General features: G+C 46.5%; 2 protein-coding genes across 8 annotated transcripts; one reads left to right on the top strand and one right to left on the bottom strand.

Moving 5' to 3' along the window:
* Nucleotides 1–83461: 83461 nt before the first annotated feature.
* ftcdnl1 (formiminotransferase cyclodeaminase N-terminal like 1) lies at nt 83462–117443 on the bottom strand. 7 transcript variants are annotated; one of them, XM_038789054.1, is made up of 7 exons: nt 117391–117419; nt 111341–111487; nt 93808–93930; nt 93622–93717; nt 91902–92057; nt 88925–89116; nt 83462–85682 (listed from the first exon to the last, which is right to left on the bottom strand). In XM_038789054.1, exons 3-7 carry the CDS (start codon nt 93920–93922, stop codon nt 85243–85245), a joined length of 999 nt encoding a protein of 332 aa, XP_038644982.1. In that variant the 5' UTR covers nt 93923–93930; nt 111341–111487; nt 117391–117419; the 3' UTR covers nt 83462–85242. The 7 variants fall into 7 exon arrangements, with proteins under 7 accessions (XP_038644982.1, XP_038644983.1, XP_038644987.1 ...); XM_038789060.1 differs by having other exon boundaries at nt 85441–85682; nt 88983–89116; nt 117391–117426; XM_038789055.1 differs by lacking the exon at nt 111341–111487 and having other exon boundaries at nt 117391–117443.
* A 441-nt stretch (nt 117444–117884) lies between these two features.
* Nucleotides 117885–135860, top strand: c2h2orf69 (chromosome 2 C2orf69 homolog). Its single transcript, XM_038789053.1, has 2 exons — nt 117885–118207; nt 134708–135860. The coding sequence occupies exons 1-2, from the start codon at nt 117890–117892 to the stop codon at nt 135581–135583; spliced, it is 1194 nt and encodes a 397-aa protein (XP_038644981.1). The 5' UTR covers nt 117885–117889; the 3' UTR covers nt 135584–135860.
* The last annotated feature ends 8319 nt before the right edge of the window (nt 135861–144179 follow it).

Raw genomic sequence — 144179 nt, 5'->3', positions numbered from 1 at the left:
GACAACATTGGCTATTCTCCAGTCCTCCAGGACATCACCCGAAGACAGTGAAGATCCAAAGGTTTCTGTCAAGGCCTCAGCAATTTCCTCTCTTGCCTCCTTCAGCATTCTGTGGTAGATCCCATCAGGCCCTGGGGACTTAACACCTTAATATTTCTCAAGACGTCCAACACCTCGTCTTTTTGGATCTCAATGTGACCCAGGCTATCTGCACACCCTTCTCCAGACTCAACTTCCACCAATTCCTTCTCTTTGGTGAATACTGATGCAAAATATTGATTTAGTACCTCACCCATTTCCTCTGGCTCCACACATAGACTCCCTTGCCTATCCTTCAGTGGGCCAACCCTTTCCCTGGCTACCCTCTTGCTTTTTATGTACGTGTAAAAAGCTTTGGGATTTTCCTTAACCTTATTTGCCAATGATTTTACGTGACCCCTTTTAGCCCTCCTGACTCCTTGCTTAAGTTCCTTCCTACTTTCCTTATATTCCACACAGGCTTCGTCTGTTCCCAGCCTGACAAATGCCTCCTTTTTCTTTTTGATGAGGCCGACAATATCTCTCGTTATCCAAGGTTCGCAAAATTTGCCGTATTTATCCTTCTTCCTCACAGGAACATGCCGGTCCTGAATTCCTTTCAACTGACATTTGAAAGCCTCCCACATGTCAGATGTTAATTTACCCTCAAACATTCGGCCCCAATCTATGTTCTGCAGTTCCCGCCTAATATTGTTATAATTAGCCTTCTCACAATTTAGCACATTCACCCTAGGACCACTTTTATCCTTGTCCACCAGCACTTTAAAACTTACTGAATTGTGGTCACTGTTCCCGAAACGCTCTCCTACTGAAACTTCTACCACCTGTCCGGGCTCATTCCCCACTACCAGGTCCAGTACAGCCCCTTCCCTAGTTGGACTGTCTACATATTGTTTTAAGAAGCCCTCCTGGATGCTCCTTACAAACTCTGCCCCGTCTAAGCCCCTAGTACTAAGTGAGTCCCAGTCAATATTGGGGAAGTTGAAGTCTCCCATCACAACAACCCTGTTGCTTTTACTCCTTTCCAAAATCTGTCTACCTATCTGTTCCTCTATCTCCACTGGCTGTTGGGGGTAAACCCCCAACATTGTGACTGCACCCTTCTTAATCCTGATCTCTACCCATATAGCCTCGCTGCCCTCTGAGGTGTCCTCCTGCAGTACAGCTAAGATATTCTCCCTAACCAGTAGCGCAAATCCTCCACCTCTTTTACTTCCCCCTCTATCCCGCCTGAAACATCTAAATCCTGGAATGTTTAGCTGCCAATCCTGACCTTCCCTCAACCAGGTCTCTGTAATGGCAACAACATCATAGTTCCAAGTTCTAATCCAGGCTCTAAATTCATCTGCGTTACCTGTTATACTTCCTGCATTAAAACAAATGCACTTCAGGCCACCAGTCCCGCTGTTTTCAGCAACATCTCCCTCTCTGCTCTTCCTCAGAGTCATACTGGCCCTATCCCTAGTTCTCCCTCAATATTTTCACCTTCTGACCTATTGCTCCGGTACCCACCCCCCTGCCATATTAGTTTAAACCCTCCTGTGTGACACTAGCCAACCTCGTGGCCAGGATATTTATGCCTCTCCAGTTTAGATGCAACCCGTCCTTCTTATACAGGTTATACCTGCCCCAGAAGAGCTCCCCGTAGTCCAGATAACTGAAACCCTCCTTCCTACATCAGCTGTTTAGCTGCTCTATCTTCCTATTTCTAGCCTCACTGGCACGTGGCACAGGGAGTAATCCCGAGATTACAACCCTAGAGGTCCTGTCTTTGAACTTCCTGCCTAGCTCCCTGAACTCCAGCTGCAGGACCTCATGCTCCTTCCTGCCTATGTCATTAGTACCAATATGTACCATGACCTCTGCCGGTTTGCCCTCCCCCTTCAGGATGCCCGCTACCCGTTCTGAGACATCCTGGACCCTGGCACCAGGGACCCAACATACTATCCTGGAGTCGCTTTCACGTCCACAGAAGCGCCGAGCATTTATCATGCCTAGCATCTTGAGGACTCCATTTTTGTCTTTTGGACATGACAATTTAAAAAAAAAATTTAGAGTACCCAATTTATTTTTTCCAATTAAGGGGCAATTTAGTGTGGCCAATCCACCAACCTGGGACATCATTTGGGCTGTGGGGGCAAAACCCACCCAAACACTGGGAAAACATGCAAACGCCACATGAACAGTGACCCAGAGCCAGGATTGAACCTGGGACCTCGGCGCTGTGAGGCGGCAATGCTAACCACTGAACCATCGTGCTGCCCTGGATGTGACATGTTTAATAGCGCCTTTATCTTCTCCTGATCTGGTTGTATACCTCGAACCTGTCCCCAAAAATGTAATTTCTTCAACACCAAACTGGCATTTGGCTTTATTTAACCTGAGACCATACTTTTTGGGCGCGATTCTCCCAGAGAGGGAGAAATCGTAAGGCTGGCGTCAAATCCGGGCGGGTTTGACGCCAGCCTCCCCCTCCCCGACCGGGAACCGATTCTGGTCCCCGGTCGGGGCTAGCATGCCGCCGCCGTAAACTCCGGCATCGCGGGCTTAACGAATTTCGTTAAGCCCGCTTGCCAGAGTTTGCGCCGGCTGACGCGTCACATGACGTCAGCCGCGCATGCGCGGATTGGAAGACTCCAACCCGCGCATGCGCGGATGACGTCATCGCGCATTTGCGCGAAACCCGCGCATGCGCGGGCCGGGATGCCCCTCAGCCGCCCCGCAAATGATACAGCGGGGCGGCGGAAGGACAAAGAGTGCGCGGGTATCGGACCCGCTGCCCGCGATCGGTGCCCACCGATCGCGGGCCCATGGCACCCTTGGCACGGCCGTGGTACTGCCGTGCCAATCGGTGCCATGGTTTTAAAAATCGGCAGTGTACGGCCGTTTTTACGAACGGCCAGACCAGGTGTGTTTGACGTTCGTAAAAACGGCCGTAAAGGGCTTGGAACTCGGCCCATCCGCCAGCTGAGAATCGCTACTGGCCGTAAAAAAACGGCGGCAGCGATTCGTATCGGGAGTCGGGCGTGGGGGGGGGGGGGGGAGAATAGCGGGAGGGCGTCAGACTAGGGTGGCCGTAAAATTTTACGAACCCCGCTATTCTCCGCACTGTCGTGAGTGCGGAGAATTGCGCCCTTTATGCTTCTCAACACTTTGATAAGTCTTTCGTTGTGCTCTCCTCTTGTTGAACTTCAATCAATAATATCGTCTTCGTATACTCTAACACCTGGAATTCCTTCTACAATGTGTTGAATTGCCCTATGGAAAATTTCAGATGCTGAAATAATACCAAATGTCATTCTGAGAAAGCAGTAGGGCCCGAATAGAGTATTAAATGTTCACAGTTTTTTGCTTTTCTCATCCAACATGAGTTGCCAAAAACCCTGCAGTGCCACATGGTTGTTCTCTACTGCCACCTGCTGGTTGGAGGCCATATCTGTTAATATTTACATAGCTGCTTATACATATCAAGGGGCGGAGGTAGTGTAGTGGTATTGTCACTGGGCTAGTAAACCAGAGACCTTGAGTAATGCTCTGGGGACGAGGTTCAAATCCCGCCACTGTAAATGGTGAAATTTGAATTCAGTAAAAATCTGGAATTAAAAGCCTAATGATGACCATGAAACCAGTGTAGATTGCCATAAAAACCCATCTGGTTTCAGGGAAGGAAATCTGCCATCCTTACCTGATCTGGCCTACATGTTAATCCAGACCCACAGCAATGTGGTTGACTCTGAACTGCCTGCGACACCCACGTCCCATGAACGAATAATGCAATCCAGTGCAATTACATCCTTCCTATAATGTGGTGACCAAAACTGCACAAAGTACTCCAGCTGTGGCCTCACCAATTTTCAATATAACTTCAACATGACTTCCTTGCTTTTGTAATCTATGCCATGATTGAAAAAGGCAAGTGTACCATATGCCTTATTCACCATCCTATTAACCTGTCCCTCTGCCTTCAGAGATCTATTTACAAACACACCTTTGTTCCTTAGGACTTCCCAGTGTGGTGCCATTCATTGAATATTTCCTTGTCAAATTGCTCCTTCCAAAGTGTAACACTTCACACTTTTCAGAATTAAATTCCATCTGCCACTTTTCTGCCCATTTGACCATCCCGTCGATATCTTCCTGTAACCCAAGACACTCAACCTCATTGTTAACCACACGATCTATAGAACATAGAACAATACAGCACAGAACAGGCCCTCGATGTTGTGCCGAGCAATGATCACCCTACTCAAACCCACGTATCCACCCTATACCCGTAACCCAACAACCCCCCCCCCCCCCTAAACCTTACTTTTTAGGACATTACGGGCAATTTAGCATGGCCAATCCACCTAACCCGCACATCTTTGGACTGTGGGAGGAAACCGGAGCACCCGGAGGAAACCCACGCACACACGGGGAGGACGTGCAGACTCCGCACAGACAGTGACCCAGCCGGGAATCGAACCTGGGACCCTGGAGCTGTGAAGCATTTATGCTAACCACCATGCTACCGTGCTGCCCGAAATGAAAATCGCTTATTGTCACGAGTAGGCTTCAATGAAGTTACTGTGAAAAGCCCCTAGTCCCCACATTCCGCCGCCTGTCCGGGGAGGCTGGTACGGGAATCGAACCGTGCTGCTGGCCTGCTTGGTCTGCTTTAAAAGCCAGCGATTTAGCCTAGTGAGCTAAACCAGCCCCAAAACCTATCACCAGACACCAGACCTATCTTTGTGTCATCCACAAACTTACTGATCCTACCTCCCACATAGTCATCTAAGTAATTTGTATAAATGACGAACGATAGTGGACACAGCACAGATTCCTTGGTATGCCACTGGATACTGGCTTCCAATTACTAAAGCAGCCGTCTGTCATCACCCTCTGTTTCCTACAGCTCAGCCAGCTTTGAATCTACCTCATCAAGTTCCCCTGTATCCCATGTGGGACCTTGTTAAATGCTTTGCTGAAACTACATCAACTACACTACCCTCATCTACACACTTCATGCGTACACACGTGCTCAAAAATATCAATCAAATTTGTTAAGAATGACCTCCCTCTGATAAAGCCATGCTGGTTATTCCTGATCAAACCTTGCTTCCCCAAGTGGAGGTACACTCTTTCCTTCAGAATTTTCTCCATTAGTTTCCCCACCACTGATGTGAGACTCACTGGCCTATAGTTCCCTGGCTTATCCCTACAGCCTTTCTTGAATAGTTGGACCACATTTGGGGTTCTCCAGTCCTCTGGCACCTCTCCCATGGCCAGAAAAGAATTAAAAATTTGGATAAAGGCCCCAGCAATCTCCTCCCACAGCAAACGGGAACAAAATTCATCTGGACCTAGCGATTCCTCCTCTTTTAAGCCTGCCAACACCTCCAATATCTTGTCCCTCCCTATGACAACTTGTTCAATAATCTCACAGTCTCTCTTCCCGAGTTCCATATCTGCCTCTGCATTTTCTTGGGTGAAGACAGATGTGAAATATTAATCTGACACCCAGCCAATGCCCTCTAGCTCCACCCACAGATTCCCCCCCTTGGTCCCTACTGGATCCTACTTTTTCCCTAGTTATCCTCTTCCCATCGATATACTTAGAGAATATCTTGGAGTTTTCTCTATTTTTACCAGCTAGAGATTTCTCATTTCCCCTCTTTGCTCTTCTAATTGCTTTCTTAAGCTCCATCCTGCACTTTCTGTACTCCACTAATACCTCTGTTGATTTGCTCCCCTTGTACTTTTTAAAAGCCTCGCTCTTCTTTTGCATTGTATCCTGAATATCTCTGGTCATCCATGGTTCTCTGGGCTCGTTACTCCTTCCTATAACCCTAGAGGGAACATGTTAGGCCTGCACCCGCCCCATTTCCTCTTTGAACATCCCCCTCTACTCTTCGTTAGATCTCCCCACCAGTAACTTGTTCCAATCTAGCTTGGCCAGATCCTGCTTTATTTTACTAAAGTTTGCTCTCCCCCAATCCAAGATCTTTTTCTGCAATTTGTCTATTTCCTTGTCCATAATAAACCTAAATTAAACCATGCTGTGGTCGCTATTACTAAAATACTCCCCCGCCTGTTCAGCTTCATTCCCCCGAATTAGGTCCAGCACTGCACCATCCCTTGTTTACGCTCCATATGTTGAGCTAAAAAGTTCTCTTGTATACATTTTACAAACTCTGCTCCATCTAAGCCCTTAACACAAGTACTATTCCAGTTAATATTGGGAAAGTTGAAATCACCCACTATAATGACCCTATTATTATTTTTCCACACTTTTGCAAATGGCGCACATATTTCTCCTCAATTTCCCGCTGACTATCTGGGAATCTATAATAAACACCTAGCAATGTGGCTATCCCTTTTTTATTCCTCAGCTCTACCCACAAAGCTTTATTTAACGCCACCCCTAAGATATCATCTCTCCGTACTGCAGTAATTACCTCTTTAGCTAATAGTGCATTGCCTTCCCCTCTTTTGCCCCATCCCCTGTCCCTTCTGAAGATTCTGTAACCTGGGATCTTAAGCTACCAATCCTGCCCCTCCCTCAACCACGTCTCCGCGATGGCTACTATATCATAATTCCACATGTCAACCCTCGCCCTTAACTCATCCGTTTTATCTGTAATACTCCGGGCATTAAAGTAGAGGCCATTCAGCCTTGTCTTACTCTCCTGTAATTTACCATTGCTGTATTCCCTCTGACTTGATTGCTTTTCTGCATTATGCTGTGTCCCTATTCTGCTATCAGTCTGCATCCCCTCCCCTGCCGAACCCACTAATAAGGATGTTAGTCCTGCTCTGGTTCAGATGTAGACCGTCCCGCTTGTACAGGTCCCACCTTCCCCAGAAATGGTCCCAGTGGTCCAGGAATCTAAAACCTTCCCTCCTGCACCAACTCTTAAGCCACGCATTAATCTGCACTATTGTCCTATTTCTATACTCGCTATACTCCTGGCACTGGGAGTAATCCAGAGATTACAACCTGAGAGGTCCTGATTTTTCTTTTCGCTGGACCTCCCATCCCATAAAGGATGCCGCACCAGTCCTTGACTGCCTGGAGGAATGCTGCCAGTGCCTGGTCGCTGAACCTCGGGGCTTTGCACTTGTCTCTTCTTGGGTCCATCACTCACCACAGTGAGTCCCGAGCTGAAGGGTGTAAACGTATGAAATGAAATGAAAATCGCTTATTGTCTCAAGTAGGCTTCCAATGAAGTTACTGTGAAAAGCCCCTAGTCGCCACATTCCGGCGCCTGTTCGGGGAGGCTGGTATGGGAATTGAACCGTGCTGCTGGCCAGCCTTGGTCTGCTTTAAAAGCCAGCTATTTAGCCCTGTGCTAAACCAGCCCCTGAGGTGTGTGCCTTTTAAAAAGGGAGCCCGCAAATATGAGCCAATTGTGAATCCCAACCCGCCCTGCCATGAGATGCAGCGTGCTACATGCTTATGCATGCACAATGAGCTGATCAGCAGACGTGCAGCAGCAGCAGCCAGCGTGAGCCACGCCACTGATGAGTTGGGTAAGCTGGGTCTATGTGGACTGTGTTTGAAGCAGTGTAGAGAGAGACAGGCTTCCAACACTTGATGAGATGCAACACTATTTTATTTAACATCTAACTATATTACATGCTTAACTGTGGGTTGACACTATGCTGACTTGACTGGAGACCTAAGGCCAGCCTGACCAGACCAACTGACTACCACATGGTGTTTGCACTGGCTGCTGCTCACGAGCTCTGACTGTTTCAGAGGCTGGATCCCGAGAGAGCGGGAAAACTGGTGCCCTCTGGCTTTATAGTGGTCGTGTCCTGTCTGGTGATTGGCTGCTGTGTTCTGTGTGCTTACTGGTCATCCTGTGTGTCAATCACTGCCTATCTGCACTCCACCATATACATGGATGTATATTATGACAGCCACCTTTTCCACCCGCCACTGCACTTGGTCTCCATGGTGGAAAATTCAGTCTGCGCTTTAAGGGAATAGAGGCTCAAATAGAAAATGGTGTGCAGTTAAGGCATAGCAGGAGGATCAGATGAGGCATGGTGGGATTTGTCAGTGTTAACAAGGACCTGTTCTCTGAGTCAGAGGGAGACTTTGATGGAGTTAGGGGTAATGGAAGTCCAGAGACAGATGTTCCTCTTCAGGAACTTGGACCAGGAAATTTTATATAGTTGCAATGAAGCGCAACTGATTTTCGACTAACTTTTTAAAATGGCGGGCTCGATAATGATATGACTTCTCCCACCCCATCCAATTTTGTTTGAAGTTCTCTGCCCAGGTATTGCTTTACACCCAAGGCCTGGAAGAGGAAAATGTGTCCTCAGATCAATTGTGACAATGGAAGGAAATTGAGTAACGGAGTGCCTAAACTGGAGCCAGGCAAATTTCAGAAGGAGAATGACACAGTCCTCATAATGGATCACATCCAAGGGAGTAAGCTGAACTCAGGGCCAAGCGCCTCTTGGCTTCACTCAAGGCGGGAGGCAGGAAATCGATGGAATCAAAGTCAGAGGGGCATTTTGAGGAAATCAAGACTTTTTAAACGTTTGGTGGGTGGTCGGAGCGAAGAAAATAGCCTCATGATGTTGAAGCACTAGAGAGGTAGATCAGGTATGGGAGCAGACTCCATGTTCTCAGGTGGTATTGCTGAAGGGGTAAATATAAACGATGGAGAACAAAAGACTCCTCGAATAATCCAGAATTGATGATGTGGACCGAGGAGGGAATCTGCTGGAGGAGATGGAAACTAAGTGAAGCAATGAGATGTGCTCTCAGCAGACAAGGATGTGTTTAATGACTTTGATATGCACAGTCTCAGAGATCGAGGAAGAGCTTTATTCTGATTGACAGCTCTGGAAGAAGGAGTGGTGAAATAGATGAGAATGTCATTATAGCGTCGCATTCCGGGCCGCTTGATCTTTGCTCTCATAACTAATGATTAGATCACCCGGAGTCCTCAGAACTGCAATTCATTAAAGGTACCTGGTACACTTTGTTTATTTATCTGCTCATACAGATTTGGAGAACAGTCAAATATGAGAACAATAGGATCTGAAAGCATTTTTTTCATTCTCATGACTGTTGTCAGATAGTGCCATCCTCTGTTCTTTAATGGAACACACTCATTTTATTTTACTCCAAAGGGCCTTCAGTTAAATGGGAGCAGCGCTCATAATGAGCATCATGTTGGGATGCTCAGCACCTATTTAGCAGCTGAGAAAACCCCATCAAATGTTGAGGCCAGTCTCGAATCCATTTCATAATAATCACTCCAATGATGTCTGCGTGGGTCTCATCCCCACAACCCAAAAGATGTACAGAGTAAGTGGATTGGTCATGCTAAATAGTCCCTTAATTGGAAAAAAACATTGGGTCCTCTAAATTAAAAAAAAATCACTGTAATGGTCACATCAATCAGGGACAATCTATTTGAAGTCACAGACTTGATTTAAGGCCCAAAATGTTGGAAGGGGCAAATAATGGGGATTGTTTGATTGCAGGTGACCATTATTCAGGGTGTAAGTCAGATACAAGAGAATTACATCAGCCTTGACAGCAGCAATTAGAGAGAGAGAAATGCTACTCAGTTGTGCAACTCAGAAGAGATTCTACAAGCTGCCTTGTTCACCCACATTTTGTCACAGAGTGCTTCCTCTCGGGTTGGCTGTGGCCATTCCCATTCATTTGCCACTAGTGAGGGGGTAACAACAACAGAACATTTAACATAGTAAATGCCCCAAGGTGATTGGCAGGAGTGTTATCTAGACTTGACAATGAATCACATAAGGAGGTCATGCTGGGGCAAGTGAGTAAAGATTTGGGCAAAGACACTGGACGAGATTCTCTGGCCTCCCTGTGGCGTGTTTCTCTGCGGCGGGAAACGGCCTACCATTGGCCAACAGCAGAATCTACCAGTCCTGCTGCTGTCAATGGCATATCCCATTGAATAGAACACAGAATATACAGTGCAGAAGGAGGCCATTCGGCCCATCGAGTCTGCACCGACCCACTTAAGCCCACACTTCCACCCTATCCCGGAACCCACAATCCCTCCTAACCTTTTTGGCAACTAAGGGCAATTTATCATGGCCAATCCACCTAACCTGCACGTTTTTGGACTGTGGGAGGAATCCGGAGCACCCGGAGGAAACCCACGCAGACACGGAGAGAACGCGCAGACTCCGCACAGTGACCCAGCGGGGAATCGAACCTGGTACCCTGGCGCTGTGAAGCCACAGTGCTATCCACTTGTGCTACCGTGCTGCCAAACTCTGCCCTATGCTGTCAGGAAACCTATGGCGGGAGTGCACCGTCAGCGGGATGAGAAAATTGCATCAACGTGAACAGCAGAAGATCTCGTACAATTGTTTTCAAGAAGTTTTTTAAAGCAGAACAGAGTGGTGGCGAGGTTTAGGGAGTAATTTCCAGAGCTGAGGGGCGCAATTCTCCCTCCACCCCACGCCGGGTGGGAGAATCGAGGGGGCGCCGGGCGAGTCACGCCACGCCGCCCCGGCACCCACACGCGATTCTCCCACCCCCCCCCAAACCGGTGCGCCGAGATTTGCGGCTGGTCGCTCCGAGAATCGGCGCTTGCCGTTTGCAACTTTCATGCGGCGCCAAGGCCAGGCGCGTGTAAATGACATGGCGCCGCTCCTAGCCCCCCGGGGGTGGGAGAATAGGGGATGAGAAGCGGCCACCAACGCCAGAGTGAAACACTCCGGTTTTCACTCTTGCGTTGGCACTTAGTCTCCCGTTGGGAGAATCCCGCTCGATGGCTTTGGTACAGCCTTAAATGGTTCAGTAATTAAAGTCCATCATGCTGAAAAGTCAGCATTGGAGGAACATGGATATTGGAGATAGTTATGGGTACAGAGTTAGTGAAGGGCAAGGCCATGAAGAAATGCAAACACAAGGATGAAAATTTTAAAATTGGGCCGTTGTTTAATTAGGATAGGTCAGCAAGCGAGGGGTAATAGTTGAACAGGAATTGGATGCAAATTAGGAGATGGACGGACAGCAGAGTTTTGCATGACCCGAAGTTTACAGAGGGTAGAAAATGAAAAACCAACGAGTAGAGCATCAGAATAATCAAATCAAGTGGTGGCAAAACCATGGAGGAGATGGAGTCAAACAATGTTACAAAGGTGGAAATAGGCTGTCTTAGTGATGGCATGGATATGTTGTTAGTTGTTCATCTTAGGTTCAAAAACAACAATAAGGTAGAGCAAAAGGAAGGGGAAATAACAGAGGTACACAGGACAAAGCGACATCACAGTAGAAGACATTTGGGACTTGTCCTTACGTCACAGTCTATAAGCCACACTGTTCCATCAACAATGTATCGGGAGAGGTTTGCTGAAGGAGGGAATGGTTCATTGGATTACTTAAATATAGAAGTAGAAATCCTTCACTTATAACTGCCACTGCAATACTGAGAAACAACTGTGACACGCACATATGAAACACACTCTCCTCATTTGCCCCAGCAAAGGGACCCCAGGTGTCCACTGAAAAACCCTTCTGGGATTGCTCATGTCTCCACAAAGATACTGCGGTCCTCTGACTGCCTGTGATCAAACCCCTGAAAGATTGGCTCCCTACCCTTATGTCTGCTTCCTGACTAGCTCAAAATGGGAGCCGAGTGATTTCACTCACACAAGTTTGCAGTGGCTTGGTTGCAGCAAGTTAAGGTAACATGCAAGTGAACCGAAAAAGGGTATCAGATTCTGGGCACTAGCTACACACAGGCAGTATGGCCACTGAGCCAACTTCGCCTCTGTTTCTCCCCTCTGTCTCCAGTTGAAAACTGACCTCAAAACATTCTCTCATCCACAACAGGAACAAACTAGCTGCAGAACAATGGGCTTCGTAGCAACGCGCATTTTTATTGTGCATGTACATGTTTACAGCAAATACTTCTTTTTTCACTGTGCCTAACTGTGTTGGTTTTAAACCTATCCTGTTACTGTGCCAGGGTGATAGCTGAGGGGTAGGGATGCCAGTGGTGCTTGGTTGCACAGTGGTATCAGCAGCTTCTTAGTGTCAAGGTGGTTTTGGTTTCTGGGCTTCTAGTCCCAGGAGGCTGTCAGGAGACTGCACTGCTATTGCAGGTACATGGTCCTGTTATATCCTGACACCTTCATGCTCTGAGGATACTGTCTAGAAAGATCACACTAGCTGTCACCAAGAACGACAACGTATGATTGCAACCAATTCTAGGCTTTCCACATGAGCAGTGTCCTGAGTGTCCACTGATCACTGTGGAAGGTCAGGCCTAATGATTGGTTAGACCAGTGTTCCCAAACTAATTCCCAGTGGGAACGATTTTAACGCTTCAGACCTACTCTTGTGACCTTGGTGGGGGGGGGGGGGGGGGGGGGGGGGGGGCATTTCATTAGTTTCAGCTCTTGAATAAGGTTTTTTTAGTTTTTCCAATTAAGGGGCAAATTAACATGGCAAATTCACCCACCCTCCACATCTTTGGGCTGTGGGGGTGAGGCCCACACAGACATGGGGAAAATGTTCAAACTCCACAGCTGGATGAACTTCGGATCATTCGGGAGGCAGAGGTGGTCATAGATAGTAGCTTCAGGGATGTAGTTATTCCAAAGAATCAAGATCGATGGGTGACGATGAGAGAGGCTGGGAGGAAGTAGTCAGTGCAGGGATCTTCTGTAGTCATTCCCCTCAGTATCAATTATACCGCTTTGGATACTGTTGCAGGGGACGACCTACCAGGGGTAAGCCACGGTGAACGGATCTCCAGCACTGAGTCCATCCCTGTGGCTCAGAAGGGAAGGAGGGCGAGCAGGAGAGCAATAGTTATTGGGGACTTGATAGTTGGACAGATAGACGGTTCTGTGGCAGCGAAAGAGACTCACGGATGGTATGTTGCCTCCCGGGTGCCAGGGTCCGTGATGTCTGGGACCGTGTTTTCAGAATCTTTAATGGGGAGGGGGAACAGTCACAAGTCATGGTACACATCGGTACCAACAATGCCATAGGTAAGAGAAGGGACGGGGATTTAAAACAGGAATTTAGGGAGCTAGGGTGGAAGCTGAGAGCCGGACAAACCATGTTGTCATATCAGGTTTGTTGCCGGTGCCACGTGCTAGCCAGGTGAGGAACAGGGAGAGAGTGCAGATAAACACGTGGCTGCAGGGATGGTGTAGGAGGGAGGGTTTCAGTTACGTGGATAATTGGAGCACATTCTGGGGAAGGTGGAACCTGTACAGACAGGACGGTTTGCACCTGAACCAGAGGGGCACCAACATCCAGGACGGAAATTTGCTACGGCTCTTCGGGGGGGGGGGTTAAACTAATTTGTCAGGGGGGGTGGGAAAACAAGCTGTAGTCCAGAAGCCAGTGTTGAGAGTAGTGAGGTACTGAGGAGGATATCAAGGTCGCAGGAGTGTACCAGCAGACAGAAAGGTGGGTTAAAGTGTATCTACTTCAATGCAAGGAGCATCCGGAATTAGGTAGGTGAACTTGGAGCGTGGATTGGCACTTGGGACAACGATGTTGTGGCCATTACGGTTAGAACAGGGACAGGAATGGTTGTTGGAAGTTCTGGGGTATAGATGTTTCAGTAAGAGTAATGAAGGTGGTAAAAGAGGTGGAGGAGTAGCATTCTTAATCAAGGATAGTTTAACGGCTGCAGAAAGGCAGTTCGAAGGGGATTTGCCTACTGAGGTAATATGGGCTGAAGTTAGAAATAGGAAAGGGGCGGTCACGTTGTTAGGAGTCTTCTATAGGCCCCCAAATAGTAATAGAGATGTGGAGGAAGATATTGCAAAACAGATTATGGATAGGTGTGGAGGTCTCAGGATAGTTGTGATGGGTGACTTTAACTTTCCAAATATTGATTGGAACCTGTATAGGTTGAACAGCTCGGATGGGATAATTTTTGTACAGTGTGTGCAGGAGGGTTTCCTGACACAATATGTGGATAGGCCGACAAGGGGCGGGGGGGGGGGGGGGGGGGGGGGTGGGGGGCACATTGGATTTGGTACTGGGTAATGAACGAGGCCAAGTGTTAGATTTGTTTGTGGGAGAGCACTTTGGAGATAGTGACCATAATTCAGTGTCTTTCACTATTGCAATGGAGAGGGATGGGGCCATATGGCAGGGCAAGGTTTATAATTTGGGGAGGGGTAATTATGATGCAATTAGGCAAGAATTAGGGAGCAGAAGATGGGTACAGAAATTGTCAGGGAAAGGCACAAATGAAAAGTGGAGCTTGTTCAAGGAACAAATACTGCGTGTCTTTGATAGGGTATGGCCCTGTCAGGCAGGGAGGAAATGGCCATGTGAGGGAACCATGGTTCACAAAAGAGGTTGAATGTCTTGTCAAGAGAAAAAAGGAAGCGTATGTAAGGATAAGAAAACAAGGTTCAGTTGGGTCACTTGAGGGTTATAAGGTAGCAAGGAATGAGCTAAAAAAAAGGGCTTAGGAGAGCTAGAAGGGGGCATGAGAATTCCTTGGCGGGTCGGATCAAGGAAAACCCCAAGGATTTTTACTCTTATGTGAGAAATAAAAGAATGACCAGGGTAAGGTTAGGGCTGGTCAAGGACAGTAGTGGGAACTTGTGCATGGAGTCAGAAGAAATAGGAGAGGCATTGAATGAATACTTTTCTTCAGTGTTCACCAAGGAGAGGGGCCATGTTTTTGAGGATGAGAGTGTGATACAGCCGGGTAGCCTGGAGTAGGTAGATGTTCTGAGGAAAGATGTATTAGCAATTTTGAAAAACCTTAGGGTCGACATGTCCCCTGGGCCAGATGGGATATATCCAAGGTTTCTTTGGGAGGCAAGGGATGAGATTGAAGAGCATTTGGCTTTGATCTGTGGGTCCTCACTGTCCACAGGGATAGTTCCAGAGGACTGGAGAGTGGCAAATGTTGTTCCTCTGTTCAAGAAAGGGAATAGGAATGCCCCTGGTAATTATAGGCCAGTTAGTCTTACTGCAGTGGTCGGTAAGTTAATGGAAAAGGTCCTGAAGGATAGGATTTATGACCATTTGGAAAGATACAGCTTAATCCGGGATAGTCAACACGGATTCGTGAAGGGTAAGAATTGCCTTACAAATTTGATTGAATTCTTTGAGGAGGTAACTAAGTGTGTCGATGAAGGTAGAGCAGTTGATGTCTTATACATGGATTTTAGTAAGGTATTTGATAAGGTTCCTCATGGTCGGCTTATGAAGAAAGTAAGAAGGTGTGGGAAAGAGGGAAATTTGGCCAATTGGATAAGTAACTGGCTATCAGGGCAGCACGGTGGCGCAGTGGGTTAGCCCTGCAGCCTCACGGCGCCGAGGTCCCAGGTTCGATCCCGGCTCTGGGTCACTGTCTGTGTGGAGTTTGCACATTCTCCCCGTGTTTGCGTGGGTTTCGCCCCCACAACCCAAAGATGTGCAGGCTAGGTGGATTGGCCATGCTAAATTGCCCCTTAATTAGAAAAAAAATAATTGGATACTCTAAAATTAAAAAAAAAAAGTAACTGGCTATCACATAGAAGACAGAGATGGTGGTGGATGGAAAATTTTCAGACTGGATACCAGTTACCAGCGGTGTACCACAGGAATCAGTGCTGGGTCCTCTGCTATTTGTGATTTTTATCAATGACTTGGAGGAGGGGGCTGAAGGGTGGGTCAGTAAATTTGCTGATGACACCAAAATTGGTGGAGTAGTGGATGAGGTGGAGGGCTGTTGTAGGCTGCAAAGAGACATTGATAGGATGTAGAGCTGGGCCGAAAAATGGCAGATGGAGTTTAACCCTGATAAGTGCGAGGTGATTCATTTTGGTAGACAAAATTTGAATGCGGATTACAGGGTCAACGACAAGGTTCTGGGGAATGTGGAGGAACAGAGAGAACTTGGGGTTCATGTCCACAGATCTCTGAAGGTTGCCACTCAAGTGAATAAAGCCGTGAAGAAGGCCTATAGTGTGTTAGCGTTTATTAACAGGGGGCTTGAGTTTAAGAGCCGTGGGGTAATGCTGCAACTATACATGACCCTGGTGAGACCACATTTGGAGTAATGTGTGCAGTTCTGGTCACCCCGCTATCGGAAGGATGTGGAAGCATTGGAAAGGGTGCAAAGGAGATTTACCAGGATGCTGCCTGGTTTGCAGGATAGGTCTTATGAGGAAAGGTTGAGGGAGCTAGGGCTTTCCTCTTTGGAGCGGAGGAGGATGAGAGGTGACTTAATAGAGGTTTATAAGATGATGAGGGGGATAGATAGAGTGGACGTTCCGAGACTATTTCCTCGGGTGGATGTAGCTGTTACAAGGGGGCATAACTACAAGGTTCAGGGTGGGAGATATAGGAGGGATATCCGAGGTAGGTTCTTTACTCAGAGAGTGGTTAGGGTGTGGAATGGACTGCCTGCTGTGATAGTGGAGTTGGACACTTTAGGAACTTCCAAGCGGTTATTGTATAGGCACATGGAGCACACCAGAATGACAGGGAGTGGGATAGCTTGATCTTGGTTTCGGACAATGCTCGGCACAACATCGAGGGCCGAAGGGCCTGTTCTGTGCTGTACTGTTTTATGTTCTATGTTCACACGGACACTGACCCAGGGCCGGGATCAAACCCTGGTCCTCGGCATTGCGAGGCAGCATTTCATATGTTAATAGAACTGTCATCAACTTCAAGTGGTAAAAGCAAAATTAATATCCGTGCTTGATTGGACACAGAGGGAGCACATGGCTCTCCCAGTCAATGTGGTGTGCAATTAGCAGGCACCTCACTTCACGTGCCCTTGCTTTATGTCCATATCACTTCAGTTATACTGGTAGGAAATCAGCGGAATGTGGCAACTCTGTTCGTGGGCAATGGTCAGCAAAATGTCCTGTGGGCCGCACTCAGAACCGAGATGTGGCCCCCAGGCCGTAGGTTGCCCGCCATTGCTCTATGAATTCTCAAAGAGTTAGCACTCGATTTCAGATTCAGATCTTCTGGGGAAGGCCTGAGGGAGAGAAGAAATAACTGAGCAGCAAGTCACCTTAAAGCATTCCCACTCATTATTAAATTACTGGCTCAAAAGGAGGAAGCTTGGAATGGATCACCTGAGCTGCCATTTCTTCTTGTTAACAACTCAAACAGCATTCTATCTTTAGCTGCTTTCACTGGTATGCCATGAACGGTATGTTAACTATCCAGCGATCTAATTGTGGACTTGCATTGTCCGACATACTGGAAGTGTCAGTAATTCTCAAAGCCCTGTTATTACACAGTGATCAAGCAAAGCCATTGCTTTATTATGAGAGCGATTTTACTGTTAAAATGACTGAAAAGTAGTAAATAATAATACCTCTGTCATAAAATTCAGCCAAATTATCTAAAAAGACGGTATAATCATAAAGTTCCCTTGATATAAAGTTTAATGTATAATTATGTCATTCTTTACTGCTTTTATCTGCTTATTCCTAGCACATTTTATCTGCTTGCTCAATTTGAAGGGATTAATGAGGGTATTTTATCTGGAGTGCTGTGAAAGATGTTTAATGCATACTTTGAACATAACAGCTTATCACGTCCTTCAACTCTCTGGGAACACTTGACAGCAAGTGAGGCCAGTGTCTGCACATTTTCTATCTACAGCTGCAACCAATACACAACCAAAAGACCCACTCCAGCTGCCAGGGTGAACAGGTACGGTTTATGGATGTGAATGTTTACAATACACAGAGACATCTGAGGAGTCGCATCAGCTATCACTCCCAAAGCTGCCAATTCTCTTGCCAGATACAAGCAATCTTTGAGCTATCTGCCAATGTGACGTAACCAGGCTCACTGTGGTGTGCCTTGACCTTTACCCCGTGTTGAGACAGGTGACTTGTGATGGATGTCAGTGCCATCATTTGTGAACTTGCCAGATTGGATCGATGTTAAAGTGAACACTTGTGGTGGGGGAGGGGAGCTGTTTGAAGGTTAGCGCCAGCTATTAGAAACAAGCGGTAATTTCTATGCTGATCCAAATGATCACTGGAGTGTGAGATGGAGGAAGCAATATAATGAAGCTGAAAACAACTGTAGGGCTGATTTTCTGGGTGCGGCATCAAAGGTGAGGTTGGCACTAATTAGCCATGTGTTGTCAGCTCTCAGGCTGTAACAGGTCTGGAGCTTGGGGGTTGTTGGTGGCCGGGGGGTTGTTGGTGGCCAGGGGGAGCAATTGGGGAAGAGGAGCGGGGAGGGAGTGGGGCTGGGGGATTGCGTTACAATACTCATCATCAGTTATTTAAGTCCTGCAGCCAATATTGATTGGATATGCCTATCGAGGGGCAATAACCACACCTGGGGGTCAAAATAGGCTCATGATTTGCAAATACTGCAAATATTTGAGACTTTTAAAAAATCTTCCACAAAGACCAGATGTGGCCAAAGGAAAGAAACAGCCGGCAAAAATCAAAGGGGAAGATCAAGGTGGCGTGGAGGCCAAACCCTTTGTTGAATGGAGTTCCTGCTGCATGAGGTGAATGTAAGAAGCTGGCCCATTTCACACATAAATACCCTGATGAGAGCCGAGGCTCAGGTTCCACTTTGGAAGCAGCCTGAGAGGCAGTGGGGGGAAGGGATTACAAGTCAGGAGGGAAGGCGGGCACTGGAGTAACATCACCTTCCTGACTCCCTCTGATTCAGTCAGGGGCAGGAAGATCAATGATAATTAATAGCAACATCCCACATGCTATTTTACCAGCAGGGCTGGGGGCTGCACCACATGGGATGCCTGCTCAGTAAAAGCTGGCAGCCTCCTTGTTGGCAGCCTCCTCCTGGTGGCAATGGCTGCACCCTCAGTAAGCACCCTCCCCGTCAGTAACAACTCTGCCCCCCAACTACCCCTTGTCAATGACTGCCTGACCTGCCCTGGTGAGCCGCAGATACTTAGCTCCAAAATGGGGCTCCTCCAGTGCAATCCCAGCAGTGACCTCTGCATCCTCCTCATGAAGGCAGAGTATTCTCCCTCAGAGGGATAGAAGTCCCTGATGGGCATGAAATTGCATTGGGACTCTTTGGAATGGCAATGGTGGTGTTTCTCCTGCCTTTCTAGCCAGCAGATGGGATCTCCGTCATGGCCATTAAATTCAGCCCATTGTGTGTATTACCCACATGGTCTGGAAACAGATATGGAAGTATGAATCAGTTGTCGGTGGGCAGCTGACAGCCTATCAATATTATTTAGCAGGTACTACCACCTATAGTCCTAATCCATGTCAGACCATCACAATATGGAGATGCTGGCGTTGGACTAGGGTGGGCACAGTACGAAGTCTTACAACACCAGGTTAAAGTCCAACATTATTTGTAATCACTAGCTTTTGGAGCGCAGCTGCTTCATCAGGTGAGTTAGGTAGGTTACACAAATGCAGCAAATAAAGACAAAGCCAATGACTTTTTAACATAAATTTATAGTAACCGATTATTTTTCTTTTCCAATTAAGGGGCAACTTAGTATGGCCAATCCACCTAACCAGCACATCTTTGTGTTGTGGGGGTGAAACCCACGCAGACATGGGGAGAATGTGCAAACTCTAGTGACACAGGGCCGGGTTCGAACCCGAGTCCTCAGCGCCGCAGTCCCAGTGCTAACCACTGTGCCACATGCTGCCCTGAGACAAAACCAATGATGCAAGATGATACTTTGGATGCGAGTCTTTGCAGGTAATTAAGTCTTTACAGGTCCAGACGGAGCAACTAGAGAGAGGGATAAACACAGATCAAAGAGGTGTGAAGCCAGGACAGTTGGTAAGATTTTGCATGCCAAGGCCAGATGTTGGGGGTTAAATGTAGTTAAAAGTAGTGAGACATGTTTCCTAGTTCCTGGTTGAGGCCATATGCATGCATGCGGAACTTGGCTATCAGTTTCTGCTCGCCGATTCTGAGTTGTCATGCATCCTGAAGGGCGCCTTGTAGAATGCTTACCCGAAGATCAGAGGCTGGATACCCTTGACTGCTGAAGGGTTCCCTGACCGGAAGGGAACATTCCTGCCTGGTGATTGTCACGTGATGTCTGTTCATCCGTTGTCACAGCGTCTGCATGGTCTCGCCAATGTCTCACAAAACATAGGAACATAAGAATTAGGAACAGAAGTAGACAATTCAGCCCTTTGAGCCTGCTCCGCCATTCAATCAGATCATGGCTGATCTCTTCCTGGTCTCAAATACACCTCCCGATCCATTCCCCATATTTCTTTAACCCATTTTTTTTTTACCAGAACCCCATAACTCTTTCATTACTTCTCATATATTCCCATACTCATAGAATTATTGAATCCCTACAGTCCAGATGGTTCTAATCCTGCCAGACAGTTGCCAGCAAAGCCACTGGTATTAGGCTTGGACTGCACATTGGAGTATTTGTTCCTGTACAGGACGTTTTCTGGCTCATTCTGTCATGTACTGGCCTGTGCCGTGATGTAGTCATATCATCGGCTGATTTCTCCATCCCATTGCTCATCAACCAGTTCATGTTTGCTTGCCGCAAGACACAGAGATCAGAATATTGACCATCCCCACCATCATGCTGATAATATGGAGGCTTGGTTTGCAGTTTATCAATTAGTACAGGCTTATTGTTTTCATCAGTTAAAGAACAGTACAGCAGTCTGTCAAGCAGTGATTTGGGTTTTTTGTGTCTTGCATTGTGTGAGTGGAGGGTGGGCTGTGTCAGGAGGGCACTGGTGCCATTGGGGTGGAGCTCGACATAATTGGGGGTGGGCCACCATGTCACAAGGGAGAGGGGTGTGATGCAGGGCCTCCGCAAAGAGAGAGAGTGTGGGGACCCCACAAGTGTAAGTCCGCCTTTGATAGCGAGTGAGTCACACTGAGCAGGTGTGGGGGACATCTAGTAATGGCGTCAGAAAGAGAGAAAATACATTTTGTCCAGCCTTTCCACTTTGGAAGATGCAGCACTCTGGTGCATCTTTCAGATGCTATGCAGTGTAACAGAAAGTAGCCTGTGTGCATCAGTCAATTGTTCGGTGCAGGGTAGCACTTTACAAAGAACAAAGAAAAGTACAGCACAGGAACAGGCCTTTAGCCTCCAAACCTGTACCGACCATGCTGCCCGTCCAAACTAAAATCTTCTACACTTCCTGGGTCCGTATCCCTCTATTCCCATCCTATTCATGTATTTGTCAAGATGCCCCTTAAATGTCACTATCGTCCCTGCTTCCACCACCTCGTCCGGCAGCGAGTTCCAGGCACCCACTACCCTCCGTGTAAAAAACTGGCCTCGTACATCTTCTCTAAACCTTGCCTCTCGCACCTTAAACCTATGCCCCCCGAGTAATTGACCCCTCTACCCTGGGGAAAAGCCTCTGACTATCCACTCTGTCTATGCCCCTCATAATTTTGTAGGCCTCTATCAGGTCGCCCCTCAACCTCCTTCGTTCCAGTGAGAACAAACCGAGTTTATTCAACCACTCCTCATAGCTAATGCCCCCCATACCAGGCAACATCCTGGTAAATCTCTGGTAATACTGTAATCGATTGCAATACAGTACTGGAAAGGGCACAGCAGCAAGAGAGCTAAAATAGGAATAACCTTAAGTTGCTATGCTATGGCGGGGGTTATGTTTAAAGTTAAAAAGCTTCATCTGTGTAAATAGGTCCATATTGACCGAGATGTGTGTAGCCAGCTTTCATGCCCATTGCAGGTGCGAACATCTGGCAGATGTGAGCAGTCTGACTACGCTGCCTATGATCTCTGCCATACCTTCTTATATCTTGCACCATTTCAACCATAAAACATTGTACCTGAAGCGCTTTAAAACCAACCTAATTTTTGACTTTCTGGCTGTAACAGGGCTCTCCAGCTTGCATTTACATACTGTTTCTCTCTGACTGCTCATGTCCCTGCTTTTTTCAATTTTTCTTGCCCATCTGAAGGTTTCTAAATGATTCAAATACAGTCAGCTGAGAAGACAGTAAATAGTCAACTAGTTTAGATTCCACATAAACCTTAGCTACTGTTGTGATGTTAAAAAGTGTCCCGAAACAAATAAAGGGAGAAAATAGAAATTACTTTTTAAGTAATTCATGTAACATGGGTGTTGCTAAAACACCAGCATTTATTGCCAATCCTTAATTGTCCTTGAATTGTGAAACAAAATGAGAAGAAATGGCTTAAAATACCCTGTGATTTAAGACTTTCATTGTGGAGGGACATTCACTTATGCCTACTCCAGGTGTGTAAAAAGATCGGACAGAAAATTGCACTCTGCTAAATTGAAACCCGTTTTCTGGTGCGGCGTGCCCTGCCAGCAGCGGGATTCTCTGTCCTGGCAGCCAGCCAGTGGGGTTTCCCATTGTGGGTACCCTCACGCTGTCGGGAAATCCGCGGGTGTGAGTACACTGCTGGCGAAATAGGGGATCCCGCCAATGGAGAATCCAGCCCGTTCCTTCACGTCGGCAGCATTCTCCATTCTCGCTGCAGTGAATGGAGATTTGGCTGAGTGCCATATTCTCCCATCTCACTGACAGGCAGTGAGGCAGACTCACAATGGAGAATCCCGCCCATTATTATTATTGAAATTAAACCCTTGCCAGTTTTGACTGGGAGATGTTGTGTGACACAGCTGGCCATGGGGGACAGGACAATAAACTCCATTTTATCTTGTATACACGTGCAGCTTTTTACTTCCCACAGTCTCCTTTATTCCCTGCATGCGACAGGATTTTGATGAATGAACTTAAATGTCCATGTCACCCTCATTGAAAGAAAATGTGTGGCAATAATTGAAAACATTTTACTGTCTGGTTGATACGTAGGGCTAAGCTGTTCATTCACGAGCAGGATGAATTAATACTGGTGGCTGCTGTTTCAGCTTCAGAAATAAAAACAAACATTTTTTACCCCCTCAAATATTTGTCACTTCAAAAAGCTTCTAATGCTACATTGCCAGAAAAGTGGAAGTGAACAGAAATCTCTGGCTTTTTATTTCCTATGTGATTTGTTCTGTGGCTACTCAATAGGAAAAAAACAAACAGAGGTCCTGACAAGATTGTTGATTCACAGATTTATAAAGGTTTACACCACAGAAGGAGGCCACTGTGCTTGGCCAGTTTATTGGGTGAGAAGCTGGTACCATGGGATTCCATAAGATATGCACAATGTGAATTCTGGTGCCATGACGGATGTGTGCCACATTCCCTATTGGCTAAGGCATTCTTCAGAACCTGGCATAGTCCCAATGTTGATGCAAATCAGGCTGCTAACATGAGTTTCACACCCCTGAATGAAAGTTGATTGTGACTGACCACAGGAAACATCTGCATGCCGAGGCATGACTTTTCAGGTGCAAAGCAACCAAAGAGTGGTCCTCACAGGGAATGCAGGAGGCTCTCACCCAAAAGTAAGTTTCAAGTTTTTATGTAAACCTGTCAGGTGCCTCCTCACACTAACTAAAATGAGGAACTTCCATGCCAACCGCAACCCCCCCCCCCCCCCCCCCCCAAACACCCCCTCCTCCCCCCTCCCCCCCCCCAACCGCACCCTCGTCGTACACCCAACAACCCTGGACTGTGGCTAGTTGGCTAGTGTCTGAGTTGACCTGAATCTGCTTCCCCCCATGACAGTTAGCAAACTGCCTTGGGCACCTGTCCTCTTAAAAAAGGCTGTTGAACCTATTCTGCCATCCTACCACAACCACATTAGGCATTTGGCAGCAGGGTAGCATGGTGGTTAGCATAAATGCTTCACAGCTCCAGGGTCCCAGGTTCGGTTCCCGGCTGGGTCACTGTCTGTGTGGAGTCTGCACATCCTCCCCCTGTGTGCGTGGGTTTCCTCCGGGTGCTCCGGTTTCCTCCCACAGTCCAAAGATGTGCGGGTTAGGTGGATTGGCCATGCTAAATTGCCCGTAGTGTCCTAAAAAGAAAGTAAGGTTAATGGGGGGGGGGTTGTTGGGTTACGGGTATGGGGTGGATACGTGGGTTTGAGTAGGGTGATCATGGCTCGGCACAACATTGAGGGCCGAAGGGCCTGTTCTGTGCTGTACTGTTCTATGTTCTATGTTCTATTTGCATTGTGTGCTGCACTGAGATTGAGCTCCAATATCGATGAAATCCAATTCCCAGGCATCAGTGCACACATTGAAGAATGCAAATCCCCAAAGTCAAGCACTACCCTCTTATTCATTGGAGTCGGCTGGTGGAACAAACCGTTCAATTCGGCACTTATGTCTTCAGGGCTAGTTGAAAACTAATGAGTTAATGATGAATATACTTTAAAATGTTCATTGCCTGCTGCGTTATTAAACTTTTTGGGATTGGAAGTGCAGAACACCCAGTGGTTAGTGGTAATTGCATCACAAGCTATCGTTTCCCCAGATTTGACTTTTCCAATGATTCATGAGCTGACTTCCCGCTGTAAACCTGAGCTCACCAAAACACTGCTGCCTTTATATGAACTCACACCAAGTCGCATCTTTCACCCATCACCCCATGCTTGCTGACCTATGTTAGTTGCCAGTCCGGCAGTTCCTCAATATTAAAATATTCATTCTTGTGTTGAATTCCTTCCATTGCCTCACCACTCTTCATCTCCATAAACTCCTCCATCCCTAAAACCCTCTGAGATCTCTATGCTCCTCCAATTCTGGCACTTTGTAAATGCTGAACTTAATTGCTTCACTATTGTGCCTTCAGCTGAGTAGGCCCTAAGTTTTGGAATTCCTGTGGGCAGCACGGTAGTTCAGTGGTTAGCAATGTTGTTTCTCAGCGTCTGGGTCCCAGGTTCGATTCCCAGATTGGGTCACTGTCCGTATGGAGCCTGTACGTTCTCCCCGTGTCTGTGTGGGTTTTCTCCGGGTGCTCCGGTTTCCTCCCACAAGTCCCGAAAGATGTGCTGTTCGGTCGTTTGGAAATTCTGAATTCACCCTCCGTGTACCCGAACAGTGTGGTGACTGGGGCTTTTCACAGTAACTTCATTGCAGTGAGAATGTAAGCCTACTTGTGGCAATAAAGATTATTATTATTATTCATTATACTCCATTTCTCTTTCCTCCCTTAATTCACTCCTTAGAACCTACCTCTTTGACCAAGTACTTGTCCTAATATCTCTCTATGTGGTTCAGCGCTTTATAAATGCAAGTTGTTGTTATTGTATGGACTGAACTAGGCAAAATAAGCAAGTCATAACTTTGATTCATGGTCTACCTTAAATCGGTATTGTACCTACAACTAGTGGCTGTAACCCTAAGCAAGGAAAGACAAAGGTCTGATCGGGTACTCATTCTCCACACCAACTCATGTTAGAAAGTGCACATGTTTGGACATTGAGTTGGAACAACATTTGGCTTGATAGTTATGACCTTAGTCTGATACTAACACAGCCTGTCAAAGTTCGTACATGAAGAATGATCAGTTGAGTAGCAGAAAGTCAAAACCTTGAGGAGAGGAGAGTAAATGGGAGAGATGTGAAAAGAAATGCAGGCCTTTTGCCAAGAAATTTGAGAACAAAGAGCAAATACCTCAGAACAAAGATACAGCCTGGAGCAAGATGGATTTCTTCTGCTCCCTCGCGTGCCCATTGTTAGCTATTAGAAGTGTGTGTGCTGATGTGCTAGACAACATCCTGGCTTTCTTTAAAGCATCTACTGCATCAGACACCGCATTTCTTGTTTTTACCATCTGGTGTTCCTGTCTATTGAGCAGGAATAGAGATTGTCTCCAAAGGGCTAAATATTACATTCATTGGAAGAAAATACATAAGGAAATTGAAGGTAGTATTTATAAAATGTATGAATTTTAAATATATAAACACATTCATAACAACTATATTGACAACTTAATTATTCATATTTATTTATTTCATAATACATCAAAGAATATGAGCATATGCTATATTGTGTAACATCCTAAATTCCATTGAACATATTACATTTGGAGCTATTGCCACATCAGTATAATAAACTGTATCTGAGGTAACCATGAATTACAAATGCCAATTTAATTTCCCTACACATAGGATGAATTATATTGTAGCTACTGATCTCAGTTGTCAGTACCTCATAGCTATATCTATTCTAGCCAGCAGTAAGAACCTCATGGAGTATGTCTACTCCATATGTGCAGCACTCCATATTAGCCTATTAAATTTAATCTCACTTTATTTCTCTCACTTATACAATGAAACATATAAAATTCTTAAGCGACTTGGACAATGTAGATGCTGAGAACATGTTACCCCAGGCTTAGGAAGCTGGAACATGGGATCACAGTCTCTGAATAAGTGGTCAGACATTTAGGACTGAGATGAGGAGAAATTTCTTCATTCAATGAGTTGTGAACCTTTGGAATGCTCTAACCCTGAGGTCTGTAGGTGCTCAGTCATTGAGCGCATTCAAAGGTTGGAAGATTCTTGAATACTAATGGCTTAAGGGATGGCGTGGGAAGGTGGAAATGAGGTGGAGGTTCATCCAGGATCATATTCAATAGCGGAATAAGCTGGAAGGGCCAAATGGCCTACTTCTCCGATTTGATATTTTTTACATTAAGGCTTGGATTTTCCACTCGAGTTATGCTGCCTTCCAATTGAATGGTAAAAATCTCTTTCAGAGATATTCTGTTGGCTTCCTGCTTGTCTGGCAGAAAGTTATACTAATCATGCATCTACACGATTATGGGCAGGTGTGTTAAGAAAAACAAAGAACAAAGAAAAATTACAGCACAGGAACAGGCCCTTCGGCCCTCCAAGCCTGCGCCGATCCAGATCCTCGATCTAAAACTGTCGCCTATTTTCTAATTTGTTTTAATAAATTTAGAGTACCAATTCTTTTTTCCAATTACAGGGCAATTTAGCGTGGCCAGTCCACCTACCCTGCCCATCTTTGGGTTGTGGGGGTGAGCCCCACGCATACACAAGGAGAATGTGTAAACTCTACACGGACAGTAACCCGGGGCCAGTATCGAATCTGGGTCCTCGGTGCCATGAGGCAGCAGTGCTAACCATTATGCCACCAGGCCACCCTAGGTGTGTTCTATTAATGCAAGAAACAATCATTCATTACTGGAAAAAAATTATTGTCAGCCTTTCAATACCATTATCATACCCATCTCTGAGCATTCAGTCTCTCTGTACCATTCTGAAAATTCAACCTTTCATTACCAGTATAATGTTAGTTGTGAATATTCAACTTTTGACTATAAGTACTTTACTATTAGCTATTGTCACGAAGCATGCTGATGTTATCTGAAAGTGTATCTTAACATGGAACATCGGTTCTTGGGTTGTATAGTTTTGTTTTGTTTCGTTGTGAGGAGTCAAGTGAAACCCAAGTGAGAATAACCAGCCCATGTTGTCGTGCAACAATTTTTAAAGATTCTTTATTAAAGTAAAGAAAAGACAAATTCACACAAACAGGATTACTCTACTCTCATGCAATTAAGATGTATGAATTATTAAACACACAGTTTCTATAGAACATATCCCTTATTACAAAAGATATCTAGATAAGACTTCCCCTGTTCCTCAAAGCGCATCCAAATCGAATAACCAGCTATAGTTACCACGCAATACAGGGACAAAATTCAAACCTGGGAACTGTCTTTTTCCTGGTCCAGCAAAGATATTTTAAAGCTGCTGTTATGAACGTTGCCTGCAGTGCCTTGGCTCGAAAACTTAGAAGATTGTTTGCTGTAAACTTGGCTTTCAGACTTGGTGGCTGGAAACTGGCCTGTCCATTTGCGAGACTGCTGGATGGTAATTCCCTCCCCTGGCTTCTCAGGGTTTGGCCAATTATAGAATCTTAGAATCCCTAAAAGGAGGCCACTCAGCCCATTGAGTTTTGCACTGACATTTGTGTTCTTTGATTAGGCCTTCTGTGTATTTGGCTGTCTTGCCGCCATCAACTTCATTGACTACTCATCTCAGGGACCTTCCCAATCATCTATAATCTTTCTCCTCCATAAGCTTTCTATAGTTGATTATTATCTAAGCTGCTGTTCTAAACTCGTTACCGGGAGAGATGGATATCAAATGAGGCCCTTTGAACACTGTCCACTGCTGTCTCCATTACACTATCAATATTCAGCACGTCAGTACCACTGTTGGTATGTAGGAATATTTAGCCCTATAGGATCACTATTAATATCCAGATGGGTGAATTTGGACATTATATTTTATTTACTTAGTGAATGCAAATCCCCGAAGCCAAGCGCTTGTCTCTTATTTGTTGGGTTTAGGGTGATTCATTTGCCACTTAGTTTGCAGAGGGGACAGTGCTAGGTAATGTGCAGCATTGTGTGTATCATTCCATAAGTGCATAAGGAATTTGTACAGATGTCCCAACAGTGGAGGTTGGCTGCACAGAGGCCCTAGCCTATCCTGAAGCTATTGAGCAAAGACCACTGTCACCCTGGTACTTCAAATCCTGCCATTCGACAGATGTGTTTGTTACATGGGACATGTTAGTGATTTCCTGTGTTTCCCATTCATTGATCCAAAGGATGTCTTCTGGTAGATCTTGTGCAAGAAGTGCGCGCCATATGGAACGTTGAAATTGAAGGTGGGCAGTGAGTGATTTGAACATGGAGTGATACATAAGGTGCAGCATGGATGTTTTCGCCTGTCGTCAGCAGATGTGTGGCGGAGTGATGTGAGGGCAGGAGGTCTGGGAAGGGATGTTGAGCGAAGGGTTCCAGTTATGATGCACACTGTTGTATTCAATTGAGTGTCAGTAAGATGTGAGTGTGATGACCTTTGCCAGACAGTGCACAGTACTATACCGTGGAGTATGATAAAGCAGGTTTCGATGCTCAGACTGTTGCAGCAGCAGCACTCACATAGATCCAGCTCGTTTGGCTCATGGATTGTTTCTTATTTTGATGTTTGCTCCTGTTTTTGTTCAAATGTTCCTGGAAGGGCAAAATCCCATCCAGAGTCACATCCAAATATGTGGATTTGGGATCATGATTTAGTCTCTGACCATCCAGGTAGATCTGCAATTCTTTTGACACTGTATAAGGATCCTCCTGTTTACCCTTGTCTGTTGTCCTTTTCTCCTTCTAATTTCTGTTAATCTCTTCGCTATTACCATTTTTTGTCCATGGATGATTAATGCCTTTAAGACCAAGCAGCTGACCTTCAATTTAAAACCAGGAAACTCTGGAAGGATGTGCTGTTTAGTCTGATATCAGTGATGATCTGGACTGACTGTTTTGCCTAGTGCCGATGAGCTATTCCCATAAGCCGGGTTCTTTCAATAATAATAATCTATATTAGTGCCACAAGTAGGCTTACATTAACACGGCAATGAAGTTACTGTGAAAATCCCCAATCGCCACATTTTAGCGCCTGTTCAGGTACACTGAGGGAGAACTCAGAATGTATAATTCATCTAACAAGCACGTCTTTCGGAACTTGTGGAAGGAAACCGGAGCACCCGGAGGAAAGCCACGCAGACACTAGGAGAAACTGCAGGCTCCGCACAGACAGTGACCCAAACTGGGAATCAAATCCGGGTCCCTGGCTCTGTGAAGACAGTGATTTATGTATGTCCTATGTTCAGCTGACTCTGGAATATTACTTTTACACCAGGTTTTACTTTTATTTTGATTCCAGAGGCCTGGAGGATCACAGTTCTGATTTCTCGCTCATGTAATGGATTCTTCATGAAGATCCGAGGTACATACCTCTCTCTCTCTTCAGCTAGATGAACTGCAAGGAAATCCAATCCAGCCACCAGCTTCCGGCAGGGTTCAGATGTGTAAAGCCCTTTAAACATCCTGTGTAGGAAACTCTGTTCTTATCGCAGTAAGGCTGTTGGTCATTCTGGTGGAGTTGGAAACAAGTAAGAATTAAATAGGCTGAAGCTGTTCTTTTGAGTGAAGGCCCAGGTTGGTATCGGTTCAAGCGTCTCTCCAGAGTGTCTGGGAGTGCTGACTGAATGTTACTGTCGGAAGACATCTCCAAGACGACACTAGTGGCTTTGATCCGTAAGCATCCTGGGAGGACAGCCTGCTGCAACATCTTTGACATCGGAAGCAAGGGCATTCATCTTTAATTTCATATTAATCACCTTCTTATTTTCACCCTTTTCCCTCCTTCTGTGCGTGTTTGTCTTGTGTGGGTAGAGGGTGGGACAGTAAAAGGGTGTGTAGTAAATTAGCTGGCCATTATTATTGATTTGATCTGATTTATTGTCACGTGTACCAAGGTATAGGGAAAAGTATTGGCCCGCGTACAGTCCAGAGAGATCGTTCCATACATTAAAAAACATAGGACATACATAAATACACAATGCAAATACATAGGCACAGGCATTGGGTGAAGTGTGTGGAGTGTAATACTACTTGATAGAGACAAAGGGGCTGGTTTAGCTCACTGAGCTAAATCACTGGCTTTTAAAGCAGGCCAGCAGCACGGTTCGATTCCCGTACCAGCCTCCCCGGACAGGCGCCGGAATGTGGCGACTAGGGGCTTTTCACAGTAACTTCATTGAAGCCTACTCGTGACAATAAGCGATTTTCAATTTCAATTTCAAAGGGCTAGATTCTCTGGATTTAAGCTCTTATTGTTGGCCAGCATCGTTGCCATTTCCACCTCCAGAAAATGACATGGTCGCATTGCCTCGACAGAGAAACCCCTACCTCCTGCTACTTCAGCACCTCGTCCAGCTCAACCAGGGCCCCTTGGATCGAAGGAGATCACCACCTCGATCGCCTTCTCGTGATCTCCCGAGACCACTCAATGCAGTTTTTGTAGATCTACAGCCAAATTTCCACGGTTAGGGGGTGGCCCCATGCACTGTACTCGCCTCCGCTATTTTCTTTCCCCCCCGGTGCACACAAAGCCTTCAGTTGCGAAGCTGTTTCCCTTTTGTTTTGCTGTCTAGTTTGACACCGTTTGCACATCCCCTTACTGTGGGGGACTTAAACCATCGACTTCAAAAGTTTATGGTGCGAGTTCATTGCTGGTCAGGCGAAAAGAGTTGTAAACTTCAAGTGCGCGATTCTCCGCCCCCCACGGCGGGTCGGAGAATAGCGGGAGGGCCTTCCCGACATTTTTCCCGACCTCCCGCTATTCTCCCCCCCCCACGGCCGCCCCACGACACGAATCGCTGCTCGCCGTTTTTTTACGGCGAGCAGCGATTCTTCCCTATCCGATGGGCCGATTTCCCAGGCCTTTACGGCCGTTTTCACGAATTTAAACACACCTGCTATCACAGTTCGTGAAAACGGCCGCAAAGTGCCGTTCCGCACAACCATGCCACCGATTGGCACGGCCGTGCCAAGGGTGGCATGGGCCCGTGATCGGTGGGCACCGAACGCGGGCAGCGGGTCCGATTCCCACGCACTCTTTGTCCCTCCGCCGCCCCGCAGGATCAGTCCGCGGGGCGGCTGAGGGGCATGACGGACCGCACATGTGCGGGTTTGACGCATATGCGCGATGACGTCATTCGCGCATGCGCGGGTTGGAGCCGTCCAACCCGCGCATGCGCGGCTGACGTCATCGTGCGCGTCAGCCGCCGTGAGTCTTGGCGGCCGGGCTTAGCGAACGTTCGCTAAGCCCGTGCTGCCGTTCTTCCCGGGGCCGCGATGCTAGCCCCGACCGGGGGGGTGAATCAGGTCCCGGGAGGGGGCGCGGAGGCTGCCGTGAAACACGGCCGGTTTCACGGCAGCCTTTACGACTCTCCGCATTTGTGGAGAATCGCGCCCATGATCTCTGACGGGAGCTGTCACACGTGCGACTGCTCCATCACATGCCGCGCCTAGTCCTTTATTTTAACTCTCTCCACTCACCTTGAACGATCTGTCTGGATTGTAGGCAGAACATTACTTTTCACTGAACCTGTGACAATAAATCTAAATCTTTATCCCTTAATTCCCTTGGCTAGCAAAAATCTATCCATCTCGATTTAAAGTGATTAATTGAGCTAACAGATAGGAAAGATCGATAGTAAAAGGGACCAAGGCAGACAAAGAACAATCCTTTTAAAGAGCCTCGCAAACTAGATGAACGTACCACACACAAAGATGATCCACACCACTACAGCAGGACTAATATGGAGGTCCATGGTCGCCACCATCCTCTCATCATGACATGATACCTGAAGAGAGAATTGAGCTGGCTAATACTGCTTTTTGCTGGAGAGAGTTTCATAGCCCTTTGCACAAAGGTATTTTTTCCTAACTGCTCTCTTGAATGGCTGACCCTGATTTTATGGGTTTTTTAACCGTCTTTTTTTTACCTTTACTTTCATTCATCAATAAACAGAACATTTGCTCCATTGATTCTATGAATTCCCTTCAAAATCCTTAAAACCACAATTGTTCCAGGAACACAAGCCTAGTTTATGTAAGCTCTCCTCATGTTCTAATCCTGGTGAATCTGTGCTACACTCCTTCCAGTGGAAACATATCGGGCGCGATTCTCCCGAGTTACGAAAACTCGGGAAGCTGGCGTCAAAAACGGGCGCGTTTGACGCCAGCCTCCGCCCCCCCGACCGGGAACCGATTCAGCTCCCCGGTCGGGGCTAGCATCGCGCGGCCGTGAACTCCGGCATCGCGGGCTTAACGAATTTCGTTAGCGACGGCTGACGCGTCAGATGACGTCAGCCGCGCATGCGCGGATTGGACGACTCCAACCCGCGTATGCGCGGATGACGTCATCACGCATATGCGTGAAACCCGCGCATGCGCGGGCCGGTATGCCCCTCAGCCGCCCCGCGAATGGATCCAGCGGGGCGGCGGAGGGAGAAAGAGTGCGCGGGTTAAGTACCCGCTGCCCGCGATCGGTGGGCACCGATCGCGGGCCCATGGCACCCTTGGCACGGCCGTGGTACTGCCGTGCCAATCGGTACCATGGTTCCCCAGATCGGGACTTTACGACAGTTTTTACGAACGGTCAGACCAGGTGTGTTTTATGTTCATAAAAACGGCCGTAAAGGCCTTGGAAATCGGCCCATCGGCCAGGGGTGAATAGCTGCTCGCCGTAAAAAAACGGCGAGCAGCGATTCGTGTCGGGGGGCGGCCGTGGGGGGGGGAGAATAGCGCGAGGGCGACGGACCAGCGTGTCCGTAAAAATTTACGCCGCCCGCTATTCTCAGAATTTTCGTGAGCGCGGAGAATTGCGCCCATAGAGTGGAATTCCCCGGATTCCCAGCTGCGTGATTCCCGACAGCAGGAGACGATAATCCGTTCGCTGGTGACGGGTTTCTCTGCTCCCGCTGCGGTCCATGGGAATTCCCACGAGCAGGGTTGTGCTGCCTGTGAAACCAGAGAATCCTGCCGCCAGCAAACAGCCTGAGAATTACGGTGATAATGTTTAAGGTGCAATGCCAAGAACTACTCACAGTGCTCCAGATGTGGTCTGGCCAGGGCTTGGTGTACCTGCAGCAAAATTTCCTCCCCTATTAAATTCTAGCCCTCTCGGTATATTAGGCTTTCTGATTACAGTTTATACCTATTTAGTACCTATTTTAGTAATCAGTGTACGTATGATGCCTAAATTCTTTTGGACTTCCACTTTACTAGCTTTAAAAATTACTTGGATCTATGTTTTTCTGGGCCAAAATGGATGCCCTCACAATTACTTGTATTGAAATCCATCTTCCACAATATTGTCCACTCGCTCAATCTAGCAATGTATCTTTGTAAATTTAGGTTCTTGTCTACGCTACTTACCATGTCGCCAATCTTCTTGTGTTAGGCAAACTTGAATGTATGGCTGTCTTTACGTTGTCCAAGTCATGAATAAACATTGTAACTAGTTGAGTACTCTGCACAGATCCTTGGGAAGCACCATGAGTCATGTTCTTACAATTCGAGTACATATGCATTCTCTCTATTCTCTGTCTTCCACTGCCTAACCAATCCCTGACCAGATCAATATTTGCCTTCAATTCTACAAGCTTTAATTTTAGCAAAGTATCTTTTGTGGAACCGTATCAAGTCCAAATAAACTACATGCACAGGCATTTCTCAGCCTGTTAAAGTTACTTGTTCAAAAAGTTAAATTAAATTGGATATGTTCTACGCTTTACAAATTCATATGTTGAAAATCAGCATTGGGACAGCACGGTGGCACAATGGTTAGCACTGCTGCCTCACGGCGCTTTGGACCCCAGTTCGATCCCTCGGCCCCGGGTCACTGTGTGGAGTTTGCATATTCTCCCAGTGGCTGTGTGGGTTTCACCAGTGTATGTGACTGAAATTTATGGTTCATGGAGAGTAAAGTATGCAAGGCTGGTCAGGAGCACATTGGAACGGTCACGTCTACAGGTAACAAAGACATGGATGAGGGCTTCAGCATTCAGAGTGAAGTTGGGTGATAGTACAGAGGTAGAAATGGTCTTAGCTATGGTACTGAAATGCAGGCTGATGCTCATCTTGGGATCAAATACGGTACCAAGGATGCAAACTGCCGGCTTCAGACTCAGATAGTTACCAGGGCGAGAGAGATGGAGTTAGTCATGAGAGAACAGAGCTTGTAATCATGACCAAAGACAATAGCTTCAATCTTGCCAATAATTAACTGGAGAACATTTCTGCTCATCTGGATGTTAGGTGAGCAGTCTGCTAGTTTAGCAACAGTGGAAAGGTTGAGTGAGATGGTAATGAGGTAGATCGGGGTGTTGTCAGTGTGCATGTGAAAACTGAGGCTGTGTTTTTGGATGATGTTATCGAGGGCAGTCCATAGGTGAGAAATAGGTTAGATCCTTAGCGGACACCAAAGACAATGGTGTAGGAACAGGAATAGACTTTTGTAGCTGATAAGCTGGTTATGCTTGGGTAATGAGAATGGAACCAACTGAGTTCAGTCCCACTCAGTTGGACAATGGTGGAGAGGCGTTGGAAGAGATGTGTTTAACTGTGAGGAAAGCTGCAGATAGGTTCTGATGAGGAGGGATAGTTTCCCTTCGCCAGTCACAGAGGTGTCCCCTCCGTCTTTGATAAAAGCCGTTTCTGCACGGTGGCAGAGATCCTGACGGAAAAGATTACAAGGCAGAGTTCCAGGAAAGATTGGCATGGATTTGGGAGCACTGAACATTTCATACCTCAAACAAAATCCTGTTCGGCAGCCTCCTGGAAACAATTCCGAAAAAAAGTCAGTGATCTTTGGTAGTATCCAGAATCTGAGCATCTCTTAAGAATTCTTTATGAATGCCATCCATGCTGACTGCTTTACCATTAATTAGTTACATAAATCAGTATGGAGTTCAGTGGTTCAGAGCATGTCTCAAGAGATAAGTGGATAAGGTGCCTGCAGCATCTGACACCAGCTGCTTTACTCAGCTGGACACAGAAAACCAGTATCCAGTCCACATGTTGGATTCATGCTAAACCCTGAGGTGTTAAATAGCTGTGTGTGTGAACACATTCCTTTGTTTCAGGTTTTACATGTGGAGAAATATTAAATCTGGTGAGGAAATGTAGAAGTGGAAAAATAGCAGAAGGACAGTGTCAGATCATGTTATCCTTTCCTCTGAGAGATTCAGGGTGCAATTTTCCTTTTTCCACCTGGAACATAATTGGCCAGACAACTGGACAGGTGGCAGCTCCCAGAATAAGAAACCTACATTCATTCAAATACGACCATTACCTTTTTGTCTGCAAACCTCCCTGTTACAGTGTTACCTCCAGAATCATCTCTTCACAGAATTAACAGGGCATTTCTTCCAAAGGTTTCTTGATTTCTAAGATTTATAAAATGTAAAATTATGAAATTATTTGTTGAGATTGTTTCAAGAGCGTGTGAGTGAGTGTAAGAAGTGGCGTACATCAGCCATGCCCGAAAGTGGCGGTCTTCGGGGTCTCGGACCAGCCAGATCTATTCCTGGGGAGGAGGGCGGACGCCCTTGCCTTTGCCTCCCTGATCACCCACCGTAGAATCCTGTTTGGCTGGCGGTCAGCAGCAGGACCACCCAGAGCTGCAGACTGGCTGTCTGACCTCTCGGAATCTCTCCAAATGGAGAAAATCAAATTCGCCATCCGAGGGTCAGACGACGGCTTCCACAGAACGTGGGAGCCATTCACGCGAATGTTCCGGGACCTGTTTGTGGCCAACGAACAAGAGGAAGAATAGCCAGGTAGCCAAGAATCGGGGTAAATTAGTCCAGAATCAGGGGAAGGTAGCCAAGTCATGAAAGGGAGAGATAGACTGGGAAGGAGGGAGGGAGGGAGGGAGGGAGGGAGGGAGGGAGGGAGGGGGAGGGGGATGGTTAAGCCTGAGGAAAGAAAGGTGAACCGGGGGGGGGGGGGGGGGGAGGGAGGGGGAGGGGGGGGGAGACAGCTAAACCTGAGGAAAGAAAGGTGAACCGTGGAGGGGGGGACAAGAGAGGAGAACCAGCGGGGTGGGACGGGGGGCGGGGTAACAGGAGCCGGAAGGAAGGCACGGGATGCCAAAACGTGCATGACATCTCCAGGAGCGGGGAATGAGGAAAATAAAGACGGAGGACTGGAGGAGCAGCAGAAGCGGAGGCGAGCGTGGGACGGCAGCGAGACCCGTCCGGGAGAAGCAGGCGACAACAACACAAAACACAGCCAAGTATCGCACATTGTAATTATCTCCCCGGCACCCAAATGTATATTTGCCTCCCCCAATCCCCCCCCCCCCCCCCCCTCCCCCCTCCAACAGTCGCCTACTTACGTGGTGTAAATAATTTTGCCAGGTGTACAGAGCTGCCGCTGTCAAGCTGGTGCACAATACCCTACCAGTTATTCTATTTCATATTTTATTGTATTTTATGTTGGGGTGTGCCCTTCTCTTCTAAATATGTGTATATATATATATATATGTGTTTCTTATTCTGTGTACATAATGGTAATTATACCTTGCTCAAAAACCTAATAAAAAACATTTATAAAAAAAAAGAAGTGGCGTACATTGCCAAGGTTTCTCCCCTTTCCAGCCACCTTTTGTTCCTCACTCTGTCACGTAGCTTTTATTATTTATTTAAATTTTAACAATAGGATCATTTTCACTTTGAAGTAGCCTTGATGTAAATATAATGGCAATGAAGTAAATATAATGAGGGCATTGGGAGAAACAATTGGAAATAGATCCTTTTTTCAATCTAAAGTAAGATAATAGTCATCACTGGTTTAATGTCTCAATGCCTAACAATGGAGCACTCCCTCAGTTTTGCACTTGAGCATCAGCTGAGATTATACACTCAAATCTCTGGAGTAGGACTTGAAACGGCAGCCTTCAGACTGAGTGGGGAAATTGCAAAGGCTGACAGCAATGGAACAATACATTCGGAGGATGTTTAGAAGCCCACACTTGACCAGTCGGCAATCAATTCTAAAGGTTAAGATGGAAGCCTGCCATTTGGGGACATATAAAAATCAAGAACAAGTCTTCCATTGTAGATATAATGCAGGCTGCAGAATATGATCTTTGTCAGGAATTCCCATTTTTATCACACTATAATTCATTCAGGGTTTTTCAAACTTGGGGTCGTGACCTGAGTGGATCGCGGGTGGGTCGAGAGGGTCACGGAGCAATTGGTCGCATCATTCACGGGAGAATTCCCGCATCATTGCGGGAGAAGCCCCATGGCCATGACCAGCCTATAAGAATGCCAGCCGCGGTGTTATCGGCCAGCGTTTAGACAACCCCAAAGTGTATCATGGACTTCACCTGACCCACAACTTTTAATAGATTATAGTATGGGGAGCACACAGCCCACTCCACAGGTGTGGTGCAGCAGACATCTACAAGTATTTGTTAAAGCAAAACAGTGTTTATTCTATGAACTCAAGTTAACCTTTTTAAAACATACAGTGAACATCTTATCAGCCATCAATTCAAATACAACCCCCAAAGAATACAACACTAAGTAATCCTTAAGCTTTCCTTTTAACATTCATAAGACTTAAAAAAACCTTTTAACAGAAGCACATCAGGTTTAAATTCACGACTAAGAAGAGTTATCCCTCTGAATTCGCCAAATGATCAAGAGATAGTCTTTACATGGCAGAGAGAGCAACATTACACCTCCTGTGGCTGACTGCAGCTTCAATACTGAAACAAAACCAAAAAAACACAGACACACCCAAGCTTTTCTCAAAGTGAAACTAAAAGCTGACCGACAGCCCAGCTCCACCCACACTCTGACATCACTGCAGTAATAAACACCCATTTCTTAAAGGTACACTCACTACAGTTATTCTATAAAAAAAACACCCATTTCTTAAAGGGTTCTTAAGCCTGTATGGGTTGTTTGATTGGAACAGCATTTCCCACATCTACATCATGTATAGCCATTTTAGTACTTCCCAATTTACCTCCACAAACTTGTCCATGTGATATCAATAACTCTTTCAGGTCAGTTTGTTTTTCCTCTGGAAGGTAACTTAACAATTTATCCCAATTTTTAAGAACATCCTTGTTTTCCAATTTAATTTGAGGTCAAATTCACAGTCATCTGGATTTGGTTTGTCACTTTGAGTTAGAATCATTAAAACCTCCTCCTTTTTCTCTCCTCCCCTTTCAAAGTACTTTTTAAGCATATTCACATGACACACACGGTGAGTCTTCCTTCTATCTGGCGTTCTTACCACATAATTCACCTTAATTTCCTTTCAATCTGATAAGATCCACAAAACCTTGCTTTTAAAGGTAACAATACTAAAACTGTATCTCCACTGGCAAAACTACGTACTTTGGATGCCTTGTCCGTTACCCGTTTCATCACATTTTGTGCAACTTTTAAATGTTGTCCAGCCAATTCACCTGCTCTGTTTAATCGTTCCCGAAAATTTGACACGTAATCCAATAATGCAATTTCCAATTACTCACTAACCAATTTTTCCTTAATCAATTTAAGTGGTCCCCTTACCCCATGACAAAAAAAAGTTCAAAAGGACTGAATTTGGTTGACTCATTTGGTGCATCCCTAATTGCGAAAAGTACAAATGGAATTCCTTTATCCCAATCCTCTGGATAATCAACATTGTCTTTAATATCTGATGCCATAACGATCCCTGCAATTCTGGATGGTACGCAGTTGATTTAAATTGTTTTATTCCGAAGCTATCCATAACTTCTTTGAATAACCTTGAGGTAATATTTGATCCTAGATCCGATTGAATTTCTGTGGGTAGTCCATATCTAGTAAAGAATGTAAGTAACTCCTGCACAATCTTTTTAGCTGTAATATTACGTACTGGGGTGGCCTCTGGAAACCACGTAGGCACATCCATTATCGTCAAAAGATATTGGACAGGATTCTCCGCTAACCGGCAGGTGGGCCGTACCAGCGCGAATGAGTGGTGTGAACCACTCTGGTGCGGGCAGCCAGGAAGGTGCAGAATCCTCAGCACTTCGGGGGCTAGGCCAGCGCTGGAGGAGTTGGTGCCACGCCAACTGGCGGTGAAGGGCCTCCGCCAGCCGGCGCGAGTTGGTGCATGTGCGGGAGCGCCAGCGTGTTCTGGCGCATGCGTAGAACCACTGGCATGATACCAGCGCATGAGCAGGGGTTTCTTCTCCGTGCAGGCCATCGCGGAGGTTCACAGCGGCCGGTGAGGAGAGAATGAGTACCTCCACGGTACAGGCCTGGCCCGCGATCGCAGGTCAGGTCCGTACCGTGGGGGCCCCCCCCCGGGGCCAGATCCCCCCGCACTCCACCCGAGGACTCCGCAGGCCGCACAGAGAGCCATGTCCCGCCGGTAAGGACCTTGCATAATTTACGCCGGTGGGACTGGTCAAAAAAGGGCGGCTGCTCGGCCCATCGCAGGGCGGACAATCGCCGGGGGGCCGCTGCCAATGGCTGCTGACCGGCGCGATTCCTGCCCCCGCCAAAAACCCGGCGCCTGAGAATTCGGCAGCTGACGGCGGGTTGGGATTCCCGTTGCCTCGCGGCAATTCTCCAACCCGGCGGGGGGGAGGGGGGGGGGGGTCGGAGAATCCCGCCCATTGATTCCCACTTTTTGTTTTAAGAAGCAGTCCTACGCAATCAATTAAGTCCCCTGTTAAAGGTTCCTCAAATGCTGGAATGGGTATTAGGGCGTTGGTTTTATCACTGCTTGAGGTTTCCCTATCACTTGACATGTGTGATATGATGAACAAAATTTAACTAAATCTTTATGTAGTCCAGGCCAATAAATATGTTTTTATATTTTAGCTTCAGTTTTCCTTATTCCCAAATGACCCCCCACTGGTACCTCATGTGCAACTCACAACACCTTCTTTCTATACCCTACGGCAATACTACTTATCATAGAATTTACAGTGCAGAAGGAGGCCATTCGGCCCATCGAGTCTGCATCGGCCCTTACAAAGGGCAACCCACTCAAGCCCACGTATCTGCCCTATCCCCGCAACCCCCACTTAACATTTTTGAACACTAAGGGCAATTTAGCATGGCCAATCCACCTAACCCGCACATCTTTGGACTGTGGGAGGAAACCGGAGCACCCGGAGGAAACCCACGCACACACGGGGAGAACGTGCAGACTCCGCACAGACAGTGACCCAAGCTGTAATCGAACCTGGGACCCTGGAACTGTGAAGCAATTGCACTAACCACTATGCTACCACGCTGAGAGGGAAGCCAGGCCAGGTTTGTCAGCGAGGAATACCGATCACGAGGCCAGTCAATACAGCTGACATATGTCAACATCGGAAGAAACCTACACAGTCGTCATTTTGTGTCACCACTCTCTGGGAACCAGGGAGGAAGTATTTTTGGTGAGAATGGAGAAGGTGACTCGGATGTTTGGATAGTGAAATGCAGTGGAACCAGTAAGCAATATTGTGACATAATGTGTGCTTGACAAGTTACTTCATCCCATTTAAAGTCATAGTTTGTAAAGTAAAAACAAAATTGTACTTTTTTTGTATACTTGTTTAAATTTCTAAACAAAATGGGAATATATTTAAAACAACGTTTGTGTGTAAATGTAAGGATGTGCATGTTCAACTGAAAATGCTTTAATTTTCAATAGTAAAAAGTCATAAACTTGGAAAAATCAAGTATTGGAAATAAAGTTTCAAAGCAAAAAAAAAGATTGCCGGCCGACACCGGCGTTTAAGTTGAGAATGCCAACCGTGACTGGCCTTTAAATACAAACGATGGAGTCTTTCTGCCAGAAGAGGCAGCAGAGAGAAGGTCAGAGAGATGCCCAGCATGTACACTGACGTCATGCGCCCTGTTCCAGCAAGCAAGCAACAGAACTATGAAGAACTGAAGATGGATTATTTTGTAATAAGGAAGCGAGGGCCAGAGATCCAAACAGGCCCTGATCCAGTAAATCTGCTGGAGAGAGCTGCGAGGAAGAGTCCAGGGCAGGGCAAAGCATGACTAGTGTTATCTCTGTAAGAGCACCAGGGCCTCTGGTGAACAATCCATGAGGAAGAAATTGAAATCGGGAACAAAGCAGCATAGAGATGATTTCTTGAGGTATGGCTTTAATTGTTCCAATGCATATAAGGATGCAAATCCCATGTGTGTTATATGCAGGGATGCACTGGCAAATGAAAACAATGAAAACCTCAAAGACATTTGAAGAGTATGCATGGAGAGTTTGAGGACAAACCTCTTGATTTTTTTCAAAGGATGCATTGAGAACTTAAATCATCAGCTGAAATCCTTAGCAGAAATATAAGATTGAATGGCAATGCAAGTGAGATTGTGAGGGCCAAGCAGGTTCACCTGTTGCATTAAAGATAAGTCACAATAGTGTGTCACGAAGGTCAGCTGGCATTGGTCGCAAAGGTTGGTCGGCATGGGTTGCAAAGGCCGCCAGCGGGGGTCGCAAAGGTTGGCCAATTGGTAAAAGTAGGTCCCGGGAAAAAAAGTTTTAAAAACACTACTATAATTGGTAGCCGTACTGCAATGGTGACCATCTCTGCCACTGATGCAATGCAGATGTTCCCAGACTAGATGGAAAACAAACTCCTGGTGACTCTAAACTGCCTCGGATGCTAATTCCCCTGTAGATTACTCGATTGGAGCAGATCTTGTGCCGGGGTAGTAATTTTTTGAATCTCCCATTACCTTTTTGGGGTTTGGAAAAACTATATCAATACTTAAATTATACTTTTGTTTGGAATCATAGAATCAATCAAAATGAATGTTTTGTCATTTTCTGAGAACAATTAGAGTTGCACGAGAGAGGGTGCAGGGGAGATTCACTAGGATGTTACCTGGGCTGTAGCGTTTTAGTTATGAAGCGAGGTTGGTTAGGCCGGGGTGGTTTTCCTTAGAGCAGAGGAGGCTGAGGGTGGGGCGGGGGGTGGGGGGGGGGGGGGGGGGGGGGAGGGGGGGATGGCCTCATCGAGTTGTTCAAAGTAATGAAGAACATAGATAGGGTAAATAAGAACGTTTCCCCTTAGTAGAGGGGGCAATAACCGGGGACATTGATTTAAGGTAAGGGGCAGAAGATTTAGAGGAGATTTGAAGGCAAATGTTTTCACCCAGAAGGTGGTAGGAATCTGGAATTCACTGCCTGAAAGGGTGGTAGAGGCGAGAACTTACACAACATTTAAGAAGCATTTAGATGAGCACTTGAAACACCATAGCATATAAGACTACGGTCCAGGTGCAGGAAAAAGCGATCAGAATGAATAGATGCTCGATGGCTGCTGCAGACCCGATGGGCTGAAGGGCCTCTTTATGTGCTGTAAAACTCTATGACTGTAAGATTATCAAGAAATAGAGAGATACAAAGAACATTCTTGAATTGCTCATGTTTATGGATTTTTAGTTGAGGTACTATTTTTGATTTTAATTCAACAATGTCACTGCTGACATCAAAGGGTTAACCTACAATTAGGATGTGTATGAACTCTGCACAATTCACCATTTTTCACAAGATAGTTTCAACTGTTGCCTTTTCACATCATAAAGTGCTGAGTGCAAAAGTTAGTGTATGCCTAATAGCAGTATGGGAGTGGTACTTTCACACTTTTTATTTCCTTTGTATTTCTGTTTTTTTTATTGCAAAAATATACTTTATTCATTAAATACCTGAAGGAACATTACAGATATTTCAAAGTGGCCATCACACAAAGTGCAATAATATTCAGGTTCTCTACATACATCATGTCGCACATTGAGATGCTTCAATATAGTCAAAGGAAAGTTCCAACATTTCAAAATGGTCATTACAATGGTATTTTAGTTGCCCATATAGATCTAGTTGTACTCTGAGGTACCTCAATACAATTGCGATACATGTAATATTCGCTGTATGCATTCAATGTGAGTCATACAGCCCGAAGGGGTTCCACACAATTCCCAACCCCTCGGTTCACTATAGCTGAAATTACTTAGACAACAACATTTTCCCAATGCCCCTCTGAAATGGCTGCCCCAAGCTTTAGTGCATCCCTCAGCATGGAGTCCTGGGCTTAGAATGTGCCAACACTTGGTCAGGGACAGCTCTTTGCACTGGAAGAGCAAAAGGTTTTGGGTAGGTCAAAGAGCATCTTTCATGAGTTGATGATCATCCAGAAACAGCTGATGATTGTTGCGGTGTGCGTGGCCATTAGAGCACAGTCCTGCGTCACAGAGCTGCTGGGGCTGAACCTAGTCAAAAGCCACCTCTTCTCTCTCCATAGCTTCTTTGCAAAGGCACATTCTACAAGGAGGTGAGCAATGGTCTCTTCCCCATCACAGTCACGTTGAGAGAAATGTGCAGATGGGGTAAAACTCCAGGTGTGTAGGGAGGATCTGACAGGAAGGGCCTTTCACACCACCAGCCAAGCTAGGTCCTTGTGCTTTTTTGAAAGTTCTGATGATGAGGCATTCTGAAATTTAACTTGACAGACTATTCAGGGAACCATTCAACAGGATCCACCATTTCCTTTTCCCATAAGACCTCAGATGTTACATACAAACCACTCCCTGATGGACTTGTGGTCAAAGGTATTCCACAAAGGACAGGTGGGATGGCATGATCTAAATACTTGGAGCATTCCACGGCAGTGTGGCCAGACCCCTCTTTGACAACACTGGGGAAGGTAGAACCTCAGCACACAGTGTCACTTGATGGTTGCGTATTGAAAATCTACGCACAGCTTGAATCAGCCACACACAAAGGTCAATCAGGATTAGGGCGATATTGGGCATGTTTTTTTAAAATAAATTTAAAGTACCTAATTCTTTTTTTCCCCCCAATTAAGGGGCAATTTAGTGTGGCCAATTCACCTCCCCTGCATATCTTTGGGTTGTGGGGGTGAGACTCACTCAAACAGGGGGGAGAATGTACAAATTCCACAAGGATAACGACCAGGGGCCGGGATCGAACCCGGGTCCTCAGTGCTGTGAGGCAGCAGTGCTAACCACTGCACCACCATGTTACTGGTTTGGCATGTTTTTACCCCTTTATCTAGAGGATTCTAAATGATACAAAGATCTGTAGAGGGACAGGCAGTATTGAGGAAGCAGGGGGGCTGCAGAAGGACTTCGACAGGCTGGGAGACTAGGCAAAGAAGTGGCAGATGGAATACAATGTGGAAAAGTGTGAGGTTATGCACTTTGGATGGAGGAATGGAGACATAAACTATTTTCTAAATCGGGAAATACCTTAGGAAATCAGAAGCACAAAGGGGCTTGAGAGTCCTGGTTCAAGATTCACTTAAGGTTAATGTGCAGGTTCAGTCAGCAGTTAGGAAGGCAAATGCAATGTTAGCATTCATGTCGAGACGGCGATAGTACAAGAGGAGGGATGTACCTCTGAGGCTGTATAAGGCTCTGGTCAGACTCCATTTGGAGTATTGTGAGCAGTTCTGGGCCCCATATCGAAGGAAGGATGTGCTGACCTTGGAAAGGGCCAGACCTGCACCTCGTACAGTAACACTGAGAGTGCCTCGCATATCTTGGATCAGGTTCTTAACTGCAATGGGGAGGGAGCGTTGCTCGCTATACCCAGTTTTTGTTTCATTATACCTACTCGCTTCTTCCATTTTTTAACGCATGCCCTGGTCCTACCGAACTATATCCCCCGCACCTTCAGGCCGCCTGACCTGACGTTGAAGGGGACAAGGGATTGGTCATCCCAGTTCCTGAAGAACATGGCCTTGCTCTTGCCATAATTTACCTTGGCACCCGAGGCCAGTTCAAACTGTTCATAGATGTTGATCAGTCTGTGCACTGATTATGGATCTGAGTAGAAGCCAGGGACATTGTCCATGTACCGGGAGGCTTTGACTTGAGTGCCTCCACTACCTGGGATCAGCACTCCTCTTATGCCCAAATCCTTCCTGATGGACTCAGCAACCGGCTCTATATAACACATAAACAGGGCGGGGGAGAGAGGGCAGACTTGCTAGACACCAGATTTAATTGGAAAACTTTCTGATTACCACCCGTTGATTGAAACTGTGCTATTGATGTTTGTGTGGAGCAGTTGGGTCCAATTGTGGATTTCCTCCCCAAACCCCATTTTGGAGACCAATCCAGTACGATATTTTGTCAAAGGTCTTCTCCTGGTCTAGCCTGGCGTGGCAGGTATCCACACCCCTGTCCCATTTATAGGCAATTGCATCACTGAGTAGCCAGACTATCAGAGATCTTCCAGGTACAGAGAACTTCTGGTCAGGGTGGATCACCGACTCCAGAGCAGACCTGACCCGATTGGCCATGGCCTTGAACAAAGGTTTGTAGCCCACACTCGACAGTGAAATTGGTTGCCAATTTCTAATTTCTTCCCTTCTCCTTGTAGCTGATGCCTTTCCTCTGTTCTGCAAATTCTGAAAGTTAAAGGTTGACTCCCTCCCCATTGCAGTTAAGAACCTGGTCCAAGATATGCGAGGCACTCTCAGTGTTACTGTACGAGGTGCAGGTCTGGCCCTTTCCAAGGCCAGCACATCCTTCCTTTGATATGGGGCCCAAAACTGCTCACAATACTCCAAATGCACTCTGATCAGAGCCGTATACAGCCTCAGAAGCACATCCCACCTCTTATATTCTAGCCGTCTCGACATGAATGGTATTGTTCTTATTTTCAGTGGGTCCAATACACTAAATTCCTCCCTCTTCACAGTCATGTAACACTGCAACATTTAATGTTCCCATCCTCCATTACAAATTGAAACACATTGCATGAAATGTGTTGCATGCTGGTGTTGATAAACGTACCTTATGCTGCAGGGAATCCTGTTCTTGGACCCATGTTGTTTATCGAATACTTATTTCTCTTGACAACTAAATCTAAAAATATTTTTAAATCTGCACCCACGAAGGAACCAAAATATTGGAAATCTTCAAATAAAATAGCAATTGCTGGATTTTTTAACATCTGATGAAAGAAGAAAATTTAATGTGGCAGATGCCGGCATTTTAATCAGTTCCAATGAATAGCAAGAAGCTGAAATTTGCTATGTTGCTATGTTGGTTCACAAATGCTGACAAGTCTGTTGTGTATTTTCTGTTTCTATTTATGTTGGCATCAATTGCTTCTATGTTCCTTTGCGACACTAGCAATTCTTATTAACATACAATGTAAGTCAACAAGGGCTAATACTTCTATGTGAGCAGAGTCATTATTCTATCATGGGAAAGTTTTACATTTCTAATCTAGTATTTATTGAATGGTGACCTAAGATTTTTGCAAACATTCACAATGTAAGCATCAGAAATAAAAATGCTAATTCAGTCTGCTCCTGGAGCAGTGACATTTAGTTTCAGTTTGCTTTAACACAAGTTCACAACATTACTTCTTGCGTTACCCTTTTCCAGGTCTGCCAGCCGTCCACATACCACCAGCAGAGTGGTTTAATATTTTAACCATTTAAATGCACAAGCATTGCACAAAATGTGCAAATTCTAATACACATGTATAACTTAAACAATCCCTTAATTGTACAATTCACCATTAATGTAACAGATGAGGTTGTTTCTTCCAGAATAATATTTCGGACGTTAGGTGACTATTTGAGTCATATGTTGTTTTCTAAACCATCACGCTGATGATGCTCTGATTTCAACTACAACAACCTGAATTTATATTATAGCACATTTAAAGTATTAAAACATCCCAAGGCCTTTAACAGGAGCACTATAAAGCAAAATATGACACTGTGCTACATAAGGAAATATTACAGCAGGTACCCAAAATGTGAAAAATAGGTAGGTCATAAAGATCATGTTAAAGGACGAAAGCAACGTAAAGGGGTGGAGTGGATTAAAAAGGTGTCATGTGAGCAGGCAACTGTTGCTCATTCTGGGTGAGAGTGCTTTACACTCAATTTGGCTCTGTTTTATTTCTTAGCTCTAGAGTCACCAGGTAACGTTAAGATACCGCCACAAGATTCAAGTTCAAGTTCAGACCAATAACTCAATACACCAGTTAGTAAGTTCAAACAAGACACGTTTATTATAATAGTTATCTACTACTTATGCATATAAAACTACAAGACTAGGCTAATCCTACCACTAAATCCTTATCTGGAATAAGGGAACTGCCGGATCAGGGAACAATGGCCTCTTGCTTTGTCCTGGATCCGTAGGCTTCCAGTCGGTGCGGACTAAAGGGGTCAGGAGTGTCTACTCTCGTAATGTGCGTTGTATGACACTTACTTGATGGTGGCTGCTGACCAGGCCTCTCCTTCTCAAGGTTCTTCTACTGCAAAGGTGTTCTGCTGCGAGGGCCGGCTGGTCAAGAAGAATGAATCAGTCCTGGGACCTGACTTTTATAGGTCCCAGGGCTTCACATCCTTCTGGGTGGACCCTCTATAAACCTGCAATCGATTGATTTGAACTTCCCTAATAACGGGGCCGTTCCCCGATCACCAGGTGGTTCCTTACACCTTATTGGTGTCCTTTGTCTTAGACTCCACTGGCGCCGGAATGTCTGACCTTCCATAGAATGTTTCAATTGCAGTTAACTGTTGTGTCCATTGTGCCTGGGAATCACCGTGAATCGCTCACTTAATATACGCAGCTCGTTAGTTACAATTCTGTCGGGTTTCTGTGGCAGCTAGAATACAGGGGATTCTGCAGACTGCTTGTTTCTTTGTCAATGTCCATTTTACCCTGTAATCTTTGCGTTCTTCCATTTTGTGTGAGGAAGTGGCCAACCCAGGTGGCTACACAACCAAAATGTGAAAAATAGGTAGGTCATAAAGAGCATGTTAAAGGCCGAAAGCAAAGTAAAGGGGTGGAGTGGATTAAAAAGGTGTTATGTATTGTAACCAGTGCCCTCTGTATAGTATGTCACATGATTAAGTGGTGAAATCGTCAGAGGCACTTCGGAGATTTTCCTCTCTTCCATTTTAGGCTGTGAGCAGCAACACCTCCACAGCAAACTCTGATAACTGCTGAAGTAACCTATGTTGTGCCAACCTGGTTAGCCTTTGTCTAAACTGTGACTAAAATTAAAACCTTGGAAAACATAACAATATTAAAAACAGAGCTGGCAATGAGGAAGTTTTGCCAGTAATAATCAGAAGAAAGAAAAAAAACTCAGACCTGGACTTCGAGGAGAAGATTGATTTTCGGGAAACCACACCATCATCCATAAATATGCAGTAAAACTGGCCATCGGAAACAGGGAGTTTAGCCTTCCGAAGAGCGCATGCAAATTTTAGAAGCACTAAAATTGGTCTTAAATATTTTCTACGCAGCCTCCTATCTGGGAGCGCACGGAGAGTCAGAGTCCGGAAAAGAGAAAACATTTTCAGCCAGAGCGTGGACTGTTGTGCCAGTCGATTTGCACACTCAGTGGACTCAGAAAGGAAAAAAAGCACCTAGAAAAGAGAAAGGAAATTATGTGGTAGGCTGTTTAGCACAGGGCTAAATCGCTGGCTTTGAAAGCAGACCAAGCAGACCAGCAGCACGGTTTGATTCCCCGAACAGGTGTAGAAATGTGGCGACTAGGGGCTTTTCACAGTAACTTCATTTGAAGCCTACTCGTGACAATGAGTGATTTTCATTTCAAAACAAGAAGTTATTTATCGAGCTGAAGAGTTTTTCACGCTGCGTGCCTTCACATGTGGCGGGCTGCAGCAGCAAGTCTTGAACTTGGAGAGAGAGAGAGAGAGAGAGAAAAAAAAACACGATAGTAGCCAAGATTAAGCAGAATTACAGTTCAAGGCTTCTAATTTTTAAAACAGATAAGTGTTTCTTAAAGCCACAGTCCAACCAAGAAAAGGACATTTTTCAAGAAACAACAAAATAAATAATATAGATTAGATTGGAACATAATGAAATTAGCGGGGAGGAAAAGTAAAAAAAAGTAATACAATTTCAGAACAGGTAACAGATGCTGGGAAAAGATGACACTATTTGAGGAGAATGCAGAGGTTTCTACGAAGAGATGTTCCAGTACTATCTTGCTACAGAAAGGATACTGGATGAAATTCAGTGCAATAGGATGGAAAACCTTCGCCCTATTGCAAAGTCTTGTCCAGCCTGCAAAGTCTGGTACAATAACTTACGAGGAATTAATTAAAAACTCTCACCCAAACTATTAATCGTAACACAGAGATTTAGATTTCATCGACATTGTCAAAAAGGTGAAAATATTCCACATTTTATAGCAGTATGATGGAAATTAGAAAATAATTGTGAGTTTGGATCGACCCTTGAGGACACGCTGCTAGACAAACGGTGTCCCTATTGGGAAATTAAACAATCCAGAGACGATTGTTGACAGAGACAATTGCTGACACAAAACTATCGAACACTCAAATTTGCTGTTGAAATTGCAATGGCTTCCCAAATTGGAGCTGGAGTCAAAATTAACAAGATGGATACTGAGAAAAGATCTCTCAACATGAAAGTATGCCGAGGTGAGACATTCTCTACAGGAATGTCGGTGTCGAGAATACAAATATCATAATTATGGCAAGAGGCAGCACAGTGGTTAGCATTGCTGCCTACGGCGCTGAGGACCTGGGTTCGAATCCCGGCCATGGGTCACTGTCTGTCAGGAGTTTGCACATTTTCCCCGTGTCTGTGTGGGTTTCACCCCCACAACCCAAAGATGTGTAGGATAGGTGGATTGGCCACGCTAAATTGCCCCTTAATTGGAAAAAATAATTGGGTACTCTAAATTTATTTTTAAAAATAATTATGGCAAGAGAGCAAGATAACAAAAGCATGCTGGGCCAGAGATCCTTGAAGATGAGTAAATGCAAGATCGCACCCAAATCCACAAAAGAGAATCTCCCGTATGACCGAAGACAGACACGATCTCTACGGAGATTAAAGAACTAAAATTCGGTATATTAGTTTTGCAAGGCGATCAACAGAGATTTTGGGGTGAATTCCGAACTAAATGGGAACAATATTAAAACAGAAGTAGATACAGGAGCTGCTGTGTCTCTCCTCTCTGACAATTATATCAACAAAAGCTCAAGAACATACCATTAAAACCATCTGATATTAATCTTGAGAATTTACACAGATGAGGTGGTTCTGGTGAAGTGTTTTATCTTGGTGCAAGTTGAACTGAATGGTCAATCTGAAAAATTGCCATTACATGTGACAAAGCAAACTTTTCCTGCAATTTTTAGAAGGACACTGTTGAACAGAATCAAATTAAATTGGAGAGCGGTGAACCAATTGGTTGGTGGAAAGAAGTACATCCAAATCATTTTTTCCAATTAAGGGGCAATTTAGCGTGGCCAATCCACCTAACCTGCACATCTTTTGGGATGTGGGGGCGAAACCCGCACAAACATGGGGAGAATGTGCAAACTCCACATGGACAGTGACCCAGAGCCAGGATCGAACCTGGGCCTTCGGCACTGTGAGACAGCAGTGCTAACCACTGCACCACAGTGCTGCCCTGGTTGGTGGAAAGAAGACATTACAAAAACTCTTTAAAAAATATAAGAAAATATTTGAAAACACTACTGGGGAATCCACTGGAGTCGAGGTTTTATATAAGGCAAGAACTGTGCCATATGCTATCAAACCAAAAGTCGAAGGGGAACTTAGAAAATTGATCAAAGATGGAGTGATCGAGAGCGTGATGATGAGTGCATGGGCAATCCCAATTATCCCAGTTATCAAGCCAAGTGGCTCAGTAAGAATCTGTGGTGACTTTAAAGTAACGATAAACCCAGTGTTGTTTGCAGACCAATATCCCATACCATTAATAGAGGACCTATTTGCTGCATTGTTGGGTGGATAAAAGTTCAGTAAGGTAGGTTTGACTTGAGTATACCTCACGATGAAGGTAGCAGCTGAGTTGCAACCCCTTCTAATCATTGTATCACAAAGAATTGTCCATGTACAAATGCCTACCATTCAGAATGTCAGCACTGACCCTATTCCAAAAGTCCATGGACCAAATCCTTAGTGGCCTCAACTCGTTCAATGATATTTACACAACATTTTAATTACCGTCAGGATTGAACAGGAGAACCTAAAGAATTTGGAAGACATTTTGGAGAGTGTTAAAAGACACAAGGGTGGACTCTCCATTTGAGAGACAATCGGCCGACACCAAAATCGGGAAAGACTATTGGGCGGAGAATTGGTTTTTACGCCGAAATCATGGCAGGCGCTGGGTTCACACCAAATCGCAATTCTCCGGTGTCTCGACAGTGGCATCAATGCGTTCCACTCCACACATACAGTAAACGCTGTTTGCATATCATTAGCGGGCCTGACCAGCATTCCCTGGGGACTCCACGTGTCTCTGGTGAAGATAACTCAAGTTTCTGCCTTAAAATATATATCTGAATGGATAATTATACATTGACTGGCATAGATTCCAAAACCTACACGAAATGAGAAAGGAAAGCACTGAACTACAAGACTTTGCTCCTGTAATCTCCCACAACAGGAGGAAGACATGAGGCTATATTTGTCAAAGCAGGTTAAACAACAAAATAGTATCAGAAGAGGCTGCAAATTAAGCCTCTGCCACAACCAAACATAAATGTCATGGAGTTGGATTATTTAGGGTGCCATAGTCCCTGCTCATCAGGGTAACCTGCCCAAGGGAAGAATGACCAAGACTGAAGGCAGGAGTTCCATTGAGAGTGGTGGCCATTGCCAAACTACACATGGGGCTTGAGGAAGTGAGCTGCGCTGGATGATGACTTTGTAAGTATTTGGGGTTCTTTTCAAACCACAGGCTGAGAAGCCTGGCGAAGCGAGTGTTGGGTAACACTATGGGGAGCAGGGGCTCCGTTGGGCCCAAGAGCTGGTTAAGGAGGAACACCCACACCAGGCAGACTGCCCACATGACGTGGCCTCTCCTGCCAGCAGTGACTGTGTGGAGTTTGCGCTTTCTACTCGTGTCTGCGTGGGTTTCCTCTGGGTGCTCTGGTTTCCTCCCACAGTCCAAAGATTTGCAGGTTAGGTGGATTGGCCATGTTAAATTGCCCCTGAGTGTCCAATGGTTAGATGGGGTTGCAAGGATGGGGTGGGGAATTGGGCCTGGGTACGGCGCTCTTTTGGAGGGTCAGTGCAGACTTGATAGGCTGAATGGCCTTCTTCTGACTGTAGGGTATCTGTACTACAACATCAAATGTTTCTTTTATAAACTATTCAGGGATCAAATATGGTTTCCAAAAAAATAATTTAGGAATTGTTATGTATCTGGGAATACATCCTTGCTGGTTCTGTGTCATGTGATGTGCAGTGACTTCAGTAGATTGTGCAGGCTTTGGGCTGATCACTATCTTGCTTGTACTGGGCAACACTCAATAAATCTCTAATCATGTTTTACAAGAACCCAGAGTGTCGGCACCTCCATACTTTTTCTCTTTGCGGCAACACATAAATCCAATAGGAGGTTAAAGGTGACAGAGATCCCAGTAATTTCCTCGTCTCTTCTCAATACAAATCTAGTATGGGCAGATTTGGGAGGGGGTGGGGGGGCATTGCGAAAACGTGGAAGAAGTTACCAATTCATCTGCACTTCCTCTTACACAAACTGGATTCATTGAGCATGTGCAAACAACTGATTTATGGCTTTTAGCCGTGAAGCTATCAAAAATGTGATCATATTTCTTGTTAATACAGAATTGCTGTACTGATTTTGTAACCAGATAATAACATCGGCAGAATTTTCAGGATGGCGAACAACATTCCCAACGACACTCAGAAGCCCACTGCCATATCACACGTAAATGAACTCTGACAGTGGGCAGGAAGGATTCTTGTCTTGGGGAGCTGTCAGCCAATCAGACCTATCCAGACCAATCCAACCTGTCCAGGAACAGCATTGCAGTGGCCAGAAGAGGTACTGCAGTGCTCTGCCTGGAACAAAGTACCAGCACCGTTCTCTCAGGGTAATTCCTGGGGTCCCAGGGCGTGAGGATAGGGGATGCCCTGGGGGAAGACGGGGGGGGCGGGGGGGGGGGGGGTTCACAAATGGCACGATCACTGAATTGGTGATTGATGTACTATCAATTGGATTCAAGACACGATTAGGATCCGAACTGTGGCTTTAATCAGCTAGTTGTTAGCCCGGGGGTCGACTACAGAGTAAGGCTGACCGCCGGGAACTCTGGGTCGGGGTCTACTTGCCTCTCGACCAATTGGTGAGCAGTCACATGACTAGTCCCAGCCAATCGGACGAGAGGCACATGACCAGCCAGAGCCAATGGGAAACCCATGCTCTGCACCAATCGCAGTGCTCACATTCATACCACCACATTCACCCCTTGTGGAGAAAGAAGGCGGGGGATGTAAGTGGAAGAGAGAGAGAGGGGGGGAGGGGGTCCGAGGACTGGTGGTATGAGCAGCGAAAATCGAGTTAGGTGGGCTGCCCACTGGCTCGTGGCAAAAAAAAACAATACTACTACTACTTAAGGTGCAACGGAATAACAACAAAGTCCAAAATGTGCAACGGAATAACAACAAAGTCCAAAATATCCCATGGCCGCATCAGATGGACACGATCAGCCTGTCGGGTGCCCGTGGTGTTCTGGAGGACCGTCGCAGTGGAGCCGGTGACATCGGGCCGATGGCCGTCCTTGCCTCCGGGAGCGTCGGTTGTAGATGTGTCTCCGTACCCCGGGCCGGTGGTGGAGACGCTGTAATCAGGGGAGAGGGGGCATGTGCGCTGGGTCGTGGGGGCGCGGGGGGGCGCTGGGGGGAATTGGGGTTGGGGGGGAGGTGCTGATGTCGGGGAAGAAGGCCGCACGCCGGCGGGTGCCAGGTCCCGAAGCGAGACCGTATCCTGCCGACCGTCGGGATACTCCACGTACGCACATTGCGGGTTGGCGTGGAGTAACTGGACTCGCTCAACCAACGGGTCGTCTTGTGCACCCGCACATGCTTCCGGAGCAAGATGGGCCCGGGGGTGGCCAGCCAGGTCGGGAGAGGGGATCCTGAGGACGACTTCCTGGGGAAAAGAAGAAGACGTTCATGAGGTGTTTAATTAGTGGTAGTACAGAGGAGAGACCGGATTGAATGCAGGGCGTCGGGAATGACTTCTTGCCAACGGGGAATAGGGATATCTCTGGACCGTAGGGCCAGCAGAATGGTCTTCCAAATGGTGCCATTCTCCCGCTCGACCTGACCGTTACCCCGGGGGTTATAACTAGTCGTCCTGCTAGAGGCTATGCCTCTGCTGAGCAGGAATTGACGCAGTTCGTCACTCATAAAGGAGGACCCCCGGTCGCTGTGGATGTACGCGGGGTAACTGAACAGGGAGAAGATGGATTGGAGGGCCTTTTGGTTGTTGTGGTCATGTCGGGACAGGGAATGGCGAAAGGGAAGCGGGAGTATTCATCGATAACACTCAAGAAATACGTGTTACGGTTGTTGGAGCGGAGGGGACCCTTGAAGTCTATACTGAGACGTTCAAAGGGGCGGGATGTCTTGATCAGATGCGCTCGTTCGGGGCGGTAGAAGTGCGGTTTGCACTCGGCGCAGACGTGGCAGTCCCTGGTGACGGTCCTGACTTCCTCAACGGAGTAGGGCATGTTGCGGGTCTTAATAAAATGGTAGTAACGGGTGACCCCTGGATGGCAGAGGTCCGTGTGGAGGGAGCGGAGGTGGTCAATCTGCGCGCTGGCGCAGGTACTGCGGGATAGGGCATCGGAAGGCTCGTTGAGCTTCCCAGGACGATACAAGATATCGTAGTTGTACGTGGACAACTCGATCCGCCACTGCAAGATCTTGTCGTTCTTGATCTTGCCCCTCTGTGCATTGTCGAACATGAAAGCTACCGACCGTTGGTCTGTGAGGAGGGTAAACCCCCTGCCGGCCAGATAGTGCCTCCAATGTCGCACAGCTTCAACTATGGCCTGTGCCTCCTTTTCCACCGAGGAATGGCGGATTTCGGAAGCGTGGAGGGTTCGTGAAAAGAAGGCCACGGGTCTGCCCGCTTGGTTCAGGGTGGCCGCCAGAGCTACGTCAGACACGTCGCTCTCGACCTGGAATGGGAGGGACTCATCGATAGCATGCATCGTGGCCTTTGCGATATCCGTTTTGATGCGGCTAAAGGCCTGGCGGGCCTCCATCGACAGGGGAAAGGAGGTGGACTGGATGAGGGGGCGGGCTTTGTCGGCGTAGTTGGGGACCCACTGGGCATAATAGGAGAAGAAGCCCAGGCAGCGTTTGAGGGATTTGAGGTAGTTGGGGAGGGGAAGTTCCATCAGGGGGCGCATGCATTCGGGATCGGGGCCTATCACTCCGTTACGCACTACGTAGCCAAGGATGGCTAGACGGTCGGTGCTAAACACGCACTTATCTTTATTGTAAGTTAAATTAAGGAGTTTTGCGGTTTGGAGGAATTTTTGGAGGTTGAAGTCGTGGTCCTGCTGGTCGTGGCTGCAGATGGTGACGTTATCGAGATACGGGAAGGTGGCCCGTAAACCGTGCTTGTCGACCATTCGGTCCATCTCCCGTTGGAAGACCGAGACTCCATTTGTGACACCGAATGGAACCCTGAGGAAGTGGTAGAGGCGCCCATCTGCCTCAAACGCGATGTACTTTCGGTCACTCGCACGGATGGGGAGCTGGTGGTAGGCGGACTTAAGGTCCACCGTGGAAAATACTTTGTATTTCGCGATCCTGTTAACCAGGTTGGAAATACGGGGGAGAGGATACGCGTCCAGTTACGTAAACCTGTTGATGGTCTGACTGTAATCGATGACCATCCGGTATTTCTCCCCAGTCCGAACTACCAGCACTTGGGCTCGCCAGGGACTGTTGTTGGCCTCGATAACTCCTTCCTTAAGGAGCCTCTGGACCTCGGACCCGATGAAGGTCCGGTCCTGGGCACTGTATTGTCTGCTCGTCGTGGCGACAGGTTTACAATCTGGGGTGAGATTAGCAAACAAGGAAGGGGGGTCCACTTTGAGGGACGCGAGGCTGCAAACAGTAAGAGGAGGAATAGGGCCGCCAAATTGAAAGGTCAAGCTCTGCAGGTTGCACTGGAAATCCAGGCCCAAGAGTGCCGGAGCGCATAGACGGGGGAGGATGAGGAGTTTAAAGTTTTTGAAGACCCTCCCCTGGACCGTGAGGTCCGCTATGCAGCACCCGGTGATTTGGACGGAGTGCAAACCCGAGGCCAATTCAATCTTATGTTTAACTGGGTGGATGGGGAGCGCGCAGCGTCTTACCGTGTCGGGGTGGACAAAACTTTCCGTGCTCCCTGAGTCCAGGAGGCACCTTGTTTTGTGTCCGTTGAGCTGAACCGTTGTCGTAGTCTTGGTGAGAGAGCATGGTCGCGACTGGCCGAGTTTGATGGAAGCCAGTCGTGGTGAGAGTTCCAGATCAGCCTCAGTGGCAGAGTAATCGCTTGCAGGGCCTTCCGTGTTGGCCCAAGATGGTGGCGCCCAGGGCCCGCACGTGGAGCAGGGGCCCCAAGATGGCGGCGCCCATGGCCCGCACAAGGCGTCCGGGGTCCAAGATGGCGGCGCCCATGGGAACCTCGTGGCGGCTGGGGGCAGTGTCAGCGGCGTCTGCGGGCCGGTCGGGGCGGCTGGGAGCGAGGGTCGGGAGGACCGTGGGGCCGTTGCGGGGGCCGGGAGGCGGGCCGGAGAGGTTGGTGCGCGCCGTGGGGCCCTGGGGGGCACGGGGGGGGGGGGGGTGATCCGCTGTCGCTGCGCGGAACAGCAGCGACCGACTTGGTCTGGCAGACCACCGCGTAGTGGCCCTTCTTCCCGCAGCTCTTGCACAGAGCGGAGCGGGCCGGGCAGCGCGGGCGGGGGTGCTTGGAGAGACCACAAAAATAGCAACGGGGCCCCGCTAGTTTGTCGGAGCGACCCGCAGCACAGGCGTGGGGGGGGGGGGGGCTCGGGGTCCACGGAGGACGGGGATGACGCGTGCCATGAAGTCCAGGGGGTTGCTGCGCGGCCGGGGGCGTATGCGTGGGTGTTCATGTCAGCAACCTCCAGGGAGGCTGCAAGAGTCCGTGCCTCAGCTAGGCTGAGGGTGTTCTTCTCCAGCAATCATTGGCAGATAGAAGGAGACTGCATGACAGCAACGTAAGCGTCTCTGATTAAAAGTTCCATGTGCTCAGTCGCCGAAACTTGGAGACATGCGCACGTTCTCCCTAGAGCTGCGAGGGCCTGGTAAAACTCGTCGAGTGACTCACCAGGGAACTGTTGTCTAGTCGTCAGGCGATGCCGTGCGTATACTTCGTTGACCGGCCGGAGAAAGTGTCCTTAGGGAATCTCCATGGCCGCATCATAATCGCTTTCGTCCTCAATCATAGAGTAGATCGCTGTGCCCACGCATGAGTGGAGAATGTGGAGTTTCTGCTCCTTGGTGGGCTTGCTGGCTGCAGTTGTCAGGTAACTGTTAAAACACGCCTGCCAGTGTTTAAAGATTGCAGACGCATTTGAAGCATGCGGGCTGGTACGGAGGCAGTCAGGCTTGATGCGTAGCTCCATTCCAAAATTCTAGCTGATTAAATTGATGTACCATCAATTGGATTCAAGACACGATTAGGATCCGAACTGTGGCTTTAATCAGCTAGTTGTTAGCCCGGTGGTCGACTACAGAGTAAGGCCGACCGCCGGGAACTCTGGGTACTTATACCCCGACTCGGAGGCGGCGTCTACTTGCCTCTCGACCAATTGATGAGCAGTCACATGACTAGTCCCAGCCAATCGGACGAGAGGCACATGACCAGCCGGAGCCAATGGGAAACCCATGCTCTGCACCAATGGCAGTACTCACATTCATACTGCCACAGGGATAGGCCAGTGGGGGATGGAGGGCTGGAGACCCCAAGTCCCTGAGGGGAGGATGTCCCAAATTTGAAGAGCCCGCCACCCCTTCCTGCTTGAGATGGAGGATTGTTTATTTTTCTGTTTCCCATCCCCCCCTCAACTCTGCTCGCCAACCTAAAATTTGAAACGGGGCAGGAAAAACCTCTTTCGTGGCCACTTGAGGGCCTTCATAAGAAAGGGCAGGTTTTTGAACTATTATTTAAATGGCACAAAATTGCATCATGCTGCTGTGCAGAGGGACCCAGGTGGCCTTGTGCATGAATCGCAAAAAAGTTGGTTTGCAGGCTTCATAGAGAAAGGGCAGGTTTTTGGACTATTATTTAAATGGTTAAAAAATTGCAGCATGCTGTTGTGCAGAAGAACCCAGGTGTCCTTGTGCATGAATCACAAAAGGTTGGTTTGCAGGTGCAGCAAATAATTAAAAAGGCAAATGGAATTTTGTCCTTCATTGCTAGAGGGGTGGAGTTTAAAAGCAGGGAGGTTATGTTTTTAAAAATAAATTTAGAGTACCCAATTATTTTTTCTACAATTAAGGAGCATTTGAGCATGGCCAATCCATCTAACCAGCACATCTTTGGGCTGTGGGGGCGAAATCCACGCTGACACGGGGAGAAAGTGCAAACTCCACACAGACAGTGACCCAGGGCCGGGATTCAAACCTGGGTCCTCAGCCCCGCAGTCCCAGTGCTAACTACTGCACCATATGCCGCCCTACAGGGAGGTTATGTTGCAGCTGTATAGGGTGCTGATGAGGCCACACCTGGAATACTGTATATTTTTGGTCTCCTTACTTGAGAAAGGATAGACTGGCACTGGAGGGAGTGCAGAGGAGATTCACGAGGTTGATTCTGGAGTTGAGGGGATTAGCTTCTGAGGAGAGACTGCGTAGACTGGGACTATACTCATTGGAATTTAAAAGGAGGGGCGATATTATCGAAACATATAAAATTACGATGGGAATAGATAGGATAGAAGTAGGGAGTTGTTACCACTGGCGGGTGAAACCAGAATTAGGGGGCATAGCCTCAAAAGAAGGAGAAGCAGATTTAGGACTGAGTTGAGGAGGAACTTCTTCACCCAAAGGGTTGTGAATCTGTGGAATTCCCTGGCCAGTGAAGCAGTTGAGGCTACCTCGTGAAATGCTTTTAAGGCAAAGATAGATGGAATTTTGAACAATAAAAAAGTAAACAGTTACGGTGAGCGGGCGGGTAAGTGGAGCTGAATCCACAAAAAGATCAGCCATGATCTTATTGAATGGTGGAGCAGGCTCGAGGGGCCAGATGGCCTAATCCTGCTCCTAGTTCTTATATTGAGGGTGTTGTATCTGTCCAATTCAGATACTTTCGACCAGTTTACTTACTCATAGGTTTGACCTAGGCATCTTTAATAGTGAGGAGATCAAAGGACAAACACGAATACAAGTCCAACAATCTTTACTAAATAAAGTTAACCCATATATATATATGTGTATATATATATATATATTATGTGTATATTATTTGTATATATATATATATTATGCATATATTATGTGTATAAGAAACACCAAAGATTCGGTTATACTACCTGCAAAGATGGTCTGGTTGGAGAGTAGGTCCGATTCCTAAGCCACTCTGGTCCAACATCACAAAGGTGGTTCTGGCTGGGAGCTTCTTTCTTCCTTCCTTCTCTGGTCAGCCTTCAGATGGTCAAGGTCACCTCCCATGTTGAGTCTTTGCTATCGATGCGCCCCATGTGTCTATTTTTATCCCGTATTCCAACGGGCCCTCCTGCCAATGAGGCCTCGGGAGGGAGCCTCAGCACCAAATGGTACGGTTGATGGCCCATTCACAGGACACCTGGGCTCGCGCCATGTGTCCACTTTTGATAGTGTGGCCTGCGCGTACCCCTTGCCAAATAAGGTAACAGCGGGAAATCGGGATGCCCAGGATTCTGGCTCAATCTAGGCTGCGGACAATAGATCGGTGCATATTAGTAGGGTGTGAAGATCTCTTGATGGGCGATTGGCAGGGCAGGTCCAGACATGCCGGGACAGCCTATCTGAGTTTGTATATTCAGAATTGGCCAGGTCCGAATTCCCAGCAGGCCATTTGCTGGAGCTGATTGAAGTTTCATTTAAAGTGCCCAATTCTTTAATTTAGGATGTCCGATTTTATTTGGGCTCAAAACTAGGCCCGCTGGGTCACCAGAAGGGCCTGCCTGCCGAACAGTGAAATTGCTTCTGAGGCAGGGCTTGTGGGATCCCAGGCGGAATCCTGTCGATGAAATTATAAAGTCCCCGCCCTCCCACCCCCACCCAGACCTCAGGACCCACCCAGGGGGAGGGCAAAGATCTGCCCCAAGTGTGCATTCTGATTTCCATAATGATGGTGTTTTGGGGGGTGTTTAATTACAGAATGCAACAAGGAAGGAGCTGGGTAGGATACAAAACATGTTACATACGTATTTATCAACTAAACTGAAAGCAAACACCATTCCAAAACCAAGAGGAAGGAGCACCTACTCATTTACATACCTAAGTCAGGATGAAAATTCTAACCATGAAAAGATAAAAATAATTTTATTGACCATGTAGTCATAATAGGCTACACTTGTGAAATTATTTTGCAAGTGTAAAGAATGTTAACTGACCAAAAAGACCTCCATGATTCTACACTGAGGGTGTTGATCTTTCCTTGTTAAAATGGTGGTTGAGCAGAGGTTGATGTCAGGCACAGTCCCTATATTGGCCGAAATCGAAGAGAGTGATCAGAGCCCTATCGAACTATTGGGTCCAAAGTTAAGGACCGCCCCAAAGAGCGCAAAATCCCAGAGCGATAAAAGAGGACACAGCCATGTGTTCTGTCTCTTTTGGATCTGGCCTGTGCCAGCCCAGTTGCAGCAGGAACAGCCAGTTAAGTTCAAGACCAACGATCGCTACCTGACGGATGAGCCCAGCAGAGACAGAGCCACTTTCTTCAAACCAGCCAAGTGAAATCCAGATAAAGGCCTTATCCATTTGCACAGTGCCAGTCACCCTGAAGTTAAGTATAGATTATTGTAGCTGATAGCTGTAGTTTAACTTGTTATAGATATTGTGTTTTCATGTTGAGATAACTCTTATGTATGTAAATAAACCATCTTTTGAACTAACTAACTGGTTGTGTGGTCATTTGACCGATGTAAGGGGAGGTTTGTGGTTCACCGAGATAAATAAATAGAACAACAGGGTGATGGTCTGACTAACTCTACTCTAGATGAGAGGTGTGCGACCACTCCAAGAGATACATTTACATCAGTTCAGTTTTACACAGGATGTGATTATTCCTATTCAATTTGTGAGAACTTATTAAACCTTATAATGCTCATTACCAGTATGAGGAGTGAGCCTGCATGCAAATTCTGACAAGATTTTTCTGAGTGAGAAGCCATGTAAGTTATGACCATGTCTCCTGAGCATGTTTGAAAGGCTTGCTGTTTATGTGTCATCGGGAGGGTGTCTGTAAAAGTCCAACCCACTCCAGTAGAGATGCTGAAATCAGGGAATGGGTTCAGTCCATAAGATCATAAAACCATAAGACATAGGAGCAGAATTAGGCCACTTGGCCCATTGAGTCTGCTCCGCCATTCAATCATGGCTGATATTTTTCTCATCCCAATTCTCCTGCCTTCTCCCCATAACCCCTGATCCCCTTATTAATCAAGAACGTATCCATCTGTCTTAAAGACACTCAGTGATTTGGCCGCCACAACCTTCTGCGGCAAAGAGTTCCACAGATTCACCACCCTCTGGCTGAAGAAATTCCTCCTCATCTCTGTTTTAAAGGATCGGCCCTTTAGTCTGAGATGGTGTCCTCTCGTTCTAGTTTTTCCTACAAGTGGAAAAATCCTCTCCACATCCACTCTATCCAGGCCTCGCAGTATCCTGTAAGTTTCAATAAGATCCCCTCTCAGTCGGAGAATCCATTCAGTTCAATCCATTTCAAAACATTTCAGAAAATCAGCTTAAGGCTTTCCAGTTAAGCACCAGCTACTTGTTACATGTGTTCACTGTCTGAGCCTCAATTATCCTTCCTGGCAAGGAACTCCACCGAGCAGAAACCTCTGTGTAAAGATGTATGTCTTGGCCAGTGTCCCAAACATGTCATCCAGCACTCCGGACTTGTGCCCTTGTGGTGAATGTGATTCACACCGGATTATAATCTGTATATACATGTGTCTATATTGTAAGTGCAGTTGCACTACCTGTCCTCCAGGGGGAGTAGCTCTGGGAATGCTCGAGTTGTACGGGGCTTCTCCCTTGGCTCTGCCCAGGACTCCTCCCCCGGAAGCTGCTGTATAAAGATCAGTGCCACATGGTCAGCCGGCCAGTTCACCGAAAGTTCAATGGCTAATAGGCTGGCTCTGTTGTGAGTATATTAAAACTGCTATTCTAATCCTACAAGCACGTGTCCGTAGAATTGTTGGTTCCAACAGCCCTCTTGTTCTCTGCCATGGCATATCTGGAATTATTGTTCTGGGTTTAATTTTCTCTCTCGCATTAGGTATCTATCCCTGTACACATGTTAACCTGTTGAAAAAGAACATTAGAACAAAATCATGAAGAAGATGCAGACAGAGGAACATTCATTTTAGATTTCTTTATTGCACTAATTTTGCCCACCTTACAGAACCAGTTAACATTCTCTATTTTTGCACTTCTTTCCTTTAGCCCTTTGCCTTGTTAAAGTCTTGCATTTCCTTATTTGGAACTGCACGTGAAGAGCAAGTCACTGGGGTCAATTTCAACTTCGGCAAACCTGAATCTGCGGCCAGTAGGTCGGGGTGATTTTCAGGTGAAATGTGTAGGAGGTTTGAATTATTTTGATAGTCAGGCCTCATTAGCCTTACAATGGATGATGTCCATAGTTAAGTGGGTGTTTGTCAATGGGGTGGAGTGAGAGACTTTGTCGGGGGTTTACAAGTGAATCTAGTGCCAAAAAATGAAACTACGGGTGTGATTTTTCAGGTCTGTTAGCCACAGGCACGAATCCCGTTATGGCTGCAATATCTCGCGGGACTGCCGTAACAGGAATTGTACCAGTGTGATCTCGGTTTGACATTCCCCCGCCGCCCCCACCAGCGCACCCCCCCCCCCCATGTATTTAAACTTTCCATGTATTTAAATATAATTAAACGTGCTTTCCCCGTGCAATGCTCCTCCCCTTCGTGGTGGAATGTCAGGCTGCCGCAAATCACTACTGGTTTTCGAAAACAAAAACCAGCCATGTTGACCATGTTGGGGGTGCAGAGGTGCCTGGAGGCCCCAGGGTTGAGGGACAAAGCTGGGCATTGCCCCCTGGCAATGCCAGGAGACACTCAGGTGGACATTGCCAGGGGTGTAACCCTACTCCATTGGGGAAGGGTATATCCCCTTCGGTGTGGTGTGGGGAGAATGAGGGGTACATGCTGAAGAATGCGATGCCAGAGGAGAGAAGGAGTTCCCTCGATACTTCTCTGGGAGAGGGCACCGCTCCAAAGCTTGTTGAGTGAGGGGGGGGGGGGGGGGGGGGGGGTCATGGCTATGGGGTGAGGGGTGGGGGGGGGGGTGGAAGGATATTAGTTTTCTTGCAGATTGAAGCACCATCTTGAAAGGAAGCCCTGATCTCTATGTAGCTGGGCTTGCCAACACTATGAGGCCTCACCCAGCCAGTGATGGCCTTTGATTTCAGAATACGATCTTCCTGGCCCTCCCCGAAGATGCAATCAGATTCACGCCAAAGAAGTGTGAGAACCTAATTTGCATGCATTTGAATCCATTATAGAAACATAGAAAATAGGAGCAGGAGGAGGCCATTCTGCCCTTCAAGGCCGCTCCGCCATTCATTATGACGATGGCTGATCATCCAACTCAATAGCCTAATCCCGCTTTCCCCATATCCTTTGATTCCCTTCACCCCCAAGTGCAATAACTGACTGCTTCTTGAAACATACAGGGCCGGATTCTCCATTCCAGAGATTAAGTGCTGAGACTGATTCGCGTGCTTTCTACGGCCCGAATGTGGCGTCAATCTTAATGGGCTAGCACAGGTTCCACGTGGAACTAGTGCAATTCCAACGAATGCTGGTGCGCAATTGGCACTGGGGAGCCTGACGAGCAGGAGCTCCATATAGGCACTCCATTCCCCACACACCCTCATCCCAGCCAAGAGGATGACACTGGTTGAGCTGGAGCACACCCATCTCGTTGATGGGTCAGCTGGGGCCAGAGGGTACCTGGGGGCGTGGCCTGGGGAGGCAACCATACGACTCGTGGTGCTAAGTTCAGAGTGGGCAGTCAGCGGCATGCGCAGCCGCATGGCTGCCTTGCAGGCTGCGGAAATGGTGGTCCTTGCCCATCCTCCCCAACCCCACGGCCCATCTACTGGTACCCCCGCCCCTGGCAAAAGCCACCGGCCAGAGGCACAACTGGCAGCACGCTGTTGCAATGTTGTGCACTTTTCGTACCCCCGCTCTCACCCTCAGCAGCCACAGCACCTGTTTCATGATTTTAAATATCATAAGTGAATCTTGCCATTGTTATTCCTCCGTGAAGAGGTGGAGCATCGCAGTGACCCAGGAAATTGTCGGGTCGTGCCGGTTAATGATATTACAATGGCACTTACTGCACAATTTGCATGTCCACACTGGCGTCTGGCGTGGAACACGTTCACACCACTGTCGAAGCACCAGAACATGTCATTCCGTCTGACGCTGGCCTTGATTTTCGGCTGCCACGCGATTCTCCACCTGATCACATTTCCCGATTCCGGTGTCGCTGGACGGAGAATCCAACGCACAATGTTTTGGCCTCAACTATTTCTTGTGGTAACGATTTCCACAGGATCACCACTCTCTGCGTGAGGATATGTCTCCTCATCTCAGTCCTAAATGATCTACCCCGTATCCTCAGACTGTGACCCCTGGTTCTGGCCACACCCACCATCGGGAACATCCTTCTTGCATCTACCCTGTCTCATCCTGTTAGAATTTTAAAATTTCTATGAGATTCCTCCTCGTTCTTCTGAACTCCAGTGAATACAACCGCTTCACTCTCTCCTTATATGGCAGTCCCGCCATCCCAGGAATCAGTCTGGTAGATACACTTAGCGTGGTTAGCATTGCATCTTCAGATCTCATTGAATCTTCCCAGCCCACCAGGCACGATGTCACGCTGGCACAAATTACTACTGTTTTTTTAAAAACCGGAACCAGGAGCCATGACCTCTGAGGGGGAGGTGGTGACGGTGGTTTAGTGATATCGTCACTGGACTAGTAAACCAGAGACCCAGGGTGATGTTTTGGGGACCCAGGTTTAAATACTGCCATTGCAGATGGTGAAATTTTAATTCAATAAAAATGTGTCTGGAATTACAAGTTTACTGATGACCATGAAACCATTGTCAATTGTCATAAAAACCCATCTGGTTCACTAATGTCCTTCAGGGAAGGAAATCTGCCACCCCTTACCTGATCTGGCCCACCTGTGACTCCAAATCCACAGCAATGTGCAATGTGATTGACTCTGAATTGCCCTCTCAAGGGATGGGCAATAAATGCTGGCACAGCCTGTGATGCCCACTTCCCATGAGCGAATGAAAAAAAACGTGACCACCGCTATCTCAATCTAACACCACGGACAATAATGAGACAGAGCCCATTGGCTATCTCCGGGAGTAGGGTGGAGCGGGGCGATAGGGGTCAGGGGTGTCCGGGGAATGGGGGGATGATCAGGGTAGGCGGGGGAATGTAGGGAGTTTCATGGATGGAGTGGCTGTCCAGAAGTCTTAAGTGTTGAGGCATGCCAGCAATAAGGGGCAGGATTCTCCGACTGCCTGCCGGGTTGGAGAATTGCCCGGGGGGCAGCGTGCAACCCGCCCGCGCCGGCCGCCGAATTCTCTGGCACCGGAGATTTGGCGGGGGCGGGAATAGTGCCGCACCGGTCGGCGGCCACTCACAGTGGCATCCCTGGCGATTCTCCGACCCACGATGGGCCAAAGCCCCACTCGTTCAATGCAGGTCCCGCCGGCGTAAATTGGACTAAGTCCCTTACCGGCGGGACCTGGCGGCGAGGGCAGGCTCCAGGGCCCTGGCGGGGGGGGGGGGGGGGGGGGGGGGGGGGGTGGGTGGGGGGGGGGGGGGGCGCGGGGTGATCTGGCATCGGGGGGTGCCCCCACGGTGGCCTGGACCGCGATCGGGCCTACTGATCCTACTGATTCCTGTTGACCCTCCGCAATGGCCGGTGCAAAGGTGAAACCCCTCTCCCCCGCGTATGCGCGGGGATGACGTCAGCAGCCGCTGACACTCCCGCTCATGCACGGACCGGTGCCGGCCGGCGGAGTTCCTTCGGCCCCTGCTGGCGTGGCGCCAAAGGCCTTCCATGCCAGCCGGCGAGGCGCAAACCACTCGGGTGCCGGCCTAGCCCCTAAAGGTTCCGCACATTTGGGACGGCCCGACACCAGAGTGGTTCACGCCACTCCATCCCGCCGGGACCCCCCGCCCCGCCGGGTACGGGAGAATCCTGCCCAAGATCTCTGAATCATATAGCCTGAATAAGAAGGTAAAGCAGAAAGTAATTATGCAGACACCATTGTCCAGTTGACCCTGTCAACTAGGGATGTGTAAGCAGATGAACTTCCTGTCAGAACCCCAGTGAGGTCAAGAATAAGGAAGGGAGAACCAGGCGAGAGGCCAAAGGTGAATCTGACTGGGCGAGGGCATAGGCCAGGAGAATTGATTTAATGATTTGATTTGATTTATTGTCACATGTACCGAAGTACAGTGAAAAGTATTTTTCTCCGGCAGAGGAATGTACACAGTACGTACATAGTAGACACAAGAATAATCAACAGGGAACATTGAGAAATGGTACATCGGCAAAACAGTGATTGGTTACAGTGCGGAACAAGGTGCCAAACAAAGCAACTAGATGAACAACAGCAGAATAGGGCATCGTGAATAGTGTTCTTACAGGGAACAGATCAGTCCGAGGGGGAGTGTTTGAGGAGTCTTGTAGCTGTGGGGAAGAAGCTGTTCCTATGTTTGGATGTGCAGGTCTTCAGACTTCTGTACCTTCTGCCTGATGGAAGGGTCTGGAAGAAGGCAATGCTTGGATGGGAGGGGTCTCTGATAATGCCTTCCTGAGGCAGTGGGAGGTGTAGACAGAATCAATGTGGGGGTGGCAAGCTTGTGTGATGCGTTGGGCTGAGTTCACCAAACTCTGCAGTTTCTTGCGATCTTGGACCGAGCAGTTGCCATACCAAGCTGTGATGCAGCCGGATAGGATGCATTCTATCGCACATCTGTAGAAGTTTGTGAGAGTCGATGCAGACATGCCGAATTTCTTTAGCTTCCGTAGGAAGTAGAGACGTTGTTGGGCTTTCTTGACTGTTGCATGAACGAGAGTGGACCAGGACAGACTGTTGGTGACGGTTGATGTGTTATCTGTGTTGGTCTAACTTCAACTGCAACTGGATGCAGTAAAACGAGAAACAGGCTTCCGACACAGGAGATGAATCAATACTGATTTATTGAACCTGTTGATTGCTGTACATAATTTGCTGTGGGTTGACACTCTATTAATCTAACTGATAACCTCCTAATGGCTTGACCAGACTAGCTCTCTATCACATGGTGATGATGTTCACTGGCCTGTGAACTGCGACTATCTCCCTGGCTGTGTCCTGTGAGAGAGCGAGAGCCTTAATGCCCTATGGGCTTTATAGTGGTGGTGTCCTGTCTGGTGATTGGTTGTTCTGTGTCGTGTGTGTTCATTGGTTATCCTGTGTGTCAATCACTGCCAGTCTGCATCTCATGATGTCCATGAGTGGGTATTATGACAATGGTGACCCCCAGGAACTTAAAGCTTTCGACCATCTCCACTTTGGAGCCATTGATGCAGACGGGAGTGCGTGTCGTGCTATGCTTCCTGAAGTCTATGATCAGTTCCTTGGTCTTTCCAACATTTAGAGAGAGGTTGTTTTCGGTAACCATGCAACCAAGTGATTTATCTCCCTCCTGTAGTCTGATTCGTCGTTGTTTGAGATGCGGCCCATCACATTCGTATCAGCCGCAAACGTATAGATTGAGTTGGAATTAAATCTTGCCACACAGTCTTGGGTGTATAGGGAGTACAGTAGAGGACAGAGCACACATCCTTGCAGGGCTCCGGTGTTGAGGACTATTATGGAGGAGGTGCTGTTGCCTATCCCGACAGATTGTGATCTGTTGATGAGGAAGGGCACCTGAGCTGTGAGTGAGCGGAAGCCACCAGATAAGGTGTGGTACTGGCTGCTTCCAGGTCTGGGAAGGGCCAAAGTGTCAGGGAAGGTACTGATGTTATGTGGCTGCAACACCGACCTGACTGTCTCTCCCTCTCTCTCTCATCCCTCAAAGGTAATCGATCAATATTGGCATGGAGTCAGTGGAGCTGGCTATTCTTCTCCTTACAGCACTGGAAGAGCTCAACTTCAGCAGTAATGAGCAGCAGTACCCAGGGAACACCAAGCACCAGGAGACCAGGGGCCAGAGGGCAGGCTCAGGGACCGGACCACCCATTCAGAGAGCCCAAAAGCGCAGAAGGAGATGGAGGGTGTCAAGGATCCAAGTGTCCTTCATAAAGCTGTCAGACAACATGTGACGTAGGTTCTGCCTCGCCAGGGAGACAGTGCAGTACCTGTGCCACATCTTTGCCTAATTGGCACGGCGTGGCAGAGGCGATTTGCTCTCTGTGATCGTGACCTTTAGGCAACGAGGTCATTCCAGAACTCCGTGGGTTACCTGTGTGGCATCTCGCAGGCACCCGCTCATGAGTGCATCCATTCAGCACTATAGCTGGTCTGCCACAGATGCAGGGGGTGATCGACTGCATTCATGATGCTCTACACTTCACGTGGCATCAGGGAGTTTGAATTGATTTGATTTATTATTGTCACGTGTATTAGTATACAGTGAAAAGTATTGTTTCTTGCATGCTGCACAAACAATGCATACCGTATATAGGGAAGGAAGGAGAGACTGCAGAATATAATGTTACAGTAATAGCGAGGTGTTGAGAAAAGATCAACTTAATACGAGGTAGGTCCATTCAAAAGTCTGATGGCAGTAGGGAAGAAGCTGTTCTTGAGTCGGTTGGTACGTGACCTCAAACTTTGGTATCTTTTTCCTGACGGAAGAAGGTGGAAGAGAGTATGTCCGGGGTGCGTGGGGTCCTTAATTATGCTGGCTGCCTTTCTGAGGCAGTGGGAATTGTGGACAGAGCCGATGGATGGGAGGCTGGTTTGCATGATGGATTGGGCCACATTCAAGACCTTTTATAGTTTCCTGCGGACTTGGGCAGAGCAGGATCCATGCCAAGCTGTGATACAACCAGAAAGAATGCTTTCTGTGGTGCATCTGTAGAAGTTGGTGAGAGTCATAGGTGACATGCCAAATTTCCTTAGTCTTCTGAGAAAGTAGAGTCGTTGGGCTTTCTTAACAATAGTGTCAGCATGGGGGGACCAGGACAGGTTGTTGGTGATCTGTACACCTAAAATCTTGAAGCTCTCGACCCTTTCTACCTCGTTCCCATTGATGTAGACAGGGGCATGTTCTCCACTACTCTTCCTGAAGTCGATGACAATCTCCTTCGTTTTGCTGACAATGAGGGAGGGATTATTGTCGTCGCACCAGTTCACCAGATTATCTATCTCATTCCTGTACTCTGTCTCGTGATTGTTTGAAATCCGACCCACTACTGTGGTGTCATCAGCAAATTAAAAAATCGAGTTGGAGGGGAATTTGGCCACACAGGCATAGGTGTATAAGGAGTATAGTAGGGAGCTGAAGACAAAGCCTTGTGGGGCGCCAGTGTTGAGGATGATCGTGGAGGAGGTGTTGTTGCCTATCCTTACTGATTGTGGCCTGTGGTTTAGAAAGTTCAGGATCCAGTCGCAGAGGGAGGAGCTGAGGCCAAGGCCACGGAGTTTGGAGATGCGTTTCGTAGGAATAATGGTGTTGAAGGCTGAGCTGTAGTCGATAAATAGGAGTCTGACATAGGTGTGTCTTTGTTATCTAGTGTTCCAGGGTAGAGTGCAAGGCCATGGAGATGGGGTCTGCTGTGGACCTGTTGCAGTGGTAGGCGAACTGTAGTGAATCAAGGCAATCCGGGAGGCTGGAGTTGATTCGTGCCATGACTAACCTTTCGAAGCACTTCATGATGATGGCTGTCAGAGCCACTGGACGATAGTCATTAAGGCACGCTGCTTGGCCTTTTTTTGGTACAGGGATGATGGTCGTCTTCTTGAAGCAGATAGGGACCTCAGATTGTTGTAAAGAGAGGTTGAAGATGTCTGCGAATACCCCCGCCAGCTGATCCGCGCAAGACCCGAATGCCCATCCGGGCCAGTGGCTTTCCGAGGGTTGACCTCCGAGAAGGCTGCTCTGACGTCTGCAATGGTGATCTCCAATACAAGTTCATCCGAGGCTTCTGGGGTGGAGGGCTTGTTCTCGCTGACCTCTTGCTCAAAGCGGGCATTGAATGCATTGAGCTCATCAGGGAGGGGTGCATTGGGCCGGTGATTTTACATGCCTTCATCTTGTAGCCCGTTATGTCTTGCAGACCTTGCCATAATCGACGGGGGTCCGTGTGGCTAGCCTGGGAATTCGAGCTTGGTCCAGTACTTCATAAGGAATCTCCTTCATAAACAGGAAGGGGTTCCATTCCCTCAATCTGCAGCTGGTATGACCACCAGTTGTGATTCTTGCACATGTGTGCATGCTTTTTAGGGAGTGTGCATGACAGTTACATCCTTGGGCAATTGCAGATCCCTGGCATTTTCGAGGGTCACCCCAGGCTGCAGGGATGGCCTGAAGGAGACAAGGGATATCCTCTGAAGCCTTGGCTGATGACGCAAGTGTGGACACCAGAGGCCCAGTACAATGTGGCTCACAGGGCCACCCGATCTGTGGTACAGCAGTGCATCGGCCTCCTGAAGATATGCTTCTGCTGCCTTTCCAGGTCCGGTTCCATAACCTGGCTCGACAGCGGGATGGCGACCTCCATGAGGAAGACCTGGGGGAACGACACATATCTTGGGATGAGGAAGAGGCCGCTGTGAGGCCAGGCAGGGGTGAGGGGCAGGAGGTCTGGGGATGCCTTTATACCCACCCACTTCATGGAGTAGGACCATCATGTTGTCCGACAGTACAACACCCATTGTGACCCTTTTGCAACGAGGGGATGAAGATTGCAGAGGTTTTACTCATCAGGGTGGGGGCTGGGGAGTCCTTGCGTGCCTGCTGCCTGGTCAATGCAGGAGGGTGATGATGACTCACAGTGAGGAATGGCCTGCAATGCTCCTCAGCTATTGCTTAAATCTGATTCCTGCTGCCAGCCTCTAACTCCCCAGCTCCTCTCCGAGTGAGGTACAGCCCTACATTCCTTTGGCCCTTTGCTCTCAAGAGGGATTGGGGTGAGGTTCCAGGATTCACTGAACCATGCCTGAATCCTATCATTGCGAATGAAACATTCTCAATGAGAGGCCCGAACCGTCTGCCTGACATTAAGAGCCAGTGAGAAGAATTGTGTCCAGATGGGGAGAGGTTAAAGAATGTGAGGCGTTGAGGTGGTGAAGAACAATAATATTTAATCCAGTGACATGTACAGATGTAACAAGTGATAACAGGCCCCAACTACCTGTGCCAAACGTCACCTGTGCTCACACTCTACCCATATAATTTCTTACATTTGTGAATCCTCCCACTACGTCTGAGTGTGTTCCCAGGATGCACATCAGAAGTGGAAGTAGCTTGCTGCCTTCCATGCCCTGTTGCCTGGGTTGCCCTTGGTGGGTGTCCTCTGGAGGTGACACTGGTGTTGACGCATCACTCTGTGCCTATGTTGCACCATCTCAGAAAGGAGAGATACAAATGGGCAGGTCACTCCCAGAGTCTCACTGCGTAGAAAGCCCAGGAATGTTCTCCAGCAAATCCTCCCCCCTCTGGGTGCTTGTGGGCCCCTGGGTCACTCCACAGGATGGAGGGGCAGCTGGAATGGGCATTAGAAGACTCAACTGGTGTTGCCAGTCCTGGACGCCCGCCATTGTCTGCACCATGATGTTGAGCCCCTCAGCCATGGCCCTCAGGGGCTAAGCCATGCTTCGGAGTTCTCCCATCATAGATCTGACTTCTTGCCCCTGGCTTTCTACTGGTTGTTCCAGTTTGCCAAACTGTGCAAATATTTCATCTAGACATTCCATTGTCTTTCCACATTTGCCGACTTCATTATCATTCTTTGCGCCAAGAAACAATATCCTTCAATTGGTCCCTCAAAATCGATATGTACACTTTGCCATGGCTACTTTGGCCAATCTCAAGGGAGAAGTGGTTAAAGAGGTGATATATTTTGATCCGAGCACAAGTCTGACATTGACCTACTCTTTCTTCAATCTGTGAATCTAGTTCCGGATTCCAGAAATAACTCTTTCATGTGTACAGCTCCTGAATGTCCTTTGTGGAATTGATCCCATATACGACTCTGCAAGCATGGAGGAATGATGACTCGGATTCCCCCATATAAGTACTCCATTTTGTAGGGTTAATTCAAGTTCCCTTGTTTAAATGGCTTAAATTCCGGATTCCTCCTCTGCTTATCCAATGGTACACCTTTCAAGATAATGTCCATGACCTTCCCCATGACCAGATCTGATGTTGTATGCCTTTGCACTTGTGATGCAGCAATAGGTACACTACCCACCTGAGAAAAGTACACATAGTTTACAAAGTTCTCCTGTGATTTGGCTTTGTCTTGCATTGGTAAACGTGACAGAGCATCAGCATTCGCATGTTGCTCACATCTACTGTATTTTATCTTATAATTATGTACTGACAAGATGAGGGACCATCTCTGTAAACGACTCGCAGCTAGAGATGATATTCCTTTTTGTGGTCCAAAACTTGTTGTCAAAGGCCCGTGGTCTGTTAAAAGGTAAAATGTCTTCCATACAAGAAATGATGAAATAGTTTGACTCCAAATATTAATGAACTAAGATTTCTTCAGGACATTTTTTACTTCATTATACACCTCTTCACCTTTACAGCCTTTTGTCCAAGTCCATTGTTGGTTGGTACATAATAATATATGGAGTGGTTTTAATGATACCGAGATCTTGAATGAATTTTCCATAGTAATTGATGAGTCCCAAAAAAGATCTCAGTTGTGATGTATTCTGCGACCCTGGCATATCTAAAGTCACAGTCATTTTCTTACGTTCCTTGTGGAGCCCATCCTTATCAATTAAATGGTCTAAATAGCTTACTGATGATTGAAAAATTCACATTTCTCTCTTTGGTCTTGAATACTTGGGGCGGGAGTCTCTATCCCACTGCACCCGTTTTCCGGTGCTGAGCACCCCCGCCAGTAGTGGGATCCTCCATCCCTGCAGCCGGTCAATGGGGTTCCCCATTGTGGGCACCCCCACACCGTCGGGAAATCCACGGGGGTGCCAGTGAAGCGGGGGATCCCGCCGGTGGAGAATCCCGCTCCGTCTTTCAAGACTCTCCAATATTTCTTCCAACTTCTTTCGGTGTTCCTGTTCAGTCCTGCTGGGAATTAAAATGTCGTCCAAATAACACTGAACACCGTTGAGGCCACTAAGTATCAATTTTCCAAGTTCCCCTTCAACTTTTGGTGTGATAGCACATGGCACAGTTCTTGCCTTCCAGCATTTAGGAGTGCTGTCAGGTTTAATCCAAAGTTTTGCCTCAACTCCAGACTTTTATTGTTTTAAAATATCTTCTTGTACTTTTCTAAGAATTTCTGTAATGTGTTCTTTCCATCTTGCCAATTTAGTTTGATCTTTTCAACATTATATTCCGAAAAGTGCAGGAAAATTTCCTTTCACACGTAATGCCAATTTTTCAGATGAGCATTCAACTGGAATCACCTCTTCTGTGATTTATATCATGCTGTTTTAATGGTACGTTCTTGAGCTTTTGTGATATAACTTCTCGAAGGTAAGAGATACAGCTGCTCCTGTATCAACTTCCATTTTAATTTAGTTCCCATTTACTTTCAAATAACTCAACATCTCTATGTACCCCTTAGCATCAATAATACACCAAGCTTTAGTTCTTGATCTCCGTTGAGATTGTGTCTTCCTGGGAATTTTCATTATCTTCCCTCATTCTGTGTACCCTTTTTGTGGATTTGGTTGCGTTCTATGACTATGAAGATGACAGTTCTCCCGAGAATTCTATTTGTGTTTCAATGCCTTCCAAATTTTATCCCTAAGGCATTTTTCAGGAAGATGAACGCGGCGATCTCGGGTTTTGTATGGTCTGGAAGGGCCTCGAGGGTGAGGAAGGTTCTTTTGGAATGGGGGCACAGGATGGGGGGCTTGGCCCTTCCGAATTTTATTAATTATTATTGGGCGGCGAATAGATCGATGGTTAGGAAGTTGGGTTGTGGGGGAGGGTCAGTGTGGGAGCGAGTGGAGGCGGCATCCTGTAAGGGTACGAGTTTTGAGGCTTTGTTAATGGCACCTCTGCCGTTCTCGCCGGCTCGGTACTCCAGAAGCCTAGTGGTAGTGGCAGCCCTGAGGGTGTGGGGGCAATTGAGGCAGCACATGAGACTGGAGGGGACGTCGGTATGGTAACCGATCTGTGACAACCACCGTTTTGTTCCGGGAGGGCTGGACGGGGGCTTTAGGTGGTGGCAGCGGGCAGGGAATGAGAGATTTGGTGATCTCTTCATTGAAGAGGGTTTTCCGAGCCTGGAGAGATTAGAGGTGTTTAAGTTGCCGGGTGGGAATGTGTTTCGGTACCTACAGATACGGGACTTTATCCGGAGGCAGATTCCAAGCTTCCCTCGCCTCCCTCTAAGGGGACTGCAGGATAAGGTGATGTCAAAAAGAGGGGTTGGGGAGGGGAGGGTCTCGGAAATACATATGGAATTGATGGGTCCCAATTGGGGAGGTGAAGAGGAAGTGGGAGGGTGAGTTGGGAGGGGAGTTGGAAGTCGGACTATGGGAAAAGACCTTGAGGAGAGTCAATTCATCCTCGTCATGTGCCAGGCTTAGCCTGATCCAGTTCAAGGTTTTCCGCACCTTTGGGGCGGCCCGACTCCGGAGTGGTTCACGCCACTCCGACACGCCGGGACCCCCCACCCTGCCGGGTAGGGGAGAATCCCGGCCCATGTCAGAGGTCTTGGAAGTGAGGGTTACTCTGAGTCCAGAGATGGCAATATTTGGGGTGTCGGAGGATCCGGGGTCCCAAGAGGGGAGTGAGGCAGACGTTTTGGCTTTTGCCTCCCCGGTGACCCGAAGACAGATGTTGCTAGGATGGAGGGGCACGGAGCCTCCAAAGTCAGGGGTGTAGGTCAGTGACATGGCAGGGTTTCCCAGGCTGGAGAAGATTAAGTTCGCCATAAGAGGTTCAATTCAGGGGTTCGCTCGGGGGTGGCAGCCGTTTATCGACTTCTTTAAGGAAAACTGACCATCAACAGAAAGGGGCGGGGGGGAGGTGTGCGGACAGGGGGGAGGGGCAGAAAGGGAGGCATGGCATTGTAGAATAAGGATAGGGAATCTAATATACGGGCAGTCAGGAGGTAGGGCGGAGGTGGGGGATGTTGGGTATGTTATTGTGATGTTGTTGCATGTGTCGGACAGCTCTGTTGTTTAGAATGTTTAAATGTTAAAATTATAAATGCTTCAATAAAATGTTTTCTAAACAAAAAGATGGTAAGAGTCAATGTGGACATGATGAATTTCCTTAGTTTCCTCAGGAAGTATATTCGCTGTTGTGCTTTCTTGGTCGCAGCTTCGACGTGGGTGGACCAGGACAGCTTTTTGGTGATGTGCACACCTAGGAATTTGAACCTGTTAACCATCTCCACCTCGACCCCCTTGATGCAGACAGGGGTGTGTACAATACTTTGCTTCCTGAAGTCAATGACCAGCTCTTTAGTTTTGCTGACATTGAGGGAGAGATTGCTGTCGTTCATTACTCCACGAGGTTCTTTATCTCCCTCCTGTATTCTTAGTCATCGTTGTTCGAGATCCGACGCACTATGGTTGTGTCGTCAGCAAACTTGTAGATAGAGTTGGAGCCAAATTTTGTCACACAGTTGTGTGTGTATAGGGAGTATAGTAAGGGGCTAAGTACGCTGCTTTGCAGGGCCCCAGTATTGAGGACTATTGTGGAGGAGGTATTGTTTGTCCTTACTGATTGTGGTCTGTTGGTTAGAAAGTTGAGGATCCAGTTGCAGAGTGAGGAGCCAAGTCATAGGTTTTGGAGCTTTGATATCCGCTTGGCTGGGATTATGGTGTTGAAGGCGGAGCTGTAGTCAATAAATAGGAGTCTGATGTAGGAGTCTTTGTTGCCAAGATGCTCCAGGGATGAGTGTAGGGCCAGGGAAATGGCGTCTGCTGTGGACTGGTTGCGGCAGTATGAGAGTTACAGTGGATCTAGGCATTCTGTGAGTGTGGAAGTGATGTGCCTCATGACCAACATCTCGAAGCACTTCATTACGATCGATGTGAAGGCCACTGGACAATAATTACTGAGGCACTTTGCCTGGTTCTTCTTTGGCACCGGTATGGTGGTGGTTTTCTTGAAGCAGGTGGTGACCTTGGAACATACCTGGATATCTTGTATAGGTCAGGGTTGCCTGCCTTGAACGCTTCATACCTGGCCTTCAGTAGGGAGTCATCTCCTGATTAAGCCATGGTTTCCGGTTGGGGAATGTACAGACTACTTTCTTTGGCAAACAGTCATCTACACATTTGCTGATACAAGTCTGTGACGGTGATGGCATACTCGTTCAGGTCGGTCGCTGAGTTCTTAAATATGGACTAGTCCAATGCCTCCAAGAAATCACGTAGGAGCTCTTCTGTTGCCTCGGACCAGCACTGCATGACCTTCTTAACTGAATTCTCCCGCTTATGTTTCTGCTTATATGCTGGGAGAAGGAGCACCGTCTAATGGTCCGATTTTCCGAATACGGTCGGGGGATGGATCGGTAGGCGTCCTTGATTTTTGTGTAGCAGAGGTCAAGAGTTGTCGCCCCTGGTGGGACAGGAGATGTGTTGCTTGAATTTTGGCAGGACACTCTTGAGATAGGTTTACATGATTCATGAAGATGTGTTGCTTTGCTCCCTTGCCATTTTATTCCAATGAAAATAGTTATATTGAGTCAGCTAGCTCCATAGTGAAATGTATTCAATCCTGGTGGCCAAGAGGGCTTGCAATCTTTCTGCTGTTTATTTATCTGTGCTGGGTTATCACAGGACTTGCCTGACTATGATAACGAGAGCTTGCCAGTATCTGGTTTCAGAAGTACAGCAGCAAACAACTTTTTTTACACATGCTACTGTGATAGGCATTGACTATTTTAAATCCAACTATGTTATGCACAAGGTAAAAATACCAGTGCGGTAATCCTACTAGTAGTGTTTGTTTCTATTTGGAGGCATGAATTTTTTTTAAAAAAGAGTAATGCCAGCATCACCCTGTGGTAATATTCTTATTTAACTGAGTTAAATTCTATTGTGATACAATTCTAAAAAGTTAGCATTACAAAGCTCCTTCCAGTTGAAACGGTGTAGCGATTTGAGCTAACTTTCATTCTGGACTGGACATCGTCTTCAGAATGCAGGGTGTTAGTTACAAACCCTTGCCAATGGCCTAGCTACCATTACTTTACTAATCCAAAGAGCAAATACCAGAACCATGGGACACAGAAGTGCGAAAGTAAAACCAAGCAAATTATAGCCAGTGTCGGACTCATGTCAATCAGGTTGTTGTGGGACTAAGTTCCAGCGGAATTACCAAATGGAATTAAAATGAAGCAAGATGGACAAGTTTTCTTTTTAAAAAATGATGCCCTTTATGCAAGGTTACAGATTGAAGGTAGATATGAAGCCACATGATCGTTGCACACACCATAAAGTCAGTTAATTGTTATAAACTTCAGGAAGTACTGCTAATCCAGAATGTGCCCTATGCATCTCTTAATGAGTTCAAGGGATAATCTATTTTATAGGTCATAATGTTTAATTTTACAGCTAAGAAAAATGCAATAGAATTCTATTACATAATCCTGAACATTTATAGATCCAGGGAGTCAATTTATTTCAGTGATTTACTTCAGGAGGCAGAACAATGGCATAGTGGTTAGTACTGCTGTCTCACAGCATCATGGATCCAGCTTCAATTCCGACCTGGGGTGATTCTCTGTGTGGAGTTTGTACATTCTCCCAGTGCCTGCGTGGGTTTCTGCTGGGTGCTCCGATTTCCTCCCACAGTCCAAAGATGTGCAGGTTAGGTGAATTGGCCATGCGATTTTTAAAAGTATAAATTTAGAGTACCCAACTATTTTTTTCAATTAAGGGAAATTTAGCATGCCCAATTCATCTACCCTGCATATCCTTGGGTTGTGAGGGTGAAACCCACCCAAACACGAGGAGACTGTGCAAAGTCCACACGGACAGTGACCCGGGGCTGGGTGAACCTTGACGCTGTGAGGCAGCAGTGCTAACCACTGTGCCGCTGTGCTGCCCCAGGATTGGCCATGCTAAATTGCCCCTTAGTATCTAAAGGTTAGGTGGGGTTATGGTAATACATGGATAGGATAGAGAATTAGGCCCAGCTAGGGTGTTCTTTCGGAGGGTTAGTGCAGACTCAAAGGCCAAATGGCTTCCTTGCGCACTGTATGGATTCTATGATTGGGTTGCCTGTTGAGTGTAGAATGGCATTGGTAGGCCTGATGTATACTTTTAACTTTTCATCACTGACAGGGCAGAAACATGGAGCAATTTGCATACATGCTGAAACCAGTGTCCAGAGCTCCAATCGACGGCATCCAAATTTTCAAGTCAGCTATTACCTGCCAACTCTCTGCTAACATTAAAAATATGTTGTTGTACTGCAACGATGGAAGCAAGATTATGGTCAGAACTTTCAACTTCTGCAAAATGGACAGTATTAGATCGGCCGGCTTTGAACAAAGCTCATCTAATTAACTTTGATAGCATGAAAGATCTGACAGTTGTATGACTGACCCTCTTTATTGGCTATTTTACACCCCTATCAAAGTTGAATTTCAGCTTCATGGTCCGTATCAAAATGCATGAATTATAATAAAAGTGAAAGTGTAGAAAGACCCTTGACATAGGAAAGAACTTTGACAACACAGTAGGTATCAGTTGCTACTCTGTGGCTAGCACGTGCCTCTGTCAGAACATTGTGGGTTTTAGTCAAGCTCCAAAGGCTTGTGCACAGAAGCTAGACTGAAACTTCAGTTGAGCATGGATGAAGTAGTGCTTTGGAGGTGCGGTCCATCTGCCTCTCAGCTGATGATATCACTAAAACAGATGAACTTGTCATTTATCTCATTGCTGCTTGTAGGTCTTTGATGTGCAGGAATCGGCTGTTGTTTTCCAACATTTCCAACAACACCTAAGAAGCTCGACACCATCCAGGAGAAAGCAACCTGCTGGAGAAGCACCCAATCCATCAACGGCATGGAGTCGCAGCCATGTGTACCATCTACAGATGCACTGAGGCAATTCGCCAAGACTCCATGGACAGCATCTTTCAAACCTGTAACCTCTACCACCTAAAAACATAATGGCAGCAGACACATGGAAACAACACCATCTTAAAGCACCCCCCCCCCCCCCCCCCTCCCCTCACCCTGCCATTCCACACACCATCCTGACTGGGAACCAAATTGCCGTTTCTTCAATGTTACAGGGTCCAAATCATGGAACTCCCTCCTTCCCAGAAGAAAAAAGTAGTAAAAAGGGGAATTAAGAATACTGCTCTGAACTGGTCTTGTATACCTTAAAATGAAACACCAGTAAAGTGGGGGAAATGGCCTGAACTGTTTGTTCCTCTGGGCTAACAGCACAGTGGGAATACCAACACCTCAGGGACTGCAGCAGTTCAATAAAGCAGCTCAAGGGCAATTAGGGATGTGCAATAAATGCTGGTCTGGCCACCAACACTCACATCTTGTGAAATAATGAAAACAAAATTGAAAAAATAAAGTTCTGCTATAAAGCTATCCCAAAAGAATGACATTCCAATTGCAATTCTCTGGGGGTGCTGGGCTTACCACTCCAATGCTTGGCGGGGGATTGGAACCCTACACAGCGTTTGGTGAGTGCTGGGGGCGGGGGGGCAAGCAGGGGTTAATTGCTATGAGTATTAAATTGTCTATTTGATTCCACAAGAGTTCAATTGTTAACCTGGATTAACCTTGCTTCAGAAACACCAGAGTGCAAAAGATATATTACGTGTTGAAACACAGCAGCCACAAGCTTCACTGATGTACCAAAAGACATCACGTAAATGCTCTGGCTTCCTCAGTAAATAAACTGATCCAGCCAGTTCGAACAGGGCTACCAAGTAACAAGCGAACATACAAATAGCAGAGATTCAATAAAAGGAAATACTTTTATATTGAATAATTACACAAGTTAATTTGACTTTCTTGCCCAAAAATTAAAACTATTCAGCAGCAGCAATTAAGCAATTTTAATTAATCAGTATGGGGGGGGGGGGATAGTAACAATTTAAATGATCAGATAATCCAAATAACTTTAAAATTAAGTAGCTTGTATATCGACTACCTTTTGAAGTTTTGCACCATTGAGTGATCAGATATCGGTTTAAGCTTGCAATTCCCCCCCCTTAATTCCGGAGCTGAACTATACACCCCTGATGGCCCAGGTAGTTGGTGAGGGGAATGGTTGGGGAGGAACGGGTGGTATCACACAAAGACTGAACTCACCGGAATTTCAAATTGCGAAAGTCCCAGGTTTAATTTTGAGTCCGTGCAGATGTTTTTTGATCCCAAGTAGGGCTGTAAGATTGAGATCAGTAACCAAGATCTGCAGTATAACAGGGTTTTCTCCTGCCAATCACTAGTTACGTTCTGATGCCATGCAAGAACAGAATCAGGCTTGTTTGTGATTCCCTTCAGGGTTGTACAATCTGACCGCGCTGTCCAAGCAGAGGGATGAGGATGCCAAGCATCCACTCGGCATATCACAATATGAGTCAGCACCTTTAGAAGAATATTAATCTTCACACTGACGGCTCCCAATTATTTTACGGAATTATCATAATCCTATTGTTTACTTATGGGGAATTATTTATGCCAGTGAACTAAGTATGGTTCCTGCAAAGAATATCTTTACAAAATCAAATTATCTATTTTCCCCCAGGGGGAAAAGTGAAAGAAATGTTTTTCAGTATCTCTACTGAATGGTGTGATCTGTAGACAGGAGATGTTTTATGCAAGTAAGTGGATTAGCCAATTAGGCAATCCCCAATGAAATGGCTGGGAGATCAGTCTCGCATCAGAATCCCTTAAAACAAACACTTGCAGCTTCCATTTTCTGAAGGTCAGAAGACACGATATGATTCCAAAATACAGCTAACAATTTCTCATAGAGATGGTGGGCCAAGGGGCATCCTTCAGCACCCTGAGTGTGGAAATACTCCCATTTGATTCTCAATTGACTTCATTCGCAGTCTTGTTTTTTTTAAATCAAAGTAATTGAGGCTGCCAAAACTGCAGATTATGATCATCATTTATTGAACCAGGAAGCCAACTAGTGATGAATTATGTAAATAGGCAGATGCAATTCGAACAGCTTACAAATAATTAAATTTTTCTTATATTTTCACCATCCTGGTTTACTACGGCTAAATCACTGGCTTTTAAAGCAGACCAAGGCAGGCCAGCAGCACGGTTCAATTCCCGTACCAGCCTCCCCGAAAAGGCGCTGGAATGTGGCGACTCGGGGCTTTTCACAGTAACTTCATTTGAAGCCTACTTGTGACAATAAGCGATTTTCATTTCATTTCATTTTTCACCATCCTGCTCCACACCTAGATATGATATTCACATGGAAACTGATGAAGTGGGAGCAAGGACACATTGCTTTGTTACATCATTAAGCAGCTTGTGTGAATAACAAATTATTAGTATGTTGAAAACAGAAAGTGCTGGACAAACTCAGCAAGTCTGGCAGCAACTGTGCAGAGAGAAACTGAGTTTTGTTTACAATCTAATATGACTCTTCTTTGGTGCGAACTCAGATTGTGATTATTAGTTGATTAATGCTAACACAAGGCTAAATGAAAAATAAAAGGATGGGATTTTCTGGACCTTCCTGCCAAAGGCGGGATCTTCCTGGCCCGTGGAGGGCGGAGGTTTTTCCCAGCGTTGTGGCCAGCGGGCAATGCAAATGGTCATTCCTGGCCCGCGGAGGGCGGAGGTTTTTCCCAGCGCTGTGGCTAGCGGGCAATGCAAATGGTCATTCCTGGCCCGCGGAGGGCGGAGGTTTTTCCCAGCGCTGTGGCTAGCGGGCAATGCAAATGGTCATTCCTGGCCCGCGGAGGGCAGAGGTTTTTCCCAGCGCTGTGGCTAGCGGGCAATGCAAATGGTCATTCCTGGCCCGCGGAGGGCGGAGGTTTTTCCCAGCGCTGTGGCTAGCGGGCAATGCAAATGGTCATTCCTGGCCCGCGGAGGGCGGAGGTTTTTCCCAGCGCTGTGGCTAGCGGGCAATGCAAATGGTCATTCCTGGCCCGCGGAGGGCGGAGGTTTTTCCCAGCGTTGTGGCCAGCGGGCAATGCAAATGGTCATTGACTTTGGCAGGTCTGGAAGATCCCATCACTGGCCGATGATGAGCCACGTTTGCCACCGGACAACCCGCTTTAGGGGGAGGGGGACTTCCTGCTGCAATAACCACAGATGACATTCATCAAGCTACAATTAAGCAATATGTAGTGGATATATTTCTTCCTTCAGTCTGGCAACAATAAGTTGATCTCTTCTATGTGACATTTCTTGTGCCATATCCAAAGTAAACTACTTGGGTGAATAACACCTATCCTCCTCTTTCTAAGAATGGCCCAGTTTCAAACTTTAAACTTCTAGAAAGGACATGGAAAGTATTTTAAAATTCTAGGCTTGCCATAGTAACTCAACATACAGAGTATCATGGTGTTAGCTTGTGCTCGCATTGAAGCTAGGGACAGGAGCATCTCATAGAATCGAGGTCTACAGCACCCTCCGACCCATCACCTCTGCATTAGTCAAAACCAACCAACTACCTATTCTAATCCCATTTTCCAGCACTTAACCCATGGTCTTGTGTGCTTTGGCATCACAAGTGTACATCTAAATACTTCTTAAATGTTATGTGGGTCTCTGCCTCCACCACCCTTTCAGGCAGAGTTCCAAACTCCCACCATCCTCTGGGTGAAAAAGTTCCCCCTCATGTCCCCATTAAACATCCTGCTCCTTACCTTAAATCTATGCCCCCTGGTCATTAATCCCTCCACCAAGGGGAAAGGTTTCTTCCTGTCTATCTATTTTATACATCACAATGATGTCCCCCCTCAGTCACCTCTGCTCCAAGGAAAACAACCCCAGTTTATCCAATCTCTCTTCATAACCAGGCAACATCCTGGTAAATCTCCTTTGCACCCTTTCCAGTGCCATCACATCTCTCCGAAAATGTGGAATCCAGAACTGCACACAATACTCTGGCTAACCATTGGCCTAACCAATGTTTTATACAGCTCCAGCATAACCTCCCTGCTCTTAAACTCTATGGCTCAACTCAAACCGAATGCCTTCTGAACCACTGTATCCACCTGCCATGCGATCGTAAGGGACCAGTGTACATGCACACCATGGTCCCTCTGATCCTCGATGCTTCCCAGAATCCTTCCGTTTATCATGTATTCCCTTGCCTTGTTTGTCCTGCCAAAGTGCATCACCTCACACTCGCCCAAATTGAATTCCATTTGCCACTGATCAGCCCATCTGACCAGCCCATCCATATCCTCAAGTAACGTAGGGCTATCTTCCTCACTATTTACCACCCCAACAATTTTTGTATCATCCATGAATTAACTGTTCACCACTCCTACATTAATATCTAAATCATATATATAAAGCACAAACAGCATGGGCTCCGATATTGATCCCTACGAGACCCCACTAGACACAGGCCAGGAATCTCTAAAAACGCAGCTAAGTGTTGATGTCGGCGTAAACACCGCCCTGGCTCTCCAAATGAACATTCATTCTGTCTCTCAGATTTGCTTCCAATAGTTTCCCCACCACTGAGGTTAGACTGACTGGCCTATAGTCTCCTGATTTATCCCTTCCTCCATTCTTGAATAATGGAACCACATTGGCTATCCTGCAGTCCTCTGGCACCTCACCTGCGGCCAGACAGAAATTGAAGATTACTGCCAGCACCAATGATATTTCCTCCCTTGACCTCACTCAACAGCCTGGGATACATTTCATCTGGCCCTGGAGATTTGTCTACTTTTAAGCCTGCCAGAACACTCAAACCCTTGTCTATATTAATTTATTTAATTGTATTATTTCTCTCAGCAAAACTCCTAAATTCTTACTGTGTCATCAGATATTAGCACATGAAAAAACAGAAGATAAATTATCCCAATGAGCAACTATATGAGCCAGACCATCCCATGTTCAAACTCTGTCTGTGCTGAGTCAGCTAATCTGAGCCTGACTGGTGATCCAATAGCATTAATTGGCGTTCCGTCATTCAGCCAGAGATTCCTTTCCTTTCACCATCTAGCCCCTCCTACTAGAAACAGCATCTGTGGGCAGGATAGGTCTCATCTGTAAAACCATTAATCGCTGAATTATCAGCACATATTGTCTGGGCTGACAAATGCATAATTGGAATTTGCTTGAGAGATCAGGGAGTTTTCAACATCTTTGGAACTGTGACTACATATTTGCCAATGCCTTCAGTAAAACAGAAAGATTACATCTTGGACAGAAAGTCAATGAATAAGCCAACCCTGGGTCGCTTTCATAATTTCTCATGAGATATGTCAATAGTGTCATTGTCAGAATCTTGGAAATCAGCTGCGTCTTTCCCATCCCAGAGGAACCTGCTCCTATTTCAAATCATTTCTATGGTGTGCCCAATTTACTGTTATACTTATATAAGAATGAATTTCCACATATTGAAAACAGGTCAATTTTCTTGGAATATAATTATAAGACTCCAAATATTCATCATAGTGCATTCAGTTCTGTGAATTAGTTTAGTGAGAGACATGTTTAGTTTAAACGAGATTGCTTCATGGCATCAATCACACACCTATGTCTCTTTTACATAGTAATGGTCTTGTGCCTCTTCCAGAACTCTCCACACCCTTCCCGTATTGCCTGTTCTGCCAAGTTTTTACAGCGTTCAGGCGTGAACCCAACTAATGCAGTACCAACCGTTGGAACTCCATGGTCAGCAGCCAATTTTTTAATCTGCCTCTCTATTGAGATTGGAGAAAAGTATAAGTGTTCTTCCCCCTGAATATAATAAGAGATATATTGTCTGCTTTTTTCTGTCACAGACGATGGAGGCTTGTCTTTAAAGCTCTCCACATTACAGGCTATCTCCACTGTGCCCTCATGAGGAAAGGCCATTGCCTGAATGCCTCGAAGGCCGCCGGGATTGGCCCCTCGGACAGCACTGGCAATCTGCTGACCGATGTTCAGATCCTGCGTATCTATAGTCACATTGCAGTTCATAACATACGGACTAGCGCCAATTCCTAAAAGAAAATAAAAGAAAATGACATTATAAATGGATGGCCCTTTTCAGAAACTGTAATCAATCTGTTTTCAAAATAATTTCTGCTTTTAAAACCAGTATTTTTACCTTTCCCCAAATTACTTGTACAACAAGCTTATGGGTTCTTTAAAGTCAAAGCAACAGAGGTATTGGACAAGGTAACATTACAGATACATGGGGCGAGGCACAAGACAGGGCCCGATGGAAGAACTTTGTTGTGGCCTGAAGTCTCACCTAGGACTAGGTGGGCAACTAATGAACTAATCAGAGATAGTCTAGATAAATGTAAGATCAGTAGTCAAATTATAGTCAAAATCCTTTCAGGTGGGATTCACCGACCCCCTACTGGGCCGGAGAATCGGCGGGGGGCGGCGTGAATCCCGCCTGGACGCCGGCTGCCAGATTCTCTGCCGCTGTTTTTTTGGTGGGGGCGGGAATCGCATTGCGCCGCTCGGGGGCCGTTCACAGCGCCCCCCCCCCTCCCCCCCCCCCCCCCCCGCCGATTCTTCACCCCACAATGGGCTGAGTCGCCGCCCGGTTTTGGCCAGTCCCGCCGGCGTAAGTCAAACCAGGTCCGTACCGGTGGGACATGGCTCTGCGGGCGGCCTGCGGAGTCCTCGGGGGGATCTGGCCCTGGGGGGGGGGGGGGGGGGGGGGGCATGGTGGCTTGGCCCGCGATCAGGGCCCACCAATCCGCAGTCGGGCCTGTGCCATGGGGGCACTATTTCCCTCCGTGGCGGCCGCTGTAACGGTCCGCCATGGCTGGCGTGGAGAAGACCCCCCCCCCCCCCCCCCGTGAATGCGCTGGGATGCCGCAAGTACATGCTGGCGTCCCGCGCATGCGCCAATTCACGCTGGCCGGAAGAGGCCCTTCGGCGCTGGTTGGCACCGCGCCAAGACCTTCACCGCCAGCTGGCGTGGTGCCAACCCCGCCGACGCAGCCCCTGAAGGTGAGGAGGATTCCACACATTCCGGGCGGCCCAACGCCGGAGTTGTTCACGCCGCTCTTAGCCCTGGTACGGCCTGCTCCGCAGGTTAGGGGAGAATCCCACCCATGGTTGCCAATGGTTGAGTGATTAAAACTGAGGATACTGAAGGCGAGACATGATGGAGAGCAGAAATTCAGAGGAGTTTAGACCCAGAAGAGGTTGCATCGATAGGGAGGGAGACACCTTGATGAGGAGGCGGGGTGGACGACATGAAAGCAAAGAGAATTTGCCAGACTGTGAGTCAACATAGGTCAGCGAACACAGGAATGATGGATGAATGGAACTTGATACAAGTTAGGGTGTGGACAGCAAGGTTTTGGATGATCTCAAGTTGATGTGGTATAGAAAATGGAACAGCATTGGAATAGTTAGGTCTGGTGGGAACAAAGGCGTACGATAAAGCTTTCAGTAGTGTGGAGGCAGGATGTAAACAGGCAATGTTATTGAGATGCAAATAAAGAGTCTTGGTGAGTTGATATGGAGTTGGAAGCTTATCTCAGAGTCAAATATGACTGAGGCCGGGATTCTCCCGCAATTGGCGAGACGGTCCGACGCCGGTGCTAAGAGCGGCGTGAACCACAGCGGCGTCGGGCCGCCCGAAAGTTGCGGAATCCTCGGCTAGGCCGGCGCCGACAGGGTTGGCACCGCGCCAACCGGCGCCGAAGGACCGCCGTGGGCCGGCGCGAGTTGACGCACACGCAGAATCACCAGCGTGTTTCCTGCGCATGCGCAGGGGGTTTCTTGCCCGCACCGGCCATGGTGGAGCCCTACAGCGGCCAGCGTGGAGGGAAAGAGTGCCCCCACGGCACAGGCCCGCCGCAGATCGGTGGGCCCCGATCGCGGGCCAGGACCCACCCCCCCCCCCACGCTGAGGACTCTGTTAGCCGCCCTCCAAGCCAGGTCCCTCCGGGATGGACCATTGACGCAGACGGGACAGGCTGAAAACGGGCGACTGCTTGGCCCCCGACCGGCGTGGCGTGATCCCCGCCCCACCCCCGCTCGCAAACCGGCTCCGGAGAATTCGGCAGCTGGCATCGGAGCGGCGGGGTGGGATTCACACCGCCCCCGGCGATTCTCCGACCCGGCGGGGGGTTGGAGAATCCCACCCACAGAGTTTGTAAACAAACATTCAATGGTCCAAATCTGTGATTTTCTGTTTGTTGCAGAAAAGAAAGCCAAATCTTGAGGAACAAAATGGGCAAAGGTTACTGATGTTTTAAATTTTTCTTTCCAAAACCCCAGATGAGCCCAACAAATTCTTTCCACCTTTTGAGTTTGGCTGCTCCAAAATGACGACCAAATGTGTTGTTTTACTAAACAAGTCAAATTTTCTATTTATTTCACTGGATTCAGGGTCCTTTATGAAGCTTATAGGTTGACTGACAACTGTTGACCTCAATCAAGACATTCAAAGCCTCAACTTTTTCATGCTCAGATGCTGTCAGAAGCTGAATGTAAAACTGCAAACCCATCTGACAGGGAACTCAGAGAGTTGCGAGGATTTTGAGAACACAGGACTAAGGCAAGTGGATAAGATAGTAGCATATAGTCACTGTCCGTGTGGAGTTTGCACATTCACCCCATGTCTGCGTGGGTTTCATTCCCACAACCCAAAGATGGGCTGGCTTAGGTGGATTGGCCATGCTAAATTACCCCTTAATTGGCAAAAAATAAAAATAATTGGCTACTCTAAATTTAGAAAAAAAAAAGATCGTAGTATATAGAAAAAATTGTGTTGAACTAATTGAGTTCAATTAAAATAAGCAAACAGACATGAAGAAGTTTAGTTAACATGAGCAGGTATTGAGATAACAATGATGGTTATATAAAGGTGAATTAATAGAGAAGAACAGAGTGATGGTACATTTTCTGACCATAATCCTTATAGTCATTAATTAATTTTCATTATCTAATGGGTGGCACGGTAGCACAGTGGTCAGTACTGTTGCTTCACAGCATCAGGGTCCCGGGTTCGATTCCCGGCTTGGGTCATTGTCTGTGTGGAATCTGTATGTTCTCCCCATGCCTGCGTGGGTTTCCTCCAGGTGCTCCGGATTCCTCCCACAAGTCCCGAAAGACGTGCTGTTAGATGGATTGGACATTCTGAATTCTCCATGAACCCGAACAGGTGCCTGAATGTGGCGACTAGGGGATTTTCACAGTAACTTCATTGCAATGTAAGCCTACTTGTGACAATAAAGCTAATTAATTAATTTTAGGTTCTACTACCAACCTGTTAAACCATATCTAGGAGAAACTGTCATTCCCACATCTGGCTTTATTTCATTCACCTTCAAATTGCTCCTGTTATACCAGTTCAACTCTTTTCTGCGTTGGACCAGATTTCGTTTGAGAGGTTGATCAGCGTATCCAAAATAAAACATACTGCAGTCCGGTACATCATGGGATAATCTTTCTGCAATGTCTTTGAGAGGAAATAAAAGGGGACAAAAAATTCTCAGGTTGTAAGACCTAACGCTGCGCGTAGCTTGCATAGTTAAAAGGAAACAATTCCTATACTGATTCAAAAATAGAAGCAAATGGCCCATTGCCAGTTTGGTGATGTGCCGAAGTGGAGAATCCAATCGAAGCCAAAACGTCGTAAACCGTCGGTGTATAAATAGTTTGCAATTCACCCAATGGCAGGTTAATGGCAGGATGGTTCTCTCACTGCCTGGCCATTTTGCATTAATTTGAATGCGCATTCAAACAGCTGCTCACCGGAATGTGTCACGCCAGCGGGAATTCATGTTGGCCTCAAACCCATTTGCAACTCAGCTCTGTACACAAGTTGGACCTCAGTTCACTCCTGACCTTTAGGTGATTGCAACATACGTAGCCGACCTGCCGTAACGTTGTGCAGCTCTTGCTGCACTCAACGCCACACTGCTGTGTGGCCTCCAACTCCATACCGAGCTTGTCTTATGGGCAGCTGTGTGCTGCTGCACTCGTGGACCCTCCCCTTTCACTGACTTCGTACTGCGCCCAGGGTTGTGGAGTGCCAGTGCCTGACACCACTGGTCTGTCTGCTCAGCACTGTGTTCACTCCAACAGACTGAAGTGTGAGGGGGCACGATGAAAGGAAGGGGGAAAAGAGGTGGATGAGGATGGTGAACAATTGGAAGATAGAGGGAAGACCAAGGTCTGGGAAGCTGGACCCCGACAAAGCTGCATTAAGCGCTAACAAACTAAAGGGTCAAAGGGATACCATATAATTTACTGGAAGGGGATGAATGCAGACTTCAGAATCGAGGCTCATTAGCGTGGCACATTATGAATGGTTTGCACCAGTACTCAGAATTCGGGGCTGTTTGGTCAGAAAATGGGAACAATGTCACCACTCACGTTTTAGTTCAGGGACTGGCAGACAGGAGTGAGAGAACGCAAATATTCCTGTTGCAAAATAGAAGGGAGTCATAGATTTGTTAAAATAAATTTAAAGTACCCAATTAATTTTTCTGCCCAATTAAAGGGCAATTTAGCGTAGTGAATCCACCTACCCTGCACATCTTTGAGTTCTGGGGGCGAAACCCACGCAAACACAGGGAGAATGTGCAAACTCCACACGGACAATTACCCAGAGCCGGGATCGAACCTGGGACCTTGGTGCTGTGAGGCAACAGTGTTAACCACTGTGCTGTCCTGAACGGTGTCATAGATGATAGGCTAGCCAGGGGCTATGTGGATACGATCTGAAGTCAAAGATAGGAGACGGTGCAGAAGAATACTGGGAATGCAGCGGGAGCAAACATTGGGAGCATGATGCACCCCAGCTGCAGGGAGGGGTACGGACAGCATGCTTCAAAGGAAAAATGCACAGTTTGGTGTGCAGGGCGATGCCACTGTCAATGTTCCTGGGCTTGGGAGTCTCTGTACTGGGCTGCAGATGAAATGGTGATGATCACTGGGGAGATCTGCAGCCTGTAGATAAGGAAGACATGATACAGGGGGCGGGGATGAGGGTGGTATATGTGAAGCTTATCATGGGGCGGGGGTGCTCACCTCTGTACTTAACGGTGTACAGTGCACACAGCTTCCAGATGGGGTAGGTAAAGGTCCATGTTTGGCATGAGCGTTTCGCAGGTGATGGGGTCGGGGGGAGGTGGGGGGTGGGAGGGAGGATGTGTGGTCTGAATGCCTACCACTACAATGATGGGATTCAACATTAGTGGGGGAATTCTGGAGAATGACAGGAAGAAGTTCTCCCTGCACATTCCGAGGCTCCATTAAATCAGAGGGATGCAGGGTCAAACTCAGCCCTGGAGTAAAGATGTAGCAGCACCCTCTGAATGTACCAGAGCAATGGTGTTGTGCACAAACGAAAGTAAGATCTAATCTGTCTAGGAGAGGTATGAAGCAGTGTGGGAGGTGTGGTGTACTGTACTCTGGGGCTCCTTTGTGGAACGCACATTCTCTCATTGGTGCCGTTACAATGGACAGGATCCAGCTCACTTACTAAGAAGAGAGACCTCATTGCTCAGGAAGCAACAGAAAGCCAATCATTTCATTCTGTGCTGTTAAAGTCATAGACAGAATTCAAAAGCCTCACATCAAAGTTTCAACATGGACAGAGTGTACGGTAGGATTGCAGCCTTGGAGAGTGAAGACAATAGTGAAGGGAGCACAGCTGCAACATATTTGCCATCCCATCCATGAAGGGGAGTCATGGGTGAGCCCTCCCAGAAAAGGCAGAGGATGAAGTGTGAGCAACATGATAGATGGGATGTTGGTGATGTAAAAGTGTCCATGAGAGGGTGAGTGTTGATACGAGGTGAAATTCCTTCACCCAGAGAGTGGTGAGCCTGTGGAATCTGCTTCCACAAAGAAGTAGTTGAGGCTAAAGCATTAAGGGCGAAACGGATCAAAGCATATGTAGGGAAGGCATGAATAGGCTATTGAGTTGGATGATCAGCTGAATGACCTCCTCAAGCTCCTATTTTCTATGTTTGTATTTGCTCTACCAGTGCCAGCGGGAATCAAACACATTTTTGTATTGAATATGAGACTGTAATCTTGCAGAAAATTCCATCTCGTGTCTTTCACCATGGTTTTGGTCATAATATCTCCTTATCTAAAGCCGAGTGTCAAATTTCTGTTTTCTGAAGCTACTGTGAAGTGCTTTGGACCATCTTAGGATGTTGAGGCACTATTTAAACACAAGTTGTTGTTCATGTGCAACTGAAATGAACTGAATATTGCGATTAACCTACCACGAGCCACTTTGCCACACTCTTCCAGGCTAACGGACTCAGAGAGCGGGTAAATAGGGACAAGATCCACACTCCCAAGGCAAGGGTGAATGCCATCATGCTGTTCTATGTCAATCAAATCATATGCTTCAGTGCATGCTGTCACAATGGAAACACCTGAAAAAGGAAAATTGACTTGACCTCCTGCTTTATAACACTACAAAATAAGTATAAGATTGAGCTCAGTGTATTGAACGTTAATGCGTAACTTGTTCAGCACAGACATACCTAATGCATTGTATTGGATAAAATGTATTATTGCTTTGTTGTGTAAGTGGCTTTCCTTTAAGTATGGAATAACCATGATTTTCACAACTTCACTTATGCCTGTATGGAACCTTCCCCTGCATGCCCTTGGCTGATTACAGGTCAGTTAAGGTTTCTGGATATTGCTGTATTAAATAGCATTGACAAAACAACCAGGTGGGCCATATTCTCTTGATGCAAGTAAAGCCCATGAGCTCTCACACATTGGGAGGCCTAGTTTGAAGAAATTGTTGTCCAAAGGATCATAGTCTGGATTTTCCACTCCCCGCACCGCTGGGTTTTCCAGGCCCGCCAAAGGCAATGGCATTTCCCATGGCCCGCCGGCCGAGCTGCTGGGAAACATATCGGCAATGGTGGGCTGCCTCTGCTGTCAGAAAACCCGGTGCATGTCGGTAACTAAGTTATTTAATATTCTCTATCGCGAGTGAATTTACTCTTCTAATGAAAAATAGCAGATTGCCTTGTTTCTCCATCATCACTGATTAGTTAGCTACATCGCAGAAACATGTGGCCATTAATAATTTTGTCCTGCTGTTTTTTTTAATCTATCCTGTACCAATTTGACGTTACAGAATCACTACAGAGCAGAAAGATGCTATTCGGCCCGTCACGTCTGCACCGACCCTCTGGAAGAGCATCCTACCTGGACCCATGCCCCCACCCTATCCCCATAACCCAGTAACCACCACCTGTCCTTTTGGAGACTAAGGGACAATTTAGCATGACCAATACATCTTGCATATCTTTGGACTTAATCTTCTATTCTCATGGAATTTTATGCTTTTTCTTTTAATTATTATGATTTTTAACAAAGAACAAAGAAAAGTACAGCACAGGAACAGGCCCTTCGGCCCTCCAAGCCTGCGCCAACCATGCTGCCTGTCTAAACTAAAATCTTCTACACTCCATTTAGTGCGCTATCTTGTAAATGTCAAACCTCCCTGAGGAATAGAATCTGAGTGTCAATCAAGCCTGGCATTTGAGCTTCGGGCACCACATTTGCATGGTGGTTAGCATAAATGCTTCACAGCTCAAGGGTCCCAGGTTCAGTTCCCGGCTGGGTCACTGTCTGTGCGGAGTCTGCACGTCCTCCCAGTGTGTGCGTGGGTTTCCTCCGGGTGCTCCGGTTTCCTCCCACAGTCCAAAGATGGGCGGGTTAGGTGGATTGGCCATGCTAAATTGCCCATAGTGTCCTAAAAGTTAGTTTAAGGGGGGGGGTTGTTGGGTTACGGGTATAGGGTTGATACGTGGGTTTGAGTAGGGTGATCATTGCTCGGCACAACATCGAGGGCCGAAGGGCCTGTTCTGTGCAGTACTGTTCTATCTATGTATGGAGTTGAATTGTTCAGAAGTAATTAAGTTTATAAAAATAATGGTACTTTTAAGAGCAAAACTATCTGTTGTGAAATCTTACCTAATGTTTCAATAGGACCAGCAAGAGTTAAGACAGATCTGTTATAGTCATAATCTGAAAATATGTTCAGCACAGTTGCCTGTGTTTTCTTCTGGCCTGCAATCAGGGCACAAAAATGTCTTACAAACATTTCAGGTAGTTATATTTTTGTACGCAGTTGTAGCAATAAAACAAATCTAAATGTACCGGGCTTATCACGGAGTGCAGCTTTAGCAATCCTTTCCACAATGTCTTGCTTTCTAGCTTCAGAAATGTTCAGCAAACAGACAGCCAGGCGGAAACCGACTCTTGGGGAAGCCATGTTTTGGCCTGAATAGAAAGCCAAAAAAAACAGCAAAATATAAAAATTACTTGGTTTTGGTCTCTTTTTTTCTAAAAATCCATTGTTACTTAATTTCCCCTTGTGGGCGCTTATAATTACCCAATCACGAGAAACCTAACACCAGCTCCCTTCAAATGATGCTGTATAATGGGGATGCCCACAGGGAATTTGAGGAATTGCTCGGTAACATCCTCTGGCTGTGGGAAATTGCCTTGTCTTCCCTCTGCACTCTCCTCCAGATCAACGGACAATAACGGAATAGAGAATAGCACAAATGCACCTATGTAGCCTGTTGCCAGATTTATTTTAAGCAGTGCTCAGGACATACAATGCTATGAACACTCATAAAATAAGCAATGTAAGCATAAATTGGTTGCAACCTCACTGCAAGAAACCTAGTAATGAGCATTGGGAAATAAAATGAAAGCAGAATTCTGGAAACACTCAGTAGATCGAGCAGCATCTGTGGAAAGGGAAACAATCAGGTCAACGACCTTTCACCAGAATAGCAGATATAAAGTAATTAGTGTTTGTGGTAGCTGAACCTGCTGATGTTGCAACCACCTGCACGATCAAACAACCAAAACTTCATTGTGGAAGAAAATTTAAAGTCTTCACACTTCAAAGCTTTTGTAATTAAGAAGTACTGTAAAGGCATTCAATACTGTATTTTGCACAGAAATAATACTTAATGGCTCCACTACTCTGTTTACAAACATACAAAAAGTAACAATGACTCTTTAAGATGATAAATATCATGGCTATAAATGAATGATTAGCTTTCATCCTGAACACATAGGGTTGTTAGGTTTTATGGGCACACAATGGTTTCACCTTGATTAACAGGGGCTTAAGTGCAACCTTTGGAAAAGGAAAACTGGTGCTTTAACAATTCAGAAAGTCATTAAACAGGCAGTTTATTATCGGTCTTCCTGCTTTCATGTGAGTTAATAAACAGTCAAATGTAATAATAATGCAATCAGAGAATGCTGCCATGTTCATTTGCAACTAAGATTTACAAGGCAACTGAAACTCAAGCAAGTGTTACGAGTGTCTATCTCCCACGCTATTGCTCAAAGATTGTGCAAACCCTGGAGTGTGGAGGCTGAACACTAACTGATGGAGCAGCAGCGCTTGTAAAGAGGAAAAGCTGCTGCTTTTTCATGTTTATCTCAATGTTACGTGGAGGTCAGGGCTTGGCACTTGAGCACTACTGCTGCGTAATAATAATAATCGTTTATTGTCACAAGTAGGCTTCAATTAAGTTACTGTGAAAAACCCCTAATTGTCGTGTCAGGTGGAAAAACCCATTGAGTGCTAGCGCCTGTTCAAGCTTCAAAGGCTGTGTCTCACCAATACCCTGGGCTAGATTTTCATTCTAGGGCCAGGAACTCAACATTGGCAGATCTGGATCCTGGCTCCGTACCAGGTTGGAAATAGATATGAGGCATGGTTTTGGAAGCAAGGGGCACAAGTTGACCTCATGTCGAGGTCAGTGCCCAATTAGTAGCGGCTAGCACAGGAAGAAGGTGGGATTTTCAAAGAGAGAGCTTGCTTCAAAGGACGAAGAGTAGCCATCATGGCATCGGCCGTTTCATCACCCATGGAAGAGAGAGCAGAGAAGCAGGCAGCAACACATCCGTGGCAAGGCTGCCCCCGTTTTACTGATTCCCTAAAAATGGTGTGGGATTTGTCCCCTTTATGGGACGGTCTGCTGAGACGGTCATGTGACCCAGGTAAGCAGGCTGGCGGATCACCCTAGCAAGTGTGGGTTTCTGTATCAGTTTGTTTCTGGAAGCTGGCTTGCAGTCACGAGGCTGCAGTCTTCTGCATTGTAGTTCTATGTAATGTTAGTTGTTGTTTACCTAACTGGTGAATGGTAAATATTAAATTGGCGACAAGGATAAAAACATAAAAAAACACGGTCCCAAGATCATGCGTGATTAACAGGGGCTTAAGTGCAACCTTTGGAAAAGGAAAACTGGTGCTTTAACAATTCAGAAAGTCATTAAACAGGCAGTTTATTATCGGCCTTCCTGCTTTCATGTGAGTTAATAAACAGTCAAATGTAATAATAATGCAATCAGAGAATGCTCATGTTCATTTGCAATTAGGATTTACAGTCACATTGAAGTTCAGTTCAAATTGAGCAACAGAGGAGTATTTGCAGATACGCCATTATACAGATGAAAAGATCCTTTTGATGCATCTATGGAGGATTGGACATAACACATTAAACATTTGGGCTACTTTTTTCAGACCAATGAAAAGGGGAATAGAAAGGCAATGCTTCTGAGCATGCATGGGACCCACTTAATACACAGCTTCACATCCCCAAGCGCCCGGCTCCAAGTCATTCATTGAGATAGTTGAATTGAGAGAAAGGTTGGGCACGGATTCACGGAGTGGACAGCACCCATAGTCCCCATCAAAAAGACTGACACATCGGTGGAGACTATAAATTAGCAGTTAATCAGGCTGCTAAGACAGATAAGTATCCAATCCCCAAAATTGAAGACTTGTACACAAAGCTGGTTGGAGGTCCACAAGACCATAAATTAGACCATAAGACATTGGAAAAGAATTAGGCCACACGGCCCATCGAGTCTGCTCCACCATTCAATGATGGCTGATATTTATCTCATCCCCAGTCTCCTGCCTTCTCCCCATAATCCCTGATCCCCTTATTTATCAAGAGCCTAGCTATATCTGTCTTGAAGATATTCAGTGATTTGGCCTCCACAGCCTTCTGTGGCAAAGAATTCCACAGATTGACCACCATCTGGCTGGAGAAATTCCTCCTCATCTCTGTTTTAAAGGATCGTCCCTTCAGTCTGAGGCTTTGCCCTCAGGTTCTAGTTTTTCCTACTAGTAACTATTCAGTTCCTCTGCCATTTCTTTGTTTCCTATTATTACTTCTCAAGCCACATTTTCCAGTGGTCCAATGTCTATTTTTGCCTCTCTCCTAACTTTTATATATTGAAAAAAAACTCTTCCTATCTTCTTATATATTACTAGCTAGATTACACTCAAATTTCATCTTCCCCCCCCCCCCCCCCCCTTCCAACCGCCTTAATGATTTTTTAGTTGTCCTCTGCTCGCTTTTAAAAGCTTCCTAATCCACTAGCTCCCACTAATCCTCACCACCTTGATTGCTTTTTCTTTTATGCTGTCCTTGACTTCCCTCGTCCTGCATTGACCACCTCCCTTCCCATAACTTGTCACATTTTTGCTCTTTCATGGGAGTCGCTGGACCTGTAATCCAGAAACTTAGGGTTCGAATCCCGTCAGGGCAGATGGTGGAATTTGAATTCAATAAAAAAAAGTCTGGAATGAACAGTCTAACGATGACCATGAAACCATTGCCGATTGTCATAAAAACCCATCTGGTTCACTAATGTCCTTTAGGGAAGGAAATCTGTCATCCTTACCCCGTCTGGCCTACATGTGACTCCAGATCCAGCAATATGGTTGACCCTTAAATGTCCTTAGGGGTGGCCAATAAATACTGACTCAGCCAGTTACATCCCATAATCAATTTTTTTAAAAGTTAGATTCCTGCCACTTTCTCTACTCTCTGTTCTATTACGTTTTCTGGAAACTTAACTAACCTCTCCTGAGCCTCCGGATCCTTTAACTAGTTTAAAGTCCTCGTCATTAACCTGCACTTTTACCTTCTCCTTTAACTTTTATTTTCTAACTCACCATACAACTGAACCCTCCCCTCCACTATTTAGTTTAAGATCAGTCTTGTACTAGATATGAGTCATGCATATCAGCAACTTGAGTTAGATGCGGCTTCCTGAGATAATGTTACAGCAAATACGCACACAGGTTTGTTTTAGTATATTCAAGATGGCACAGTGGTTAACACTGCTGTCTCATAGCTCCAGGGACCCAGGTTCAATTCTGGCCTCAGGTGACTGTCTGTGTGGAATTTGCACTTTCTCCCCATGTCTGTTTCCTCCAGGCGCTCCGGTTTCCTCCCACAGTCGAAAGATGTGCAGGTTAGGAGGATTGACTATGCTAATTTGCCCCTTAGTGTCCAAAAGGTTAGGAGGGATTACTGGGTTCCAGGGATAGGGTGAAGGTGTGGGCTTAAGTAGAGTGCACTGTCCAAGGGCTGGTGCAAGCTCGATGGGCCAAATGGCCTCCTTCTGTACTGTAAATTCTATGATTCCAAACACCTACCCTTTGGTGTATTGTCGGCATGTGCTATTTTCCAGAGAACAATGGAAAGTCTATTGCAAGGTGTGTCGTCAGTTGTTGTATTCCTGGATGATGCTTTGATAACTGGATCATCAGAAGCTGAGCACCTAGCTAATTTAGGGGAGGTGCTAAAGAGTTTTCAAGAGGCTGGAGTACATCCCAAGAAGGAAACCATACTTTTCAAAGCCACTGAGGTCACCAATCTGGGGTATTGCTTCGGTGCACAAGGCTTGCATCGCATGGAAGCTGAGATCAGAGAAATAAATGAGGCACAGTCCCCAGAGGCACATCTGAGCTCAAGTCTTTCTTAGGAATTGTGAATTACTATGGGTGTTTTCTACCAAATTTGTCAACATTATTGGCCCCTTCGCATATCTTACTAAAGAAGCACCAACGTTGGGTTTGGAAGACGCCCCAGAGAAAAGCTTTTAACAGAGTAAAGCACTTGTTACATTCATCGAGTTTATTGATGCATTTCGCCCATCTAAAGAATTGATTTTTATCTGTGACGCTTCTCCATGTGGTGTTGGTGGGGCATTGTTCCATAAGGTGGATGACGGATCTGAAAGACCTACAGGGTATGTCTCAAGAACCCTCGGAGGCCAAAGAAATGCTCCTCTGAGATTGAAAAAGGCTTGACAATGTAAATGGAGTAAAGCAGTTCCACCAGTTTGTATATGGGAGGCACTTCACCATTGTTATGGACCATAAACACTCTTGGGACTTTTTAAAGATAAGGTTATTCCACCAAGCGCACTGGAAATAATTCAGCGTTGGCCATTAATTCTGACTGCTAACAAATATTACATTCAAGCACTGGCCTAAAACACTGGCAAATGCAGTCGCCAGTCTTTACCAGAGAGAGTTCACCTCCCCCAGTACCGCAGGAAATTATGGTGTTGAATTTCTTGGACACGTTGCCAGTTCTGACGCAGAAAATAAAATACTGGACCAGCAGAGAGCCGCTGTTGTCCAAAGTGAGGCACAGGACAGTAAGGGGTTGGGTTTCTGAAGAGATGAAACCATACTATAGACTGTACCAGGAATAGAGTTGCTCCTTGCTGAATTGCACAGTGCCCATCTGGGTATATCCAAGATGAAGATACTCGCCAGGAGATATGCATATTGATGTTGACATTCAGAGTCTGGTGAAGCGCTGTGAACAGTGCCAAATGCAACAAAAAGTTGCCTGCTTCAGCCGCACTGCACCCTTGAGAATGGCCGAGCTGGCCATGGCTACGGATTCATGTTGATTATGTGGGGCCACTCTTGGCCACAATGTTTTTACTCTTAGTTGATGCCCATTCAAAGTGGATGGAAGTGTTTGAACTGAAGTCGACAATGCCACAATTGAGAAATTGCATCAGTGTTTTCTGACCCACAGGACACCTGAAGTCATCGTGTCAGACAATGGGACAGCCATCACGAACGCTGAATTTCAAACTTTCACCTCCTTAAATGGTATCAAGCACATCAAGACTGCGCCTTACCACCCAGCATCCAACAGGCTGGCTGAACAAGCAGTCCAAACATAGATACCAGAATCTCACAATTCTGCCTGTGCTATAGAACCACTCCACACATTGCAACGGGAATGCTGCCAGCAGAGATGTTAATAGATTGATGTCTGAGGACCAGACAAAGCATGGTGTTACCAAATTTTCCAGGAAGGGTAGAGGCCAGTCAGCGCAGTTGGAAGAAAAATCATGATTCAGGCAAATTAACAAGGTTGTTTTTAGTGGAGGAAGTCGCGTACGTCAGAAATCTTGGAAATGGCTCGAGTTGGGTTCCAGGTGTTGTTGTAGCAAAAACAGAACTTTTGTCTTATGACCTGGATGGACAAAGAAGAATCGTCCGGTTAGTTTAGAGGCAATGGCAGCACAGTAAATATTCTTTACCCCGGAATGGCTGGAGGAATCACCCAGTCAAATGATGGAAGCATGGCTGGAGGTGGCCCATGCTATAGTAGCCTCAGCGATATGAGGAAGGTCTGGGTTCAGTACCACAAGCGTTTCAATGACCTTCTTAGTTCTGGTAACGTGAGTGGAATGCGACACTCACCTCTGGTTCTGTCGTCACCAACAAACACACGAGCCTGAAGGCCCAAAGTGCTCTTGAAATGGGAGAAATTTGTGCCCGTGAACATTACTGAGCCTGAGGCAAGGTTCACAAATCCATTGTGAAGATTGTCAAATCTCTTGTGGTTTTTCCACTGGAAGTGGCGAGGGAGAGCAGCTTTGTCTTCACTCGCTCTCGTGGCAATTGCCAGAATAGTGTGTATACACCGGCATAAAGTGCTTGGTCTTTTTCTCGATAGCTGAACGGTTAGAGGGCAGAATGCCATCCTACTGGCTCCTCATTAGTACCTTAATGACCACATGAGCTCAATCGATCATTCTCTGCACCTGAAACAATCCAGTGCTGGAGACAAATCCCACTTTCTTCTTTGCCTATGTTGCCCCCTCTGTTTTGGAACCTCTCAAGCAGGGCAACCATAAACGGCTTCAAGCAACAATGTGCTGCCACCTCGGAAAGAATCTAAAGACAAAGAAATTCAGTGTAACTGTGACTTTGATGGCCGCTAGCAGGACCACGTCCACAAAAGCTGGCAGGGTTGAGGTGATCCTCTACCAAATCATATAGGTCAGAAATCATCTTCCTGGGTTGGCAAATCGTGATATACCGAAGGAGCTTATTCTTCAGCAATACACCTTAAATCACTATCCTGCCCATTATTCTCTCCTCATGCTCAGCATTCTGCATCTGCTACTGCAGATACTGCTTCTCATCTCAAAGTAGCTCAGTCCCATTGCCAGGTCTGGCTTTCTTTGAAGTCAAATCGACTGTCAAGACTTCCTAGACACCCCGTTCCCACCATATGTTCCCCCCATTATCCATGCTAGTTCACTCACCCCAACTGCCCGAGTTGCAGTCCAGATGCTCAGGAAACTCTACTCATTTGATGGCAACGTTGCCAATGCATGAGCACCTCATTGAGATGAATGCCTTTTATGCTGTTTTCTGGTTATCTTCTGGGGCTGTGACTGCCTCCCAGATGTATTTCCGTTTCCTCCTGGTAAATATATTGGAGACGCATTGTGGTTCTTGTCCCTCCTTCTTAGCAAACTGGCCCTCAATGAACCGCTAACTCACTTGGTTGTCTTTTTGGGAGGGTGGCCGGGTTCTGCTTCCTGACGCTGGTATTAATGTTGATGTGGATCAAGCTGGAAATTGGGATTCTGACAGTATCCATTCCCAACCTCATTGCTCACTGAAAATGCAGCTCCCTGTAATAATTACCCAGATATTTCCTGCTTTCGCTTTTCTCATTAGGTTGGCCAGTTTGGACCAATTAAAAAAAGCAAATAGGAACCCTGCATTCAAACATTTGAAATATCCTAAATTTATAACTTTCTTTCCCACAACATCTTCTATTTCGTTTTGTTTAACTTCCTCAGCTCTGATTTAGGAAACATATGGAATGTAAATACTTGGGTCAGAATTACAAGTTGACCAAGTCTCAGCCTCAACATGTTAAATATGGATGCCGGAAATCTGAAATAAACCAGGAATTGCTGCAAATATTCCATAGGTAAGGCAATATCTGTGGAGAGAGGGACAGAGATAGCATTTCAGATAATGCCTTTTCATCAGAATTGTCAAAAGTTAGGGATGTAATGAGTTTTAATCAAATGAAAGGGGCAAGGCTGAAGAAAGCACAAAAGGGAAGGTCTGTGACTGGGCAAAGAAAGGAGTGATTAGGTGACCAAAACTTTGGTGGTGCAAGGCCAAAGGGACTGACTGGGTCAGGAAAAGAAACAAAACATTGCCGAGCGGAGATGTAAATAGCAGTGACTGCTGTCCATATGCAAAACAATAAGAAAAAGGAGAGTAAGACTGCAAAGTAAACAGAAACAAAATGGTGGCAAAGATTGGAGTCTGAAATGGTTGAACACAATGTTGAGTCTGACAGGCTGTAATGTGCCTGATACAAAGATGAGGTGCTGTTCTTCAAGCATGCAGTGTGTTTCATTAGAAAACAGCAAGCAGCCGAGGGCAAGCGAGCTCAATGTGAGAGCAATGGGGAATTAAAATGGCAAACCGCTTGCTTGAAGCTAGAATCATGCTTGTGGCATGAACAGAAGGGTTCCAAAAAGTCTGTGTTTGGTCTCCTCAGTATAGAACAGACAACAATGCAAGCAGCAAATACAGAATACTAAATTGAAAGAAGTAAATTGCTGTATCACCTGGGTGGAGTGTTTGGGGAAATGGACTTTGAGGAGAAAAGATATAAAAGGGCAGTGTTCCATCTCTTGTGCTCGCACAGGACGGTACTGTAGGAAGGTGGGATGTTAGCGAGTGAATCTGTATGTCGTGGAGGGAACAATCCCTTCAGAATGCTAAAGGAGAGGGGAAGGGACGCTTGGAGGTGGCATAACATTGGAGTTAGTGGAAATGGAAGAGGATGTTGAATCCAGTGGCTAATGGGATGTAAAAAGAAAGATACATCAGAAGCATTCTTGTAGATGATCATATCAATAGAACAGCTGCAACAAAGACAGAGAAACTGGAAGAATGGAATGCGTCCTTACAGGAAGAGGGATGTAAGGAGGTGTAAACAATTGTGGAAATCTGGCTTATTATGAATATTCATTGATAGTTTAACCCAGAGAAGTCAAGGAAGGGAATGGATAGAACATGTGAAGGCAAGAGTAGGGATGAGTAACAACAGCTGGCCTTGTTAACAACAGTCACCTCCCTTGAAAGAATTAAAAAAAGGTCTATTGGGGCAGTCCAGTTTGTGAGTTGGGGACTGTTGGAGTTGGGAAGACCTCTAGAAGGAAGAGGCAGTGACAGTCTTGAAAATAATAGCTTGATGTTCTCTGGTGGGGTCATGGTCCAGTGGGAGATAGGAAGATGTGTCAGAGAGTTGGAGTACAACTCACAGAGAGAGGTCGGTACACTAAGTAACAATACCGTGAGGGGCCTCACGGTAGCATGGTGGTTAGCATCAATGCTTCACAGCTCCAGGGTCCCAGGTTCGATTCCCGGCTGGGTCACTGTCTGTGTGGAGTCTGCACGTCCTCCCTGTGTATGCGTGGGTTTCCTCCGGGTGCTCCGGTTTCCTCCCACAGTCCAAAGATGTGCGGGTTAGGTGGATTGGCCTTGCTAAATTGCCCGTAGTGTAAGGTTAATGGGGGGATTTTTGGGTTACGGGTATACGGGTTACGTGGGTTTAAAGGAGGGTGATCATTGTTCGGCACAACATCGAGGGCCGAAGGGCCTGTTCTGTGCTGTACTGTTCTATGTTCTAATAGTACCACCATTGGAGGAAGTTTGGTAATAATTCTATTTTTGGAACTGAGAGAACGGAATGCGACAAGTTCAGAGAGAGACGCGTTAGAGTGAATGAAGGGAGGAAAGAAACTGAGGCAGCTAATATGACACCAGCATTTCTCAATGAAAAGATCAAGCGGTTAAGAAGCCAGTAGCGGGGCCAGATGGAGGACGAATACTTGGGGTGGGATCCACTGTGTGGTGTGAGATCACCTGGCCAAAGAAGTGGGCACAGTGGAGGTCAATGCTGTGGCTAGCTGAAAACTCATTGAGATGAGTGTGTTAGGGGATAAAGCGGAGTCCTTTGCTAAGGACAGACCTCTCTGCCCTTGGCCTAATGCAGAGTTCTAATGAAACGCAACAGAAGCTTGAGGAATGGGACTCATCTTTTGGTTCAGCACTTTACATCCTTCTGGAATCAACACTGAGTTCAAGAATTTAAAATCAAAACCTCTGCTCCCATTTGGTTTCCTTTCCTTCCCGCATTTTGGTTTGAGTCGGTTTTCTCATTTTTGCTTTCTAAATGCATTATTCTGTCATTCACACCTGCTCTAGCCACATCTTCTGTTTCTAAGTGTCGGCACGTTTTCCCCATGTCTGCGTGGGTTTCCTCCGGGTGCTCCGGTTTACTCCCACAGTCCAAAGACATGCAGGTTCGGTGGATTGGCCATGATAAGTTGCCCTTAGTGACCATAAAAGATTAGGTGGGTATAGTGGATGTACACTATGTAATTCACACTGTATAGTATTGCGTTCACACTATATGGCATTGTGTCCTTGTGGGCTCTGTCTGTGAGCCGTTGCGCGGCTCTGCCCACAGGGGGAGATGAGGAGCTTGTACAGGGCTCCACCCTCGGCTCTGCCCATGGCCCCTCCCACTCTTCGCTAACCTAACGGCTAATTGTAAACCAGTAGCCACTCGCAGCAGGTGGTACAGCCTGCAGGACAGAGTATTCATTAGAGCCGAAGTCCAGCGGCTCCTACGTGAGGGAGTCATAGAGGCCAGTAACAGCCCCTGGAGAGGTCAGGTGGTGGTCGTCAAGACCGGGGGAAAGTTCCGGATGGTGGTTGATTACAGCCAAACTATTAACCGGTTCACGCACAGGACCAGGACCAGGACCGCATCTTCTCCACGGTGGATCTGAAGTCTGCAGACCACGAGCTCCCAATCCGCCCGGAGGACCGCCACTACACGGCGTTCCGAGGCAGACGGCCGCCTCTTCCATTTCCTCCGAGTCCGTCATGAATGGGGTCTCGGTGTTCCAACGAGCAATGGACCGGATGGAGGACCAGTACGGGCTGCGGGCCACATTTCTGTACCTGTATAACGTCACCATCTGCGGCCATGACCGGCTGGACAACGATGCCAACCTCCACCGATTTCTCCAAACCGGCCAGAAACTCAATCTCACCTACAATAAGGAGAAATGCGCTCCTTATTTCCGCACTACCAGATTAGCCATCCTTGGCTATGTCGTGGAAAACGGAGTCCTGGGCCCCGACCCGGACCGTATGCTCTTACAACTCCCTCTCCCTCATTGTCCCAGGGCCCTCAAGAGGTGCCTGGGGTTCTTCTCTTATTATGCCCAGTGGGTCCCCCAGTATGCAGACAAAGCTCGCCCACTATTTAAGACCACACTCTTCCCACTGTCAGTAGAGGCCCACCAGGCCTTCAACTACATCAAGGAGGACATCGCCAAAACCGCCATGTGGACGGTGTATGAATCTGTCCCCTTTCAGGTGGGGAGCGACGCCTCAGAGGTCGCTCTCGCTGCCACTCTGAAACAGGCAGGGAGACCAGTAGCTTTCTTCTCCCGAACCCTCTCCGCTTAGGAACTTCGACACTCCTCAGTCGAAAAAGAAGTTCAAGCCATTGTGGAAGCCATACGGCACTGGAGGCACTACCTCGTAGGTAGGAGGTTTACCCTCATCACCGATCAGAGATCGGTTGCCTTCATGTTCGACAACTCGCAAAGGGGCAAAATAAAAAACGATAAAATCTTGAGGTGGAGGATCGAACTCTCCACCTATAATTATGACATCATATATCGACCAGGGAAGCTCAACGAGCCCCCAGATGCCCTGTCCCGCGGCACATGCGCCAGCACGCAAGACGACCGCTTAAAGGCTATCCACAACGACCATCCCGTGCCCCGATATGACCTCCCACACAGTCATCAGAGCCCTGCACAGTGCCTTCACCCTGTTCGGCTTCCCCAGCTGCGTACACAGCGACAGGGGTTCGTTCACTTTCCAGGAGAAGCGAGCACTTTCCAGGAGAAGCGAGCACTTTCCAGGAGAGAAGCGAGCACTTTCCAGGAGAGAAGCGAGCACTTTCCAGGAGAAGCGAGCACTTTCCAGGAGACTCATCCGGAGTGAGACTCATACAGAGTGGAGGATTGAAACTTGGTAATTTGGTGCAGTGAGGTAATTCGGTGCAGAGTGTGAGGAGGTGCTTTTTAACCCTGGTAAGTGACTGGTAAGTAGTCTCTCTTTTTCTTTTCATTGTCTAATTTATTTATTTTATTTTGAAATTGTAGTGTTTAAGTTTACCAAGGGTTTAAGACATGGCAGGAGATCCCAGACCCGTGTCATGCTCCTCGTGTGCGATGTGGGAGCTCAGGGACACGTCCACTGTCCCTGGCTCCTTCACGTGCAAGAAGTGTGTTCAGTTGCAGCTCTTGTTAGACCGCTTGACGGCTCTGGAGCTGCGGATGGACTCACTTTGGAGCATCCGCGATGCTGAGGAGGTCGTGGATAGCACGTTTAGCGAGTTGGTCACACCGCAGGTGAAGGTTACTGAGGGAGATAGAAAATGGGTGACCAAAAGAAAGAGCAAGAGTAGGAAGGCAGTGCAGGTGTCCCCTGCGGTCATCTCCCTGCAAAACAGATATACCGCTTTGGATACTGTTGAGGGAGATGGCTCACCAGGGGAAGGCAGCAGCAGCCAGGTTCATGGCACCGTGGCTGGCTCTGCTGCACAGCAGGGCAGGAAGAAAAATGGCAGGGCTATAGTGATAGGGGACTCGATCGTAAGAGGAATAGACAGGCGGTTCTGTGGACGCAATCGAGACTCCAGGATGGTATGTTACCTCCCTGGTGCAAGGGTCAAGGATGTCTCGGAGCGGCTGCAGGACATTCTGGGGGGGGGGGGGGGGGGGAGGGTGAACAGCCAGCTGTCGTGGTGCACATAGGCACCAACGATATAGGTAAAAAAACGGGATGAGGTCCTACAAGCGGAATTCAGGGAGTTAGGAGTTAAACTAAAAAGTAGGACCTCAAAGGTAGTAATCTCAGGATTGCTACCAGTGCCACGAGCTAGTCAGAGTAGGAATGTCAGGATAGATAGGATGAATGCGTGGCTCGAGAGATGGTGCAAGAGGGAGGGATTCAAATTCCTGGGGCATTGGGACCGGTTCTGGGGGAGGTGGGACCAGTACAAACCGGACGGTCTGCACTTGGGCAGGACTGGAACCGATGTCCTAGGGGGGGGTGTTTTCTAGAGCTGTTGGGGAGGGTTTAAACTAATGTGGCAGGGGGATGGGAACCAATGCTGGAAGTTGGAAGGTAGTAAAACAGGGACAGAAACAAAAGGAAGTAAGGGGAAAAGTGCAAGGCAGAGAAGACATAGTCAGAAATCCATAAGGGCGACAGTACAAGGTACAGTGACTGAGGGGAGCACAGTGAATAGGCCCAGTAATAACAAAAGGAATAAAACTGGAGATGTTAAGATTCAAAACAGAGGTAAAAAAACCAACATAAGTGTACTTTACCTGAATGCTCGTAGTATTCGGAATAAAGTAAATGAGTTGGTGGCACAAATCATCGTAAATGACTATGATTTAGTGGCCATTACTGAAACATGGTTAAAGGATGGTCACGACTGGGAGTTAAATATCCGAGGGTATCAAACTATTCGGAAGGACAGAGTGGATGGTAAGGGAGGTGGTGTTGCTCTGTTATTTAAGGATGACATCCGGGCAATAGTAAGGGATGACATCGGTGCTATGGAGGATAAGGTTGAATCCATTTGGGTGGAAATCAGGAATAGTAAGGCGAAAAAGTCACTGATAGGAGTAGTCTATCGGCCACCAAATAGTAACGAGATGGTGGGGCAGGCAATAAACAAAGAAATAACTGATGCATGTAGAAATGGTACAGCAGTTATCATGGGGGATTTTAATCTACATGTCGATTGGTTTAACCAGGTCGGTCAAGGCAACCGTGAGGAGGAGTTTATAGAATGTATCCGCGATAGTTTCCTAGAACAGTATGTAATGGAACCTACGAGGGAACAAGCGGTCCTAGATCTTGTCCTGTGTAATGAGACAGGATTGATTCATGACCTCATAGTTAGTGATCCTCTCGGAAGGGGCGATCACAATATGGTGGAATTTAAAATACAGATGGAGGGTGAGAAAGTAAAATCAAATACTAGTGTTTTGTGTTTAAACAAAGGAGATTACAAGGGGATGAGAGAAGAACTAGCTAAGGTAGACTGGGAGCTAAGACTTTATGGTGGAACAGTTGAGGAACAGTGGAGAACCTTCCAAGCGATTTTTCACAGTGCTCAGCAAAGGTTTATACCAACAAAAAGGAAGGACGGAAGAAAGAGGGAAAATCGACCGTGGATATCTAAGGAAATAAGGGAGAGTATCAAATTGAAGGAAAAAGCATATAAAGTGGCAAAGATTGCTGGGAGATTAGAGGACTGGGAAATCTTTAGGGGGCAACAGAAAGCTACTAAAAAAGCTATAAAGAAGAGTAAGATAGAGTACGAGAGTAAACTTGCTCAGAATATAAAAATAGACAGTAAAAGTTTTTACAAATATATAAGACAAAAAAGAGTGGCTAAGGTAAATATTGGTCCTTTAGAGGATGAGAAGGGAGTTTTAATAATGGGAAATGAGGAAATGGCTGAGGAACTGAACAGGTTTTTTGGGTTGGTCTTCACAGTGGAAGACACAAATAACATGCCAGCGACTGATAGAAATGAGGCTATGACAGGTGAGGACCTTGAGAGGATTGTTATCACTAAGGAGGGAGTGATGGGAAAGCTAATGGGGCTAAAGGTAGACAAGTCTCCTGGCCCTGATGGAATGCATCCCAGTGTGCTAAAAGAGATGGCTAGGGAAATTGCAGATGCACTAGTGATAATTTACCGAAATTCACTAGACTCTGGGGTTGTCCCGGTGGATTGGAAATTAGCAAACGTGACGCCACTGTTTAAAAAAGGAGGTAGGCAGAAAGCAGGAAATTATAGGCCAGTGAGTTTAACTTCGGTAATAGGGAAGATGCTGGAATCTATCATCAAGGAAGAAATTGCGAGGCATCTGGATAGAAATTGTCCCATTGGGCAGACGCAGCATGGGTTCGTAAAAGGCAGGTCGTGCCTAACTAATTTAGTGGAATTTTTTGAGGACATTACCAGTGCAGTAGATAACGGGGAGCCGATGGATGTGGTATATCTGGATTTCCAGAAAGCCTTTGACAAGGTGCCACACAAAAGGTTGCTGCATAAGATAAAGATGCATGGCATTAAGGGTAAAGTAGTAGCATGGATAGAGGATTGGTTAATTAATAGAAAGCAAAGAGTTGGGATAAATGGGTGTTTCTCTGGTTGGCAATCAGTAGCTAGTGGTTTCCCTCAGGGATCCGTGTTGGGCCCACAATTGTTCACAATTTACATTGATGATTTGGAGTTGGGGACCAAGGGCAATGTGTCCAAGTTTGCAGATGACACTAAGATGAGTGGTAAAGCGAAAAGTGCAGAGGATACTGGAAGTCTGCAGAGGGATTTGGATAGGTTAAGTGAATGGGCTCGGGTCTGGCAGATGGAATACAATGTTGACAAATGTGAGGTTATCCATTTTGGTAGGAATAACAGCAAACGGGATTATTATTTAAACGATAAAATATTAAAGCATGCCGCTGTTCAGAGAGACTTGGGTGTGCTAGTGCATGAGTCACAGAAGGTTGGTTTACAAGTGCAACAGGTGATTAAGAAGGCAAATGGAATTTTGTCCTTCATTGCTAGAGGGATGGAGTTTAAGACTAGGGAGGTTATGTTGCAATTGTATAAGGTGTTAGTGCGGCCACACCTGGAGTATTGTGTTCAGTTTTGGTCTCCTTACTTGAGAAAGGACGTACTGGCGCTGGAGGGTGTGCAGAGGAGATTCACTAGGTTAATCCCAGAGCTGAAGGGGTTGGATTATGAGGAGAGGTTGAGTAGACTGGGACTGTACTCGTTGGAATTTAGAAGGATGAGGGGGGATCTTATAGAAACATTTAAAATTATGAAGGGAATAGATAGGATAGATGCGGGCAGGTTGTTTCCACTGGCGGGTGACAGCAGAACTAGGGGGCATAGCCTCAAAATAAGGGGAAGTAGATTTAGAACTGAGTTTAGGAGGAACTTCTTCACCCAAAGGGTTGTGAATCTATGTAATTCCTTGCCCAGTGAAGCAGTTGAGGCTCCTTCATTACATGTTTTTAAGGTAGAGATAGATAGTTTTTTGAAGAATAAAGGGATTAAGGGTTATGGTGTTCGGGCCGGAAAGTGGAACTGAGTCCACAAAAGATCAGCCATGATCTAATTGAATGGCGGAGCAGGCTCGAGGGGCCAGATGGCCTACTCCTGCTCCTAGTTCTTATGTTCTTATGTCCTTCATGAGCGACGAGCTGCGTCAGTACCTGCTCGACAAGGGCATCGCCTCGAGCAGGACTACCAGCTATAACCCCAGGGGGAACGGGCAGGTGGAGAAGGAGAACGCGACGGTCTTCCAGACCGTCCTACTGACCCTACGGTCCAGGAATCCACTCTCATATCCACTCCGCCCGTCACCACCCAGCTACCCGAAGAGGCTGCAACCCTGGTGCTCCGCCGATCCCAAAGGACGACTCGGCCACCGGACCTGCTCAACCTGTAGACCCGTCACCCCCGCCGGACTTGATATTTTACAGGGGGTGAATGTGGTGAATGGACACCATGTAATTCAGACCGTATAGTATTGCCTTCAGACTCTATAGCATTGTGTCCTTGTGGGCTCTGTCTGTGAGCCGTTGCGCGGCTCTGCCAACAGGGGGGGGATGAGGAGCTTGTACAGGGCTCCACCCTCGGCTCCACCCATGACCCCTCCCACTACCAGAAGTATAATGTGCTGCAGCCTTGTGAGTGCCCTCAGTTCTTCTGGTCGCAGGCAGGCTCAGTTGTAAATCTATTAAAACCACAGTTTACTTCCTATCGTGTCTCAAGTAAATTGATGGTCACATCATGGGGTTATTGGGTTACGGGGATAGGGTGGAACTGAGGGCTTAACTGGTTCGGTGCAGACTCGATGGGCTGAATGGCCTCCTTCTGCGGTGTATGTTCTTATGTTCTATCGCACACCACCAACTCTTAGCATTCAATCGGTCTTGCAGCCAATCACAGACCTTCCCTTTTGTTCTTGGGCTGCCTTCCCCCATCCCGCCCCGCCCCCTTGCTTAAAAGTCTATTAAATCACAAACTTTTCCCACTCTGATGAAGGGTTATCCACCTTAAACATTAACTTAGCCTTAAAGACCTTGTTCTACTTTTCAGTTGACAGTTCTGAGCAAGGTATGGGGGAGGGGTGGGGCAGCGGCCCGCACTCCCTGGCCCTGCACTTTTGGCTGTCAATCAAACTCTGCTGTCGGTCACACGCTTTTCACATTGCTCTTCGCTTATTAGAGTATTTCACCCTAACTTTTTTGGTGTACTGTATTCCTGCTGATTTCAGCAGTGCCTGACATTTTGTTTAGACGCAGCACAGAAATGGTTCAAATGCGCTTCTGCTGCTAACCATGTCCCGGTGCACTTCCTACCCTTACCTGTCAGCGTAGAAGGGCCTATTCAGTTATTGCTCGGGGAGCTGATCGCCTGGACTTTTGAACACACTGGACTCTGGGTACGGGAAGCAGCACAGTCCAAACTTTATCCAATAGTGCCCTCACCTGGCATTGACAAAGCACTGCGTCCTGAAATTCCAAACCCCAAGCATGATATGCACCGAACACTCGGTAAGAAAATATAACAGTGAGGCTGATTTTTATGGCTCAATATCACATCAAACTTAAATATACTTAAATAGCCACAATTTACTTAGTGCATTCATATTTTCATTTTGTACTTTGTAAATCATTTGCAGTTGATATAACAGTTTAACAACATAAAAAGTTGTTAAACTCTGCCTGCTCAATGCTTTAAGTATTTCCTCAGCATTGCCCATGTCAGAATGAAGACTTAAACTAGCATAGCTACAGAAATGAAACATCTTTCATTACTGTAGTCTACTTCATTACAGACTCAAGATCATAGAACATAGAACAGTACAGCACAGAACAGGCCCTTCGGCCCTCAATGTTGTGCCGAACCATGATCACCCTACTCAAACCCACGTATCCACCCTATACCCGTAACCCAACAACCCCCCCCCCTTAACCTTACTTTTATTAGGACACTACGGGCAATTTAGCATGGCCAACCCACCTAACCCGCACATCTTTGGACTGTGGGAGGAAACCAGAGCACCCGGAGGAAACCCACGCACACAGGGGGAGGACGTGCAGACTCCACACAGACAGTGACCCAGCCGGGAATCGAACCTGGGACCCTGGAGCTGTGAAGCATTTATGCTAACCACCATGCTACCCTGCTGCCCTATCATATTATGCATAAAGCTGTATGGAGAAGAACGAATCTTCTCAAGATAGCACAGCTCTGTATTTCTTGTCTTCTCTTCACACCTGACCTACACTTGTAAGAATTCAGAAGTATCGGTACACATGCAATGCTGCGTTGATAGAAGCCTGAGATGACCAGGAAAGGAAGATTGGCATATCAGAGGTCCAACTATTAGACATGTGTATCATTTGTATCATTCTAGCTACCTAGAAAATTCTGTCTTTTTGCAGTCTATCATCAGTTTGTTGTGGACAGATACTAAGTTAGCCATCTCCTTTGTGAACAAGGAGTATCGCTCTTTGTTGCTTATAATCCATAAAAATAAAAAAGATTTCAACATATACCATAAACACTGCTGCAGTATTGCAATAGTGTACGTTGAATTGTTCAGTGTGGTTTAAGTCTATTCATTAAGACGTGCTGTTGTCCTGTCCTATTTCTCTGTGAACATGAATGGAATTTGGCAAATTGTGCAAAAAGTAAACCACTAACAGAAGGAGTAGGTTACTCTTGAGATGGCATTGCTAGCTTCTTCAGAATGTGCTAACTATCTACCTCCCTGTTTCACTGGTTCAGAGATTCCTACATCTTTCTCGAACATCCAGTGACATACCTGTAGTTAAGGGGCTGCATGTTTTCAAGTTTGTTTACTGGCGTTGGTGGGAATCCATGTGATGGCATGCATCAAATGCCAACATGAAGAACCCCACATTGTTCCACATGTGCCCCTCCTGTATGCAATCAGTCTGATAGAGCACAGACTATAACACAGACTGTCTGTGTGAAGTTTGCACTTTCTCCCCGTGTCTGCGTGGGTTTCCTCCCAGTGTTCCGGTTTCCTCCCACAGTCCAAAGATGGGCAGGTTAGGTGGATTGGCCATGCTAAATTGCCCCTCAGAGTCCAAAAGGATGGTGGGGGTTACTGGGTTACGGGGTAGGGTGGAGGCGTGGGCTTAAGTAGGGTGCTCTTTCCAAGGGCCAGTGCAGACTTAATGGGCCGAATGGCCTCCTTCTGCATTGTAAATTCTATGACTCAGAAACTAGAGTTTGTGTTTAAAAACAGAAAATTCTGCATTTACTCAGCAGCTACTGTCCAAGACCCAATCATCTTCAGCTGCTCCTTCCATGACCTTCTTCCTTTCCGTCGTAAGATCAGAAATGGGGACATTTGCAGATGATTACACTGCATGGAATGCCATTCACAGCTGCAAGATCTGGACAACATTCAGGCTTGGCTTGATAAATGACACAAGTGTCAGGCAACGGCCTTCTTGAATAAGAAAGAACAGAACCATCTCCCCTTGACATTCAATGGCATTTTCATCACTGAATTCACCACAATCAACTTGGGGGGGGGGGGGTTACAGGAACTTAACTGGATCAGCCAAATAAATACTCTGACTCATGAGCAAGTCAGAGGCTGGGAATACTGCAGCAAGTAACTCATCTCTTAACTCTCCAAAGGCTGTCACTTATCTACAAGATACAAGACAGGAAAATGACAGGAGAATAATCCCCACTTGCCTGGATGAGTGCAGCTCCAACAGCACCCAAGATGCTTCACTCCATTCTCAACAAAGTAGCCAACCTGATTGGCACTCCATCCACTACCTTGAACACTCACTCAATTCCCACTGATGCACAGTGGCAGCATATATACCAGCTACAAGATGCACAGAACCAATTTACCAAGTTTCCTTTCATAACGCTATGCAAAGCATGAGAACACCACCACCTGCAAGTTCCTCTCCAAGTCACCAACACCCTGACTCAGAGCTGCATCACCATTCCTTCACGGCGTTGGGTCAAAAGCTGCAACTTAACAGCACTGTGGGCTGCAGTGATTTAAGAAGACAGCTCAACACCACCTTCTCAAGTGCAATTAGGGATAGGCAATAAATGCTGACCTTGCAACCTGAACTGCTTCTCTCTCTCGACAGATATTGCTGACCTGCTGAACGTTTCCAGCATTTACTGTTTTTATCACAAGGTTTCCAGCAACCACAGTATTTCGCTTTTGGCTTTGCCTACCACCAGTTCAGTTTACTGCATCATTCAGTGACTGCCCACTCAAAATGTGCTGAGTTGTGAAAGCAATCAGGAACTGCAGATTTTGTACCCAATTTGCAGATCCAAATGTAAATGTATGACTTTTGGTGAAAGAACATTGATCTAAAACATTCACTTGATTTCTCACTCCGCATCTACTGCCTGACCTGCTAATGCTTCCAACATTTGCTGTTTTTATTTCAGATTTCTGCATTATTTTTGTTTTTGTTTGAATATTAAATGTTAACATGCATTATTAATGCTGATCCTTCACAGCCTTGTGTTTCACTCATTCATTCATTCATTCATGGCAGATTGGTTCATGTCTCTGCTGATGCTTCATCCTGAGTTATTTCCTTGGCAATTTTCCCCCCAGTTATGTATCCATTGATCCAATCTATCCATTGATTGTTTTTAATTCATTCATGGGATGTGAGCATCACTGGCTAGTCCAGCATTTATTGCCCATCCCTGAGGGCATTTAAGAGTCAACCACATTGCTGTGGATCTGGAGTCACAGGTAGGTAAAGACACGTAGGCCAGACCAGGTAAAGACAACAGATTTCCTTCCTTAATGGACATTAGTAAAGCAGATGGGGGTTACAAAGGGGGTTAAAGATAGTGTTAGATTGAAGGAAGAGGCGTACAATGTCACATAGAACAGTAGTAAGGCTGAGGATGGTAGTGTTTTAGAAACTAGCAAATGAACACCAAAATATTGATAAAAAAAGGAAAACAAAATACGAGAGTAAACTAATCAGGAATATAAAAACAAATTGTAAGAGATTTTACAAGTATATAAAAAGGAAGAGATTAGCTAAAGTAAATGTTGGTCCCTTAGAAGCAGAGACAGGAAATATTATCATGAGAAATAGGGAAATGGCAGTGAGATTGAACAAATATTTTGTGTCTACCTTCACAGTAGAAGACACAAGTTACACACTAGAAAATAAAGGATAACCAAGACGTTAACAAGAGTGAGGAAATCGAAGTAATAATATTAGCAGAGAAAAAATACTCGAGAAACTCAAGGAACTAAAATCCAAAAAATCCCCTTGGACCTGATAGCCAACCTCCTTCAGTTCTAAAAGAGATAGTTGTGGTGATAGTGGATGGCTGGCTATGATTTTCCAAAATTCCTTCTATTCTGGAACAATCCCAACAGATTGGAAGTTAGCAAATAGCACTATTAAAGAAAGGAGAGTGAGAGAAAACAGGGAATTATAGGCCAGTTAGCCTGGCATCAGGCAACAGGAAAGTGAATATTGACAAAATCTTAAAGATGCATTTAAAAAAGTACAGTATGATTAGAATAAGTCAATATGGTTTTATGAAAGGAAAATCCTGTTTGACAAATTTATTTGAGATTTTTTGAGAATGTTACTGGTAGGGTAGATAAAGCAGAACCAGTAGATGGATTTCAAACAGGCATTCAATGAAGTTCCACACAAAAGATTAATGCACAAAACAAAGACTCATAAGAGTTGAGTGTGACATAATATAATGGACAGAGGATTAGTTAACGGACATGAAACATAGAGTAAGGATTAATGAGGTAGGCTGTTTGTCTTAGAGAAAGAGACAGAGAGTATTATATCTAAATTTGCTGATGATGCAAAAGTAGGTGGAAATACAAGCTGTGAGGAAGACACAAAGTGGCTGCAAAGACAAAAAAAATAGATGAAATGAGTGGCCAACAAGATGTCAGTGGAGTCTAATGTGGGGAAGTGTGAGATCATTCACTTTTACTGTAAGAATAGAAAAGCAGAATTTTGTTAAAAGGGTGAAACTTGTAAATATTGATGTTCAGAGACACTTTGATATACTCATGGCATGCTGGTACAGCAGCAATTAGGAAAGCAAATGGCATGTTGGCCTTTATTGTAAGGGGATTGGAGTACAAAAATTACCAATTGTACAGGGTTTTGGCGAGACCACACCTGAAATACTGTGTGCAAATTTGGTCTCCATATTTAAGGAAGGATATACTTGCATTGGAGGCAGTAGTGAGGGTTCATCAGAAACTGCTAAATGCCAGCCTCACCAGAGACACCGGGCGCGATTCTCCCAGACAGGGAGAAATCGTAAGGCTGGCGTCAAAAACGGGCGGGTTTGACGCCAGCCTCCCCCCCCCCCCGACCGGGAACCGATTCTGGTCCCCGGTTGGGGCTAGCATGCCGCGGCCGTGAACTCCGGCATCGCGGGCTTAACAAATTTCGTTAAGCCCGCTTGCCAGAGTTTGCGACAGCTGACGCGTCACATGACGTCAGCCGCGCATGCGCGGATTGGAAGACTCCAACCCGCGCATGCGCGGATGACGTCATCGCGCATTTGCGTGAAACCCGCGCATGCGCGGGCCGGGATGCCCCTCAGCCGCCCGCGAATGGATACAGCGGGGCGGCAGAAGGACAAAGAGTGCGCGGGAATCGGACCTGCTGCCCGCGATCGGTGCCCACCGATCGCGGGCCCATGGCACCCTTGGCACGGCCGTGGTACTGCTGTGCCAATCGGTGCCATGGTTGTCAAGATCCGAACTTTATGGCCGTTTTTACGAACGGTCAGACCAGGTGTGTTTGACGTTCGTAAAAACGGCCGTAAAGGGCTTGGACTTCGCCCCATCGGCCAGCTGACAATCGCTGCTCGCTGTAAAAAAATGGCGGCAGCGATTCGTGTCGGGAGTCGGGTGTGGGGGGGTGGAGAATAGCAGGAGGGCATCAGACTAGCGTGGCCGTAAAAATTTACGACCCCCGCTATTCTCCGCACCGTCGTGAGTGCGGAGAATTTCGCCCACCATGTCCCATTAGAGAATTTTTTGAAAATATGGGCTAGTTAGTTAAATACAATTTGCCTTTAACAATCCATGGTGGCTTTCCTTATTGTCTCTAAAAACTTTTCCACCACTGGTTAAGCTGACTGGCATGGGGTTGCTGTTTTTTTTTTTAAAAATCACCAAAAGTCCACTCCTCCAGCAGTACCATTGGACAGGGCCGGTGCTAGGAATTGCGGGCCCAATTAGAAAAGTGATGGCGGGGCCCCTACTCTACAAAAGTAAAAATTTATGTATGTTTATATTTTGTGTAGTATGCTCGTCTTTAACCAAAAAAAAACATTAAATGCTTGATATACTAAAATTTTGAAACTTACTTACCCGGGCGGAAGGATTTGGCGGCGCAGGGCCGAAGGATTTGTCGACGGTAATGCTGTGCGTTCCCCAAAAGTAAAAACTACCCTATAGTTCCTCTTAGAATACAGAAAAGACTTCAAACGGTAACTCTGTCACCGCTGGCGCGGGGCCCCCTTAAGGTGCAGGGCCCAATTTGATGAAATTGGTCAAATAGGCTTAAAACCGGCCCTGCCACTGGATCTAAGGAGGATTGGAAGGGTTGACACTCTGGCCGGGATCTACAATTCCCACCCTTACTTCTCTCAATATGCTCAGATGCATCTCATTAGATCATGCCGCCTTATTTATTTTTCAGTGAAATCAGCCTTTCTAATGCCTCCTGCTTATCAATTTTAGCCCATCCAATGTCTCAATTAATGGTTCTGATTCTGATTTTATTTTAGATTTCCAGTCTCTGCAGTATTTTACTTTTGTTGCTATTATCTGCTGAGCATGCGCAGTCTGTGCCGCCTCGATGCCTGCAATGCTGTCAGGGGCCGCCAGGCGGCGCGGATCTCTGGGCCGAGGCGCTCGGAGTGCTGAGACCGTTGGGCTTCGGGGATCTGCGGCTTTTTTCTGCGGCCTGCTGCTGCTGCTCCAGCCCAGCACCGCGACAATGACCAGGCCCGGTTGGGCACCGGCGGCCACTCGGCTTTGGAAAGTGCCGGGATTTGAAGTGCTGCGATTGAGCGGGGTGTCGGGCTGGGGCCCGGCCAAGAAGAATGACCTGGTGCTGGGAGTCGGCGACAGCAACCGGAGCGGGAGCCGGCAACATGTCATCTACTTCCCGGGGGATGTGCAGGTCGGTGCGTGGGCCGGATGGACACGGGTGGCCCATCGCAGCCGAGTTCACCAACCCCCGCCCCTCCGTGAGCCGGGGGCTGTCCGGGCGGAGGGAGGGGGGAGAGGCAGGTTGCCCCAACAGCCAGTTGCAATTAGACTTTAAGCAAATGCTGCGCTGCAATTTGCATTTTGTTTAAATCCACTGCTCGTTCATTAATGGCCAGACTCTTTCCCCTGGGGGAATGAGCTTTGCATTGCGTACAAGTGGGTGTTTTTTTTCCAGTTGAGGGTTTAACGACCACCTTGAGAGGGTGGTGGAGGCAGATTCGAGCGAGGTATTCAAAAGGGAAGTGGATTGCTACCTAAAATAAATAATGTGCAAGGTTATGGGGGAGTGGGACTGGATAGAATGCTGTTTCAGCGAGCCACTCTCTCAAGTAGGTTTATCTACCCACTGGTTTCAGTTGTTTTATCGGCTCTGGTTTATATTTAATCTGTAATCAGTTTTGGTGCTGGGCAGAGGCATTGCTAACCATTGGCACTTGTGCCTTCGGCTTCCCCGACTCTTGGGAATTTCCTCTACCTTATCCCTCAAGATGTTTAACATAATCTGAATACGAGCTGTTAATAATAATAATAGCTTATTGTCACGAGTAGGCTTCAATGAAGTTACTGTGAAAAGCCCCTAGTTGCCACATTCCGGTGCTTGTTCGGGGAGGCTGGTACGGGAATTGAACCTAGGCTGCTGGCCTTGTTCTGCATTGCAAGCCAGCTGTTTAGCCCACTGTGCTAAACCAACCCCTTTAAAAAAGATGAACAGTTGAATCAAAAGGGCTGATCTATGGGCCTGGAGTTGCCAAGAGGGCAGAAGGATGACCGATTTCCTTACCTAAAGACATTAGTGGTCTATTTGTGCTTTTATGACAATCCAATAGCTTCGTAGACACCAAACAGCCTTTTTATTTTGTATTTATTCAATTAACTGCATCCAAAATTTAAACTTGTCTCCAGGCCTCTGATGATTAGTCCCGTAACCTAACCATGGTGTTACTGAACCTACTCCAGTCTGTTCTTTGAGTACTGGAATAGGGGCAAGAACACAGATGAGGGACAGTGATTAGAAGAAATGCTGAAGGGAATACTCTTAAAAGATGTTTTTGACAACCACACCCCAGATTTTAAGTTAGATAAGTGACACCTTAAATTTTGGGATATTTTTTAAATTGAAAAGCTAAAAGTTGGTCAAGGATCAAGGCCTGCCATGGTGCATGTAAAAGTTCAAAATAATACATGAGATAACAAGGTGAACAAATGGATAATGATTAAGTGACACCAAGTTGGGGTGTTTCTAAAGATCTGAACATTGTTGGAGGAAGGGCAAAGTAGACTAGGGTAAAGTGACCATCAGGGGTGAAATCATTAAGTGACAGACTGTAATAAATCTTAATTTCAGCAAATTGAGAGTAATCTGCATTTTTCCTTTATTGCTTTGAAATGATGAAAGATAACGTAGAATTATTGAAAATAGAGTTTGGTGCTAACTGAAATATGTTTATCATGATCACGATAATGCTGTCCCAGGTGAAATAAGGAATGCAGAAGATCAGTGAGAAAAAATGAACTCCATTTTCTTGTATCTAAATTGTCAGCAATTAGTGCTCTCAGTCAAAGGAAAGAAAATAATTAGGATTATGAGATGCTTATGAGTTTGGGGCTGAGGCTGGGCAGAGTTATATAGACAATAGAACATTACAGCACAGTACAGGCCCTGCGGCCCTCAATGTTGCACTGACCTGTGAAACCACTCGAAAGCCCATCTACACTATTCCCTTATCATCCATCTGTTTATCCAATGACCATGTAAATGCCCTTAATGTCGGCGAGTCCACTACTGTTGCAGGCAGGGCATTCTATGCCCCTACTACTCTCTGAGTAAAGAACCTACCTCTGACATCTGTCCTATATCTATCTCCCCTCAATTTAAAGCTATGTCCCCTCGTGCTAGCCATCACCATCCAAGGAAAAAGGCTCTCACTGTCCACCCTATCTAATCCTCTGATCATCTTGTATGCCTCAATTAAGTCACCTCTTAACCTCTCTAACGAAAACAGCCTTAAGTCCCCCAGCCTTTCCTCATAAGAACTACCCTCCATACCAGGCAACAACCTGGTAAATCTCCCCTGCACCCTTTCCAATGCTTCCACATCCTTCCTATATTACGGTGACCAGAACGGCATACAATACTCCAAATGCAGCCGCACCAGAGTTTTGTACAGCTGCAACATGACCTCATGGCTTCGAAATTCAGTCCCTGTACCAATAAAAGCTAACACACCGTACGCCTTCTTAACAACCCTATCAACATGGGTGGCAACTTTCAGGCATCTATGTACATGGACACCGAGACCTCTATGCTCATCCACACTACCAAGAATCTTACCATTAGCCCAGTACACTCTATTCCTGTTACTCCTTCCAAAATGAATCACCTCACACTTTTCTGCATTAAACTCCATTTGCCACCTCTTAGCCCAGCTCTGCAGCTTATCTATGCCCCTCTGTAACCTGCAACACCCTTCCGCACTGTCCACAACTCCACCGACTTTAGTGTCATCTGAAAATTTACTCACCCATCCTACGCCCTCCTCCAGGTCATTTATAAAAATGACAAACAGCAGTGGCCCCAAAACAGGTCCTTGTGGTACACCACTAGTAACTGAACTCCAGGCTGAACAGTTCCCATCAACCACCACCCCCTGCCTTCTTACAGCAAGCCAATTTCTGATCCAAACCGCTAAATCACCCTCAATCCCATGTCTCTGTATTTTCTGTAATAGCCTATCGTGGGGAACCTTATCAAACGCTTTACTGAAATCCATATACACCACATCAACTGCTTTACCCTCGTCCACCTGTTTGGTCACCTTCTCAAATAACTCAATAAGGTTTGTGAGGCACAACCTACCCTTCACAAAACCGTGTTGACTATCCCTAATCAAATTATTCCTTTCTAGACGATTATAAATGCTATCTCTTATAATCCTTTCCAAGACTTTGCCCACAACAGAAGTACGGCTCACTGGTCTATAGTTACCGGGTTTGTCTCTACTCCTCTTCTTGAACAAGGCGAGAACATTTGCTATCCTCCAGTCTTCTGGCACTATTCCTGTAGACAATGACGACATAAAGATCAAAGCCTGCAATCTCCTCCTTAGCTTCCCAGAGAATCCTAGGATAAATCCCATCCGGCCCAGGGGACTCATCTATTTTCACACTTTCCAGAATTGCTAACACCTCCTCCTTATGAACCTCAATCCCGTCTAGTCTAGTAGCCTGTATCTCAGTATTCTCCTCAACAACATTGTCTTTTTCCTGTGTGAATACTGACGAAAAATATTCATTTAGCGCCTCTCCTATCTCCTCGGACTCCACGCACAACTTCCTAGTTGGAGAAGTTCAACTCTGCAATTGCCTCAGGGAAGCTCGTTTCTGTCATTGGATAGGTGAATTGATGAGTACCAATTCGGCAGAGGTGGTCTTGGTGAATTGCAAATCAAATGTGAAACACGAACGGCATCGAGGACACGGGTTCAATCCTGGCCCTGGGTCATCATCCACGTGGAGTTTGCACATTCTCCCCATGTCTGCGTAGGTCTCACCCCCACTACCTATGCAGCATAGGTAGAGTGGCCACGCTAAATTGCCCCTCAATTGGAAGAAATAAATAAATAAATAAATTCAGGGGCAGCACGGTAGCATAGTGGTTAGCACAAATGCTTCACAGCTCCAGGGTCCCAGGTTCGAATCCCGGCTTGGGTTACTGTCTGTGTGGAGTCTGCATGTTCTCCCCGTGTGTGCGTGGGTTTCCTCCGGGTGCTCCGGTTTCCTCCCACAGTCCAAAGAAATGAAAAATGAAAATCGCTTATTGTCACAAGTAGGCTTCAAATGAAGTTACTGTGAAAAGCCCCTAGTCGCCACATTCCGCCGCCTGTTCGGGGAGGCTGGTACGGGAAATGAACCGTGCTGCTGGCCTGCCCTGGTCTGCTTTCAAAGCCAGCAATTTAGCCGTGTGCTAAACCAGCCCCATGTGCAGGTTAGGTGAATTGGCCAGGCTAAATTGCCCTCAGGGTCCAAATTACCCTTAGTGTTAGGTGGGGTTACTGGGTTATGGGGATAGGGTGGAGGTATGGGCTTGGGTAGGTAGGGTGCTCTTTCCAAGAGCCCGTGCAGACTCGATGGGCCGAATGGCCGCCTTCTGCGCTGTAAATTCTATGAAAATTGCTACCATCAAAAACTGTGTTGCTTTAGACACAGGACGACTGTTAACAAAATATCTCTGGCATCTTGCATTTTTATGGTGACTTAACATATTAAAACTTCATATGTTACTAAACAAATTTTGACACTGGGCCATCACAGGTAACCAGAAACTTGGTCAAAGAGGTAGAATTAAGGCACAATTTAAGAGTAGAGATGTGGAGAGGTTTAAATAGAGAATTCCAAAGCTTGCGGCTGAAACAGCTGAAGGCATGGCTGGTGCAGTTAAAATTGGGGATAAACAAGATGCTAGATTTGGAGAAGAGCCGAGACCTTGGATGTTAACATGGTGCACACTCTTTAAAATTTCATTACAAAGAATTGAAGCCACTCTAATCAACTGTAATCCAACCTCTAGATTTAGTTCCAATAACAATGGCAAATCAATCCTAGTATTGCATTTGTGATCCTGGTACAAAATAGACAAACTATAATTTCTGTGAAGCATTTTCTGTGAGGAAGTGACCATGGATGATAGCTTATAGATCCAAAGAGCAGTTATTGGATTGTTGTGCCTTTTTGTCAAGAAAGCAAAATTATTAAACGTGCACTGTGAATTGGTAAGAATATCTGAACTTTCTGATATGAATGGTAATTTGGTTTGGTACAACTTTACTGTGTATTTTGTAGTTAAACGGCAGATAAATGTGATTTGCAGACAGACTAGGTGGCCATTCATTTTAATTTTCAACACACAAAACTGAAGCTCTGCCTTTAGTTGTTGTAGCCCACATCTTCCGATAGAGAAAGCTCTGCTAGCAGAGGATATGGCTGTATGGAATTCAAAATTTCCACAGATGCAGAGACCATGAAATTGTATTTCTAAAAAAGATTTTCTGCCAAACAATATATGGTTAGGTAGATCTTTGGAACATTTGTTTTAGCTTTTAGGAGGGCAAGGGGAGTCTGACATGGCGGGAAAGCAAGTGCTGGAAATTTGCAAAAGTTCGGTCAGTATCAGAAAAGTGCAGAAGTCATTAATGTTTTGGGTGTGTATCTTCCATCAGAGTTAAAAACAGAGACAATTTAGTAAGCTTGACGGATGAGTAGGCTGTGATATATTGGGGAATATCGTTAAAAGGCATGATGGTGGAGAGGCGATAGCTCGTATTTGGGAAACAAATGCATGCATTGCAACAGTTGTGCATTCTTTCCTGATGCAAAATAACAACCGGAAAAGTGGCCCCACCATGGCTAACAAAATAAATTAAGGATAGAATTAGATCCAAGGAGGAATCATATAAAATTGCGAGAAAAAATAGCAAACCCGAGGATTGGGAGCAGTTTAGAATTCAGTAATGGAGGACCAAGGGATTATTTTAAGAAGGTGGAGCATGACCCGAAAGATGGTGAACTGCAAGGAACTTAAGTGGACTGTAAAACTTTGTAATAAGTATGTCAAAAGATTAGTGAAGACAATCCAAAATTGGTTACATTTATAAAGGAGAACAAGGAAATGGCAGAGCAATTAAACAATTACTTTAGTTCTGTCTTCACAGAAGGAAACACAAACAACCTCCCAGAAATGCTAGGGAACCAAGGGTCTAGTGAGAAGGGGAAATTGAAGGAAATTAGTATAAATAAATAAAAATAGTTCTGGGGAAATTAATAAGACTGAAATATGATAAATTCACAAGGTCTGATCTACATTCCAGGTTACTAAAGGAGGTGGCCGTGAAAATAGTGGATGCAATATATATCAGATTTGGATGAGGGAACCTAACGTAATAATTCCAAATTTACTGACAACACAACACTTCCTGGGAATGCGAGTGGCGGGGAGGACTTAAAAAGGTCACACGGTGATTTAGACTAGTTGAGTGGATGAGTATAGATGTGGCAGGTGCAGTGCCAGGGCCCCAGGTTCGATTCGCGGCTTGGGTCATTATCTATGCGGAGTCTGCACGTTCTCCCCGTGTGTGCGTGGGTTTCCTCCAGGTGCTCCGGTTTCCCCCCACAAGTCCCGAAAGATGTGCTTGTTAGGTAATTTGGACATTCTGAATTCTCCCTCAGTGTACCCTAACAGGTGCCGGAATGTGGTCACTAGGGGATTTTCACAGCAACTTCATTGCAGTGTTAATGTAAGCCTACTTGTGACAATAAAGGTTATTATTATAACGTGAATACGTGTGAAGTTATTTACTTCGATTGGAAAAACAGAATGGCAGAGTATTATTTAAATTCTGTTAGTTTGAGAAATGTTGATGTACAAAAGGACCTGGGTGTCTTGTACATCGGTCACATGAAAGCAAGCATACAGGTGCAGCAAGCAGTTAGGAAGGCAAATGGTATGTTGGCCTTGAATGCAAGATGGTTTGAGTACAGCAGCAAGGATCTTTTGCCACAGTTGTACAGGGCCTTGGTGAGACCACACCTGGAGTATTGTGTGCAGTTTTGGTCTCCTTCCCTTAGAAAGGAGAAACTTGTCATAGCGGCCGGTGGCTGCCAAGAGGTGAGCGGCGGCTCAAAAGGTGCTTCCGTTCCGTCTGGAAACTCCTCTCTCAACCCTCCTGACGGGGTGAGAAGGAAGGGGAAAGAGAAGGGGAAGAGAACCAAACCAAACCGGACAAAGAAACCCAAATCTGAAAACAGGCAGACCAGACCTGGCGAGAGTAGAGGAGCGGGGGAAGGGAGAGCAACTTCAGGGTGAGGAACAGTAGCGTGGAGAGAGAGAGACAGATGGCTGGAAAAAATACCAAAGCAAAGGGACGGTGAGATGCAAGGAGCAGCAAGGGCAAAGCGCAGGAGCGACGGGCATGCAGGCAGGCAGCCCCACAAGACAAGACGGGAGGTTTAGGTGAATCTGGAAGGGAAAAAACTGGCGGACAAAACAGCGGAGCGGGAGCAGAATGAACGACCATCATACCCCCCCTCTCCCCCACACACGGGGAAGAGTGGAGACGTGTGCTAAAAAGGGAGCTAAACGCCATAAAGGAGGCGATCAGGATGGCGCTGCACACAATGATGAGGGACGTGCTGTCGGTGACAACGGACAAAATGCAGCGAACCATCGAAGGCCTGGGAGGGAAGGTGGAGGTGCAGGTGAAAACAATTCTGGAGTTGGAGAGGGCCACCTTAGACCAGAGCGGCAGGATGGTAGCTCTGGAAACCGAGGTGAGAAGGTTGGTAACGTACCGGGGAGCCTAAAAGGGAAAGTGCAGGACCAGGAAACCATGTCCAGACGGCAGAACGTTAGAATAGTGAGTCTACCAAAGGGGATAGAGGGCAGAGACCCAACAGGCTACATTGTCCCAATGCTGGGCAGCTAGTGGGAAGGGAAGGATTTCCAAACCCCCCAGAAATAGACAGGGCACACAGGTCGCTTCGACCCAGGCCCAAAGCCGGGGTGTAGCCCAGAGCGATTAACGCGAAGCTGCACCGGTTCCAAGACCAGGAAAAAAATCCTAAAGTGGGCCCCGCAGACAAGATCGAGCACATGGGAAGGGAAGAACATAAGGGTGTATCAGGACATTGGGGCGGACCTGGCCGAAAGAAGGGCTGAGTTCAACAGGGCAAAATCAGCACTCTACAAAAGTAAGGTGCGATTTGGGATGTTATTCCCGGCCAGACTATGGGTAATATTTAGGAGGGAGGAGCTGTATTTTAACGCCCCAGCGGAGGCTAATGAGTTGTTAGATCGAACAAACTGGGGGAGGAACAACCACAACAGCAATAAAAGCCACGGGGACGGAAAAGAAAGGAAGAATCGGAACAAAGAGCAGAGGACAGACTGCAAACAGAGACAATAAGATCATGAACTGTGCACGTGTTTTGTTTCTGTGCTGCCTTGTTTCCAGGCTCATCTCTTCTCTCAATGCGATTGGGGGGAGCGAAGTAAGGGTGAGAAAAGCAGATGGGAGGGCACGACAAGGGCTAGTAAAAGCAAGGTAAAACAGGGCCCGAGCTGGACATACAGGGAGGGGGGTGAGGGCCACCCTGCTAGCGAGGATGGTCAACACGGGGAAGAAAGGAGGGCCATGGCATGCCTCACGGGGGAGAAAGAGTGTCTGGCACAAGGGGGACGGGGCAGAAGGGGAGGGAGAACATGGGGGGGGGGCAGAGTGACAGGGGCTGCGCATGGGGGGAGGGGGTGGAGGAGGAGTGGGAGGTGGGGAGAGAGCGCAGAACAAAAGAGAAGGGTGAGGTAGAGAAGAAGTACAGACACAGGCCTTGGCGGGCATGGATCAGGGCGAGGAACCAAGATGAAATGAAATGGAAAAAATGAAAATTGCTTATTATCATGGGTAGGCTTCAATGAAGTTACTGTGAAAAGCCCCTAGTCGTCACATTCCGGCGCCTGTTCAGGGAGGCTGGTACAGGAATTGAACCGTGCTGCTGGCCTGCCTCGGTCTGCTTTAAAAGCCAGTGATTTAGCCCAGTGAGCAAAAACAGCCCCTGGCTGGTGCTGCAACGATGGCGACGTAAATAGCCACTCGGGAGGGCGAAGGGAGACCCGGGAGTGCAGGGGCGCAGCCATGTGGTGTACACATAGCTGGTGGCCATGTTGGGTGCCTGTCATGGGAATATCATTTTAAGAAATGTTTGTCTGCTCAGGTGGCTGCAGTGATGTCAGAGTGTGGGTGGAGCAGAGCTCTGGATCTGATTTTTAGTTTCGCTTTGAGGAAAAGCTTGGGTGTGTCTTTTTTTTAACTTTCGTTTTTAGTGTTGGAGCTGCAGCCAGCCAAAGAAGGTGTAATTTTGATCTCTCTGCCATCTAAAGACTATCTCTAGATCATTTGGTCAATTTGGAGTGATATCAGATCTCAGTAGAGAATTTAAACCCTATGTGTCTCTGTAAAGGGGGTTCTTTTTGTCTTATGGATGTTGCAAGGTAAGATTAAGAGTTACTTAGAGAGTACTGTATTCTTTGGGGGATTTATTGGTGTTGATAGTTGTTAAGATGTTTACTGTGTTAAAGTGTTAACTGGTTTCATAAATAAACACTGTTTTAATTTAAAAGTACTGTCGATTTCTGTTGCAGACACCTGCAGAGTAGGCCCGTGTGTTTCCCCATAACCACAACCTATTCAAAGTTGTGCGTCAGGTGGAACTCCATGATACATTTTGGGGCTCTCTAAACCCTGGCCCATAACAGTGGACAAAGGGAAACCCCGCTGGGGCCCGACCTCCTGGTGAGAGCGGTGAGTGTGGCCATTTTGGACGGCCCCCTAACAAAGGGAAACCCTGGAGTGCAGGGGCTCATCCACCAGGTAAGTATGGGTGATCCCGCAGGACCGGGGGGTCAGAAACCCCCCACCAGGATTGTTACATGGAATGTAAAGGGACTTAACTGCCCAGTGAAAATATTGAGTCTTCGCCCACCTAAGACACCTGAAAGCAGACATAATCTACTTACAAGAGACGCACCTGAGGGAGAAGAACCGACTGCTGGTAAGGAAGGGCTGGGTGGGACAGACGTACCACTCATGTTACGGGACGAGAGCTAAGGACGTAGCAATATTTAGTTAGCAAGAAGACAACATTTACGGAAACCAAGACAGTTATGGACCCGGGGGACGGTACATCATGGCCAGCAGTCTCCTGGAAGGGGCACCGGTCGTACTGGTAAATGTGTACGCTCCCAACTGGGACGACATAGAATTCATAAAGAAGACCATGGCGGAAATCCCCGACCTTGACACACACCGACTGATTATGGGGGGCGACTTTAAGTGCGTGCGGGACAAACTGACCGACCAATCAAACCCCAGAACAGGGAAGAAGACTGGCATGGCTAGGGAACCAGGAGCTTTCATGGAACAGATGGGGCGGTGGACCCATGGAGGTCCTGCACCCGGAAGAAAAGAAATTCTCATACTTTTCACAAGTACACAAGGTATACACCCGTATCGACGACTTTGCAGTGGGGAAATCGTTGCTTGGGAACGGAATACTCAGCAGTCGTTATCTCCGACCACGCTCCACACTATATGGGTGTGAGGCCCAGCACCCAACGTGGAGGCTGGACACGGGCCTCCCGACTGACGAGGCCTCCTGCAAAAAACACCGCAGGCCATAGGCAACGACCTTAGTAACAACCAACACGGGGAGGTCTCGCCTCCACGTTCTGGTAGGCACTGAAGGCCGTGATTAGGGGATAGATCATAGCCGACAAGGCAAGCAAAGATAGGGAAGAGAGGGTGGTCAGGCAGAAACTGGTGGACTCCATTCTCGAAGTCGACAGAAAATACTCCGAGGCCTCGACCGTAGAGCTGCTGGTGGAGAGGAAAAAGCTGCAAATGGACTTTAACCTGCTATCCACGGGAATGCAGTGTACCAACTCTGCCGGACATGGGGGCCTTCTACGAACACTGAGACGAGGCTGGCCGCCTATTGGCTCACCAGCTGAGAAAACAGGCATCCACGAGGGAAATAGCGCACGTAAAGGACAGCAGAGGCAGACTGGTAACAGAATCAAAGGAGGTTAATCGGGCATTTGAGACGTTTACTGGGGACTGTGCACCTCCGAGACCCCCAACAGGGACGTGGGGATGAAACAGTCCCTAGACAGACTGGAACTACCAGTTGTGGAGCAAGACAGACGGGGAAGCTGGAAGCACCAATACATCTGGGAGAAATCATGGAGAGCATCAGCTCCATGCAGGCGGGGAAGGCACCGGGCCCCGAAGGGTTCCTGGCACCAGTCCTGGCCCCACACCTAAGGGACATGTTCGCTGACTCACTGGCAAGAGGAACCCTGCCCCCCCACGCTAGCGTAGGCCACAATTTCACTGAAACCCCTATAAAATAAGAACTAACGGATTGTGGATAATACTGACCCATTTAACTGTTGAACGTGGATGCGAAAATACGCACAAAGGTCCTGGCCAAAAGGCTGGAGGGCTGCGTACCAGAGGTGGTCGCATAGGACCAAACGGGCTTTGTCAAGGGTAGGCAGCTCACAGTGAACATCAGGCGGCTGATAATGACCCTGCCCCCCCTCCCCGGGGAGAGAACACCAGAGGTGAGCGTCTCCCTAGACGCAGAAAAGGCCTTCAACGGAGTCGAGGTACTGGAACGGTTTGGGCTCGGAGCGGGGTTCACTGCCTGATTGAGGCTCCTGTACAACACTCCCAAAGCGAGTGTCCGAACGAACACCACCAGCTCTGAATACTTGAAATGAAAATCACTTATTGTCACAAGTTGGCTTCAATGAAGTTACTGTGAAAAGCCCCCCATCGCCACATTCCTGCGCCTGTTCGGGGAGGCTGGTACGGGAATTGAACCGTGCTGCTGGCCTGCCTTGGTCTGCTTTCAAAGCCAGCAATTTAGCCCAGTGTGCTAAACCAACCACTTGTGGATCTGTGCCCAGTCTCTGGCTATCTGGACCCCCAGGTAACGGAATCTGTTCTGGGCCGTTTTAAACGGAAACCCATCCAGCTCTGTCTCTCCTCCACCTGACTTGTTCCTCTCTCTCTGTAGCTGGAAGTATGTTGGGAACGGAATACTCCGCAATTGTTATCTCCGATCACGCTCCACACTATATGGATGTAAGCTTGAAGACAGCCGGAAATGGAGGATAAATGAGCGGTGCCAAAGGGGCCCAGCCAACCACACCCACATGTTTTACGCTTGTCCCAAACTTGCTGGGTTCTGGACAGCCTTCTCTGAGGCAATGTCCAAGGTTATGGGGGTGAGGGTGAAGCCTTGCCCGATAGAGGCAATCTTCAGGATATCGGAGCAGCCAGAACTACACATGGGGAAGGGGGCTTAACGCCCTTGCTTTCGCTTCCCTAATCGCACGCTGCTCAGCTGACGATCAGCAGCACCACCCACAGCTGCAGATTGGCTTGCTGACCTTTCGGAATTTCTCCACCTGGAGAAGATTAAATATGCCATCTGAGGGTCGGAGGAAGGCTTCCTGGATACTTGGGGCCTGTTCCAAAACCTGTTCGAGGCCAACAACGATGAGGAAGCTAAGAATACAAAACCAAGATAGATGAGGAACCAAAGGACTGCGTGACCCAGGGGTTTGGGGGGGGGGGGGGGGGGTAGGGAGACAAAAGGAAGGCAGGGAAACCACAAGAGAAAAGGAGGGAGGCCCCCCTCCACCTTTTTCCCGGAAAACAAAAGAAAAACACAGCTGAAGCAGGGTGGGGGGTGGGAAAGGAAGGGAGTGGCAGCGGGACAACGGGGAATGGGGAGGAACTATAGACCGATCCAGAGGGCAGCGAAATGTACATGGGGTCAGTTAAATGAAGGACAAAATAAATCTCTCTGTACAAAAAAGTAAATTGCCGCGGGCAAGAAAAACGTAATGTGTATATACAACTGTTTATAAATACGAGAAATGCCAATAAAAAGATTTTTTTCAAAACATTCCATAGCGTGAGTGCAGCGAGGGTTCACCAGACTGATTTCTGGATGTCTGGACTTTTGTCTGAGGAGTGATTGGGTTGACTGGGCCTGTATTCACTGGAGTTTAGAAGAAAGATGGAATCTCCTTGAAACGCATAGAATTCTGTCAGGGCTGGGCAGACTGGATGCAGGGATGATGTTTCCTCTTGCTGGGGGGATCTGGAACAAGAGTTCACATTCTCAGGATATGGGTGGGCCATTTAGGACTGAGATGTGGAGAAACTTCTTCACTCAGAAGGTGGTGAACCTGTGAAATTCTGTACCACAGAGGCTGTGGAGGCCAAGCCACTGAATATATTTAAGAAGGAAATAGACTTCTAGATACTAAAGGTGTCAACAGATGTGGGGGGAGTACGGACGTATTGTGTTAGATCGAGGATCAGCCGCAATCATACTGAATGGCAGAGCAGGCTCGAGATTGAGGATCAGCCGCAATCATACTGAATGGCAGAGCAGGCTCGAGGGGCTGAGCAGGCACGAGGGGCTGAGCAGGCTCGAGGGGCTGAATGGCCTACTTCTATTTTCTATGTTAAATGCATCAGAAATCAAAAAAAACTAACCAAAGCCAGGGGAGTTTTCAGGTTGTAGAGGAGAAAGAAGCGGATTCATAGAATCACACAAAGGATGAGGGATTTCAGTTAGATGGAGATACAAAAGAAACTGAGATTGATTCCATAGGGGCAGAAAGGTTAAAGGAAATTCAATAGAGCTGTTCAAAACCTTGAAGGATTTTGATAGTGTTGATAAGGGAAAACTGTTTCCAGTGGCAGAAAGTTCGGTCAGCAAAGGACCTAGACCCAGAGCTGAGAGGAAAGGAAACCTTCATATGCAGCTAGTATTGATGATCTGGAATGCACTGCCTGATAAGTGGTGGAAACAGATTCAATCATCATAGCTGCAATTTTCAAGCCCTGGCAACATTCTTGTAAATCTCCTCTACGCTCTCTCCAAAGCAATTATATACATCCTGTAATGTAGTGACCAGAACTGTAAACAAAACTCCAGCTGTGGCCTAACCAGCATTTTATACAGTTCTAGCATTGCATCCCTGCTTTTGTATTCAATACCTCGCCCAATAAAGGAAAGCATTCCACATGCTTTCTTGACTCCAACTACCCAACCAGCTTCAAGGACCTGTGGACATGTACTCCAATGTCTTTCACTTCCTCAACCCCTCTCAATACCTTCTGGTTTATTGAGTATTCCCTTGCTTAGTTTGCCTTCACCGAATACTTCACTTTTCTAGATTGAATTCCATTTGCCACTTCTCTGCCCACTCAACCAAACATCGATATAATTCTGGAGACAAAAGCTAACCTTTTCACTATCAACTACACTTCCATTTTTCGTATATTCTGCAAATTCCCAAATCATGCCACCCACATTTAAGGCTAAATCATTAATATATATAACGAACAGCAAGGGCCCCAACACAGCCCTGTGGAACACCAATGGAAACCGCTTTCTATTCGCAAAGACATCCATCGATCATTACCCTATGTTTCCTGTCGCTGAGCCAATTTTGGATCAATCCTGCCACGTTCCCCTGTATCCCACTTTTCTGACCAGTCTGCCATGTAGGATATTATCAAATCCCTTACTGAAAGACATTTAGACAACATCCACTGCACTACCCTCATCGCTGTTACTTTTTCAAAAAATTCTGTAAAGGTAGCAAGACACAATCTTCCCCTAACAAAACAATGCTGACTATCCCTGATTAAACTGTGCCTTTCTTACAGCTTATCCTGTGTCTCTGAAATGTTTCCAATAATTTGCCCACCACTGAAGTCAGGCTGACTGGCCTATAATATTCTGGCCTATCCCTCACACCCTTTTTAAATAATGGTACGATATTCACAGACTTCAATCCTCTGGGATTGGAAAACAATCCTCAGAGCATCTGCTGTTTCCTCCTTGGCTTCTTTTAACAGCCAAGGCTACAATCCGTCTGGCCCTGGTGATTTATCCACCTCCATATTTCCTGACTCACTATGCTTATTGTATCTAATATTTCACACTCTTTAACTAGAATGTCTGCATCATCCCTCTCCTTTAGTGAAGACAGAGACAAAATACTCAATGAGAACCCTGTCCACATCTTTTGCATCAACCCACAAGTTACCATGTCCAATCTGATCGGCCTGACCTTTTCCTTCGTTATTCTCTTGTTCTTATATGTTGGTTTTAAAAAAAACTTAGGATTTTCTTTGATTTTATTTGCTGATTTTTTTCATATCGTATCTTTGCTTTCCTAATTTCCATTTTTACTTCACGCCTGTACTTTCTTACCACCTCTAGGCTTTCTACAGTATTAAGTCTTTTGTGACTTTCGTAAGCTTTCTTTTATTATTTTATCTTGGCCTGTGTGCCAGTGGATAACCACAGGACTCTAGAAATGCCCCTTTTTGTTTGCGAGGACATGTTCTACACTGTGCTTGTAGAATCTCCTTTGAATGCCTCCAACTGCTTTGACACAGTTTTCCCTTTTCATAGTTGTATTCAGTATCTTACCAACTAGCCCCTTGGCTTTGTAAAATGTCTCTCCCACCCCCCCCCCCTCCCCCCGCGAATTCAGAATTTTTACTTCTGTTCTTTGTCCTTTGCCATAATGATGCTAAATCTAATCTGTTAACTTCCTGGTTTATAACTTTGTTTCATAGTCTGGGATGGAGGTAAACACAAGAGCTTTAGCCACCGTTGGAATTATGGTTGTCTATAAATTGTTTAAAGCCATTTGACCTATTTCTACATCTGAACTGTGAATTTTGAACTGTGCCACGCGCTGATAAAGCTAATAAATGAAGATATTTACAACAGTGACAGGGGAGGGAAGTGTTGACATTTTTGCAAGAGGTAAACCAAAGGTTTTGAAGTCTGAACTAATAGCTTCAGAAAGAATAGAAAGTTCCATATTTGCTTTTATTTATAATTGCACAAAGCTCTGGCTTATGTTGTGTGAGCCTATTAAGCAAATCAATACGCCATCTTTCTTTAACTTGAACTGCTTCCCAACTCATACACTCCGGCTTCCCATTACTTTCGAGTGCAGCCACATATATTTATTCTATGAAAGTAAAATACTGCGGTTGCTGGAATCTGAAATAAAAATAAAATACTGGAGATGCTAAACAGGTCTGGTAGTATTGTTGGAGCATGTATGAAACATAAACAGAGTTGATGTTAATGTTGGTCACAGGGCTGAAACATTAACTCTGTTTCTGTCTCACAGATGCTGCCAGACCTGCTGAGTGTTTCAATCTTTTATGATTTACAAGTGATATCAGTTAAACCTTTTAAATATTATTTTGTCGAAACAAGTGCTCTTGAAAGACATGCATTGAATGTGCATGACTGTAGCAGCACGTGGTTGATTGGAACTCAGTTTTTTTCAAATAGAAGTAGAAAAACCTACAAATATATTCACATGAAATCATAGAATCCCTACAGTGCAGAAGGATGCCATTCAGCCCACCGAGCCTGTACCTGGACCCATATCCCCGCCCTATCCTGCTAACCCAACCTAACCTTTGGACATACCAGGGGAAGTTTAGCATGGCCAATCCACCTAACCTGCACATCTTTGGACAATGGGAGGAAACCGGAGCACTTGGAGGAAACCCATGCAGACATGGGAGAATATACAAACTCCACACAGTCACCCATAGTCAAAATCAAACGGGTCCCTGGCACTGTGAGGCAGCAGTGCTAACCACTGTGCCACCCTGTCTCCCACATCTTAATTCTAGGCAGAACAAACAACTAGCACTGGTGCCTCAAAACACAATCTAAATGTTCTTCTCTGTAAGACAGGCTCTGATGGATTTAATTGCTTTTCTTTTAGAACTATCATGATGAGATGATACGCCATCCAGAAAACATCCGTTGGCAGCAGTGGAGTCTGGAAGGAGTTGCTGCTTTGCTGTTTAGTCGTTTTCCTGACAGTCACATCTGGATCATAAAGGCTTCCCGGATTCACCTGCATAAGTTCAGTTGCTACGACAACTTTGTGCAAAGCAATATGTTTGGTGTGCCCGAACATAACTCGGACTGTCGGGCTTTCAGTCACCTTCATGCACTCTTAACCAACGCCTTCAAGCAGGCGCATGGTATCCTACATTCATGGACCAAACCTGGTGAAAGTGCTCATAGTTCCTTTGCCATTGCACATGATGAAGGCTCCAGTCCACGTCGTGAAACACCAAATAATGGTTTTGCAGCTAGGAATGACCTGGGTACTACGGATCTGGGGTGCCCTCATCCTGGAACGCCAAGAGTGTATGAAGACTTGAAATGTACTGATCCTTCTTTAAAATTTATCTTGATTGGTTTCAGCAAAGGTTGCGTAGTTTTGAATCAGCTGCTGTATGCATTAAGTGAAGCAAAGAAAGATGAGGAACTAGCTGCCTTTATTCGTAATATAAAAGAAATGTATTGGTTGGATGGTGGTCACGCTGGAGGAAACAACACCTGGGTCACCAGTCCTGAAATCTTGAAGAAATTTGCACAGATGGGTATTCCTGTGCATGCACATGTTACACCTTATCAAGTGCAGGATGAAATGAGAGCTTGGATTGGAAAGGAACACAAGAAATTCATCCGCCTCCTTGGGGAGTATGGTGCAAAAGTGACAAACCAACTTCATTTTGAGAACGAAACAGCCTCTGTAGATAATCACTTCCGGGTGCTTCAAACGTTCAAGGCTGCTGTGGATCCATAGTGATGCAATTATTCCCCGATGCTCAGTTTCAACTGTTCCTAGTGAAGTAGAATAGAAAACTGATAAGTAAATGGATTTAATCGTTTGAGGGCTGAGTAATTACATGTAATTTTGCCTACCACAAATCTCTAAGAGAGACTGATCTGTTTTATGTACGTTGAAGTACTGTCCTAGTTGCATTTATTTTGCATTCCTTTCTGTTGCATTCTGTTTACTTCCTGTAATAATGGATGGAATTGTCATCAATCTTCAAACGATTAAAACTAGTTTGAAGAAACGTGGGACAACTGAATTTTTGAACTTATCCAGAGCAACTGAATAGAAAAGTCAAACTAATCAATAAGATCTCTAACAGATTGAAAATGCATGTGTTTGTTCTATTATGGGCATTCTAACACGATTACTGGACTTGCCCTCCAATATTGATCTCCACATGTTCTGGAGGAACTATGTACGAAATGCCCTAACACGATGAAGGATGATCATCAATGGTGTGAATGTCAAAGCAGATGGGATGGAATCCCAGTGGCTTGATTAACATACACCCAAACTCTTTCCAGTTCCTTGTTGTCTCTCATGATTGGAACTTTGGGAACATCCTGCATTAAAATACTCAATTATCAAGTATTAGTTAAAGTTTAATGACTGGAAATAAAAGGTAAATGGAATAGTTTTAGCACAGAATGAGGCCATTCAGCCCATCAACTCCATGCTGGCCCTCATTAATCCTCTCCTCCAAATTTTCTTTCTTCAGGTACGATGCACATTAATATATAAATCAGGAGTAGACCATGGGGCCCCGTGAGCCTGCTCCACCATTCAGTAAGATCATGGCTAACCTGATTGTGGCCTCAACTCCTCATTCTGCATACCCCTGATTAGTCATAGACTCTTGACTTAAAAAGGGAGTCAATCTATTTCTGCCTTGAAAATATTCAATGACTCTGCTCCCACCACTGGGGAAGACCGTTGCAAAGATTCGCAACCCTCTGAGAGAAAAATAATTCTCCTCATTCCAATCTTAAATGGGAGACCCTTTATTTTTAAACTGTGTCCACTTGTTCTGGTCCCTCCTACAAGGGGCCTTCTCAAGTCCCTTTAGAATACTTTCAATAAGATCAACCCTCAATCTTTTAACTCCAAGTTAATACAGGCTTAACCAGTCCAACCTTTTCATTTAAAATACCCCCACACTGCTGCCATCCCAAGTATCTTCTCTGAACTGTTAATGCATTTATATCCTTTCTTAAATAAGGAGACCAAAACTGTACACAGTACTTCAGATATGGTCTCGCTAGCATCTTGTACAACTGTAGCAAAACATCCTTTTATATTCCATTCCCCTTGCAATAAACGCCAACGTTCCATTTGCCTTCCTAACCACTTGCTGTACTTGCATACCAACCAGCACACCCAGATCGCTCCGCACCAAAGAGTTCTGCAATCTGTCTCCATTTAAAGTATGTACTGTTTTTCTATTCCTGCCAAAATGGTAGTGTAGACATTTAACTGAGATTTGAATGTGCTGGTGTAATGAAATATATATTTTTTGACTTTTATACCAGATATAATTGGGTATTCCTGGAAGTCGACCTTGCAGCCCCTATAAAGTGCTGCCCAATATCTAAATAAATGTTGGCAATATTTGGATATTGTTACAAAATACTCTTAACTACTGAAATATATTCTGTCACTGTAGCTCTCTTTTTCAAAAGGAAAAGAATGCAAACTCTTAACAGACCAAAACTCCAATTCTGAGCTCATTAATGATTTGTTTAAAATTGGCAAGGTGAGTGAACAGTATACTTTATAATGAAGTGCCTTTCCTAACTTAAGCTGTCCTACATTTTCTGGCAACTAAGTACTTTTGAAGCATAGTTGTAATAAGACACTGAGACAAATGTCTCGCATTCCTCAATTAACAGAAGTACATTTTTAAAAACACATTTTCAGGTGTTTGTTTTATAAAATACATTGTACACATTGGTCAGACAGAACTCGAAGGACATTACTGCTGAAAAAGTTTCTGAATAGCATGGTAAGTTTGTAAATTGGAGTAGCATAACGTCAAAGGTGTGTCAAAAGTGTGAGCTTGTATACTGTTCATGCACAAGCATGAAACAAAATCAAATCAAATTCAAAGCTAAATCAAAAGAGGAACTAAATTGAAAGGAGGTGATGCTGTACAACCAAAAGAACACACGAACAGTCAGGCCAAAATTGTTCAACCCAAACAAAGGGCACCCATGAATTTAATAAAGGTGAACTGAAGAACTGAGGTTTGAAAGGTAAACAGAAGTAGATATGATATGAATGTGTGTTTCCTGTAAACTATTTATGAAGGAGAGCTAGATTTAACAAGGGTAAAGTGATATAATAATCGCCTGATATATAATCTAAAAATATGTTCTCTATTCAACGAACAAGGTACAAGGGCAGATATATGTGAAATGGCCTGGATAGCGTTGTCCCTCAAGGTGGCCCATCATAGAACATAGAACATTACAGCGCAGTACAGGCCCTTCAGCCCACGATGTTGCACCGTCCTGTGAAACCCTTCTAAAGTCCCTCTACACTATTCCCTTATAGTCCATATGCCTATCCAATGACCATTTGAATGCGTTTAGTGTTGGCGAGTCCACTACTGTTGCAGGCAGGGCATTCCACGCCCTTACTACTCTCTGAGTAAAGAACCTACCTCTGACATCTGTCCTATATCTATCTCCCCTCAATTTTAAGCTATGTCCCCTCGTGCTGGACATCACCATCCGAGGAAAAAGGCTCTCGATGTCCACCCTATCTAATCCTCTGATCATCTTGTATGCCTCAATTAAGTCCCCTCTTAACCTTCTCTCTAACGAAAACAGCCTCAAGTCCTTCAGCCTTTCCTCATATGATCTTCCCTCCATACCAGGCAACATTATTGTAAATCTCCTCTGTACCCTTTCCAATGCTTCCACATCCTTCCTATAATGTGGCGACCAGAACTGCACACAATACTCCAAATGCGGCCGCACCAGAGTTTTGTACAACTGCAACATGACCTCATGGCTCCGAAACCCAATTCCTCTACCAATAAAAGCTAACACACCGTACGCCTTCTTAACAACCCTCTCAACCTGGGTGGCAACTTTCAGGGATCTATGGACATGGACACCGAGCTCTCTCTGCTCGTCCACACTACCAAGAATCTTACCATTAGCCCAGTACACTGCCTTTCTGTTATTCCTTCCAAAATGAATCACCTCACACTTTTCTGCATTAAACTCCATTTGCCACCTGTCAGCCCAGCTCTGCAGCTTATCTACGTCCCTCTGTAATTTGTAACATCCTGTGAAGATTAATGGTCAAATCGTTTACCTTGTCATCAATGTGGTGGCTTGAGAGAATACACTAGAGCAGGGGTGGGCAAACTACGGCCCGCGGGCCGCATGCGGCCCGCCAAAGGTATTTCTGCGGCCCACCAAGTCATTTAAAAAAAAAAAAAAAAATTTTTTTTTTAAAAAATTTTTTTTTTTTTTTTTAAATTTTTTTTTAAAGGTTAATGGGTGGGGGGGCTGTTGGGTTACTTACTGGTATAGGGTGGATACGTTGACTTGAGTAGGGTGATCATTGCTTGGCACAACATCGAGGGCCGAAGGGCCTGTTCTGTGCTGTACTGTTCTATGTTCTATATGAGGCGCCCAGAATCATAACCGGGTGAAGTAATTATTTTACTTAATATACTATGCGGCCCTTTGTGAATTGTGAATTTCTGAATGCGGCCCTTGCACGGAAAAGTTTGCCCACCCCTGCACTAGAGACTTCCAGTAACAACAAAGGGGTTTATTAGCTGGAACCAAAGGCAACTATATGCAGGCACAGAACAATTCTGGATAGGTCTTTCCAGCTCTAGGGGTCACACTGCCCGGGCCCCTGCTTCCGTCCTTTCGCTCTATTGGTCGGGTTCACAAGCTCACACGCGATTGGTCACAAGCCGGTCTTGTGGGCTGCAATGCCCACCCCTTCAAAGGGGCTACGTGACCACAACCCCCATCATCTGAGTGCTGCAGCAGAGCTCAGGCCGAGGTCATGAAATGTCAGATCTTTGCGATGAAGGCTTAGACAGCTGCTACTATGGCTGCCAATCTCAGTACTCAAAAGGGCTTTCAGGGTCTCACAGTTGGTTATCATTACTTCATAATCAGTACCAAAAGCAAAGTCAGAACTGCTGACTCTTTATCACTGTCATTACTATGAAACTTGGACTCCTCTTTCTTATGGTCACACTCGGTCTTAGAATTCTCAAAATCTGGTTCTCTACTAGATTTAATCTTTGACAAATCTCTGTGAAGAATCACTTTCGTAGAAATATGTTTGTCAGTATCAGCTGATTCAGATTTTCCACCATTGTTTTTGATATGTGATTAATGTCTTTCAACATTTCTTTCTTTGAGTCATTTAATGCTCAATGAGCTTTCCTAGTTCCCATATGCCCTGCCATTGGTATCTCATATGCTAACTGTAGTATCCTCGTATACTCGGACTCTCTGTAATCATGGGTGAAGTGATCACCTTCAATCCTGCCAAGTCATTCTCTAAAAGTAAATCCATTCCATCCACTGGGAATTTCTTAACCACTCTGACAACTATTTGACCTGACACTAAATCACACTCCAATTGTACTTTCTCCAATGGAACTGGGATACAATATCCACCTATCCAATTCACTAAAACCTCAGCTTTCATTGAGCTCTCTGGAGGGAAAACCAAATCCTTCTCCAGTAAGAGAGTTTGAGTAGCCACTGTGTCCCTTAAAATAGTTATGGGTTTGGTTACATCAGTTGATGAAAATGGGTTATCTTTCCCCTAGACACAAACCCAGCATATCTCTCATCTACCTCATTCCTCATAGCTGCTCCCAAACCAGTGTTTACCTCAGGTCTCCTAAGTCCAGTTAAAGCTACAGTCTGCCTTGTAGTATTCACCACTTTTGTTCCTTTTTCAGAATCCCTCTTATGAACTCCCACACGTCCCATGAGCTTTCCTTGCAACTTCTAACATGCTGAACGAACATGTCCCACCTTACACCTTGGCTTTTGCGTCTCACCTCGACCCTCAGTACCGTCCTTCCTGGTCTGAGGAGGGGATCTCGAAGCATTGCCAACTATCCATTCTTCATTTAGGCAATCTACCTTCCTTTCACTCTCCCACTTCCTATACTTTTCAAAATTATCAGGGTGACAGAACAAAGGTTTACATTTATGGATTAGCTCATAGCTGTCTGCCATATTTACTGCTTGCCGAGCAGTCACCAGCCTTTGGTCTTCAACATGGGTACTTATCATAGAAGGTAGGGAATTCTTAAATTCCTCCAAGAGAATGACCTCTCTCAGAGCTTCATAGATAGTCTCAACTCCCAATGCTTGTACCCATCTATCAAAATTGTTATGCTTACCCTCTCCAATTTGGCATACATTTGTCCCGGCTGACCCCTTAAATTTCAAAACTTTTTCCTATCTGCTTTGGGAACCAATCCATATGCATCCAGAATAGCCTGTTTTACCATGGCATAATGTTTAGACACCGCTGTAACAGGGAAGCATAAACTTCCTGTGCCCACTCTTCAATTTACTCTGTATCGGTAGTGTCCACTTTTCTCTTGGCCACTCCATTTGGGTTGCAATTTTCTTAAAAGCCCTCAGAAATGTTTCTACCTCCTTCTCTTCAAATTTTGGGAGGACCTGTATAAATTTAAATATTTTGCCACCAGGTTCCATTCTAAGATTAGGCACCCTGCTAATTAGTGACAGCACCCTGCTAATTTATCATGCCTTAAACTGGAAGTCTCTCTCTTTTGTTTTTTCCTCTCTCTCTTTTACTTTTTTCCCTCCCTCTTTTGCTCTTTCCTCTCTCTCTAAATCCACCCTCCCAATTCCCATCTCCATTTCTTTTTCATTTTCTTTATGCTTCCTCTCCATTTCCCTTTGCAGTGGCACAGTGGTTACCACTGTCGCCTCACAGCGCCAAGGAGCTGGGTTAAATTCCAGCCTCGGGTGACTGTCTATGTGCAGTTTGCACTTTCTCCCGTGTGTTTCCTCCGGGTGCTCCGGTTTCCTCCCACAGTCCAAAGGTGTGCAGGTTAGGCAGATTGCCCATCTTAAGTTACACCTTAGTATCCAATAGTTAGATGGGGTTATGGGGATGGGGCAGGGAGTTGGGCCGAGGTACGGTGTTCTTTCAAAGGGTCAGTGTAGATTTGCTGGGCCAAATGGCCTCCTTCTGCACTGTAGGGGTTCTATGATTCTATGATGCATATAAATAAGGCATATCAGTGGGATATGATACAATCACCACCTGTTACCAACTGGAGCACAGCCTTTTGGGCCAATTCAGTCATTTTGGTGTCGGCAAGTCTGCTGCTTATGTTTAAGCCAGTGCAGCCTTCTGGATCCTTCTGTTTGAATTAAAGGCACAGGCTGCCTTAAAGACACCCACCCACAAATCATCCATAGATCAAAAATGTAATGGCAAAAATAAAAGAAAGAGGATATAAGGGAATAAACAGGAAGGACCCTTATATCACTCCTGATGTCCCAAGGCTCTCAGGACAACAACAGTGCCATTGATGTACCCATGACCTGGGGCATCTTGGCGATGGCGACGAGTCCTGTAGCCAGGGCATCTTGGCTGGCATGATCCACGGTGAAGATGATATCGTCTGATGCCTGGGTATGGGTGTCCTCCTCCTCCATGAGATGCCATGTCCACGAGGATGTGGCACAGGTGCTGCATGGTCTCTCTGTTGAAATGTAATCTTCTGTAGCATGTGCTGTAGGTCAGCTCATGGAAGGACTAACGACTCCTGTACAGCCTAACATGTCAGTGGCTTCCTCTTCTGGCCCACTCCTTAGCCTGATGGGTGGCCAGATGCTCAGATAGTGCGGCGCCCCCTGGTGCCGCCTCCAGCCTACATTGTCGTTGCTGCCATCTTCAGCATCTGCCCGCCTCAGCTACAACAAGCACAATGAGGGACACCTCCGCGGGATCTACACTAGCAAACATATTTGTTTCTGGACCCTCAAATCCCCCAGGCCTCCCCCACCTTTACAATGACTGTCCTGCCTTCTCTCAGGTGTCATCCAGCGAGCTGATTGTGCTGGCAAACCTCTCTCTGCACACTCACTCCCAGCCAGATCAGGAGCCCCTAGACCCCTGCAGCAACATTAGGGAGGCCATGTTCAACTGTCCTCCGCTCATCCACACACTTACCCTTTGATTGCCAGTGGTGAAGCCCTGCTGTTTACTGTTTGATTGTTGGCAGCTGCCTCTATGGTGCTAACACAACTAGAGTACAGGCATGCTGTTCAGGCACCAAAGGTTGCAGGACATCCAGTCCTCTAATCATCCTCTTAGATATGATACCTGTTCCTTCGAGGAGGTACTTGAGAGTTCAGGAGCCTGAAGTGCTATCACAACTAACAAGGATAATCCCTCCTTTGAAATTGACTTTCAGGAGAGAAACCAAAACTTTTAGAGCAAGGCTGTGTTCTGGAGAGTTTGGTCGGACAGACAGGCTGCAGCTGTTAAATATTGTGGAGACCCTGTTTAAAGTTGGGTTGAAGGCCTCACGGACGCAAAGTCCCTCACCCTCCCAGCCCAGGGAGTGATTCCCAACATTAGCCCCTCCAGCCCCCGATCAACGCCAACCCCACTGAAGGACCCCCAACCCCCCACGAGGACTGGGGCAGCAGCTCCGGTGCCCTTGCGTTACATGCCAGTAAATGGAGATGGCTACTCACCTCCTCACTGTCCCTCGGTAGCCATGACACCAGCTTCCCATTTTTGTAAAGGAGTGCTAAATGCACCTGCATGACTTCTCACTGGGGAGTTGGTTGATTGCCAGGAGGCCACTGCATTTGAATTCAATCTCGTTAATGAGATTGAAATGAATGAAAATTAGGCTGAATGATCCTCTTTCCATTTTTGAGCGAGATCCGGAACTTGCCATCAGGGGCTGGCAGGCTGACTTTCAAAATGATTCACGCCCGGCGCAAATCGCGATTTTGGCCTTTCCAGCAATTCACCAGCTGCGCCCGCCATTTTGATTACCTGTAGGAATGAGGAAGAATATTCCACAACCTGGATGCCACATTCCAGAGATGAGAAGATTGTGGATTAAGAGTCGGAAAAGACAAATGTGAATTTTTCCAACCTTCAACTGAATAGCTGGGTCACGTCATCGACAGAGTCCAAATCCAGCTGTGCCAAGAGAAAATCTTCTCGAGAGCCTGACACTAACCAAATCAATTGGGAAAACAGCCCCTCAATTGCAAATCAAACACCGAGTCACTACCCGACTCTGGTTAAGATAATCACTGATGACGCTCACACAAAGCCAAAGACGCCAGAGGTTGCAGCAGATACTAAAAAGCAGATGCCTGAGGTTCATCAATAACCATACAGAGAACAACGGCCTCCACGACATCAGACATATTGATTGTTGTTGATTGATTGATTGTTAATGTATTCTGTTTATTGTGTCAGGGACCTTTGATTTAAAGGGGGAAGAAATCATAGGGAGATGATGTCAACGGCCATTTGTGAGGGCACACGA

The sequence above is a fragment of the Scyliorhinus canicula genome, chromosome 2 (genome assembly GCF_902713615.1).
Source record: "Scyliorhinus canicula chromosome 2, sScyCan1.1, whole genome shotgun sequence".
Lineage (NCBI taxonomy): Eukaryota > Metazoa > Chordata > Chondrichthyes > Carcharhiniformes > Scyliorhinidae > Scyliorhinus > Scyliorhinus canicula.
The sequence above is the reverse complement of the archived record's forward strand: the minus strand, read 5'-3'. Positions and strand labels throughout refer to the sequence as shown.

Bases quoted from the DNA above. Each gene is read 5' to 3' on its own strand.
- ftcdnl1 (XM_038789055.1), bottom strand. From the start codon at position 93,922: ATGGCTTCCCCAAGAGTCGGTTTCCGCCTGGCTGTCTGTTTGCTGAAC. The intron at 93,718-93,807 runs GTACATTTAGAT...CCCTGATTGCAG, and splicing joins TGCACTCCGTGATAAGCCCG to GCCAGAAGAAAACACAGGCA. The intron at 85,683-88,924 runs GTTGGTAGTAGA...ATTTTCTTTTAG, and splicing joins TCCTAGATATGGTTTAACAG to GAATTGGCGCTAGTCCGTAT.
- c2h2orf69 (XM_038789053.1), top strand. From the start codon at position 117,890: ATGCTGTCAGGGGCCGCCAGGCGGCGCGGATCTCTGGGCCGAGGCGCT. The intron at 118,208-134,707 runs GTCGGTGCGTGG...CTTTTCTTTTAG, and splicing joins ACTTCCCGGGGGATGTGCAG to AACTATCATGATGAGATGAT.